We start from the raw sequence: 124,846 nt of genomic DNA, 5'->3' as shown, positions 1-124,846 counted from the left end.
AACCCTAACCTAAACCCTAAACCCTAAACCCTAAACCCTAAACCCTAAACCCTGAACCCTAAACCCTGAACCCTAAACCCTGAACCCAACCCTAAACCCTGAACCCTAAACCCTGAACCCTAAACCCTAAACCCTGAACCCTGAACCCTAACCCTAAACCCTAAACCCTAAACCCTAAACCCTAAACCCTGAACCCTGAACCCTAAACCCTAAACCCTGAACCCTAAACCCTAAACCCTGAACCCTGAACCCTGAACCCTAAACCCTAAACCCTGAACCCTAAACCCTAAACCCTGAACCCTAAACCCTAAACCCTGAACCCTAACCCTAAACCCTAACCCTGAACCCTAAACCCTAAACCCTGAACCCTAAACCCTAAACCCTGAACCCTAAACCCTAACCCTGAACCCTAAACCCTAAACCCTGAACCCTAAACCCTAAACCCTGAACCCTAAACCCTAAACCCTGAACCCTAAACCCTAAACCCTGAACCCTAAACCCTGAACCCTAAACCCTAAACCCTGAACCCTAAACCCTAAACCCTGAACCCTAAACCCTGAACCCTAAACCCTAAACCCTGAACCCTGAACCCTAAACCCTGAACCCTAAACCCTGAACCCTGAACCCTAAACCCTGAACCCTAAACCCTGAACCCTAAACCCTGAACCCTAAACCCTGAACCCTAAACCCTGAACCCTAAACCCTAAACCCTAAACCCAACCCTAAACCCTGAACCCTAAACCCTGAACCCTAAACCCTGAACCCTGAAACCCTGAACCCTAAACCCTGAACCCTAAACCTACACCCTAAACCCTGAACCCTAAACCCTAAACCCTGAACCCTAAACCCTAAACCCTAAACCCTGAACCCTAAACCCTGAACCCTGAACCCTAAACCCTGAACCCTAAACCCTGAACCCTAAACCCTAAACCCTAAACCCTAAACCCTGAACCCTAAACCCTGAACCCTGAACCCTAAACCCTAAACCCTGAACCCTAAACCCTAAACCCTGAACCCTAAACCCTAAACCCTGAACCCTGAACCCTAAACCCTAAACCCTGAACCCTAAACCCTGAACCCTGAACCCTAAACCCTAAACCTGAACCCTAAACCCTAAACCCTAAACCCTGAACCCTAAACCCTAAACCCTGAACCCTAAACCCTGAACCCTAAACCCTGAACCCTAAACCCTAAACCCTAAACCCTGAACCCCTAAACCCTGAACCCTAAACCCTAAACCCTGAACCCTAATCCAATATATTGTTATTTCTTTTGTATACTATTTTATTATCATTTTTTTATTTTACAATATATTATTTTTAAAAACCTATATAAATCGTGGATACATTCATTGTTTCATCCACACTTAAAGTTACAAAAGCAATTCAGCGACCCAAGCACATTATTGTATCAAAATAATGTCATATTGAAAGAGCAATAATAGCAAAATACAAGGCACAATTTCAACCCTCTAATAAAACCTCAATTTTATACTAAAAAATTCCAAAATTAACCTTTAAATCGCCACATAGCAGTGAAAACAATCTTATATATAAGCAAAAATAAATGTAATCCAATTTGATATTAATCTCATAAGCCTAATTATAAAATTGCAAGGATTTGATAATTTTAGTTATGCTGCATAGTTAGCCAATTATAAAAAAATAAAAATAATAAAAAAATAATTGACGAATTACAGAGTTTTAGTTGATATATTAAAATATTCAGAAAATCCAGAGTTAATTAAATAATTATATACTCCTAATAATTTAGAGCCAATTCTGCATGTAATACACAGTATTCAGCAATTTCTATAATAATTAAATACCAAAGCATTTCCAGCCACAAGTAAAATAAAACAAATTTCACGCCAAAAATTTTGTTTTTTCAATATTATCCTTATTTAAAATAATAAATAATTTTTACGATAAAATTATAGTAAAAAGTTCTCGAATTTTATATAAACCATATAAGTATAAATTTTCTTTAACAAATCGATTTCAACTATTATTTTTTCGCTAAAATGTTATTTTCAATATTAACAGGGATTGTATTAGTAACATTTATGCCTTTTATAAATAGTATCGCCTATTATGTAGCGTCGCTCGCTATTATGGGATTATGTATGATGTAATTGCATCATTTTATTCATTTATCCGCGCTATATATAGCAAACGATAGCAACCATGATATCCCTTGGAACTCATGCCCGAATAAACATGACCCATCCGATTAAGCAAGAAAAACAAAATATATAACAAAATATGCTTTGGGATCAGAAATAACAATTTTTTATGCTTTTAATCGAATATATAGTCATGGTTATTGCATCGTGTCATTACTTGTGTACTAGTAAAAAGGGAACAAAATGAAATGACCGAAAACATTTAAGTGCACCATACCACATTATACCTGGTTACAGAGTTTAAAATATAAGGAATATTTTGCAATATATATTCTGTATAATGGAAGATGTAAATTTTTTAAGACACCTGTAATTTATTTACTCATAAAATATATAAATTTGTTTATGCATCAATAATGTTAGCATATAACAAGTTTAAAAATGTACCTCTTTATATATTATATGTAATATTTTTATTATTTTGAATTTATAATATTGTCTGTACGTATTTTTCTTTTACATTTAAATCGTAAACAGTATGATGTGTTCATATAATAACTTTTAAATTGGTTTCAAAATGAAAAAACTCAATAAATAATTAAATTCTTGTTCATTAAAATTATTTTAAAATTTACGGCAACTTAAAAATGTGTTTACAACTTAAAATTACTTCAAGTTGTTTTCAAAAAAATGAAAAAGAGGAATCCCAAACAATCACCAAACACGAAATAAATGCAAGTAATAATAATGTAATATATGTGTAAATGCAAAAAATGTGTTTCTACGATATGTCCATATAATATAATGGAAAATATATTTTCAATTTATAACCTAGTTTATACAATAATCGGAATTAAACATTGCGTAATTATACCGGCGCCGCAATAATTTTAATCTTATTATTTCCCAATCAAAAGGGCTTCTTATCTTTATATAAGAGAAATAATCATATTTGTAAATATTTCACCAAGTTAAAGTAAAAAAATGGCAAATCATATTATTTCCTCTTATTTTTAAATCTCAAATATATATGTAAAATTTAATTTTCTCTTTTATAATTTTGAACAATTTCTGACAATATTCATACAAAATTATTTTTATTACTCATTTGCTTAAAAAGAAAGTAAGGGCTTATAATTACATAAAAAAATTATAATAATAACCCCTCTCTTGCCTATAAAATACATTATGATATATTTTATAGTGCAAACATTTCATTCATATTGAAGTAATGTGATGAACATACCCAATTCAACAAAAACATAACATAAACTTCCTCCCTCCTCTCTCTCTATAGCAACCTATAAAAACCATATAAAAAAAGCAAGTCAAACGTCACGCCCCCGGGTAAATAAATGTTTTATTTATTAATTTGTTATCTTTTATTATATTCGTAATATTTATATAACAACATTTTGAATTAACAGTAATAAAAAAAATATTAAAATAATATATATGGAAAAATTTCCCCCCTATAAAAGTTTTTACATAATTACAATAAGAAGAATATCAATAACCTATAATATATTATATTAGTCATATATTAAAATGTAAAGAGTTTATTTGCTTATTTTCTCTTTTTCTTACAAGAAATTTTTGTCACTATTAAAAATTTTATAAAATATATATGTAAATGCTTTTACTATAAAATATATCATTACATATAATATATATATAAAAGAACATAATTTTATATATTAAACCTATAAAACCTTATTATTCATTAGTAATATATATATAATATTTAAGAGAAGAAATTTAAAGTATTTAAATAATTAGTTAAAATTTTTTCCTAGCCAATAATTATGGCGATAATATGATAAACAAACATATATATTATGAAAAAGCATGTCACAAAAAAATAAACACAATAATTGTCATAAAGTAAAAATTTGATATTTTAAAATTGTTAAGGTTATATAAAAAATGTTAATTTTAAAAGGTACAAATTTATATACCAATTAAAACTACATTTTTTATATAGTAATATTTTAGATAATTTATATATAATTATAAATAGTTTTTATTTATAATTAAATATAAAAAGAACACTTTACCACAGAGGATAAGCCTCAACAGATCGTAAAACAAAGTTTACTTTCATGTTTACAGCACCCCGAGGCCAAAAAGTCGTCTACAGTTTGTGTAATTCATCTTTGTTGTTAATTACAGTAACCAAAAGGAGGCAAGCCTCCAAATGGCAATGGGATTAATTGTATAACAGAAGTTATACATATAGCTTCGCTTTTACATCAGCAGTAAAAGTTGAAACAAAGAAGAACGAAATAGTATTGTTTAATCAGCATGGGTTCTGGCTTAAGAGGCGTTCAGCCATTATCCAACAGACTTAGCTTCGCAACACTGGTTTGTCAACCAATTGCTGTACCAATTGTCTGAACCAACTAATCCTCTCGTACCAAGTTGGATTACTGTCACAATACATTATATATAATAATAAATTCATCAGTAGGGTAAAACTAACCTGTCTCACGACGGTCTAAACCCAGCTCACGTTCCCTATTAGCGGGTGAACAATCCGACACTTTGAGACTTCTGCGTCCCAATGATAGGAAGAGCCGACATCGAAGGATCAAAAAGCTACGTCGCTAGGAGCGCTTGGCAGCCACAAGCCAGTTATCCCTGTGGTAACTTTTCAGACACCTCTATATGCACAGTAGGGAGCAAGTCCCGTCATTTTGCAAATATAAAGGATCGATAGGCCACGCTTTCACGTTTTCTACTTTTTCTGAAAATAGAAATCAAACAAGCTTTTCCCCTTTTAGTCTACAAGAGATTTCTGTTCTCTTTGAGCTTGTCTTTGGACATCTGCGTTATTGTTTAACAGATGTACCGCCCCAGTCAAACTCCCCACCTGGCTATGTCTCCATAGAAGCGGGAGAGAAATGAGGCCCGGGGGGCCTCATCAAACTCAAATAATATCAGATACGCGCGACCAGCAAACTGGCAAACGTAAATATATTTCCCTATAAATAGATAAGTAAAACAACTTTAAAAGTAGTGGTATTTCACTGTCGCAAAAATATATTTCAATCTCTGCTCCCACTTATGCTACACCTCTTAAGTCGTTTCACAAAGCCAGACTAGAGTAAAGCTCAACAGGGTCTTCTTTCCCCGCTGATTTGGCCAAGCCCGTTCCCTTGGCTGTGGTTTCGCTAGATAGCAAGTAGGGACAGTGGGAATCTCGTTAATCCATTCATGCGCGTCACTAATTAGATGACGAGGCATTTGGCTACCTTAAGAGAGTCATAGTTACTCCCGCCGTTTACCTGCGCTTGATTGAATTTCATCAAGTTGACATTCAAAGCACTGGGCAGAAATCACATTGTGTTAATACCATTTGTGGCTTTCACAATGCTATGTTTTAATTAAACAGTCGGATTCCCCTTGTCCGTTTCAGTTCTGAGTTAACATGTTAGAGCCATTTGGAAATCACCGAAGTAATAACCAAACAGCGGCGAGTAGAGGGATAGAATAAAAAAAACATGAGGATAACGAAATAAGATAAAAACACCTTGGCGAACCAAGGTGCTTTCCTTATAACATTTTCCAAACGTTAATTTAAACTTCTCTACTCAAATGTCCTCAGAGCCAATCCTTTTCCCGAAGTTACGGATCTATTTTGCCGACTTCCCTTACTTACTTTTTTCTATTTAACCAGAGGCTGTTAACCTAGGAGACCTGATGCGGTTGTTGGTACGCTCATACAAGTAAATCAGGGCGGCAAGAAGCAAGTAAACTCACCTCTTGCTGTTCCCTCCTTTTTTCAAGGGTAGTCCTTACGGCTTCGGATAATCCATAAAAATGAATTACTATTACTCAAAACGGGGAATCATGAAAAAGGCGGATTGCTCCGCCCATAACAGATTACCCCGAATTGGATTCATCAAACCTCTTCTCCAACTAAATTGATTCCGAGGTCGGATATAAAGTTAAAGTGCAAAGAAAACGCACCCCGAGTGTAAGACCTACGTAAAGGAGTTCATTTATATATATGTTACCATCTCCAATACCCAAATTACTATCGGCACAGGAATATCAACCTGTTTCCCTTTCGGGACGGGGAGAGTGGCCGCGGTTGCCCGCGGCATCAAAACCCCATTTAACGCATTTCAGCTTTCCCTTAGGAGCGGCTAACTCTTGTACAATCACAGTTGACAAGAAACCCTTCTCCACTTCAGTCTTCAAAGTTCTCATTTGAATAATTGCTACTTCCACCAAGATCTGCACTAGGGATATGTTCCACAATAGCTCACGCATATTGCTTCTACACAAACCCCACGATTTTCTACTCATAGAAAGGTTTAAAAAAAGATTAATTGGGGCGAACCACAATTAAACTTTAAATCTCTTTCTATGGCTTGGTATCGGTAATCCGCTTTAGCGCCATCCATTTTCAGGGCTAGTTCATTCGGTAGGTGAGTTGTTACACACTCCTTAGCGGATTTCGACTTCCATGACCACCGTCCTACTGTCATTATGAACCAACACCTTTTATGGGATCTCATGAGCGAATATTTAGGCACCTTATCCAAGCGTTAGGAGCATCCCTCATCGCCAGTTCTGCTTACCAAAAATGGCCCACTTGGAGTTATTTTATTTATAGGTGGGAAAAATACAGTTAAGATATTAATCCCTTATTACGTATTGGGAGTTTGAGAATAGGTCAAGGAAAACGATTTCCCTGATTCCTCTAATCATTATCTCTACCTCGTAAAACTATATTAATCAACTCCAGCGATCCTGAGAGATCTTTCGAAAATAACCAGCTAATAGGCCTTTCGATTAGTCTTTCGCCCCTAAACGTGATTGAAATGAACGATTTGCACGTCAGTATCAATTCGATCTTCCATCAGACTTTCGTCTGACTTCAATCTCATCACGCTTAGTTCAAAGCCTCTCGGGTCCTAACAAATATACTCATACTCAATTAAGCATAATCGCCAACCGGCATGGTATGCATAATAGGGAAGCACCCTAAAATTCTACCAATTAATTACATTAATTACGCGTACATTAAGAATTTTCATTCTTTGTTATAGTTAAACATATATACGCTCGCACATTTGTTAGACTCCTTGGTCCGTGTTTCAAGACGAGTGGGTTAAGAAAGTACTTTTTAGAAGCAACGTAAATGAGCGGGGCATTGCCCCGCCATTGGGTTCCTCAGTAAATGTAACAAGCAAGAATAGTTAGTTCTACAACCATATTAGCGGAAGCAGATAGGAAATCTTTGCATGAGCAAAAATAACTGTTTAACTATAATGCAAATGTTAAATTTCACTGATGCTCCTTTTAATAAGATAGGAATTAAAACGTGCTCGAAGAGCAGAGAAATTAAATCCCATCTTACGTTATTTCTCTCTCAATCCGTTCCATCTTAACGATTTCAGGTACTATTTAAGCCTCATTCCTGAGTACTATTTCATCTTTCCCTCACGGTACTTGTTTGCTATCGGTCTCCTACAAATATTTAGCTTTATGTGAAATGTATCACACGCATTTGTGCTCCAATCTCAAAGAACACGACTCTACAGGGAAAATTCCACCTATAATTGTAGGGAACTACGGGCCTTTCACCCTCTAAGGAATAGTATTCCTACTCATTTCGTACCCAACAAAAGCATAGGGAGGAATAATCCCCAACCAGACAATTCCACACCATAGTTTTCACCATGAAGCGGATTTTCCTTTTGAGCTTTTCCTTGTTCACTCGCCGTTACTAAAGGAATCATTGTTATTTTCTTTTCTTCCGCTTAATTATATGCTTAAATTCGGCGGATATGCCCTCCCAGCATAATACAATATTATTATATATATACGAATATAAATACCTTTTTTCATCAAATCCATATTTCAAGCATAAATAAAACCAAATAATAATATAAATTATAATTTAGGTTTTGAAAATATTAATTTTCGGCGAAATAATCTATTACAATTATTTCTCTTTTTCTATTGTTAAACAATTGAAAAAGTTATGCTGAGAAATACTTCCTCTTTTCAGAAAAAATTAGAAAAAACATAATTCTTTCTAAATAATATTTATATACAAATATAAATATAATAAAATATACTTATGAGGGAGTGCCACTATTCCTCGAAAGAGGAATTGGCGTAGTTTACATTCAGCGGTCCGATGATTCACAGTCATTGCAATTTTCATTGCTTATCGCACTTTGCTGCGGCCTTCATCGCTGTAGGAACCAAGACATCCATCGTTAAGATTGTGCTAAATAATATTTTTTTATATAATACAATTATATATATTAAATACAGATAATATATATTAAATTGTTTTATATTAAAAAAATAAACACAAAATTTAAATAAAAAAAAAAAACATGCAAAAAATTGATTGTTAAGACTTGTTAGTATGTAATTTTTATTATAAATACTAAATACATATAAATTAACTCACTATATATACAAAAGTACATATAATAAATTAATTATACATATTTAATATTTATAACAAAAATACATACAAGATTCATATATTGTTAAAATTACTAATTTAATAATAATAGTATAAATACAATTATTATTAATTTAATAACTAACAATACATAAATCTTTTTTTGGTGTAATAATAATGATCCTTCCGCAGGTTCACCTACGGAAACCTTGTTACGACTTCTCCTTCCTTTAAAAGATAGGATTTACGGTCCTTCCAAAAAAATAAAAATAAAATTCCTATTTTCTTGTCCAAACAATTCATCATATCTTTCAATCGGTAGGAGCGACGGGCGGTGTGTACAAAGGGCAGGGACGTAGTCAGCACAATCTGATGAATCATGCTTACTAGGCATTCCTCGTTCAAGATTAATAATTGCAATAATCTATCCCCATCACGATATGTATTGATAAAGATTACCTACACTTTTCAGTGGAGGAAAAATATATCGCGCCCAGGCATGACCCAGGCGCAAATATAAATTTAAGCACTCGTTTTACATATCAGTGTAGCACGCGTGCAGCCTAGTATATCTAAGGACATCACAGACCTGTTGTTGCCTTAAACTTCCTTGTGTTAGACACACATCGTTCCTCTAAGAAGCATTAAATAAAGCGAATACATCCTTACCAGAAGAGAGGCATGTCGTAAATGCGAGAAGCATAGCAAAAGAGCAAAAGGTAAACCAATTGATTAAGCTATGTTCGCATAAACGTCAAAACCAATCCCCCGATAGAGGATATAGCGTACTCGCCGCTAATTAGCAGGTTAAGATCTCGTTCGTTATCGGAATTAACCAGACAAATCATATTCACGAACTAAAAACGGCCATGCATCACCATCCAAGAAATCAAGAAAGAGCTATTAATCTGTCAATCCTACTCTTGTCTTAAACTAGTGAGTTTCCCCGTGTTGAGTCAAATTAAGCCGCAAGCTCCACGCCTGGTGGTGCCCTTCCGTCAATTCTTTTAACTTTCTCGCTTGCGCGAATACTCGCCCCAGAACCCAAAGACTTTGATTTCTCATAAGGTACTGAAGGAAGCAATCTAAGGAATCCCCGGAGGGAAACCTTATTTAAAAATTTTCATCCAAAACCTAGTCGGCATAGTTTATGGTTAAGATTACGACGGTATCTGATCGTCTTCACTCCCTTAACTTTCGTTCTTGATTAATGGAAGTATTTTAGGCAAATGCTTTCGCAGTTGTTTGTCTCCAGAAAATCTAAGAATTTCACCTCTGACATCTGAATACAAATGCCCCCAAGCTACTCCTATTAATCGTAACTAAGCCAAAATAAGAAAAAAGAACAAATTTGACTTGTTCAATTTTGTTATTCCATGCTATAGTATTCAAACGCGAAAACGCTTTAAATGTTTGCTTTGAACACTCTAATTTACTCAAAGTAACGAGAAACCCAGTGATTGCTCAAAGGGTTCTCAAAGGGCCGGTAATTAAAAGAACTGCAACGAGGCATAGAGATATCGAGGCAGAGCCAAGTTCTCGCCAAGTGAGTTGCTTAAAATAATGATACCCTTGAAGTTCAACTACGAGCGTTTTAACTGCAACAATTTTAATATACGCTATTGGAGCTGGAATTACCGCGGCTGCTGGCACCAGACTTGCCCTCCAATTGATTTTTGGGAAGGTTTTAAATTCCCATCATTCCAATTATAAAACCAAAATTTGGCCTTATATTGTTATTTCTTGTCACTACCTCTCTTATTTAGAATTGGGTAATTTACGCGCCTGCTGCCTTCCTTAGATGTGGTAGCTATTTCTCAGGCTCCCTCTCCGGAATCGAACTCTAATTCCCCGTTACCCGTCATAGCCATGTTAGGCCAATACCCTAACATCAAAAGCTGATAGGTCAGAAACTCGATTGATACACACTAAATATAGTAAATATATTATGTGTTACTTCTTTGTTATAATTCCTTTAATTAAAAAATTTTCTTATAAGGCTTAACAAATACATGCAGATACTCCGGGGAGTAAAAGCACTTAAAGCAAGTATTAGCTACAGCTTTTCCGTAGTTATCCTTATAATAAAATGTCAAGTAGATTATAACTGTTTTAATGAGCCGTTCGCAGTTTCTACATATAAAATATGCATATACTTTCACTTGCATGGCTTAATCTTTGAGACAAGCATATGACTACTGGCAAGATCAACCAGGTTACTATATATATCAAAATATATATTAAAATACTATATTATTATTTATTATTCTCTACTATACCTTTATATAATATAAAATTACACAAAAATATAATATAAAATAACATTAGCAATAATAAATAATATTTTATCTATATTTTATATATAGGCTTTGAATATCTTTTATAAAATTAATTATAACAAAATTTCAATTTGATGTTTTATATGTAAATTATCTTAAATTATTTCTTTATGTTCAAATATAAAGATATAATAAGATTAGTTGCACCTAATAAAACGAAGCACAAAAATATAAATAGCAAAAAATACATTAAATATTTTGTTGCCTTATTATTTTGTATTTCTTTATTATGATGCCCTTTTTTAATAACAATTTTATTATATATAAATATAATAAAAGTATTACTAATAGTATTTAACTGAACGGATATTAAAATCAATACAATAAAAAACTTTATATAATAAAAGTTATTATTGTGATTTTTTTTATTTAGAAATTTTTCAAGTTCGATTTTAAACATAAAAAATTTCATAAATTGGTCCAATAAAAAAAATATTATAAGTTGTTAATAAAACTTATTAATATTAAAAAAACTTTATTAATAATTAATATCATAAGCATATTATTAATACTTATACAATATATTAAATATATTGCATAAATATAATAAAAAATACTTAATTAATATTAATTATCCTTTCTTAAACTAAAATCAATTTACAAATAAATTGTTAATTGTTTTTAGTTACTAATAATAATTACTATTACTACTACGAGAAGAGGATAACTCATAATTATTATTCAATTATTTTATTTAATAATTTTTTTAAAAAACAATTTTTTAAAAAATTTGAATTTTGAATTAAATGATATGATCAATTTTAATGTTTTAAGGTACCAGGGTATGCCCCCCCCAAACATATATTTTTTATTTAAATAACACATATTAAGCACTTCAATTTATGGTCCGTGCACCGAATATTATTAGCCCACATAATATATAATAAATATTATATACTATATTTTTTATGTGGCTTTTCATAATTTACATAAAAAAAAACCCACTAATAATTATATACTATATATGTTTTAATATTTATGCGTTATTCCCTTAAATTATTTTTTCCGTTAGCTTTCCATGGATATGTACCTATTCCTTTAATTATAATTCAACTGATGTATTAAGAAAAAATAATTTTTTTATGAATTAAATTTATTTAAAACGGAAATTTAATATCTATAATAAACATATATCTCTAATCAAATTTTATTATTACTAATCATTATTTATTCAAATTTCTTATTGCTTTTTGTACATAAGAAAGAAATATATTATGTAAATGCTATAATAAGCATTTTTACAACATTTTTCATTATATTTCTAGAATAAAAACTAATTATATACACTTTAATATCAATCTCATTATTGTGTTAAAAAAAAATAAATTTATATATAATATATGTTATTTGTATATTCTTATGATTATTAACAATTATAGTAAATACTCCCTTAACATATTAATTATTTTTTGCAAAGGCTACACTAATAAATTATCCACGGTGTAAACAAAACTTACACCTAAAAATATACAAGTTCAATTTAATATCTTTTTGTTAAATCCATATACAATCTATCCATAATTATTACTATATATACCAATCTTATTTTGTAATATAAAAAATCCTTTTTTCCTTTTAATATCCTTTTATCTATTTATTTATAGACAATTATTAATTATCGAATATAACTTAATATTTATGAAACATGTTAACTTTAACATTATATATATTATTTAAAATATTTTAATATATAATACTACAATTAATGAATATATTTTTAAGTATGTATATACCTAAATCATATCATAATAATACATATTAAAAGATCCTTTATATTTTTTAAGTTCATTTTGTTTTCGACATAAAATAAGACCCACATTATATTCCATTCGAGTTACCCATGTTAATTATTATATATTTGTATATATCATTTAAATATAGCATTATATAATCAAAATATTCGTCATATTACAATGTTCCATTATATTTTTTTCCATCATGTCTATGCGTATAAACATACGTCTTATTAATATAATAAATAATAATGATAATATATGACAATATAACAATCGAATTTATTATTACATTTTATTAAACAAAATTAATGCATAAACAATTTCCTCTATTCCGCTAACAATTAACTAAAATATTAATAATTACAACCTGCTAATATTTGTACTACAAAGTTGCATAATTATAATTTCTTTTTCTACTTCGTAATACATTAATAATTTTCCACACCATCAAATGGAAACATATATCAAACATCGTCTTTTCCTAAAATGTATAAAGTTATGTTAATAAATTTCACTATATTTTTTTTTATAAAAATATAATGCTACAAAAACAACATGTACAAATTATAATGGAATTATAATATGATATGTTTTTTTTTTATTTTTATATTATATATAACCAATATATTTCTGTTACACCTGCTAAAAATAAACATAAAATTCGGACATTTATATATAGTATAAATATAATTATAAAAGATATAGATAAAAAAATATTGTTTCATTTTATATTAAAGAAAAATTACATATTGTTTTTTCTCCAACGTGTTTATATGAAACTATATTACTGCATAAATTTTTTATAAACTTTCATTATGCAGTTATAAAAAAATTAATTATATATATATATAGTTAAACTGGAAAAAAATTATTGAAATGTTTTTTTTATTATCTTGAGTATTAATAAAAAAAATTAATGAATGGTGTTCATGCACATATATATGTAAATTAAAAAATTCCTTTACATCACGACATTATAAGCTTGACATTTATTTCAAATTAAGATATTCGAAACTGAATGCCATCGAATTAATTTTAATAATTTTCCTGGAAATTTGTACATTTTCTCCTATCTTGTAGGATTAATAATTCACCAAGAAAATGTAATAAATCATGCACATTCACGAAATATTATATATATGCATAGCATTAATGACCAACCACAATTAACCCTATAAAATGAAAATAAAAATATGAATTATATTTATACAGCATAAAATAAAACAATATATATAATAAAAAAAATAGCATGGATTATTCCAGCGATGACATATCATTCACAGACTTCGATTTTGAACCACAAAAAAAAAAAAAAAAAAAATCACATACTCAATCAAATGATAAATACAATAGATTCAAAAATACCGATGAAGAAGAATACTTAAAACCAGTGGTTTTTGTTAGTGGTGGTTTTTTAAATAGTACAAACAAAAAAAAAAATGAAGAAGATAACAATTTGAATTTTTCTTCCACTGATAATGATTCAAGTGATTATGAAGAATATGATGTGTTTAAACACTTCACCTTTGATTTTAATATAAACTCGAAAAATGAAGCGGATTTTATAAAAAATAACTTAAAGAAATACCATTTAACTGAACTGAAAGAACAGGATAAAAACTTCGAACAATATGGGTTAGGATTTAAAATATTAAGAAAAATGGGGTATGAAGATGGAATTGGAAATAAAATAAAAACAAACATCGCCCCTATCGAACTTAAAAAAAAACATACATCGATCTTGGAAGAACAAAAAAAAAATAAATATTTTGATGATAATGATTCAGACTTGGATAATTATTCAAATGAAAGCTATGATATGATATTTAACCCAAATATAAATATCACCACATTTTGGAAAAAAACCTTTAATTACAAGAAACATTGCAATTTTAATAAAATAAAAAATGAAATTAATGCTCGTCTGAAATATACAGATACATATACATCTTCCTACATATTTAATGATAACATTGATGATGATACTGAAAATAACGGTAATACTACTATGACAACCTCCCTTGATAATGATACTACGTGTGTTCAGAATATCCAGCAAACTAGTACAAAACTCAATGACCATATTAAAGATATGTCCTTTAATTATTTCACTATTATAAAGAAAAAAAAAGAGGCAGAAATAAAATTTAAAAATTATAAAAATTCATTTAACGTAAATGACATTTATAAAATTCATGAATTACTATTAAAAAACATATTGACTTATAAATACCTCTTAAATATACATACTATCCTTTCATATCCTCATCTTTTTAACAACCACACATTTAATGAATATATTTTTCAAAATATGAATCATAACATACATCAACAAAGTTACAATGAGTCCAGTTTATCTAATGACCAAAATGATGCTCAGCCGGACCCATTAAATGTAGATCATTGTGAAAAACTAATAAATACGTATTCCAATTTTCAATCTGATAAAATTAACGAAGAATATGATGGTCATTCACAATATTTTACACAACATGAAAACGAATTACATTATACTGACACTAAAAACTATGAAACCAATTTAAATGAACTTCTCATAAGTAACTATAAATTATTATGTGATAAAACATATTTTAATCAAAAGCAAAAAGAATTAACAAAACATATAAACATTAACACCAACTATCAAAACATCGAAGATTTACAATATATATATAATTTATTAAATGTAAAAAATATTCAAATTAAAAAAACAAATGACCCAATATTATTATGTGATATATACACTTTACTGTTTTTTATATATGAAAACTCTAAATTTTTATATTTAAGTACCCATGTGTCAAAATTTTTTCTTGAGTTTTTAAGAATATATTTTTATAATATACACCAAAAATATATAGAACCTTACGAACAAAAAAATGATGAAGATGGTGAAAATACAAAAAATGACACCATAGAATATAACACACATAATACTGGCTTAACAAACAATAACATATTCCATGAACAAAATGAGCATAATAAAATATCTTTGAATTATTCCAACGATTTTCCAAAATATAGTCAAAATGATATATCATATGTAATATACATTAAAAAAATTATATTAATGGGAATAAACGAAATTAATAAAACAGAATATCATGAAATTGAGAATGAATTTAACAATATAATTTACTATAATTTAATTTATCCCCATATATATAAACAAAATTATTACGATGTTTTTGATTATATAAATTTATTTAAAGATGCTTTTAGTAATAGTTATTATAAAAAAATATTAATATTTTTTATTAATAAAAATATACTATTAAATATCGTTGAAACTGAACATTTTGATTTAGATCAAAATGCGCTAAAAGACATAGAAGTTAAGTTATCTATATTATTTGAGATTAACAAACAATTTGATATTAATACACATATTAATAATTATTATATGAATATATTAGCTAAATATTTCAAAAATTCAAACATTTGTGAAAATTATATTATATTAATTAAAACTGTGCTTAAAAATAATTTATATAAAAAGGAAATATTTGAACTTGTCGTAAATAAAATAATTTTCGAACTCAACAAAATAAATTTTACAGATATGGAATTTACACAACACCTTAACCAAATTATGGTGTTACATAATTGTATAGATGATAATATATTTTTCTTTATTCTCAAAGTATATTTTTTTTATAACTATGCAAAATATGTGTGTAATGAAATACGAAACATTAATCATATGTTTAATGATCAAATACAAAATACACAAAATAATGAAAATCAAACTGAGAATCCAGAAAACCAAAATTGTACTAATCAACAACAAAACATCGAACTATTAACAGCTAAAAAAAAAGAACTATATGAAAAATTTAAAAAAGTCAAAGATGTTTTCCAAAACAACATAATGAAAGACGAGTCAATAAAAGATATTATGTTTAGTATATTAAATGTAATAAAAACCTACGTTGTACAAGATAAAATAATAACATTTTCAGTTGAAAAAGTTTTAAACTATGATACAATGAATATATATTCGGATAATAATATTAATTATTATTTTTTATATAAAGATATAAAAATACCGATACCAATTTATGCGGTTCCACAAAAAAATAATACTTTATATGAAATAAACAATAATAAAAATAGTATACAAAAACAAAATTCAAAAGATATATCCTATCAAAATTATCAATTCTCTAAAAAAAAATATGTTAATATAATCAAGAAATTAGAAGATGATGCAAATCATTATAAAAATGATCAACAATATGAAAACATTAATGTAAAAGATTATTTACAAAGGTATTGTTTAGAAAATGATATTTTATTTATACAAAAAAACAACCGAAAAATTAATGGAAATACTGTTTTTTCGATTAATAATTTTTCTATATATATAAATAATAATATTATTTATATCTATAAGGATCAACAATGGAAACCAACTTTGTTAAGTGATTTACTAAGCACAGTTTCAAATTCAACTATGCATAAGTAGGGCCTCCTGTTAAGGCATATACACTATAACACAGTTTTTTGTTTTGTCATCTATTATATACATATGTATATATTTTTTCCGTATATATATTTTTTATAGTTTTTGTCCTTATCCAATTATGTATCTTGATTTTAAAATACTTTTTTTATTTTATAATTATTGTTTTTCACGAGAATACCCTTACACATTTAATATATTTTACGTTATTTTCAATATTTTATCTTTTGCCTTTTCATTTTGTTTATTTTAACACTTATTAACTTTCTTTAAATTATACAATATAAAATTAAATTATATTTTGATTACATAAAGCTGCTAAAATTATAATTTTTTGTTTCTTCATCCAAATTCATTATAGTGTCATTTATTCCTTCCCTTGAGCTAGATGGTGCCGACTCATTACTACTTATGTATGCATAATTATATGCATAAGATCCATCAATTTCCATTTTATCTTTCGATTTGGGCTTTTTCTTTTTTCCTTTTTTACTTTTATCATTGTTTTTATTTCTTATATTTTTATTATGCCCATTATTAACCATGGCTGAATAAACACGATAATTATTGTTATTATTATTATTTAATGTCCTATTATACGTCCCCATTTTATTGTTATGGCTTATATCACTGTCGACACTGCTATCAGAATCTTTATCAGTTTCCTCATTATAATATGTCAATGTATTCTTAGATTTCTGCTTTAATGAAGATTTATCGTTATTTAAAATTTTATGTTTTGCTATATACCCTTTTTTATTATATTTCCAATTTTTTTTATCATAATGTGAAACATTTTCCATTGCATTTTCATTTCCATTGTAAGATAAATTATCATTACTCCCACTATCATCTGTATTGTTGTTTATACTTTGATCATTTAAACATGATTTAGATATATCCTTTTTCTTTTCTACAAAATTTTCACGTAACTTCATTAAAGATTTGCGTATAGCCTTTTTATTATCACCTAAATAATTGCCATCATTACTTATTATATTATTCATACCTTTTTTCATATTTAAATAATGTTTGTGCATATTAGCATACATTTTTTTATTCCCCCTCTTATTAAATCCCTCGATATTTATTTTATTTTTTTTCATTAATTCCTTAATATCCACATTTTCATTATCTATATAATTATTGTCTTTATCTCTAATTTTTTTCCTCTTGGTATTTGCATTATTGGAGTATATATTATTTTCAATTACCCTATATTTATCAAAATTAAATACGCTATCTGATTCTATAGAACAATTATCAATATCGGAAGACGACTCTTTACAAATAGGATGCATACAAAATTCCATATTATCATTCCATTCTCTCATTTTTATAACGTCATCAATATTTTCTTCCAATGAATTTTTATAACCTGTATAATTTTCGATACATATATCAGAGCTATATCCATAGTTCTCAAACGAAGGAGTAGTAGATTTTTTTAAGCTTTCCATATATTTAATAAACTCATCCCATCCCGCTTCATTTCCCCTAAGAAATAAATCAATAAATAAGAACTCTTTATATAATGAAAATTACTATTATAAAAATTATAACATATTACACACACTAGTATTTTTATACACAAAAATTCTCTTACTCTAAATCATGCTTCAAATTAGGTGGTTTTTTCTTAAATTTATAAGATATTACATTAATCATATTTCTTCAGTTTTTTCAAACAATTCTCAAAGAGAAATAAAAATATGTAAAAAATGTACTTTGTAATATATAAAAAAATAAATAAAAATGTATATTACCCAATAACAAATAAAATTTAAAAAAAAAAATAAAGCCCGTTTTAAATCAAATTATTTCCATAATATATTACATACAATATATATGTTCATGACTGTATTGCCACAAATTTTTCGTCGTCAAAATATTGGATTTGTTTTTTTAATTAAAATGTTTTTTTTCTTTTCTTCTGAAAGTATTTATTTTTTAACAATTATATGTTTGTGTATTTTCACATAATTTCACATTAAAAATGCATAAAATTTTAGCTATATTTTTATAAACACTCTACATAATATATTTTTGTACTGTACATATTTTTTTAACAATATATTTTAAGTGAAAAAATAATTATAATGATAATCCAATATTACTCTACAACATATTGGTATGATAATTTCCCCTACCTTTTAAAATGATAAGAAGATTGTTTTTACCATATTTCTCCAAAGATAAGGGCCCACCAAGAATAAGGTGTCAAATAAACGGTGTTAAAAGAAAACGATTTTTCAAAATCGTGGTAGCAAACCAAAAAGATAAAAAAAATGGGAAACATATAGAAGTCTTAGGAACATATGTTAATAAAAATAATATAAAAGAAAAATTGAATACATATAATATTACTAACCCTAATAATGATTATTATTATAATAATGTGGAAAATATTAAAGAGATTAGACTGAGATTTAATAGAGTCAAATTTTGGCTCGCTGCAAATTGCAACTTTAGTGATCATATGAAATATGTTTTAAGCTTATGTAAATTAATACCACAATACCCTGTAAAGTATAGCCGACGATGTTCTGATAAATATTATTATAAATATAATGAAATTATAAATAAACATAAACTAATACAAGCACAAAAAATCAATAACTTTTTAAAAACAGATTTAAATATTCAATATTCAAATAATTTTGATGATTCATCAACACAACCCAAAGAAAAAGATGATTATATATATACACCTGAAGAACTTATATATCTTAAAAAATTAGCAAAAAATAGAAATTTAGATTTTGAGCATACAGATAAAATTAGAAAAATTATTAGGTAAAATACACCATGTATACAAATAATTATTATTGTACAATCATTTTCATAAACAAATATTAAAAATGGTAAAATGTGTATAGAAACAAAATTGTTCTATATTATTATTCTATTTAACAGTTTACCCTCTCATTTTGTAATAAATTGTTTTCAACCTTTTTCCCATTATTTATATATAATTTTTTTTTGTCTTATTTTCACTTTTTGCCATATAACAATGTTTATAAATATTCCTAATTTAAAATGGTAACAATACATTTCAAAAAATATATGAAATAAATAAAAAATTGTATCATTTATATACATACTTTTTTACAGTGTAAAAATATATACAAACATGCGTATATTTATTTATATAATATTTTTGTGTATATACACAATGTACATACTCATTTGTACGTCTCTTAATATTAAACTTAATAAACAAAAAAATAATATGACATACATAATATTTTATTAGCAATTAATTTATATATATAAGGATTATTTCGCTACTTATATATTGTCTTAAATTCACACATGATATGTCTATAGTACACAACAATATAACTTAAAAATAGTTAATAACATATTATTATATTTAGGTAATTTTTTCTTGTTTTTTTAAATGTGCATTTTGGTGTATTAAAAATTTGAACAATTCTTTCTGAAAATATACAACATTTTTTTTTCTTAGAAAATTATAAAATAAATGCTTAATGATAAAATACCTTTTTAAAATATTAATACATTAGACCAAATAATAATATATGTTTTAATATATCTAGTATTTCTTAATTTTATTTATTTATTTATTATTATTTTTTTATTGATAAATTTGATAGTGTTTTTTTTTCCATATTTTTATTTTTGTGATGATATACTAAAGAAATAAAATGTTGTATGTTTCATAAATTAAAAATAGTGAAACATTAGAATATATATATTTGTTGTGTTACTAATACACAATGTAAATGTGTGTATGCAACCAAAAAATATAATCAATTCTTAAATTATGTATAGGGATTAAATAATACAATAATTCATACACATGTGAATATATTATGTATATAGTAGAAACTATAAAATTAATCAGTTTCTCCTCCATAATACTTAATCCATCTTTACCTATACTCTTTACTTTTTATAATATTGCCTAATGAAGTATATATCCCTTTTAAGAGATATATTTATTATTTTAATTATAAAAAATTCATGGGTGGCTTAGAAAGAACTGAAGACATAATTTTTAATTTAAATAAACAAACGAAAAATGGATACCCATAGAAAAATAAGTAATACTAATAAAAATACCGAAACCAAATACCCTTATTTTTATCAAAATTATGAATATAATTTTTTTACCGACAAATATGACTTTGATGGAGATTTGTTTTCACCAAATCCATCTTTCTTATGTGATCCAATGGATTATCACAACAATAAAAGTAATCATATCGAAAAAAAGACAGAAGAAACATTAAACAATGAAAACACATACAATAATACCATTTTAAATATAAATAAAAAAAATTTTAAGGAAAATAGTAGCTTTACAATAAATAATAAAACAGAAAAAAATATTGTAAATATAAATAATTATAATGGTCAATTCTCTAAAGTAAATTTCATGCATAAATTAAAAAGAAATGTTCATAATCCTAAAAACCGTGAACGTAATGTTAATGTTTTGAAACAAAATATGAATGCAGATTATTACGGTGCAACAAATGCCCCTCAAAATGAAAATGATACCTCTAATGATAGGAATAACATTCCTATAAATTATAAAATCTCTAGTAAACTCCTTAACACAACTGATGATACAATATATAGTGATAATAATAATAACCTAGGTATGTCACGAAATTTTCAAATAGACAACAAATATATTCATACAATTAGAATGAATAAAAATGACAAAAATACTCTACTAAAAAATCGAATACTATTTTATGATAATTCTAAGTTTTACTATAAAAGTTATGTTAATAAAATGTCAAAAATAAAAGAAAAATTTAACTCCAATCTTCCGGAAAACATACAAATGCAATTAAAAAGAAATGATACAAATAAAGGGATAAATAATTTAAATAACAAATTCGAATATACTTTAGATCCTAAAAATAAATTTCCATCATCTTTTATCTATTCAAATAGATCAGATAATTTTAAAAATTTTGTTTACAATCTCAATAGTAGTAATGAATGTTTAAGAAATAAATATAGTCAGAATGAAAAAGCAAAATATACAGATCAGTTATTATCCGAAAAAAATAAAAAACCAAAGTATAAAAATGAGTTACCTTGTAAAAAAAATAAACAAACCAATCATTTTAATATTTCAAGCTATATAAACAAATATTTATACCCAAAACAAGATTGTAAAGAAAAACAACCAAATATCGTACTAGATCAAAAAAAAAACTTAAATGACAATTTAATTTATTTATCAGCCAATTCAAAAGAAGAAAACAATATATATAATATTCACGATTTAAAAGGAGTTAATGATAATATAAAGAATAGTTCTATGAAAAATAATAATTTAGGATATAAATATCACAAATTAAGAAATTCATATGATATTAATCAAACTAGGAATACTGTTATAAAAAAAGAACATTCTAATGATAATACAGATCAAAAAAACACAAAATTAAAAATATATGAAAATTTAGAAATATTTGAAAATGAATTTTTAAATGAAAATTGTCCAAAAAATTATACACATGCAAGCTCAATAGACAAACCAACTTTATTTATTGAAAATAATAAAAAGACAAAATTTAACGAATCTAACTTTCAAACTGAAAAAAATACAAATCATCAAAAACGAACACAAAATATAAATCAGGAAAATGATAAAATTCAAATTATGCATTTAGGATCCTTTAATGAGGCTAATAAAATCAAAGAAAATAATGAAATTAAATTAGATAATCGAAAACATGTCATAAATATACCTATAAATTTTAATTTAAAAAGAAATTTTAAGGGATACAAAAATTATGTTGAAACCAAACAAAAAAAAAATAAAAAAAATAATAATCCTAATGCATTATTAAATGGAAATCATAGAAAAGGTCTACATATAGATAATTTGAAAAAAAATACGCTTGTAAATTTTAATAAATCTGAAATAAATGATAAAAAGGAATTTAAAAATCCCCCTTTAATAAACAAAATATCTAATGAACAAAATGTACATATTGAAAACGTCTTTAATTCCAATCATTCTTTTAAATCGAATGATATCAAAGAAATACATGATTCCTATAATATTAATGAAAACAATAAAGAAAACAATTCAAACGAACAAATTAATACTATTCACGAAAAATTAATGAACCAAGACCAAGTCTTACATAGAAATGACCTAAATGATGTAAGCCATAATAGTAATGATGATAATATTAATACTAATTTTGAAGATAATACAAATTTATATAGTAATGCTTCAAATTTCTCCTTACATGACAAAATAATTTTCAAGAATTATTACAACATTTCGGAGGATCACCAACAATTGGACGAATTAAAACCAAAAGATTCAAATAATAAAATCGAATCAAAGATCGAACAAATATTATATAAAGAGATTAATGATATTTTTGATAAAACAAACTATTATATCAAAAATGAAAACAATGACAATAGTAACAATTATGAAATTCTTAATATAACACCAGAGTCCAATTATAAATTTAAAGAAAACCCAATATCAAATATAATTAAAACTGACTTCCAAGATATGAATGAGAAAAATGATATAATTCACTCACATGATAATTCTTCTAATAAAATTAATGATGAGATGATAAAGGGAGAAAAATGTAATCGCGAACATAAAACAGACCCATATTATTTATCAGATAGCTGGGAATGTTTTAAAAACGTATTTTCAAGTAATTCACATAATAAAAATTATTATGATTTATCATTAAATGAAATTGCACCAAATGAAAAAGACAATGTGATCGAAAATTCGCTAACAAATGTTTTTTTTTTAGATGATGATACAACTAGTAAAAAAAAAAGTAACATAGAATATAATGGAAATAATTCAAATGACATAGTAGTACTTATTAATAAACTTGAGAATGAAATAAATCCTGAAACCTCAGATAATGATGAACAAAATGAATATATCAGAAATATATTCAATATATTCGACAATATTAAATCAGATTATGAAATGGAAGAAATGAATAACACCAAACATGACATAATAATCAACGAAGTTAATAACAATTATTCTGAAGGTATATATTTGAATAATATTTCTACACAAACAAATGAAAATGGAGTTTTTAATGAAATACCAAATCAAAATGCTACCAACAATTTGTTACATACTGATCATAGTGTGTTAATCACAAAAAAAAATAATAAAGAACAAGATGAGATAAAAAGTAGTAACTGTTCTAGTGAAGATTCTAACTCAAATATTGAAGAAAACGAATTAACCATTTTTCAAGAATGTTACGAGAATCAATATAAGTATCATAAAGACTCGGAAACACATATAAACATTCAAATACAAACGAATAAAAATACAAATGATAATATAGAAGATAACACAAAAATAAATTTGACCAAAGAAATTGAAATAAAACCTCAAACAAATATTAATCATGCAAAAAACAATAACAATACTTTAGAGATTCAATATAATACAGAAGAACAAAAGGATATAACTCCAAAAGATATAAAAGATACTGATAATGAAGAAAACGGAACTAAAGATACAGATAAAGAATATTTTTCCTATTATACAGAAAGCCAAAATGAAAATACTAAAAGAGAAACAATCGAAAATATTATTCAAACCAAAAGTGAAGATTTCATAAGTATAGATTACGATAAAAATGATGAAATTCAGAGTAAAGATAATAAAAATATAAGAATTTATAGCTATACTAGTAATGAAAATAAAATATCTGATGATGAAACCTTTTTTACTAGGGAAACTATATCCAATGATATAGACATAATAGAAAATCCAATTGAAGAAAATAATTTTACTAAATCTATTGACAATATAATGAACTTTTCAAATTCTAACAACTTAAAATATAATGAACAAATTTTATTAACCAATAAAAATTTTAAACCAATCGAAGAAGAAGATATAGCAAAAAGAGAATCCAACAACTTGGTAGAAAATGTCTACTTAGAGGAAAACCACGAATATGATAATAAATCAAATTATTTGATTACAGAAAATATTCAAATTATAAAAACATCTAATGATGATATTGAAAAAGAAATGACACATAAAATTTATGAAATCAAAGAGAATAATAAAAACAGTTTTCATAAAAAGGTAGATAAACACAATGCATATACAAATAATGAAATAATAAATGAATTTAGTTATTTATATATAAAAATAAACAAGTATAATTTATTTAATAGTTTAAATATAAATGCTGATAGATTGAATTATATTAACTCTTTATATAATTCATTTGATTATTTTAACAAAACAATGAAAACGGAAAATATAAAAACAAATGATAATACTATTTACAACAATAAAAATGATACAAACGAAAATGAAAATTTTAAATTATATCAAAAATTATTTGAAAATAAATTAATTAAAATATTTGATTTCTCATTACAAGAAAACTGTCTTATTAACAATAAACATTTTGATATTGTAGACATACAATATGAAAATGATTATATTAATGAACATTATAATAAGGATATCGGTAATATGCATAATTTTTTTGATAACGCACCAAATAATACTAAAAACACAAGCTTGATAAAATCTAACACTTTAAATGATAAACAAATAAATCATATATCGGATAAACCTGATTCAGATATATTTAATACAGAACAATCAAACATAAAGGAATATCAAAATACAGTATTAACAGATTCTAGTCAAAAATGTAATAATATGAAAAATGAAGATAACAATAATAAACAAGATGAAGGGAGTGATGATGACAATGAAGATATACTATACGAAGACATTAAAAGGAATATATGGATAAAAAATGACGATTTTAATAAAAATGTAGAAAAAGAAAATGCTATGAAATATATACAGATAGAATCAGCAAAATGTATCATACTATTTTGTAATTTATACAAAATAAAATATTTTCAAGGAATGCATGATATGATTATAAGCTTATTTTATTTAAATTTACACCCCCATGAGATCTTCTGTGTTTTTGAAAAAATATTACATTATTATGCTCCATATTTATATTTACAAAATCAGGATTATTATATTCATACAATTAAAAACGAATATCAAGAAATTAATCATAATGAATTAGATTTAAGCATACAAATATCTAATTACAATGGAAAGTTGTTTAGATTATTATGCCAATTTTTCTTTCCATATGTTAGTTTTTTCTTTGATACATCAATTAGTGATAATTGGTCAAATTTTTTTTTTGTTAATCTGAATTTTAGTAAATTCAATAATGTATATTTCTTGCTATTTAAATGGATGAAATTGATAGAAATAAAAGATGGACAAAATGGGGTGAATTGTGATTTTATCCTTTATTTATTATCCTTCTTTAAATATAAGTTGAAATTAATAAAAAGTAAAATACATGAAAAAGAAATTGAGAAAAATACTTTTAATAATTTAAAAAAACATGACCAAACTAATGATAAAATCGAAACCTCAAATAAAAATATCAAACAAAAGGGGGAAAACCAATATCATAAATCCATTGAAGAACCAACAAAATATGATGAGATAGGACAAAAATTATCTGATATAAAAAATGAAATTTCAAATCAAGAAAAGTCTGAACACATCGAAAATAAAAAAATTGAATATAAAGACATAATCAATTATGAAAAAGAAAGAAATACGAATATAGGTGATTCCAATTATGAAAACATTCGAAAAAATAAATTATCTACATATTGTACAAATATGTTTTCTTCATTTTTTGGATTTAACTCATCATTTGATGATCATTTTAAAGATAACTATAATACTCATATAGAAGAAATAATAAAGGATATTAAAAATATTAAAAAATGTATCCCTATAAGTATCATAAATTTTATACAAAATTATAATTCCATGTATCAAAAAAAAGAATTGTTATTAAAACCTGAAGAAAATTATTATGAAAAATGGAAATTACCAAATGATATTTCAAAATCTATAGATGAAAATATATGCTTGAATATAAAAATATCCGATTTATTTCACTTCCATAATAATTCAAAATATTATGAGTTTATTTTTATTAAATTAATAGGGGACAGAATTATTCTAAGTAATCTTAACTCAATTACACCAAATAATTTAGTTATTAACAATTTTATTGAGTTTAAAGGAGTTTATGAATTTTTAAATTACAAACAAAAACTAAAACACACATTCAAAAATAAAAATAAATTATTATATATAATTATACAAAATAACAAAGAAAATGATGCTAATTTTATTAATTATAATTTCAATGACCTAACTAAAAAACCTAACATAAATAAGGAAAAAAATTATAGTAATGATAAAAATATGAATAAAAGACATTACTTGAATAAAGTTTTTTTAAAACGAAATAATAAAGACAATCCAAATATTAATGAAAATATAAATAACAATACAACGGATAAAATTACTTTTCGTAATTTTTTTACAATTTTGAAAAAAAATAATTTCAAATATGTAACTATACTTCAAGAAAACCCCGATTTAATCACAATAAATATTGACAAAAAACATAAAAATACACAAAAACAAATAGACAAGCAAGAAAATACTAATAAAGATACATTATTAAAAGAAAACGGTTTCATATTTCAAATGCTTAAAAAAGTAAAAAATAAAATATATAAAAATGTTACAATAAATGATGACCTAAATAAATACACACACTCTAAAATCGATAATACTCAAGACAATAACTTAAATTATGTATTAAAAGATTATAATTTTAAAATATTTAATGAAAGGCGAATAAGAAAAATAACGAATTACAAAGACAAAAAAATTATTCGATATCCAAAAAATGACATCAGAAAAAAAAAAAGTGATAAAATCAAAAAAAGTAAAACACAAGATGAAGGGAATAATGAGCATCATCCTATAAATCAAAATGAAGAAAAAGATTTACCCAAAAATAAATTACCTAAAAATGTTTCTCATTCCTTTAAGAAATATAATGAAGGGAATTATGCTAAACTAGGTAATGATTTAAAAGAAATTAATAACTTGAAAAATCATAAGTTCGATTTAAATGTTAAAAAAAGAAATATGGAACCCATCAATATTAGCCCAAATATAAAAAATAGTATTATGCTTAAAAAAGCTAATAAACCAAAGCTATTTGCCGATGATAGTGAACTTAATAATATAATGTATTATAATTTAAAAAAAGAAAAAACAGAAAATATACAGAAAAAATATATATTACCAACATCGAAAAAAAACGAACCTGGAAACACTATAACACATCCAAACTCTAAAACAAATAACATAACAAAAGAAAAAAATAATTACAACATTGGTAAAAATGAAAAGGAAAATTTAAACACCGAAAAAGAAAAAATATTTTTCGAAACACAAGAAAGTTTTTTTTAATCATTTACTATTAGACAAAGTAACACATAACAAGGAACATTATTGAAAAATTGCAAATATAATATATTATACTAATATCTATGCATTCTACATTTTAAGAAGAAACTATACACACATTAATAAAATTATATAACATAATGAAAACATATCATAAAAATGATAAATATAAAGATATTTATTTTCTTAAATAGGAAAATCATGAAATAAGTATTTCATTTCATTGTTATTTGTGTTTGTTTCGTATATATATTTCTTAAATTTTTTTTTACAACATTTGCCTACACAAGTGTTCTTATTACATTTTTTATTTCCTTTGTATATTATATATATACTTCAAATAATAAAAATTTAATTAACTCATTTCCCATAAATTAATATATTTTATGTTTCGTAAAATTATTCATAGCACACATTATACTTAAAGGCGTGTACTAAATATGTATTTACTTCATAACATTTCTGTGGTTTACCTCATTTGCACCTTTTCATATTAACTGTTCATAATATTTCACAACCCTTTTATAGTTTCTATTTTTTTACACATTTTAACATACTTATAAATTCCATACCATTACAATGGATATAGACCAGACATAATAAAACTAATTTATATGTTATAATTTTAATATTTTCATTATTAAAACATAATTAATACTATAAAAAGTTTATTTTTTTTAATTCAAAAAAAAAAAATGGAGATTATAATTAAATACATAATGATTTCTTTATGGAAACGTGCTCGTTTAAATCATAAAGAATAAACAAAAAAAATATGAAAACTAAGAAATAAAAAAATTAATTAATAAAATTTCAATGATACTTGAATTACATTAGTGTATAATCCTATTAAGTATTATAGACTCGGTAAAAACGAAATAATAATATATATATTGTAATTATTATAAATATATTATCACTTTATTTTGTATTTTTCTATGTTTAAGCAATAATAATATTGCAATCTTATGTAAGCTCGTATTAATAACAAAATAATCCATATTTGACTCTCATTATCTCATATTTATAAAATATAGTATTCTATTCTTAAAAGGTTAAAATACCCACCTTTTAAATTGAATAAATTTAAATATGGATATCGTTGAAAAAACAATTGAAAACATAAACCATTGGCATGCATAATTAAAATGAGTTCTTTCATCAGCATAAAAATTGAAGTATTCTTTTTTTTTCTTATGTATAAAATGATCATCATATCTAAAAGGTTTGGCCTTTTTTATAGCAGATTTATTTTCAGTTTTAATGTTATCCTTTTTCAAAAGGCGCTTTATCCTTTCTTGTGTTTCTCTATCCATATCATCAATACTAATATTGTTCAACTCTTTTAAACTATCCTTATCTTTAATATTATCATTGTTGACTTTATTTGAATAACGACTCTTTATTATATCATTATGATAATCTTCATGGACTAATATATCATATATGTTTGCAATGAAATAATTAGATCCTTCAAAATTTAAGATATTAGCATTTTTACAAATATTTTCAATATCATAATAATAAAAATAATTCCCATATCCATTTTTGTTTGAAATTTTTTTAAAATTTTTAAAAGAACATTCATATAATTCACCTGGATCTAATATTCCTCTAATTGTAACTATTTTGGGGCGTTCACTTATATTTTCCTTTAGTATTTCTTGTGCTATTAATCCTCGATTTACTAATATGCATTTTCCATCTTTTAAAAATAATGGGCAAATAACATAATAATATTTTTTTTTTTTGTTATGCTCATGAAATTTAGGGCCTATATAAAAATTGTTACTTGTATCCAATACTCCTGTTAATTGCACCTTTCTATATTTATACTTTTCTATAGCAAGTTTTTTCAACTCTTCTTCAGTTATACTATTTTTCATTATTTTTCTTTTAATAAATCTGGAAAAAAAATTTTCATTTCTTATTCGAATAATCCAATCATGAATATTTTTTATATTTTCAAAATTAATAGTCAATAGGTCTGTGTCATTTATACTATTATATACATTTTTAGAATCATGAATAGAGTCAGTATTATTGTTACGATTGTTGTTTTGGGTTTTTGTTGCATTAAATTCTTGCTCCCAATATATTTTCACTTTTTCCCAAAATTCAAAAACATTCACAATTGCTTGGGTTATATCATTACTTATTTTTGATTCATTTTCTTTTTCATATAATGCCAAATCGTCATTTAATTTTTCAATTTTTTCTTTTAACATCATATAATCATGAAACCATGGAAAATCAGAGTCATTAATATCTATGATTGGCTTATTTATGTTTCCTAATATATAATTAATTAAAAATTTCTTTTTATTAACCTTTTTATATTGCCACACACCCATTAGAAAAAAAAAAGTGCAAATAAAGGATGAATAAAAGAAAAAAAATGTTCTTTCCTTTTCTCTCAACCCAAATTTACTATTACGCACACAACGTAATATGGGTGACGATATTTTATTCTTTATATTAATAATTCTTACGATAGTACTATTTTCACACTCTAATGGTAAATAATATTGCCCTTCACTTTTTCTTATTAAATTTATTTCTTCTTCTTTTGCTTTATAAAGTTTTTGACTTGGATATTTAAATTGTGTTAGAGATATATCACCAGTGTCATTTTTAATTAAGTTTCTCTCATTAATTTTTTTTTCTATACATTTTATTTCTTCATTTAATAAATCTATATGAACTTTATAAGGACGTCCCCATTTTCTCTTTCTCAAATGTATTATATTTCTTACTTTTGTATCATGTCCACGTTTTATATATTTTGAAAATAATGATAGCTTTTTTTTATTTCTTTTATTTTTTAATATACTAAAATACCTTTTTTTTAAGTTATATGTATTAAAAAAGATTGAAGACGTATTATAAAATACGCCAATGGAATAGCCCCTTAGGTTGCACAAAAAAATGTTGTTATTTAGCTGAAAACCGAATTTCCTTACATTTTGGATATTATTTAAAAATGGCATTATATATAAAGACACTTTCAAATATACAATTAATATTCAACTTTATAATAAATTTCATAAACTATATAATTTCAATATTAATTCACACGCACACATATAAACTTGTATATCATCTATATATAATATATACACACTTGTACAATATTTATACCATTTTTTTTGCTTTAATAAAAACTCATGTTATTTTTTTGTAATGCAGTTCAATTTATTCTTCAACTCATTATACATCTCGTACGTTTTTAGTGAAAATCTATGAAATGTTTCACTTCGTAACAAGATTGTTTTTATTTTCTCTTCAATTATTTTACCTCCTATATCATTAAAGAAAAATGGGAACCTTTTCATCATGAAAAGTTGGTATAATACATAAAAATTGTAATAAAAAAAATTAATTTTAAAAATACTTATATATTTGATTTAAACAAAAGTATAGTATATACAGCTGCAGCGAATGTCGAAATTCATCAGAATATATAAGGTATATCGTATTGTAAAGGGAAAAAAATAATAATATTTACATTATATTTTATTTGAAAATATTTCAAAAGTATATCCCACAAAAAAGTAAAAATATACTTATTGTTTCGCAAAGAATTTATATATTTAATTCATAATATGAATGCTATAAATGTGCTATTTATTTATTTGTTAATTTTTATTTTTACATATAATTCCCTTATTAAGAAAAATAAAATAATAACAAAATTAACATCAAGCATATTTAATATGCTGCATTTTTTTATATTAGCACTCTTAATTTTTTATATAATATTTATGGAAGGATGTTAAAAAATTTTCAGTACAAAACATATAGTATTAACTATTATTCAATAAAGGAAATAAATATTAGCTTTTTATAAAATAAATATATAATGGTTGCATATTTATAGGAAAAAAACACATTTTTAACTATATTTTTCTTTATTTTATTATATATATTTTTTTTGTAAAAAATTAGTTTAAAATACCTTCTAATATAAAATAAATGTGACATGCATAATGCAATAATTTTTAGACAATATGAATATTTTCATTCTGTATCATTTTGAAAAATTCAGTTATATTTTTGTAAGTATAAATATATAATTTTGTTAATTTTTTTTTTAAAAGATATCAATTTGTATTTATGATATTTACACCTTCATATTTAAAAAAATTATGCAGTTTCGTTTTTTATGGTATTTTCCAATTTTTTTTAATATTTTCTATTTTTTTTAGTATTTTCTATTTATTTGATATTTTCTATTTTTTTAGTATTTCCTATTTGTTTGGTATTTTCTATTTTTTAATATTATCTATTTGTTTGGTATTTTTATTTTCTGTATTTCCTTTTTTTCATATACCATTTTTTTTATAATTTTCCTCTTAGACAATTAACAATTTTTAATATTGTTGCATATTTTGCAATTACGTATTTTACATATGTATGTATTTTTTGGGGGAATGTGCATTTCCGTATCATTCCATATGAATATATATTAACTCATTTATTTGACACATTTTTGTAAATAAGGATATATATAATTTTTTCCTACATGAAAATTTATGCACAAGTTTTGCAAATTATTTGTTTCCGCATTTGCAACACTTGAAAAGAATGAAAGCACATCGTCATTCATAATGCAAACTTTTTATTGATAAAAAGTTCTTTAAGTTTTATATTAAAGTTGCATAGTCTGCACCTTTGTTACACGATACACAATATAATCATATTATTACTTAATATTTCATTTTTTCACTTTGTTTCGGGATATTACAATATATATCCCCTAAATACTTTATAATCTAATTTTCTTGTAAAGTATCATAAAATGGAAATAAAAAAAATAACTTTAGCAAACATCAACGACATTGAAAATGAAAAAAATGTAGATACGTTAAGCATGATTACAAAAAATGAATTGAGATTAACAAGTAGTAGAAATGAAAAGGATACTAAGATAAAAAACGTAAGATTTGAGGATTCTTTAACAATGAACGATGAGCAAATAAAAGTAAAAGAAGCTGTTTTTATACTACAAAATATGGAAACTTTTAACTATTCTATTACTTATACCGAAATACAAAATATACGAAACGATTTAAGATTACTAGCTATTAACAATTACAATGATAAAAAATATTCAGATTGTTTAATTCAAGCTATTCATTCCTATATGGTAGCTAAAAAATATTATTCAAAATATTTTGGTTTTTATATAACTGGTGATATGAGTACAGAATTAATTTTAATATGTAAATGTTATGTATTAATAGAAAAATATGAAGAAGGCAAAAAATATTTAAATGAATTAAAATTTTTAATTGACAATACATTATTATATACACACAAAAAAGAATTGTTAAATGGGCAACCTACCGACACTAATAAAGCTAAAAATTTAGATTCACATTTTGATGAACCATATATAGTATGTGAAGTACAAGTTTTAGCAAATCTACTTTATATTTTTTCTGATTTATTAGGCCAATATAAACAAAATGAAGAAGCAGAAAAATATTTTTTAAAATATTTATATGTTGTAGAAAATATTTTTAATTCTGATAGTTTAAATTATAGTGATGCATTAAATGATGTGTGCTCTTATTATATTAAAGTAAGACAATATGAAAAAGCTATACCTTTATGTGAACAAATTTTAAATATAAGAAAAAAGTTTTTTGGAGATTATAACTCTGAAACACCAAATGAAATCATTGCAGATTGTTATTGTAATTTGGGATTATTATTAAGACTTTCTGGGAGTCCTTTAAATGCTTTACACAAATATTTAATAGCCGTCGATATGAGAATGCGAATACATAAAACACGACAAACTATTCAAGTTCAAAATATTTTATTTTCTTTTGCTATTATTATGCATCAACTTAATAACTTTAAAATATCATTGCAATTATATAAAGAAGTTTATAATTTTTACAAAACATATTATGGTCCTCAAGATATAAACACAACAATTGTTTTAAAACTAATTGAAGAATTAGAAGCTGATGTTAAAAAAGAAGCTAATAAAAATCACGATCAAATAGTAAACAACCAAAATGTTGGCAATAACATAATAAATACTAATAACAATATAACAAATAAAAAAGATGCCAAGCATACATATTGGAATAAATTTAATGAACAAGTGCAAAATAATAATATTTTAAATAAATCTGATTTAGATCCTAATTTAATTGAAAATCTTATGAATGAAAAGGTTCTAATTAAACCAACTAATATATCTCATAACAATTTGATTGATAAAAGAAAAATTATATCTAGAGATGGAAAATTTAAATATAATGATTTAAGCTACTCAAGCATTGATGCATATAAACATATGAAATCTAATAAAGAATTTGAAATATTAAAAAGTTCTTATTTTCCAATTTCATCTATTAATAGAATTAAATCATTATATGGCGACTCTTGGAGGAATACATTAATTCCTTCTACTTATATTTTACCATTTGTTGAAACAAATTTAGTAGATAAAAAATTAATTAAATTTTCTGAATGTAAAGATTTTCAAAAAGCTATTATTTATAAAAGAAAAGTTTTACCAGTTGTTAATGTGCCATTAATAGAAAAAGGTTACGTTAAATTAAATAAGGACCAACCTATTATGATATGTAATGAAGATGCAAAAACTTTATTAAATGAATGGAACGTTAAAGAACCTTTTATAGATTCAAAAGGAATGGTATTTAGTAAATATGAAAATATAAGTCAAGAGTTTGATATGTTTATACCTATTTTAGATGAAAATAATGAGGTTATGCTCGGATTTTATGATACACCATTATATGTACCAAATCCTGCTATTTATCATTGTATTATTTTAGATGATCCATATTATTTTCATAGATATAATCGTGATAATGATTTATATTTAATCGATAAATTAAATTTAAATCAAAAAAATAAATATTCGAGGGTTAAAAATACTCGTAATATGGGTTCAAGTGAAAATAAGTCTAATTCTACTAACAAAAATGAATTGCTTGATAATAAAAATAAAAGCCAAAGTTCATCGTCTCATTTAAAAAATACAAAATTAAATGTATCTATTGTAAGCAATTCATCTAATAATATTTTAAAAAAAAGTACATCGAATGCAAAACCAGTAATAGAAACGAAAAAAACAGAATCACAAAAGGTAGATCAATCACCATCACCTAAGCAAATCCCAAAAGAAAAAAAAAGTATACTACTTAAAACAAATAGGCTACCCACAGATAAAAATAGTCAACAAAAAATGAAACAATTTAATAAAACCCACATATTAAAAACCAATCTTGATAATAAAGTATCAAACTTTTCAAAAGATAGATATATGCCTAAAAAGAATAGTAAATTTAATGCCTTATTTTTTAGAAAAAACGAACAATTAAAATTAATCGATCATAATAATTTAGATGGTGATAATGATAAATTAGAGATATCTACCAAAAATATTAAATTAAATAAAGAGCCCGTTTTAAAAGCATCAATAGATTATAATATTAAAATGAATATCGAAAATAATATTAACAAATTAGAACAATATGATATTGATAATTTGAAGAGAGAAATATATTATGAAAATGATTCAAAAAAAAAGAAAAATACTCATTCAAATAGATTATCATTTATGGAGGATGAAAGTGAAACAGTTGCTAGTTATGAGGAATATAAAAAAGATAAATTTACGAAAACGAGACGAAAAAATATGAACCATAATCATAAAAATCCAAATATTAATGAACAATATTCTGAAAGCTTTACCAATAATAGTAGTAGCGATAGCAACGATTATGTTGCAGAATCTGAAATCAGTGATGATAGTTCTTTATCTAATGGTGAAAAAGATTATGACATTGATCTGCATAAAATTTTCAACAATAACTTATCATCTAATGCCTATTCGAGCAATGGCCTTAGTTTGATTTCAGATAATCATAGTAAATATAATAATGAAAAAAATAATTATAATACAAAAATGATTAATAATCATCATGAGTCGACACCAAATCAAAATAATATTGAGCATAATAAAACTCATATAAAAGAAACATTAAAAAATATTAAAAATGTAAACATCAATGATATTTTATTTAAATTTGACTTAAATAAAAATGATAGTTCACTAAAAAATGAAAATATTTTATCTGATAGTGATATAACTGATGGTGAAGTATATGCAGAATCTTTCGAAAACAATACCTACTCAACTAGCGAACAATATTTGGATAATTCAAACAATACTGATGAACAAATAGAAAATGATCAATCTTCATTCATATCTCATCAACCTTTCTTACCATCTATGCATTCAAATAGCACAAATTTATTTAATAATAAAAGTAAAGATACTAAATCAAGTTCTCAATCGTCTCAAAATATATCATTTTATTATGAAACTAATAATAAACTAAATAAAAATTATGATGAATTTATACTAAGTGAAAATGAAGAATTTTATAATAATATAATTATGGAAGATTCAAAAAGTGATGATCAAACTATAGAAATAACAAATACCCAGGAAAATAATAAGCATTTGTATAGTTATAAACATAAAAAAGTTACTAACGATTTAAATATTGACTCAAATATGTATGATGAAAATTATGATAAATATAATATGATTAATAAATTACATAAAGAATATATTTACGAACAAAATAACCAAACACATTTTGATGACCCACTTATAAATAGTAATACCCAAAGCGACACCCAAAAAACAGAAAATACTGATAATAAAAAAAGTAGCGATTCTGCTTGTGATACTGGTAATACTATTGATACACACACAGACATTTTATTTTTAAGAAATAATTCAATAGAAGAGTTGGATTCAAATTTAATAACTAATAAATATGAATCTATTTCAATAATTGATGAAACTAAAAGTGATTATACCGAAAATAAAAATATTAACACATCGATAGATGATATAAATATTAAAAGTACACATAAAAATAAAGATAATAATATATCATCAAATCATTTCATTCATTCAGATAAAGAATGTGATACAATATTTTCTAGTAATGATATCTCATACCATGATAATAAAACAAATATAAACAGTGTGCATAAGAATAATAATCAAAATAATTTAATAAATGAAAAAAAGAAAAAAGAATCAGAATCTTATAAGAATATAGTCCACAATGTTATCCCCAATAATATAAAAAATAGTCATACCATAAATACCAATTTAATGGAATGTGATATATCTTATTTTTCAAATTCGAATGATACTAATAAAATTATAAAAGAAGAAAAATCTAAAAATAAAAACAACCATATTGATAGTAACAATTTTAATAGTGATAATTATTATGATTATAAAAATGAGGAAAGGGGTGGAAGAAAAAAAACAAATGTACCCAAAAGTAAAAGAAACAAAATTTTAAATATGTTCTCATTTTTTTTAAAAAATAAAAAAGAACGATATAATAAAAGAAAAAAAAACAAAATAACGAATAATTCTGAATGTGTTATAGATACCCCTCATAACCAAATTAATAGACATAACAAAGATTTCTCCCTATCAAATAGTTTTTCTAATCATGTTTTAGTAACAAATATAAATGACTATAAATTAAATGGATCCTATAATGCTGCTTTAAAAGATCAATATATACTCTCAAAAAAGAAAAAAAATAAATTAGTATCTGAATCAATTCATGGTATGATCAAACCAAGATTAAATATAAAATCTAAATTTTTAGCTTTGAAAAAATTCAATGCCGCCAAAAAAGGGCCAATTAATAAAAATATTTCTATTGAAAAGGATAATATGGAAGTAAAAAATAATGATGAAAAATATGAAAAAAAAAATAGTCTCGTTATGAAGAATCCACCACAGAATGATGCAAAGGAAGTTAGTGGGGATTCAAGTGTAGAAACAAAAACTGATAAAGAAGAAGTTGAAAAACCGGAAAATACAGATTCAAAAAGTGATGAATCAAAAACCGACGAATCAAAAGGCGATGAATCAAAAGACTCGGATACAAAAAAAGATGACACATCGCAATCTGAAGAAAGTGACATTAAAAAAATTGAAAAAAAAAATACCCAAAATGAAGAGAAAATGCCAATACCCCAAAATAATACACCTGCTTCGGTAAAAAATAATAATAAAATACTTACTCTGAAAAAAATAATGTCAAAAAAAATAGTTCCAAAAATTGTATTAAACAAAGCTGGTAAGGCAAATGAGAATACTTCTTCAACTGTATCAAAAAGTACCCAAAATGGTACCACACCTACTACTAATACTAGTAATAAAAATCAAGAAACAAAAATAATAAAAAATATAAATGATGTATTACCATTTGATATATTACGAAAAGTGAAATATTGTAAAATTGGATCTGAACCAGATGATGTTTTTGGTACATTACCAACTGTTCATTTATTAAATGCTGAAAAAAATCTTTTAGCAATTGTACCATGGCAATTAGATATAACTTCCTTCTCTTTAGCTAAATCGTCTATCGAAGAAGAAACCATTAAGAAAATTGGTTTACTTCATAAAGAATTGGAAGTTTCTATTGATGACAGGAAAAAATTAATAGAAAAAGAAATAAAACTTTTAACAGGAGAAGGATTAAAAGAATTAGGATTCACAACAAATCCAACAGATACAATAAATCCTGTACCCAGTTTAAATCTTTTATCTGGCATAGATTTAGAAATGCTCAAAAAATCATATAAAATTGAAAAAAGTGATGTTATAGTAAATACCAAATCAGCAGGAAATGGAAAAGAGGGTTCCATAAAAAAAGAAGCCCCCAAAACGGCACCAAAAGTGACACCAAAAGGCAAAGGAGGAAAAAAAGGAGCTCCAAAATTTATGAAAGGGCCTCCAAAAGGAGTACAAGGTGGAGCCGTTACTGGAAAAAGTAAATTTAGTATTAAAAAAAATCAAGCAAAAGATGATGGAAAAACAAAAAGATTTTTCTGGGAAGCTTTATTTGAAAATGATATACCAGGAACACTATTCGATGATAAAAAAGATTTAATATCAAAAATTGAAATACAAAAAGAAAGTGTTGAAAAATGTTTCACAAAAATTGTTACTAAAAAAGAAGGTGGAACTGAATTAAAAATTAAAAAACCAAAAGTTATACAATTATTACCCGATTCAAAAAGAGAATATAATATGTCCATTGCTTTATCTAAATTTAATAATTTCACATTTAAAGAAATAAGAGATGCAATTATGGATTTAAACCCAAGTATACTTAATATAGATAATACAGAAGTATTAATGCAATATGTACCAACACCAGAAGAATTTGAAATTGTTAAAGAATACATTTGCTCTAATGGTGATTTAAATTTAGTTGATAAACCCGAACAATATATAGCAGCATTAACTGGTGTGCCTTTATTAAAACAAAGATTGGAATCTCATTATTTTGCTTTAGCATTTAAAGAAAATTATGAAAATACATTAAATCCATTGGAAAATATCTTAGAATCATGTGAAGCAATAAAAGGTTCAACAAAACTTTTTACTATTCTATTTACTATCTTAAATGTAGGTAATACATTAAATTATGGTGACCCACAAAGAGGTAATGCTTTTGGATTTAAATTAACAACACTAGCTAAATTAAATGATATAAGATCAAGTACTAAACCTGTTAAAACACTTATGCAATATATATGTGAAGTTATTTATGAAAAAAGCCCAGAAACTTTGGAAATTATCGATGAATTAAGATGTATTGAAAAAGTAGTCAGAACAGATAAACAAATAATTGATTCTCTTTTACAAAAATTAAAAGTCGGTTCTACAAAAATTAAAAATGTTATAGAACTAGCTAAAAAAAATCCAGAAGATCCATTATATGATGCACTTAATGAATTCCATTATAGTGTAGAACCAAAAATTGAAGAGCTCGAACAATTTTATAATCAAACACTTTCAGTATTCAAAGATATTGCATTATATTTAGGTTATAAAGAAAAAGAAGTAGCTAATGTACAAATACAAGATCTGTTTAAAGAACTTTGGAAATTTATTCAATCTGTTGAATTTAATAGAAAAACAATTAATGAAAATGCTATAAAGGAACTCAAGAAAAGAGAAAAGCAATTGGAAAATGAAAAAAAAGGAACAGTTCTCAGCAAAAAGCAAAACTTTACTATAGTTAAAAAAACTCAAAAGGAAACAGTTGAAAATACTGAAAAAAAATCCTTCAAAATATTTTAATTATTCATTTTTCATGATCATACATATGTATATTTTTCTCATCATTTGTTCTTAGTAATATATTTGTATTTATACTAAGTTTGACGATTACATATTAATATTTTTATAATATAAAACAAATGTATAATATTTATAATTTTTGACTATTTTCCGTTTTTTTTTTTGTTTAATTATGCCTAATTATAATTTTATGACACTATTTACCCTTTTTGGATTTCTATAAATTACATATATTATTCGATTTTGGAAAGTTGCTTATCAAATAATAGCAAAACAATATATTAAGAACTATTTGAAGTTCTACATTATTATTTTTTATCTAGCTTATGTGTATATTTTGTTTTCGTTATCCATATTTCACATCAAAAATATTAACTTAAATAATTACCAAACATATTAGACAATAATGTGTTAACAATAAGTAAATATGCAACTATATGTATATATAATTTAAAAAATTAACAAAACAAACAAACAAATTATACAAATTTGTAATAATGACAGGTTATATATCTTATAATTTAAAAAGAAGATAATAAAACTCACTGATAATTCTTCATCAATCTCCATCTACATAATAATTTTTAAATATGTTTATATAATAAATATTTAATATTATTTATGTAATCTTTGTTTCTTTTAAGTATACCTAGTAGCAGCTGCAGTAATAGGTACATCACTATCTGGGCAATCAGGGAATAAATCTATATGATCACATACCCTGTTTAAGTCATAAATTATAAACAAAATTTAATGAATATATAATCACATATGAATTGTAATGTTATTTAAAGAAACAATTTAACAACCAATATGCAACACTCTTATTTTGTATAGCATAAAACATTCTTATCAAATAATGCTTTTTATCCCTTCTCCTTTATTATTATCATTAATATTATACATATTTCCTTTTTTAAATTACCACCAAGCTTCACATTTTAAGCTCCAGTCACTTAACATTTCTATATTGTACCCAGAAAAATTTATCTGATATTTACAGGGACCCATATAATCCCTAGATGGTTTACAAGATCTTATAGTTCCTTCCACTTTATTCCATTTTTCTTCAAAAAAATAAAAGAAAAATACATTTTATTTATGCTTTTACATTAGCCGTAGTATATATATGTGTGTGAACAATAAATTTTAACAAATATAAGTCAATTTATTTCCATTTCCATATGTTATTTTTTTTTTTTTTTTTTGAACCTGGACAAAATGAAGTGTAATCCCTTACACATTTTCTACAAGGCCATGATGTTTTACATTTCATTGACCAATTTTCCTTTCTGGCATCAGACATATTCTTTATGTTCAATTCTTCACCTATGCAAGGGCCTGCCACAAAAATAAAAATTAAAAAAAAAACAACACATTTAAAAGTGGTTAATTCAAAAATATTTATACCAAAATAATATTTAATTTGTTTTTTTTTTTTTAAACCATCATAAGTTGGTGATGGTGCACATATCTCATCGTCGTTTTTATGAACAGATCCAATATAAGTATAATCCTAAAAATATTATACACACAATTAAACAATTTTAGAATATAATAAAAACAAACAATATTAGAAAAGAAAAAAAAAGCATTGCTAACTTCGGGGCATGGTATATTATAATCCCTTTCACAAACAATATCAGGATCAATTAAAGCTTCTTCATTTACTAGTAAAACAAATTAGCAATTAATCAGTTGTATTAATAAAGAATTCTTAAAAAACTAATTTCCTTATATAATTATAGGAACAAAATAATAATAAAATAATATTACATTCAACAATTGGGGGTGAAGCACTCTTTAGACCATGAATTATCTGCAATGTGAAAAATAATCACCAAAATAAATATTTTGATCAAACCAATTCTCGAATAATTTATATACACATTATTTATTACATTCATTTTTACAAATACATTAATATGTATTATAATAAAATCCATTTCACATGTATAAATACACACATATATTTATCTATGCTCATTTTTTATTCGAATTTTTATATTTATCAGTTTACATCTCCAGCAACATTAGTAGTGGAAGGGTGAGGATTTGTGTGTGCGGATAAATTTGAGGATCCCGTAATAATGCCACCTATAAATTTTTGTGTACATAATTTTTTTTCATATTTCCATGATTTTGTTATTTTGCTTAGCACACATAATAGTTATATTTTATGGTCTATAAAATATATTAAATACTTTAATTAAAAGTATCTTTCATAGCGATTTCTATATATGCACGTGAAATATGTATATTATTATATTTTTTTTAACCTGCACTCCCCCCTATATTTTCTAATTCACTGTTAGAAAATAATTCATCTTTCTTCAAATATTTTTATAAAATTTATAAGTGAAGGGAAGAAAAAGATAAAAAAAAGAATCAAAAATTAAATTTAAGTTATTTTACAACCTTTTATTTTAAATACAAATTTATTTATATTGCGCAGTTAAGCGAGTATCTTGTTGCTACTAGCTTGCAACATTATTACTTATATATTCATTATTTTTTTATTTATATACTTATTTTAACTTACTTTTTCATTTTCACACAAATTTAATTCCGTATATAAAAAAAGAAGTAGTATAAATAAATAAAAATAATTCATCTTTTCCTAATATACAATTTTGTATTGTTTTATGTTTAAGAATGTGATACTTTTTTTTTACTATTATTTTCCCTCCATCCCTATTTGCATATACACAACAGATATACTATTTAATGAATTGAAACGACCATACATAAAAATATATGCATGTTTATGCTAAACCTTTTAGTAAACTATTTTATTACTTACATAAAATAAAAAAGTTTTAATGCACAGTTTCATGTTTAATAATGTTATGGTGTATTTACATAAGGTTTATACACATTTTTCAAAGTCTTTTTTTTGGTAACTTAGTTAATATTAATAAATAAGAAAAATATACAAACACAATTCATATAATAAAACAAAAAGAAAAAAACATAAATAATAAAATTGTTAAAATAACAGAATATCATTATGCAGCTTACAAAGGGAAAAATTGTTGTCATAATTTTACTTTTTTCTACAATTTTATGGATATACAAATTTGACAAATATAAAAAATCGGATTCCTTACATAAATGGATACTAGTATAAAATTGAAAATATATATGTGTACATATTATAGGATATAATATGACCAAATGAACAAGTTTTACAACTCTTATTCCATAAGCAATGTTTGGAAATGCATATAGAAAAAGTGTATAGACTATATATACACACCTTTTTCCTTTTTTTTTTCAATTTGCAGATCCCTTTATATATTATATTCACTTTAGGTATTTACGCATTAGCTTCTATATCTATAAGTATATATAATGTTAATATTATACCTAATGATCAGAATACGTTATTAGAAGTAAATAAAAAATAAAACATAAACTTTTCACTTCTTAAAACTACATTGGTATATCCATATTTGATAGTCTATTCATCTTGTTTACATTGTTCACTATTTTTTTTTTGAAGGAGCTGGATAACATAAAAAGGAAATTACAAATGAAAAATTTTACCTTTACCTAAAGATAAAAACGGCTATCAAAATTGTTGGCAACATTATAAAAATTTCACTTTAATTTTTTTTGTATCTATTTCGATTATATTTTATATGTCTACATATTATGTTAATAACTTATTTAAAATAACCCTTTAAAACTATATTTTTTGGTGAAAAGGCTACTGGGAATGAATGCAAAGATAAAGTCAACTTTTCTTTGTTTCCTTCCTTATTGTTGTCATTAAATATTTTTTGCAAAATACAAAATCTTATATTATTATATAAATGCATACATTTATGTGATATATGTATATTTTCACTTTCACATAATTTTGATAATAAATTGACAAATGAATATACAGTTGGTATACTTCTTCGAATTTTTTTTTTACCATATTTATCATATTTACTTTTTTTTTCACTACAATCACTATTATTTTCACTATCTATATGGTTTTCAATCTTATAGGATTCATCTTTATTGTTTATATCGAGATTGGTTATATTTGTGTAATTAATCAAATCATTATTACTTTGGCATTTTATTTCATTCGATTCTTCATAATTTATTTGACCATTTTCATATCCTTTATTGTAAATGTAATTATTAATTTCATTCATTATACCATAATTTTTAAAGTCAAATATGTATTTTCTTAAATCTCTAAATTTTGTATAACAACATGAACAAATAAGAAATGGTATTTTTTCATTAATGCATTTATTTAATGTGTAATCAGTTAAACCTCCACAACAATGTAAACCAACTATTAAATCGATTTTATACTTTTTGAAATCAAAATTTAATATAGATTCATGAACTATTAAAACATTCTTTATCTTATTCACATATATTTTAATAAAACAATTAATAAGAGAACTCACGTTTATATCTAATATTATTACTAATACATTTTTAAAGGCTAATGAAATATGAATACCCAAATCTCCTTTACCTCCTCCTACATCCAATATACAATAATCATACGATAAATTATTACTATCCACATTTGTAACAATGCCATTATTTATTTCATTCATATTATAAACATTATTGTTAATATCTACATTTTCATTATATGATTTATTATTTTGTTCGCAATTTTTATAACTAGTATTTTCTCCTTCATTCTTTATTTTATTATTATTTCCATCGTCACAAACAGTTTCCCATTTTTCATCCTTTAGCTTAAAATCACCATTTTCAACATTATCCTCTTTTTTAATATTTTCATTATCCATATAAAAATCCTTAATATTGTAAAAGTCTATATTTTTCCAATTTAATTTTTCGAAAATATTTGCATTTTTTTTCAAACACATTTCATAGTTGTCATTTATTTTTTTAACATTTTCTTCATTAACTAAATTATTATTTTTTTCAATAAGCATCTTTAGAAATTCCAAATAATTTTCAAAAAGTGTACTATCACTTTCTATATATTTATTAACTAAATCGCCAATTCTTAAAATTATATCTTCATAATAATAATTACAATTTATTTTGGAATTTTTTTTTTTTATTTCTTTAAGCATTTCTTTTATATGATTAATCATCCAATGTATTTGTGGAATTTTTTTATTGCTCATATAGGATGCTATGTCTTTTTTTTTCTTTTTCTTTTTCCTATCTTCATTCATATTATCACTAGTTTTATTTTGGATTGTTCCATCTTCAGTTAGTGTAATTCCATTAATTGTGTTCAGATTGAAGTCGTTACATAATATATTTTTTTGTTCTGGATCCTGAATATTATTTATTTTATATTTAAAGTCACTATACTCTATTTCAAATAATTTGGGTATAACATCAATCATTTTAATTATAAAAATTTCAAAATTATTCATTTTTTGGTTAGATATACTTTCGTAATTTTTATTTTTATATACAATATTCAATATATATTGTTTTTTTTTCATACAATCATTTTTGTACATGTTACAAATGTAATCATCCTTTACAATTAAAGATCTGCATACTGTTAAAACGGAAAATTTGTTTTTTTCAAACAACGCCAGTAGTTCTCTAATATTAAAGTATTCATAATTCACCTATAAACAAAAATTCAAAACATGTGTTAAATTATTACCATAAATAGGCTTATCTATATAAGCATATGTTAGTGTATTCCGTTTCAGTTACACACAATTTAATGGGCTATATTATTTTTACCTTTAGCAAATAGGAAGAAAATACTATTATTGATTTTTCATTCGTATTTGTCAAAGCAGGAAGTCCAATAATGTATAATAAAGAATCTGTTTTTATTAATTTTTTAGCTGTATCATGTTTTATATACTCATTCAATAATATTAATGGAATTTTATATTCACTATCATCATTTTCTTCTATTTTATTCCCATCATTTCCAAAATCTGAAAAATACTGCTTAGATAAATTTAATGAATAATACAGAGATAAGTTTATCAATTTTGTCTCATTATTTTCATATAAATATTTTTTTTTATATTTATTTAATAAATGGTTTTCATATAATATAAACTTTTCTTCATTTATATAAAAGTCTTTGTTTATCACTAGTTGTATATGACCCTTTTTTGTTATTACATTTTCATTGAATATATTTTTTACTAAATAGTATTTATCAATATTTGACATGTTATTTGTGTCCTGTATATTTGATTCATTATCTTTACTCCCACTACACAAACATTGATATTTGTAAAAAGCTAAATTGGTGTTATCATTATTATTGTCCCAATTATCATTTAAAATTGCATCACAAAAAAACAAAGATTTTCCATGTTTCCTCACATTTTTTACTTTACATATTAAATGAACAAAACTGGTAAAATTATTACAACTAACATTTTCTTTATTACTAAACTTTTCAGGGTCTTCAAATTTTATTTCTTTTTGGTTATATATATTTATTTCATTTTCTATAACATTTATGACACACTTATTTTCAAACATTTTTCATTCGTCTCTATATCCACACATATGTTTTTTTATACAGCATCAACGAAATTCTGTTTAAACTCTTCATAAACTAATGCCTTTTATACTTTATATTATACAGGCTTCTACATATACAAAAAAGGAGGATATCATTCGTTGTCCCCAAGTTCGAAAAGTTTTCTTTGCATAATTTTCGTAACTATACATACATCATTTCCAATTATGTATACATATAATAATTACATAATCACAAACAGTAAAAATGAAGCTATATATATTTTGTTATATATGTACGTCTTCCATATCTTAAAAACAAACAAAAGGCATATCTCTCTTTTTTCTTCACCCTCTATATTTCAAAAAATATTTTAATTAAACAAAAACATTAAAAATTAAATAATAAAAATATATATTTTAAATAAAAAACATACTTTTTCTCAAATCAAAACAATGCATCAAAATTATATATACATCAATTGTATATGGGTATAATTAATTTCTATAAAGCAACTTGAAAAAAAAAAAAAAAAATAATTCCCGCTTATTCAAGATAAACACTAACTTAGTATAAAAATAAAATAGGTACACAAAAAGCATAATTTTTTAAATAAATTATATTAAATACTAATAGAGAAAAAGATTAACATTAGAAAAAACTGATCCATGTAAATATATAAAAATTTATCACATAGCTGTCAAAAATGTTATAACATTTTTTTTGTTGTCACATAGTGAACCTCTCGAAACACGAGAATAATTTTATAAAATTCTGGAATACAAAAAGGGAATAAATAATCACACAAATATAAAGAATAAATATAAAATTTATTATTTATAATATATACTAAAATATTATTCTTTGCAAAGAAAACAAATCAAGATGAATTTTAGAAAACCAGATAATACCGCCGATTTAATTGACAGTATAATTAATAGCGAAAATGGAAAAGTTCAAAAATATATCTTAGAAAGAAAACGAAAGGAAAAAGAATTTTTGGAGAAAAAGGAAAATATCAAAAAACAAACATTAAAGGCTCCAAAATTAAATCAAATGTTTGTTAAAAATAAAAGTAATGATGATAAATTAATTAGTGAAACTGTTGGTCTGAGAACAGTTCATGAATATAAAAAAATAAAGGATAAAATTTTTAGTAAGGAAAAGGATATAACATATAATGAAAGTTCTAAAGATACTAAAAATAAAAAACATACCAATTTTAAATTGTCTTTTTGCTCCGATGATGATGAAGAAGACGAGGATGAGGAAGATGAAGGTGAAAAAAAAACAAAAGACTCAAAAAATAAATCAGATGAAAGTTCATCAGAAAAAGAACAAAACGAACAAGAGAAAATGGAAAACTCTTCTGACGAAAGCAATTTAAGCGAAACTGAACAAATTGAAAAAATTTTACAAAAAGAAAAAAGTGATAATACAGAAAATAAAAGCAAAACAAAAAATGATGAAGGAAATGAATTCAAAAAAATTATGAAAGACCCTACTGTAAATACATCCTTTTTAAAGGATAAAGATAGAGATAGAAAAATAGAATTAAAAAAAAAAGAGTTGAGAGAATTATATTTCAAATTAGAAAACGAACAAAAGGAAAAAGACATCGAAATTACATATTCATATTATGATGGTTCTGGTCATAGAAGAAAAATATCAGTTAAACAAAAAAATACTATAGGACAATTTATAAATAAATGTGTAGATAATTTAAAACACGAGTTTACAAATTTAAGATCCGCATCATGTGAAACTTTAATGTTTGTAAAAGAAGATCTTATTCTTCCAAATTATTTAACCTTTTATGAATTAATTAAAAATAAAGCTCAAGGAAAAACTGGCCCATTGTTTTCCTTTGATGCTGTAGAAGATTTGTCTGGAATTACGGACATAAGAAAAAACAAAACTGATGTAAGTCAAAAAATTTCCCTATATATCTTTGAGGATATGATTTTATAATTACATGGTGTATACATAAATACTTGAATTAATATATTAAATGCAACTTCTATACAAATTTTATATGTACATTCTCATTTATATAATATATTGTTATGTTTATTTACTTACTATTTTTAGACTCATGCCGGGAAACTAGTAGAACGAAAATGGTATGAAAGAAATAAACATATATTTCCTGCTTCAAAATGGGAAATATATAACCCCTCAACAAATTATGGAACTAACTATAAAGATTTATTTAACAATTTTTCGTAATTACATTATTTCACTATTTTTCTTTAATTGTTTTATTATATACCTTTTTAATTGATGATTCACTATTTACTTATTCTTTTATAATTCCATATTTTTTTCTGTAATTTTTTTTTTTGTTTTTAATACAACATTGTCTATACCTGTATATAAATTAAAACCATATTAATAAAATATGAAGCTTATATATTTATCTTTCACCAATATATATGACCAGTTATATATATATTATTGCTACCATATACAAAAATGCTTACTCGGAAATAGGAGGGAAAAATGTTTATTTTTTGTACACACATTTTCGTTTAATCCTCTTAACATGTACAAAAATGTATTAATATGGGCTTGCTCATAATTTTCATCATATACTACTACATTTTTATCAATTTCTCTTATTTTATACTTTTTTTTGATTTGTTCAGCAACACATTCCCTTATATATAGCTAAAAAAATGTAAAAATTATAAAATTAATTTTATAATATGTTATAAATATTATTTACAATAAGACATAATAACACAGCATTTTATTAAAAATTCTTATGATTATTTCTAATTATTATTTTTTTTAAAATTCATAATTTAAACACAATTCTATATTATATCCAAAGTATGCATAAGGGAAAATACCCCTTTGATATAATTGAATATTAATAAGAAATATGTGAGAGATTATTGAAATATTTTGAAAAATAGTAAGCAATAAAATTATCAGTTTTATTTTCATTTATTCGTAATTTACGTCTTTGTAGCATTTTATACTCCTAACTAGTTTTGAGAACATTCTTATCATTGCTTCTTTAAATAATTTATAATTCCCTTGGAACTTGTTAATAAAAATATATTTTGCCTTTGATAAAAATCTATCAATAGATGTTTTTTGAATTTCTATGTAGCCTAAAAAGTTATGTAAACCGAATGATATGGATTTCATATATATGACTTATATAGACACACTAATAAATATGAAAATATATATATACACCTGTTTGGTGTTAAAAAATAATTTCATATTTATTACACAATATATATTTATTTTTTTTAATTTTAAATAATATTACCATTTTCGAATATGAAGTTATATATTTCATCATTTGATTTGTTTTTTCTTAAATGAATAATATGGTTTATGTTTTTCACTATGAACAGCAACTGAATAATTGTTTCTGGAATGAAGGGAGATATAAACACACACTTATAGTAAATATATTTTATGTCCTTTTTTGATAAAAAATTCTTTGATTTATTCGAAATGCGTAAAAAAAAAGTAATATATATATTGTTAGAATACTTTAACATGATCTTTCAATAATAATTTTATATTTTTGTTTTTATTTTTTTTTGCAAACCGTTTGAGGGTCATCACAATTTTCTAATAATGAATCTTCATCAGCATTGTCTCTACATAAATCATCTGCATCCTCTTTTCCATCTTTATCAATGTTCGACATGTTTATATTCACCCTTTTCTTTAAATAGTAATAAATATAATACTCCAAATATTTACAACCTTTCTCATTTTTTTCAATGATACTACTTTTATTTTTTATATAATATTTATATAAGCTAAAATATATATAAACATCCCTTAACATATAAAATAAATAATAAAGCAATATAAAAGAATATATCATCAATGTTAATATAGACAATGAAATTCGTAACACTATATTATATGTTACTATTCTTATTTGTTCTAATTGAATATTAAAAAAAAATAAAAACATAAAAAAAAAACTCTCTAATTTTATGTTATATTCTTTTATCTTAATATGAGGATCTAAAAACATGGTTATACAAATGAGCAAAATAAAAACAAAAGACATATAAATAAGACAGTTTAAATTATTAGGCAATTGCATATTCATTAAAAATAATAAATTTATGAATATAGTTCTAAAAATGTAATAATAATATTTATTTTGTTTACATAAAAACGTATAAAATCCATACATATATTTATATTTATATTTTTCTCTTAAAATATAGGAAGTTCTAAGAATTGAAATAAAGACTATTATATAATAAATAAAGCAAAAAATCGAAATTATTAATATACCCATATATTTAGTAACTTTCAAATGAATATTATCATAGCACAATGTTTCTGTATCATAATATGATATATTATAATTAAATATACCAATACATATATAACCCGACAAAAATATAAACATAATAAAACAACTACTCATATACATAATTATATGAACATATTGATAATAATATATTTGAACACAATTTTTGAAAAACTCTACAACATCATTATCATAAAAAAAAGTTACATTTACAAAAGTATAATGACAAAAATTAGGAAATAAAAATGGATATAACAATATTTTCTTGAATTTATTTACATCACTTTTTTTATCATTCTTATTTATATTTTCATTACTACTTTGAACCCTATCGATATCTTCCCTTTCCGAACAGTCCTCCAAGCTACTAAGCAAATTAATTACATTAATTCCTACATCTCTATCATACTTGTTTACACTTCTTCTTAAGTATAAAAATATAAAATTACATACTAATGTTAAGCAAACAAATAGAACCACAAAAAATATAAAAACAAATATTTCTATTGTGTGTAACTTCGAACTTGTCTTAAGGAAATATAAACAGTCTATATTAACATAATCTAAAAAATTTAAATGAATTACTTTAATAATATCAAAAAATAAATTATGCAAATAAATGTTCAAAACATAATGAACACTCTCTAAATCGTCATATTGTGGATATCCCTTTTGTTTTTTATTTGGGTGCTCATAAGAAATAGAATTTTCTTGTTCATTTTCAGTTAGATCATTTGAAAAACTTATCAAAAAAATAAGAGATAAATAAAACATAAATTCACGAAAATAATGTAAAAAATATATTGTTTCTTTCTTATAAATATTTAAATGATAAAAATATAGACTAATGTTTACATACTTAAATAGTATCATTAGAAAGATAAGAAATACAAAGCAATAAAATATTATAATAATTATAGAAGTTATAATATGATAGCATTTTTTACATGTAGAATATTTTAAATATATATTTTTATAATAATTTTCTTTGCAATTATTACATATAAATCCTTCATTATTTTCTGAACATTTCCCACAAGTATCTAAACAAACACCTGGGGTTTTACAATAAATAAAAATATTATTCATAAATGGATATATATTTTTTCTGTCTTTTTTTGTAGAGCACCTATCATAATTTTTAAAACTTATTTCATTCGTAAGCTTTAAAAAATATTCTACATTATCTACATATAATTCATTAAGATTATTTTCACAGAAAAAATTACTAGCTATATCAGAGCACTTATCACACCTATTCCCTATATAATTCAAATAATAATTTGAATCACATGAGCAACTATGTATAAATTTCGAAGATCTTTTATTGTTGTAACTAGACGGAGGACAACTAAAGCAACTTTCAGCATTTTTAAAATTTGAATATTTGTTTTCTTCACACTCATAACATTTATTATTTTTAATATATTCACCATAGTTACATAAATTTAACCCAGTTGATACAAATGTAAATCCCCATCCAACCATATACACCAAAAAAACATACACAATACAAGCCATTATACCAATGTTTTATAATTATATAGTTCTGAAAGTGTGAAAATATATTTATAAACTTGTATTTTCACAATTGAAATAAAAAAGAGAAATGAACAAAAAAAAAATAAAAATATACCCATTCACATGTGGTATTTTTTACCAATTTTCATTATATATATTTTTTTTTTATTTTCCTGCATTTTCCTTCACAAATCAAAAAAATAACAAAAATTTTTTACAAACTTAAACACAAATTTTATTGCACTAAAATCATACTATTAATATAGTGTGAAAAAAAATACACTTAATCATTATTAAATTCATATAAATATATATATATAAAAATAACATTATATTCTATAAAAATATTTATACGTTTATGTTCCCTTTTCCTCATATCAATTTCTATAAAAATACATAAGATATTGCTATGATAAAAGGAAAATATTTTCAATTTTTGTTATTATTAATATTTTATTTTTTTTCTTATATTGTAGAAGAAACAACTATAATTTTTTGAGAACAATATTTGTATTTTTTTGTTGTTTTATTTCCCTATATACATGCTTGCTTTTTTCACTATATGAAACAATTTTGTATGTATTATTTTTAATTAGTTTTTTTTCCTGTTGATTTTAATTTTTGTTAATTCTTACGTATAATAATACCATTAAAATAATATCCCATTTTTAAAAAATGTGAAATCCTAGGGTATTTTTTTTATTTCTTATCAATTTGCACACATTTGCCAACCTTCTATATGCATTAAAATGGAAAGCTTGGAAGTGATGAATAAGTTTTAGATCGACATTACACCGAAGTTTCTCTATCTTATAAATATCACACATACAGTTTCTCATTTTTTTTTGCAATGATAAGGAAAATTCCCCAAAACTTACATATATCTCCCACAATTAATGATATATGTAAGGGTCTATGGATTGAGCATATGATTAAAAAAACACACATTCACAGTCTAAGTAAGATAAACTATTCCTTTGTTCAAAAAAAAAAAAATATTATTAACAAGAACATATATAATATGACATGTGCAGAATTATACAGATATAGCTGCTTATTAAAAAATGAGAATATTAACAACATAACTATTTATAAACAAATTAACAAAAGAGTTGAAATGATATATAAATTCCTTACACCATCAAAAATAGTATTATTAATTAAATTATATTTAGAAAATATAAATCTTAATGCATATAAAAATACATTTAATTGTCTTATAGAAACAGCTATACAAAAATTAACTCAATTTAATTTAGAGGAAATAGTCAAATTATATAGTATTATTGGAAATGTCGAAAATAATGAAATGATTGTTTATTTATTAAAATACTTTAATAATCATTTAATTAAGCATTACACATTTGTAGATATTAAATCTTTTTCAATTATATTGAATGCACATGCAAAATTAAAAGTCAAAGATATGAAATTAATAAACAAATTTCTACAAATTATTATACAAAATAATTTATCTTTTGACATTATTAATTATTCTATTTTTTTTAATGCCTTTTATAAACTAAAAATAACAGATAATGAATATGTTACACAAATTGTTAATATGCTTTTAAAAGAAATCGACAATTCTAAGCAACATCAACATAATACTTCCCTACAAAATGATCAAAAAAGTAATAACATAAAAGATATATTTGTTAATTATTACCCACACCATATTTGTAATATTCTACTTTATTTTAATATTTATGATATAAACAAAATTGATAATAGTACTAATAATCTTAGCTTAGAAAATGAAGGAAATAAAAATGGGGAAATTGAAACTGAAGATCCTAATATCCATTGCAAAAATAATGGATATATTTCATTTTTACTTGATTTATTAATTAAAAAAAAAAATTTAATTAAATGTGAAGAAATTTTAATGATATGCCAAATTTTCAAGTCACTAAAAATAAAAAACGACATATTAATAAACCATATAGAAAATGAATTATTGAAATATTTTAATCAGTATGCAAAAGAAAAAAAGCATAATCATAATAAAGATAATAATACAAAGGAATATAATTTTGGCCTATTCCCCAAGGATAATAATAATGCCCTTGTAAAAATATTATTTGATATGTGTACTTTTTATAATGATATAAATATTTATACACATAGTATACAATATTTTCGCTATAAACAAAAATTAGACTATTATTCTTCTCTTTTATTGCTATATGTATATTCAGAAATCAATTTATTAAATCATGATGTTACTACATTTTTAATTAATATTATAAAAAAAAATTATTTTTACAATTTTAGTTTGGAAAATAGCTTTCTTTTAATTAGATCATTTTACAAAATTTTATTAAACAATCAAAATTATTATCCCTATTTAAACCAGCAAAAAGAGGAGATAACAAAAAATGCACAATTACCCGAGGAAAATACACAAAAAAATGATCAACCAACTATTTTTAAAACATCAAAACAAACAGAAGAAATAGCCATTCCCCAAAACAACGGTTATAATAATTCGATAAACATTTCATTATATTTAAAAAACATTTTCTATAAAATAGATAACTTATCTGATAAAGTATTCATATATTTAGAAAATGAATTGTTTGACAAAAAAGATAAAAATAAAATAATACACATAAACGAATATAACATAATATTTATGTGTAAGATATTGTATTATTGTGCATTCCTTAGAAGATATTCGTTTCTCAACAAAATTATCCCTTTTTTTATTAACAAGGAAAATGAAATTACCGATTTTAAAAATATATTAAACATTTTATATGCTTATTCTTATATCAAAAAAAATATATATCATATTAATATTAACAACTTAAATCTTATACAAGCCAATAGTGAATATATAAAAAATACATATATATGTTATACAAATGATATAGGAAAAATTGTAGATAACTATAATTTTATTATAAATAAACGAAATTACAATAAACAAATCAAAAATATGATTTATTTTTATTTTATTCAATCCAAATTTAATGATTATCGTTATGTAAATATAGATAATGTATATCAGTGGCTTGAATCATCTTTTTTAAATATACATTTGTTGTCGATATTGCTTAATATATCTCTTGCCAAAGAATTAAACTTGATAACACGATTCCACAAAAGGATAGAAGAAAATGGCATTGAAAATAAATCTATTGAAGAAATCGATGAAAACATAAAAAATGATAACAGCATTGATATAGCCAAACACACACACATGAACGAGGAACAAACAAATAGCGATGACATTATAGTAATGAAAATAGATAGATTGAATTTTATAAAAATGTATCATAAAATTTTCACCGAAATTAATAAACTTATTTTAAATTGTAAAAATATATATGATATAACAAGAATTTTTAATTCTTCATTTATTATACTAAACTATCTTGAAAAACTAAAATCAGAACAAAAGTTAAATGACGATGACATAAAAATAGAAAGAAACATACACACAGTATTGAAAAAAATTGAAAAAAATATTATACAAAATTATAATTTATATGAGAAAGAATTTATAATATTATTAACAGCTATCTGTATATATAACAACAATTATTCATACATTCCATTCGCTTTATTTTATACATATTTCAACAAATTTGTTTTTAAAAATAATATTTCTTACTTAATTTTATTAAGTAATGACGAAGAAATTAAATATTTATCAAATGAATGTTTATTTATAAGTGGTTATAAGGATAACTATTCCGATTCCAATCAATCTACACACCTAAATAATATATCTCATTCCTTTAAAAATAAGGAAAATATAGAAAATTTTTATAATTTTCATTTGTCAAACATTATAAGCAACATCAACATTGCTTGTAATAATAGTCAAATATATCAAAATATCAAAGTTAATAATACAGTAAATCAATTTGATACATATAATATAAGTCAAATTATTAGCATATACAAACTAATGGTAAGCAATAATGAATTGCTAACATGTAACGACTTTTTTAAAAAAATTAAAGATAATTATTTCGAGTCTATAGAAAATAATTTCAAGATATTGGAAAGTTTATCTTTATACGATTTAAATCAATTATGTTTATACGTTTTAAAAAAAAATGCCTCAAATTTATCCCTTTTTAAATATACTATTAAAAAAAATTATGAACATATTCAGTCAAAAAAAAATAATTTATTAAAATATGATTATATTATTTCTATATTAAACATCTCTATTAAATTAAAGAAGTATAACTTGTTTATTAACAATTCTATTATAATTGATATGATTTTAAAAAACTCCAAAGAATTTGATACATTACAAAAAATTAATTCTCTTTTGGAATATTTGGTACAAATACAAGAAAAAAATATTTATGACAATGTAATAGCAAATGATCAATTATTTCAATATTTTACTAATGTCTATTTTAATTACTTTTTGAACAATCGAATTATTGATTTAAATAATGTAGTTTATTTTTTATATCTATTAACAACTTTTAATAAACCAGAAATATTTTATTATATGTTCCAAGTTTTTTATTATAAATTTTTTAAATTAAACAAAATATTAATTTCACAAAAAAAAAAATATCAATTTCCAACAAGCTTAAATAATCCATTCTATATTATTAAAAATATATATTCTCTCAATCATCAGGATAATACACATGATCCTACTATCTATTTAAGTAGCAACCAAAATGATGAATATGTCATAGATTTAAGTAACAATACTATAAATACAGATATTAATAATATAGAAAATGTAGTAAACCCATCCAAGAATAAACTAACACACACTGATGAAAGAGATAGCTTTACTGAAAAATACACACAGCTAAAGGGGACAAAAAATGATGGGAATTATACTCAAAATAAGCAAAACGAAGATAGTTTGAACCTAAAGTTTGTAGTACAAAAAATAATTGAAAATGATGAACATGATGTAATATATATAAATGATCATTCTTTTGTAACATTATACTTTTTGTTAAACTTAAATAAAAATGAAAAATATATAAATAATATAGAATTATATTCTTTCTTATTTTCAATTTTTAAAAACAATATATATATGATAAATAAAGAAGTTGCAATCCAATGCTTATATATCTATTTATATTCACAAATCAATGAACAGCTAACTGACCAATTAACAGAACAATATATCTATTTTGAAAATATCAATAATCCATTTAATGATCAAATAAAATATATATTAAATATTTTGATAACATTTATTCATAATTTAGATATTGGCTCAATTTTAAAGTTGGCATTTTTTTATATCAATGTATTTTTTAATGAAGACAAACACAAAAGAACAAACTATCGAATCAATGAAAATATTAAAATTATTTTTGATCATATTAACAAAAAAAAAAACATAATAGAAAAAAATAATATTCTTTATGAACAGGTAAAGAAGGCCGAAGCCATTCTCCATTCCTAAAACAAAGGCATATTCAAACAGGTTACATGTACCTAAAATGAATAACCAAATAAGTAATAAATAAGCACATATAAATTTTGCAATCTCAAATATTTTATTAATTGCCTATATAGGAAAAATATAAAAATTTCAGATCTATTTCATAACTCTTTTTCTTTATAATATAAACATATTACACTCTTTAGACGACACATTTACATATATCTGTGAATACATTCCCTCATGATTTTTATTTAATGATCAGATATAACTATGCCATTATGAGCTATATAATAATAGTAAGATGGATGAGATTTATGTTTTTTTGAGTTTTGAAATAATCACCATTGATAGCAAATGTAATACCAAAAAAATTATATATACTAATGTAAATACATCCTTCGATTCTTCTATGTTATAGTAACTTAGTATCACTACGAAAGGAGAAAACATAATAAAAATATGAAATATTGTAAACATGGGAATAAATTTACGAGCAATGCTTAGCCAAATCCGTATAAAGTTATGAGCCACACACGTATTTATATATGTATATATATATGCAAACATTTTTAACATACGGTATTCAAAATAGTAGGATACGAAGGAACTAGCGTCCAACATACTCGAATAAAAGGAGCACATTAAATTATATATGCTCTTTATGTAGGCCTAAAAAAAAACATAATTTTTAAAAAGGTTATAAATAAATACAAAATTGTCAAACTCATTAAGCTATATAAATACAAGAAGGATCAAATATATTACCTTAGTGACCAGTATATAAATCGGAATATAAAAAAATGTTTTATGAAGTGATTTCAATATTATTTCCAAAAACTGAAAAAAAAAAATATAAAAAAATTAAAATGCCAGTATACTTAATAAAATGAAAACACAGTTGAGGAATCCTTACCAATAGCCAGAGCTGATTAAATTTATTTTGAAATAAAATAAAACGCAAGGACAATAGCAATATATTAATGATGGAACTAATAAAAATGGATGAGGTATAAGAATCTTCATTAAAATAACTAATATAAATATATAAGCCAACTAAATCTGTTACATAACCCGCAAAATTTAAATAACAGTATGAATGCATATCCAAATGAATATTTTTAATTTTATAATTTAAAAATATTCTTTCAAAAGTAGGAATTATTAATAATAGACAAATGTAAAATATATTGGAAAAATTTAAATTGTTTAGTAATAATTTAATAGGATAAGTAAAAATTCTTTTTTTTTTTTTATGTTGTTTAATTTGAATTTTATCTTGTTTGGTATATAAATAATTATTATCATTTTCTGATACTACAGTATCATCACTATATAGTTTGTTTAACATATTATCACCATTTCTATTTTTAATATTTTTTTTTTCTTGTTCAATAATTTTCATATCCTTTTCAATTAAAGAATTATATTTCTCAATAAATGAATTTTTAAAACTTGGATAACATTTAAAAGCATTATTTTTAAATGCATTCTTTATATTTTCAACAATTGATGTTCTTTTATTATTATTTTTTTTATAATCCATATTATATTTTTTATGATATATTTCTTCTTCATATTTCGAAGGCATTATTGTAAGTAGTGTATAATCATCTTTTGAATTTAAATCATATGCATTTTCTCCTCCTGTAACAATATCTTTTAATCTACAGCATTCGCATTTGAAATAATTAACATTATTTACTACCCATTTTTTTAATTTATAAAAAGTTGGAAATATATACACATACTCTTCATCATTTTCATTATATGTTGTGTGTGTTAATAAATCATCTATATTTAATTCACCATCTTCGAAAGTATTGTTTCTAAAATTTGGAGCAGTATAATTTTGAGTTCCATTATTGTAATAACTTTCCCAGTTATTTTTATATGCTTGATCAAAAATGTACACATTTTTTTTTGTTGTTTCGGTTTCCTTTGTCAATAAATTTTCTTCACTATTTTTGCGCACTATTGTATAGTTGTTTTGTTTTTCCTCTTTTAATATACCATTTTCAAAAGTATTATTATTAGACACATTTGATTTATTACTGAATGAATTCACTGATTTTACTTTATTATTATTTAGATCATTTTTTTTTTCATCAAATCTCGCATTTAGTATATATTCATTCTGACTGTGCTTTAATATTTTGTCCTTATTTTTAAGAAATATAAAAGATAAAATAAAAATGGATAATGCTTTAATAAATGTATTTATAATCATAATATTTACATGCTCATATAAAATAAAAAATATATGATAAACAAAATAAATAAATATAGTAGATATACTTAATATCATTTTACTTATAACTTGTATAACATATATAGTATTTAAACTAAACTCGGTTCTATATATATTTGTAAATTTACCACATAAAAAAAATATATTATCAGATATAACATCTGTTACACTTTCTAATAGTGAATATAAAAAACATAAAAAATATATATATTCCTTTTTTCTAATAAAATTACTTGAAATTAATATTAAAATAAATGAATTAAAAATTTGGATTATTATACATGATAATATTAATATATTCAATTTTAAATGATAATAATCTTCATTTATTTTATTATTTATTATTTCTCTTATACTTGGATTATTGTCTTCTGCCCCATAACGAAAACTTTTAAATTTATTATAATAATAGTAATATTCATAATCATTATTAAGTTCAATAGCCTTTATATCATTTTCTGTTAATTCATTACTATCTTTAAATAGATAATCAACTTTTAAACTTCCTTTTAATGATTTATTCGATTTCCTTCTTTTCTCATTTATTTTTTCATCATTTTCATCTTCATCAAAATTTAATTTTACATTATTATTTACTTTATTCATAAAATTGTCATTATAATACTTGTCTTTCTTGTAGTTATTTCCATTTGTAATATCTTCATTTTGTACAGGATCTATCACTATGTTATTATTATTTTCAAACCTATATGCCTCAAAATTATTTTTACTTTTATTACTACATTGTGAATTTAAAGTCAAATAATACGGGCTTGACACATTTAAGTCTCCATTCATATTATATTTAATATCACAGTCTTTTTTTACATCCTCTAATTTTGTATCCTCTAATTTTATATAATAATCATTATTCTTTGACGTTTCTTTTTTTTTGTCTAATCGAAAATTTAACAAGTTATTTTTCCCCCTATTATTATGTATATTTTCTTTATATATATAATTTTTATACTTCACTGCAAAAGTATTATCATTATATTCAGTTTTATTATTTGAATGGTTTTTATGTATATTTATATAATCTTTATCGTCCTCATTCGTTAAACTAACATATTCCCCTCCATTCTGTTCATGGCTATAATAATTTTTCATTTTCATATATATCTTTTCAAGGATAGATATTTTATGCTTTTTATTAAATCGAGAATTTTGCAAAGGGTTGCTATTATTATATATTTTTTGATTTTTTTTTTTTTTTAAATTGTAAAAGACATTTTTTTTAGCAACACCCAAGGTATTACTACTATCACCTAACATATTACTCATATGATTATCATCACATTTTTCTATTTTTATTTCCATAAACTTTTTTTGTTCTCTTTCATATTCACTTCCATTTAATGGTTTCATTATTTCATTTGTATTATGTCTTCCAATTGTTAATACACTTTTTCTTTTTTCACTCAAAATATAATTCATTTTTTTTTTTAATAAATATATTTTATATCTTTCAAATGGTTTATCATTTAGCTTATTGAGAAAATCATTTTGTGATATCTTTTTTCTTTTACTAATTATGTATGCTCTCATTTTTTTTTTGGGACCAATTGAATTTTTCTTTAGTTTATTATTTTCTCTTATATTTCCTTTTCCATTTTTATCATCATCTCTATACATACATTCATTCTGATTAGCTTTACTATGCTCATATGATAATGAAGAATAATATACTTTTTTAAAATCATTATTTATTTTATCAAAATAATAATACATATATATATAATATGATATATAATCAAAAAAAAGTGTATAAAAACATTTCAAACATATTGGTAAATATACTACTACAAATAATTTTGTGTTTAAAAACTTATCATCACTTTTACTATTAAAATTAAAAAAGTGTGTAAAATAATAAAAAAAATTTCCATCATTTTCACTTGTGTCTATATTTTCATATTTGCTTAGTAAAAATGTAAAAAAATGCGATATCGTTATTTCTGCATATGTGTATGTTATTCTTAGAAAAAATGTATACACAAAAAGGATATGATAAATATAATAATTTTTAAGGAAGTAGTAGTAATTCAATAATTTTAACAACTTTTCTCTTAACATTTTCGCTCACCTATTTTGTTACACTATATTTTTCTCTATTTGGTTTTTATTTCATTAAAATTCTTCTACAATATATCCTATATACAAACCTGTGTGTTGTTATACATATATGTTGTCTTCTTATATAAATAAAATCAACCATACAAATCTGTTCTTTTTACATTATAAATAATATTTGATAATCTATAATTAGTTGATAAAAAACAGCATATAAGCATGGTTAAAGAGCCAATTACCAAAAAAAACATTCCTCATATTTTAGTAGCACACTAAAATATGTGCATACATATGTAAGGAGTAGCAATATAAAATAAATTTCAATAAAATATCACTAAGAAATAATAATAGCTTAATATATATCAAAAGCTTATGCAATAGTAATAGCATAAGGGGTACCAAACAAAAAGTTTATATACATATAATACATAGTAATTCGAAAAATATATAGCATATAAAAATTATATTCTACATTAAAAAAAAACGGATAGACGCAAACAAAAAATGGATTAATACACCAACGAATTTTGTACAAACGATTGAATAAACACAAATGATAAACTAAGAAAGGGAAAAGAGCAAAAAATTGTGTGTGTACGTTGAAAGTGAAAAATGAAAAAAAATATATATATAAACTTATTTTATTATTATCTCTCTATATATATTTAAATAGTATGAACAAACAAATCACATTAATTATTATCAAATTCAAACATAAGCCACTAAAACACCATGTATTTTATATCTATTGTTAGCAAAGAAATAAAAAATCGGCGTTAGTAGTGTAGTTAATATTTTAGCAATCAAATAATTAAGTAAATCAAATCATAAAAAAATGTGTAATTAGTAAATAAAAATAACGAATTTATACATATTCCATTTTAGACAATAATAATGTTTCCTTACTTTCATTTATTTCATATCACCATTGATATATATACATGCACATATGTGTATATTTTATCAAAACGTTATATTTTACATTTTTCTCAATATATATATTTTGTTCTTTTATATATTTTTTAAATAAATACTATAAAAATATTATATTCAAATAAAAGGAAAACTGTTATTGTACCTATTTTGTATATATTATTTACACACTTTTCATTTTTTTTAACAAAAATTATTTATTTTTATGATATGTATTTTCATTTTAATTTCCATTGAAGCATATATTTATATTTCTAATTTTCTTTTTTTAAATTCATATGATGTGTATAATTTCCCATATGGAAATTATTTATGATTGAAATATTCCATTCCTTTTACCTGACATGCACATATAAAATACATTAGTGTGAAAATTGTAAGTTAAAAATATTTTTTTTTACTTTTTTCAAACAAATTAGCATTTTAATACCTTTCAAATTAGTATATATAATATACAAAAAATATTATTTTTTAGTTAATTAAAAAATTATGGTATATAATTAAAGAAAAACAAATAGATGGCAAAATATATTGTGGTAACAGTATTAGAAGACCATAGAATATAAAAATAATTGTTCATGTAATTTCAAGTTACATATTTTGTTTTAAAAAACTTTGGAATTTTATCATTTTAACCCATTTAAACACTTTAAAATTATCGCTTAATTTTATATACCCTTTTTAATGAATGCTAAATGTATATAATATCATAACTTATTCCTATCTTTCTCCAAAAAAAATGAAAAAAGAGAAGGAAATAAAAGAATAAATGGTAAAAGCAATTTTACTGTTACATAATTTTATTTTTATTAATTTTAAAATATGCATATTTTTTTGTATTTTATAATATTGCCTTCTACTTTTTATTTACAGTATTTTTTTCGCACTTCGAAAAATTAATACGTGGCTTTAAGCCTATTAAATTATTTTGAAAATATAGAGAGGCGATGAATATAGTATACCCCACAAACAATCCTTTCGAGTTACCATCCCGATATATAAAATATATTTTCTTTATAAAAAAAAATACATATATATACACATTATTAGCATTATAATTGGTAGAATAAAGAATATAAAATATAGTAACGATTTTATATTTAACTTAATGAGGATTTATTTTTTTAATTTGTTTATTTTATATTATTTTATTTTACTTTTTGTTATTTTATTCTAGTTTTCTTTTTCATTATTTTATTTTTTTTATTTCTCGTTGTACCATCAAATTAACAAAAATATCCATGCATATAATATTTATGCATTCTACATTTTGTAATTAAAGAACATGATAGCTTAAATGTGTTATGCATTATTTTTAAATAATTTATATTATTTTTTTTTGTAACCCCTTCCCTTACGCTAATTAATTTTTCAAATTTTATAAAAATATAAGCTAGGTATGCTATCAATAGTTCAATTGCTATTGTAAAAGAACAAAATAAGTTATACCTATTCCAGCAAAAAAAAAAAAAAAATAACAGTAATAAGAACAATAAAGATACACATGGTTGTAATTATATTTGCACGAAAATATTAAGGAAAAAAAATAATTAGAAACATACTTTTAAATATTTTCCATTAATCATATGGTATATACGTGTATGTATATATATATATATATATATGAGTAACCCCCCCTGTTGATGTAAATTTTACAAATACAAAATGAACATGCTTATAAAAAGCGTAATAATTGCGTTTGTTATCAATATACAAATACACATTGCAAAATGTTTGAAGCACGAGAAAAATACCTATTTCTCAAATTCGCCTATAAATTTACACTATAATAATATAAATGAATATAGTAAAAATAAAAATTATATTAATGCAAATACTCAAAAAAAAAAGAATTTTAATAAAATACCACTTTTTATAAACAATTATAAAACCACCTATGAAAAAATTAACAGACCAAATGAAAACAGTTCAAATATAAGGGACGTCCATAAATATAGTGTGGAAAAAAGAAAAATTGTATTAAATGCTAAGAATAATGACAAGAATGAAGGAAAATTCGTTTTGTTTAATAATTCAGGCAAAAATAGTACAGGGAATTATGGAAATAGAAATCCTAACGATGCATCAAATAATGGAGTAAGAAATGCAATGACAAATAATACAAATACTAATAAAGAAGCTAATGGCGTAACAAAATCAAGTATTTTAAATAATATTGTAGAAGGTGGTAAAACTATATCTTTGTTAAGTTTATGGTATGTATGCAATATCTTATATAATATAGAAAATAAAAAGGCTTTAAATCTAGTAAACTTGCCAATTACATTATCTGTATTGCAAATATACATAGGTTTGCCACTATTTTTAATTCCATGGTTTTTAAAATTAAAAAATAAGCCAGAATTATATTATGATGAAAATGCAATGAAAAGAATAGCTCAAAGTGATCGAAATTTTATAATAAAAGGATTTCAAAGATATATGCAATTTTTAAAAAAATATAGCAGCATTATGAAACAAAGTATATATCATGGATATACCCATTTATTATCAGTTATTGCTATGGGTGCTGGTGCTATTAGTTTTGTTCATATTGTTAAAGCTTTAGGACCCTTATTTGCTGCGTTTTTCTCATTTGCTTTAACAAACACTAGAATGTCTATCTATACTTATTCATCTTTGGTACCAATAGTAGTAGGTGTATCATTAGCTTCAATAAAAGAATTATCATTTACTTATAAAGCATTATACTCAACATTAACAGCAAATGTACTTACAACACTTCGAACAATAGAAGCCAAAGATTTAATGAGTCAAAATCTTGAAAAACTAGGAAAAAATCTCACACCAGAAAATATATTTTCACTTCTAACTATTTTCTCAGCAATATTTTTAACTCCAGCATTATATATGGATGCACATAGATGGAAAGATACCTATTATTATTTAATGAATAATAAAAACGTTTTGAAAGTCTTTGGAAAACATGTTTTAATGTCAGGTTTATGGTTCTATTTATATAACCAATTATCATTTATTTCATTAAACAGATTAAACCATATTACTCATGCAGTTGCAAGTACAGTTAAAAGAGTATTTTTAATATTAACTAGCTATTTTATTTTCGGAACGAAATTTTCTTTTCTTGGAGGAGTTGGTTCAGCCATGGCTGTAAGTGGTACATTCCTTTATTCAATTGCGAAGAAAAAATTTGGCTAATCTCACAATATTTATAAATTATTGTCAAACTATTTTTCGATATTAAAAAAATTAACACACATTTTTTAACCCAAAGTAATATAAATATATTACTTAACAAAAAAAAAACAGGCATCTATATGTTATCATTTTCACCTTTATTTATTGCTATTGTTTTAACGCTATTATTATTTTTTTTGTTGTTTTTCCAAAATAATACATATAAACTGTCCCTTTCGTTATTTCAAGACACATTCAGGTGAATGCTCTATATCCATGTATGTGTGTTTTAATTGATTTATTGCATAATGACATTTTTTATAACATTATTATGCTTAATTTTTGTTATTGTGTTTTTTTCTTTATTATTCTGTTTATATATCCATTTACTATTTTTTTCTTCAGTATATGCTTACACATATTATTCGAATTAATCATTTATCAACTGCTTATTTATATTTACGCCTTTTAACTTATTTTATTTATTTCATTTTATCAACCATTAACTTATTAATTTTTTAAATAACAATTACAAAATGCTTATAATATCATATCAATTTCGACTAGCTACCTTCCAGCCAAAATAACTAAAAGAAAATGCGCAAAAAAAAACACATGGAACCACAGTTAAATTTATACTTAAAAACTTAATGACAATAAGCCAATTATTATATAATACAAATTATATATATATTTGGTTAACATGATTTAACGTAAGTAGAGCTGATAATAATACCATTTAGGAAAATATATACTTTATAATTTTATTAAAAACATGCTAAAAAATAAGCATATTATATACCTCCCATCCTACAATATATAAATTTACAATTTTTACTATAGCATATATCGTATTTAATTTAAAAGATTAAAATAGAGTTCGAAATATGCATTCGAATAAAACATATCAACAAAATATAATATTAAATAAATAAAAGCGAAAAGAAAAAAAAAATTACAAAATATATCATCTTTAAATCATTTTAAGCAAGCTATGTTCACATACATGTCTAATTGCAATAATAGTGATATAACCCACTATTTTTAACATGGTTACATTAATTTAATAAAAACTAATACAAAAAATTATATTTAAAAAAATATATATTCATATTTATTATTAAATTTTAATATATATATATATATATATATACATTCACCTATACATACACACATACCCAAAATTGGTTAAAATTATTTGTACGTTTCCTTTCTCGATGTTATTAATATTGAAATTTGTAGCTTTCTCTTTAAATAATATAACCAACAAAACAATATGTCAATATAATTAACATAGTTGAATAAAACAACTAAAGTATTATGATCAAAAAGAAAAGTGTAACTGTTAATAAAAAAATTATCATGTACAAATAAGAATTACTAGTGCTGTTAATAATTCTAGTAAACATATTTCTATTTCTATCCAATAAATCCCTTGTTTCATCCACATCTCTATCTATATCATCTAATATTTCATTATGTACTTGTATTTCACTATTTATATTATAGCTAATACTTTTTAAATTTTGTGTTGTTCCTTCAAGAAATTCGAGCTGTTCATCTTGCAATCTCATCATATTATGTTGTTTTAACATTAACTCTTCTCTGCTTATGTCATTTATATATGATCCATCTCTGCTATCAAAATTGTTTACAAAATCCATCGTTATATTATACGAAGTGCTCTAAAAAAATTGAAAAATAATAATAAAATGAAAAAAACTATGGCAAATACTTGTATGGGCATAATACCTTTAATTAAGTATACACATATATATATGCATATTAAAATGCTACTAGTTCAATTATATCTTACCGATTCATTATTCGTTCCATACTCTTCATACAGTTCTGATATATCATTTTTCATTGTTTCTAGGAGTTCTACTTTACTCCTATATTCCCTTTCATTTGATTTATATCTTATATCATTTTTTATATAATCATTATTTAATTGATGTATTAAAAATTTCATATTTTGATTAAATTCTGTTATTTTTCCCCTCAATATTGCTCTGTTTTTAGCCTTTTTTCGTTCATTTTCATTTTTCCTCAATAATTTTTTAATTTCTTTTCCCGTTTCAATGGCTTTTTCATAATCGGTATCCCATATATCCATTGCTGCTTATTTATTCAAAAAAATACAATACACAAACAGACAGATATACGATGCATAAATAATTATTATACATATAATCACACTAATGTATAATTTTTTTTTAACTATCAAAAATATTAATAAAACATATAATCATTCTAGTATTTTATATATGAATTTATACATATATAATATCAAATTTTTATTCGGACAATTTTTATTAATAAAAAATAATTTTAAGCATATTTATATGGATATTAATTTATTAATGCTAATAAATAATATCATCAGAAATATGTGCATATTAAAAGAAATATAAGGATTTGTGTGTGACAATAATATAGCAAATTTGTATTCATATATAAAATTGCATTTAAAAATACAATATTTTCTTATTTTTTGAATTTTATTCTGAAATTATATATACATATATAAGATATTCTTCGGAATGCAAGTAACTATATCTATATGGCATAATTCGTTCTGATCTGACAATAATGTTGTGGTACTAATTATTTCTCTATAAAATATAATCTTATATATATTCTTGATAATATTTTTTTGTATTAATATAAGAAAAAAACAATTTGTACATCAATTTTTTATAATTATATAGATATTATTTTATCTGTACAGCTATTGGCACAACGAATGTTTCCACTATTTGAAATCAAAAGCTTCGTTTAATAATGTGATTTTAAAACAACTAAGCTTTAAAAGCAAGGATTAAAATAATATAATTTTCGAACAAACTTAAAAAAGAATATATATATATATATATAACAATTGTATAAGCATCCAATATATAATAAAACAAAATAAAACCAATAATTCATATAATGTTTTTCTGACGGAAAAGCTAATTTAATCGCGTTTTTATATATGACTAGGAATTGTATTTACTATATATATACAGTTTTGAAAATATAATATGGTACACTATAGGAGAAATAAATTATACTATTGTGTCATCACTATTATATTATTTAATAATAAATACTATGCTGTGTTTGATTTGTTGAGGTTTTTCATTTTTTTGTTAATTTTCTTCTATCTTCATTTTTATAATTATTACTTTCTGTTTCCCATCTATATAAAATAGCATTTTAACATAATTTTAATCAACTATAAGATAAATTAGGATGAACATCCAAATATATATATATAAAAAGATACATAAAATATATATAATAATAAATATACAAATACATATATAACTATAACAGAAAATGTAGAAATAAAAAGTAAAACAATGCAAAATAAAATGAAAATATATATTATTAGGTGTAAATAACTTCCATATTTTTGAAAATAATATATTTTACAAAATAAAAATAATTATACTGTATTATATATTTCCCATGTAAAGTAATTTCCTATATTTAATTTGTTCGGTTTTTATATATATAAATATAAATATATTAAAAATCATTTTATAAAATTTTCCTATTTCTTTTAATAGTAATATTATGCGTAACATAAAATAATATATGGATTAAAATTAATATTCATTTACTCATAGTAATAAATGCGCGCCGTTGTAAATTGCCGGGAAATATGCAGTAATAAAATGGCCTACTATTTGTTTGGATTTTATGCCCCACAATTTTTATGTATATATATGTAAAGGCAGTATTTATTTTATTTCCTTATTTCTCAATTAAAAATGAATTTAATTTTATTATTTTCCACCCTTTACAAATTATATCACGATATTTTATTTAGTATTAAAATTGCTTAGTTAATAATTCATAACAAATTTTAACTTTTGTAAAGAAATAAATATTTCTCTTTTATATAATATTCCACAAAAATAAACAACGTAAGCATAAATGAAAATACGAAAAAAAATATATGTACACAAATGTATTTATAGTACACTATATATTTAACATATTTACCCTTTCTACCTTTAAAATAAAAAAAAAAATTATTATTAAGCTATAAAAATACTATTAAATTTTTATATGCTATCAATTTAGTGAAGGCATATACATTATAAGTGTGTATATTTCATTTCATTGTGGACAAAATATTATCATAAACTTATATAGATATTTGAAAAAAATACATTATTTATTACACATTTATATTTATTTTAATAGGTTACATACAATATTATTATCATTAAAAAAATAAAATGAACAAAAATAAACAAAGGAGTAAAAAGAGATTGCCCAAAGGGCGATCACGATATATACCAACACAAGAAGAAGTTGAACGACGAAATGCAGAAATCACAAGAAGCCCAAAAGATGACAGCTCGGAAGAAGTTGAGTCTGGATCTGATGTTGAAGCATCAGAAGAATCTGCATCCGCAGAAAATTCAAAATCAGAAAACGTAAACGAAAAAGATGAACAAAAGAAAAACAAACAAGACGAAGAAAAAAATAATGATTGAAAACAAAAATACTTGAATATCAATCCAATTATAAATATTATATTAACAAAAATTTAATTAACTTTTTAAATACACACACACATATGCATATATATAATTGCTCATGTATTTTATTATTTTTTTTATGTATAAGTAATTTTTTTCTTATGGAATAAAAAAATATGCATAAGAAAAAGATCCTCCTTCAGATTTGTATTATGCTTGCATAGCATGGCTTGCAATATAAAAATACAACAATGTAGTATATATTTACACATATATAAAACAAAATTTTATGTCCTATTCTATAAATAGGTTACTGAATATATACACATAAATCACGTGATTAAATTGCCAATAAGACCATTTTAAGCTGCTATAAAATTTGTTTTGGCATTACAATATTTTTATAGTCTACTAATTTATATCATATTTATTGTAAATGCTCTTAACATCATGCATAGTAATATATCACTCACACATACACTATAAACAATACCATTAATTTTTTTAATGAAACACATTTAAATACCATTTTTTTTTATTATATTTATTGTTCCATATTCAAATATTTGAAATAAAACAATATTATGATCACTATTTTGTAATAAAAAAAAAATTATAAGATTTTTATAGCACATATAATAATTTTTAATAATTATATATGCACAAAATTATTTACCCAAATAATGTTAAAATAAGGTATATATGTCTGCAATTAAATTGTAAATTTATATATTTTTTCGAAGCCTTTAATTTTATTTATTATATATGGATTATATTATTATTTTTTATTTCTTTCTTTTCATTTATTTCTTTTCATTTTTTCCCTGATTTTCCTTTCAATTTTATCAAATATATTGTCTTTTTGTGCCACCTATATTTTATGATAAGGTACCAACCTTTGAAAAGTTATTATATATACTATAAAATATAGCATATTTTATGTTCTCTGTTTTCCTTTTAAAATTAGCCGAGTATATATACATAAACACATTTGCATTCATACTATAGCTATAATTATTAAATATAAATAGCAAGCCCCTTAAAATGAGCAATGACCATGGTTTATTCCTGTTATTTATAGAATATCCAAACAAAATAATGACAATGCATTAAAACATGAAAAAACATAAAAGTATTCTTTTATTTACTATATTATATGTCACACTTTTATACACACATATGGAGTATATTTGCTATATGCTTATAATTTTCAATGCTCTCATTTAAATATGTAGCATATACTTGCATTTATTTTAACCTTTTATCCATAGCTCCATATATATTTTAAAATCGATATTTAGTTTAATTAAATAAATAAACATATATAATACATTTTTTTTAAGATTTAATTGTTTGAGAAAGAATTATTCACTTGTGGGGTGGGGTAAAAAAGGAGAGAAAACAAAATTTATTTATTTCCCCCTAGATCTTTTATTTTCAAAGTTTTTTAATTTTCATCTTTTTCAATTTCTTATAATTTGCGATTTTTACATTTTTATTATATTCCATCCCTTTAAATATACCTTATTAATAATTTATAAGAAAGAAAAAAATATATATAATTAAATCATAATTACCTGATTTGCATATCGTACATTATTATTTCAACTAATACCATTAATGACACCTTATAAAATAACTATATAAAAACATTGTCCTATATTTTTATGATGGGGAAATGTTTTAAATTAATTTCAAACTTCAAAATTGTGAATTTTTATTTTGCTATACTATTTTAATTTAATTTTCATCTTTTGTATGATTTATACAATTGACGTTGAAATATATTTTTGTTATATTTTTATATAACTTATATTACGTGTGCAAATATGCTAGTATTTTATTATATAATTATTATATATAAAATATAATATGATATAATATTATTATATATATAAAATAATATACATTATATAATACGCATTAATAATAAATCACATATTATATATTTTTAAAATTTTATACGAAGCATTTACCCATACATTTTATAATATTATGAATAGCATATATTTTTCATTTTTTTAAAGAATTAATTTTTTTTATTTATTTCATCGTTTAATTTTTTGAGGCAATTGAAAATTCATTTTTTCATATAAATATTTTTTTGGTGTTATTTTAATATTATTACTATTATATATATAGTAGTAATAATATTTGTTTCGTGCCTTAAAAACACTTGTTTAAGAATGGATTTTCTATTCATATATATATAACATAATTAAAATTTTTAATTTGCTTCATTTTTATATCTTATTAATATCCTTCCCTTTTTATAATTGATTTTTTTATTTTTCTTATAAATCAAAAAAATTGTAGTACCTGAAATAAATACTTTTACTTCCTTTTAAATTAAAGCATATCGTACAAAATGGTAGAAGAAGGAAATACCATTCATGCATATTTCGGAGGAATATATAAAAATGTGTCTAATGTAAGCAATTATCAAAAACCAAGCAAACTTAAAAACAATTATATTTTTCATATAAATAAGACAAAAAAAAACATTTCCTACATTTTTTTTGCCATATTTTTATATTATTTGCATAAAGAAATAAAGTGTTTATAACAAAATATAATCATATATGACATATAAACATATTTATATGCATTGTAGAAATGTAGATATTCACCACATTATGTTTATATATATTTTTTTTTAGTATGTTAACAATTATATGACTGCATCTGATCAAGAGATGCAAAACAATACCGATCCAATAATGGACATAATTACTACGGCACCCAGTGACTCTTTGTATTTTATTGAAAGAATAAACCTCATATCAGCTATTATAAGCATAAGTACATCATTTCCATACTTAACATATTTATTTATTTATTGGGATGATTGCTCATGTAACGATATATTAAGATGGTGGATTGTTATTAATAGTATATTACAACTATTACAAGCCCCAATCCGATTTTTCTTATATTTATTACTAAGAAAATATAAACTTGAAAACGAAAGGATGCACATCGAAGCGTAAGAAACTAATATTACTATAATGAAACATAACATAAAAATTATATATTCATTTTGACAAAGTGATTTGCCAATTTGTATATCTACAATAATATAATTGATTCAATAGGAGTCAATTATTTTGCTATACCAATTCATTCAATCATTATACATGTATATATACATATATATAATTTTTTTCTCAAACAGATTACGAAGACTTACTAGCTCAAAGGGATGGAAACTCAGCAAAAGATTTAGCTTATTAAATTATTTATGGTTTATAACAGGAACTGTTGTGATGGTTGTCACAAGAAAACATACAAAGAATTATTATTTATGGTTTATTTCATGGACTATTATATTATCATGCATATTTAGAGTATTCTTTACTATAATATGGTTTTGCTTTTTCTTCCCATATCATCAAAATATACCTAAAAAGAAAAAAGGAGTTCCTAAAGCATTTTTAGCTGAAATTACAACATTTAAATATTCACCAGATAGAAAATTAAAAAATGAATCATGTTCTATTTGTTTATCTGATTTTGTTGAAAAAGATGAAATTTTTGAATTTAGATGTACGCACAATTTCCATACTAAATGTGCTAAAAAGTGGCTATCACAAAGAAGACAATGCCCTCTTTGCCAAAGGGATGTTATGAAATCAGATTAACTTATTAATTAAATTTTTTTTTTCCTGTTTTTCTCATTTATTTATTATTATATTTTTGGACTATTGCCCTTTTTTTATCATATATTTTTGTATATATCACAAATGTATGTGCATAAATACTAAATAAAATCATATGCTAAATTTTTCATTTCTTCTCATTTATGTACACTATGCATATGTATATACTTTCTTTTTATTTCTTTAGTCTTATATCATAATATTCTTTATTTCGTGTTTTTATTTATTTTTTTAAATTTCATAAATATTATATATACAATTATTGTTTGAATACAACCATTATTTATTTTTAATGTGTATTTATATTATCTTTAGCATTTTATTATAATCGCATGATAACGTGGATATATATACATACAAAAATACCATCAATAAATATACATATATACACACATCCTAATAAACGTATGTTATCTTTAATAAATGTGTTCTTATATTTTATTATGCTTATGCCCATGGCTATTCATTGTATTATGTAAAAACATATATTTTTATCCTTTAACATGTGTGTATATATGTATCAACTTTATAAAACTCCGCATATTGTAAATATAAGTTTTTTTGTATAATTATTTACTTTATTATATTTTTCAACTAATTAGTTGTATCCTTCATTCAATGTACTTATATATACATTTAAATATATATCTGATTTATACTGATAAGATATTATATATAGTTTACTGATCTACATATTTGTGCTTACATTTTCCTTTTTTTCTCTATAACATTGTAAATAACGATATAAAATAACCTTAATTTTTATTTTAAAAAATATTCAAAATGAAAAATCATAAAATATATTTCCTTAACCTTTTAATATAAACCATTATTGACAATACAATTTGTTATACTACCTTATGGATATCTACAAAAATGAACTTACAAAGAAACCAAAATTTTATCATGTCTATATATGGAGAGAAACTAATAAATCGGTGTGTGTGCTTATAAATTTGGGTTTACTATCAAATTTTAATTTATAAAGCAAATTGACAGAATATATATTTGTTACATTTAAAAAGTTTGTTTTTCAAAAAAAATATACATACGTGCATATATATATCATTAATATTATAAATACATATGCATGTTCAAACGCAAAATATTATTTTGATATGGCAACATACTATTGCACAGGAAGATAAAAGTAATGCAATAAAAAAATATAAAATAATATAATAAAAAATATATAGCTTAAGTCTACTTAAACATTTATCAACACACTTTTGTATATATCAAATTCATTATATAAAAAAATAACAAAAAAAACTTTTAAAAAAATTAAAAGTAGATAAATACCAACGCTATATGTATAAATCGATCCAAATTAATTATTCTAATTTTGTAAATATATAGGTGTCTTCATAATTTCGCACACAATAAAACCCTTCAACTAATTTAATTTTCATCTGTGCAAACAATTATTTATACACAAAAAATATATTCACAAACTATGGGTACAATAAATACCATAATAATGTTAATATTAATATAGGTTATTCATTTTTTAATATGATACCATCCTAAAAGAAAAGGAAAAGTATTTGCATTTTTCACTTTTTTTCACTTTCAATAATTATCCTCCATATTTGACTCTTCAAGCGGTTTGATAACTACCAAGGGGTCACAATTATAATCGAGCATTTCTTCGTTAAATCGAAATTTCGACAAGTTACTAAATATGCTATCTTTTTGTAAAGTTTTCATTGATGATAAAATAGATGTCGAATTTTCATGTGTTTTAGTAAAATCGTTTGTTAAATCGATTGTTCGATTATTATTTGTATCTACAGATGCATCAATTTCTTCACTTTTTAAATTTTTCAATACATCCATATATTTATTATATAGTTCTTGTTTTGTTTTAGCTCGACTTTGACCTGAATTTTTTGTATAACTATTTACACTAACATCGTCTCTATTATAATTTTTTGCATTTTCTTTATATCGGTAAGGATAGTCATTTATACTATTGTAAGATATATCTTTTTCTTTTCTATCCCCATTATCATTTTTATATTCTTCACCACTTATTTTATCATAATTTTCATATATATTTTTGCTCCTATTTATTTCATTCGCATTCCTTTCTTCCCTCTTCAAATTATTAACACTGCGTTTATGTTTAGAATAATTCATTTCATTTTTCCTATCTGATCTTCTTTTACTATTAGAATCATTATATTGGTCAATACTTATATTATTAGAAAAATCGGAACTTACCGAATCGAGCAATACACTACTCGAATTACTATTTGCTTCATAGCTAGTTTGTGAAATAAAATTACACTCCTTGTTTTTTACACTATTACTCTTTTTCTTATATTTATTACTTTTTTCCATTTTCTTTTTTCGTTCAATCAAATGGTTTATTTTTTTGTCATCACTCATATCTCTCATACCACTAAATCGAAGTGACCCACTATGATCTCTTCTCTTTATATCACTATTTTTCAAACCATTTTTTAAACTATCTACATCATATTGAGATGGTTGCCCTGGAGAAATATCTCTATTATTATTGTTGTCCATATCTTCTCCTATTTCAATTTGTTCATAATACATTCTTTGGTCAGATAGTTTCCCTTCCTTTGGATTTCCTATTATATTTTTTTTATTATCATAATCTTCATCAAAATGTGTATTATCATTTATATCAAATACCATATTTCCATAAGAATCTTTTATTTCCGGATCATATTTTTTATTTTCCCTTCCACTACTTTTATATATATTTTTTATATTTGAAATGTTTAAATTATTACTTTTTTTCAATGTATTTGTATTTCTTTCTCTAGGATATGTCTTATCAATTACATTTTTCTCTTCATGATTTTTCATATTATTTGTAGAACGAAGATTAAACATTTTCTTTATTTTTGAACTACTAAATAAAGAAACATCATTATTCTCCAAATAGGAAAATGAGTATTCACTGGCAACGAACTCTTGTTCGTGTTCCTTCTCTTCGTTTTCTTCACTAGCAATTTTATTATTGACATTATTTATAGACGATACTGTCATATCTTTTAATAGTGATACAGATTGTGCATTGACATTTTCTGTAGTTATACTATCAATGTTATTATTGGATTTATCCTTTATATCATTTTTTTTTGTTATCATTTTCTTATTATCTCTTTTCATATATGATAATGTATCAGAATTTAAAATTTCACAATTTGAAAAATTTGTAAAATCTTTTGAATATTCATTTTTCATTAAAAATTCATTTCCTTCAAACTCATTATATATAAAATCTTCATCATCTGTGTATAATATTTTGTTTTCCTGTGATTTTGTGGTATCATCAAGATTGGTTCTTTTATTTTCAGTTTGATTTCTATCATTTTCTTCTATTCCTATTTGGTTATTTGTTAAATTCATAAAATTATCTTCTGTGTATCCACTAACATGTATATTTCTTTCAATAGCCTCATCATTTTTTACATTTTCTTCTTTTTTTTTATGTGAATTTAAAAAAATTGTAAATCCATCATTGTAGTCATATATATCTTCTTCTTCATCCCCTTTAGGATATGGATTCGGAGAATTTAATTCAACAAATTGTGCATCACCAAATGGAATTTCACCAAATGATGTAACTTCTATTCCCAAATTATTACTAACATTTATTATTTCCTTATTTTTTATTTCTCTATTTTCTTCAAATGGTAAATTACCTTGTTTAGACACATTACTTTGATTATCATATTCGCCTTTCGTATTACTAATAATATTTTTGTAATTTTCAATAGCCATAATTTTATCATCTCTATCAATATTAATACTATTACCAGAAATAGATTTTATATTTTTTTTTTGATTTTTAATAAGATCATTACTATAATTATAACGACGCTGTGAGCTAGCCATTTTTTCATGGTTATTTAACTCCGATTTTAATCTCTCTATTATAACTATATTATCATTATTATTAATCGTTAGTTCATCTATTTCTTTTTTTAAATTATGTATAATCTGCTCATAATAATTATATTTTGTATGTGCTTCTAAATGAAATTTATTGTAGCTAATATTATTTTGTTCAATTGTATTTTCTTTTTCTTGTAAAAGTTCTAACTTTATAGTTTTTTCATTTAAATTTTCTCTTAATGATTTTATTTCATTTTTTAAAATAATTTCTTCTTGTTCTTTTTTAATATTCATCTTACTTATTTCACTAATATTATTTTGTGCAAATAAAACATTTTTTTCATATTCATTTAATTTTCTTTTTAAATCATCAATAATACTTTTACATTGTATTAACTCATTTTCATATTGTGTTTTGTCTATAGCTACTTTTGTTAATGCATCTAATGAATCATCTCGTTGTGTTTTTAAATTTGCTATTTCAATAGACAATGTTTGTATATATGTTTCTAAATTTTTTATTTTATCTACTGATTTTTTTAATTCAGTTTGAATTTTTATTGCTGCATCTTCAACAATTGTTTTTTCTTGTAAAACTATTTTATAATCTTCTTCAACTTTTAGTAAATGATTATTTGTAACATTTAAAATTTGAATCTCTTGTTGTAATTGCTGAATAACTAAACTACTATTAGCATTATGTGATGTATTCATAAGTTGTAAATTTTTATTCTCTTTTAATATTTCATTAAATTTTATAGTTGATTCTGCATATTCTTTATTTAATATCTCTAATTTATTTTTAAAGCTTTCTATAACCTCGTCTTTTTTATCTAAAAGAGATGCAAATTCATCCATTTGATTACTAGAATCTATTAAATCCTCTTTTAATTTTTTTATTTCTTTCTTATATACTTGAATTTTTTCATCCTGCAATATATTACTGTTTTTTAATTCATCTATCTTATCATTATATTCACTTAATGTATTTAATATATTATGAATATAATCAGTTAATTGTTTTTTTGTTTCATTAGAACATGAAATTATATTATTAAATTCATCTGATTCTAATTTTAAATTCTTTATTATATTTTTGTCTATATTAAATTCAGTTCGCTTTTTTTCAATTTCTTTTTCTAAAATTTTTAACTCCTCTTTTAATATACTAACTTCCCCTTTTTCTTTATTATATTCTCTTTCATATTTATTACTTTTTTTCTTCTCTTCATTTAATTCTTTTTTCATCTTTTCTATTAATTTTTTCATTTCCTCCATTTTGGGATCTTTCGATTTTATTTCCCCCATCAAATCATCTACATTAGTTGAATTCGTTATCTCATTACAACTATATGATGAAAATTCACCTGACTTGCTCATAAATTTATTTTCAGATGTTTCATTCTCATTCCTATCAGCAGTACTAACACTACTATTAAGTTCATTATTTAGTCTATTATATTCTGTTTCACTCATATTTTTAAGTTTTTCTTTATATTTATTGCTCTGTTCATTTTTTACCTGTAATTCGGTTTCCAGTAAAACAACTCGATTTTGTAAATGAAATATTTCATTGTCCCGCTGTTTTATAACTTTTTCTAAATCTTTAACTTCCCCATCATTCTCAATTTTCCATTCATTATTTTCACGACCCTCATTTGAACCTTTGGAATTTTCACCCTTACTATCATTACTTATATTTGTCGTAAATTCACTTCTCGTGTTTTGTTCTTTTTTGTTTTCATCATGTACCATCCTCAATTCATTCATTTTCTTTATTTCAATCTCATATTCGTTTAATTTTTTTTTTAAATTTTTTATTTCGATATCTTGATTTTTAGTATTATCACTACAAAATGTGTCTGGGTCTGTTTTAGCTTTTTCTAATTCCATTTTTAATTCTTTACATAATTTTTTATAATAAGACAATTCTTTTCCCCATGATAAGACATGGTTATTTATTATATTATTATTACTTTCGTTCATGTAATTATTCATATGTTTTTTTTTCTTTTTTTCCTTTTCTAATTCAAAATCGTCAAACGATTTTGTTTTATTATTAAATGAAGAGAAATTATTGTCAGATCCACAATCAGATGAATTATCTAAATATTCCTTTGTATTTTTTTCTAATATTTCTAAAGAAAGTTTTAATTTTTTATTTTCTGCTATATATGATTCTTTCATTTTTAATTCTTCTTCTAATTGTTTCTTAAGTTTATCTACTTTTTTTTCGTATCCCTTTATCACTAATTCAGTATTTGATTTATCTGCTTGACTTTTATTCCCGCCCATATCCTCTGAAAAAAAAAAAAATAAATACATCACAATTTAATTATAATTACAAATATTTCTATAAAACCACTAGTATTGCTACACATGTTAATCATTATTTTACCTTTTTCCATTTTTAGATCTTTTGAAGGGAAACCATTTTTTTTATTCTCAGATAAAAGGTCTTTATATTTCTTTCTAGTATCTTCATATTTATCAGAAATTTTTTGAAAATTTTGTATTGCTTGTATCAAGTCATCAAAAACGGCTTGAACTAAAGGTGTGCATCCTACACATAATGGTTTATTATAGTTTAAATTATCTAACTTTTTTCGTAATTTTTTATATATTAAATTATTATTTACATCATTTGGTATTTTATCTTTTGACTCAATCTTACAATCTTTTTTAATAACATTTTCACCCTTATTTTTCTTATTTGCAGTTTTCACTTCAAGATTAGTTTGATTACCATCTTTTTTTATGTCTCTTTTATTTTTATTAGTAATTATTTCTTTCATTGATTTAGTTACATATTTTTTAATTAGTCCACTCATTTTTTTTGTTTTTCATATTTTATTTATATATCATATTGTAAAGACAAAACATTGTGTGAAGGTATTTCACCTTTTGCAATTTTAAAACTTTTCAACTTCGCCTACTTTAAATTTATAATTACATCCATTTTTATGTACGTATGTATGCCTTTCCAATAGAATGACAATTTTTATTATCAAAAGAACTAATTAAAGTGTTACAAAAAAAAAAAAGGAAATATCAAATTTATAAAATACATCTCCAATAATATATTCGCCTTTTAAATTTTATCCTCCATATAATCAAACTGACAAATAATTAAGATAAAAAATAAAATAATAAAAATAATATTTTAAATAAAAGAATTATATATTATTCAATTATTTATTTTATTTCTTTCAAATATATCATAAACTGAATTAAAACTTTACACATACTATGCGTGCCAAAAAAATTGGAAAAAAAAATTATTTATTAAATTCACACATTAGTATATGCACATTTTTTACTTTATTCCATATATATATATATATCATATCTTATTATATAACATATACTTCAATCCTTATTCTTGTATTTTCAAGAAAAAAAACATAGAAAAAGTATAAATTAATGAATTAATATTTAACTCTTCTCAATTTTCCAGGAGAAGAAAAATCCGCATATAGGAAAAGATAAGCGTAAACATAATAATAATAAAACATCCAAATTAGTATATATACATACATGCATATATATACATATATATTTCAGATTTATCACTATTGTTATATGTGAAACAAAATTGAAAGACATTCAATATTATACCTCAATTATGTAAAAACATATACCTTCTCTTATATATATTAAAAATATCTTTTCAAAATATTAAAGAATATTCTTTTTTATTAAACTATGGATAACTAACAAATATATACTTTGACATTTTGTAAAACTCCCTCTATATTTCATATCCTTATATAAAAGGAGCTATATAAAATTGTATATACTCCCCCCCAAAAAATAGTCACTTTATACATGTTAATTGCTCATATATTTTGATATACAACAATATGACGTAGATATATCAAACATTTATTTGTACTAACATATTTTTATTAAAAAAAATCTTAGACATACGTTATTCAAATAAATTATTTTAAATATACTTTCTGTAATAATAAATTTCGAGACTTAAGAAATACTATGGTTATTCCCATTTACCCTTAAAAATAAATAACATAAAAAATTTATACATTATAATATTTACAAAACTGTGTATTCATATGCTAAAAAAAATATATTTTTTTTTTTTTCTACATTTTCAACCCAATATATACACCCAATAAAATTTATGTATAGGAAGTTTCATACTATTTGAAAATATTTTTTTTTTGTTGTTTTCCCTTTATTATAAATACGAATAAAAACTTCAGTTAAATATTTTTTCATTTTCGTTTTAATGAGTAAAATTGTTGAAAAATAAAGGAAACTCCACAAAATATATTTATTAAAAAAAAAAAAAAAGTATGATACTTTAGCTATCTTGCAATATATATAATGACTGAATAAATTATACTTTGACATTTTTATGGATATAAAATAATTGTTTATACATTCATTTCTTATGTTTGTATAAAAAAATAATAAATACCACTATCTTATCTATATCTTTATGTATAAATAGATATAGATAGAGAGAGTGTGAATGGCAGAACATGAATACTCTCTCTATTGGTATACAACATACATATATTAATACGATATAAAGAAAAATTGTATATATATATGCATAAATAGGGGAACTTGATACACATAAAATGGTAACTGACACAATGTTGTAAGGGAAAAAATACATGTATATATATACATACATTACCAAATAGCCACTTCACTTAACAATCACAATGAGACAAAAATCTTCGAAAAAAAAAGAATCCAATAGTGTAGAAATAAAAAAAAATCGTTAGACATACACAATGCCAAATATGATATAACATCTTTTACATTTTCACACATACTCATCGTCTGAATTGCTTTAAAAAAAATGAAAAGAGCATTTTTAAAAGTAATAAAATATGAGATAATCCCGAATATACAAAATAACAACAAAAGCTACTACTTTTATAGTACTGTAAAAAGACGGTTTGGAGAATTATATCAACCAAAAACCCGATATGAAAAAAAAAAACATTTAGAAATTATTAATGAAGTTTATTTTGATATGACTGATGCTATGAATGAAAAAAATAAATTAGAAATAGAAGAATATAAAAATATTGATAAAAATATTTCTGAAATTATATTAAATCATACTATTTCAAAAAAAAATGAAGTCATTCGAAATATTATGAAATATTGTATAGAAATTAGTTGTAAGGAGAAAAAAGGAAAATCGGACAAATCTGAAAAATCTGAAAAAACTACACACCTCAACCATAACAATAACAATAACAATGAACTAACTGATACAACAAAATATTATGGAGGTATAAATAAAAAACATGAATTCGAAGAAGACATTTTAAATGTTATAAAAACTAGTGTAATGGAATATAGCAACCAATTTAATTCATGTGATATAGGAATTTTACTAAAATGTTTTATTAAAATTAAAGTTGATGATATAAATCTTATTAATACTTTATTTCATTATTTTTTTAAAAGAAATATGAAATTCTCACAATATGGTTCTTTGTATGTATTAAATGCTTTTGCTAAATTTAATCTATTACCAAAGCATGAAAATTATTTTAAATTATTATCTTCCCATATATTACAAAAATTAGACAAATTTGACTTTAAAAATATTCCTTTAATATGTAATTATTCTTCTTCTTTATATTTATATGACAAAGAATACATAACTAACTTTATTGAGCAAATTTGCAATTTTTTAATATCAAATAATTATATTATTATATGTCCTGAAGATAATAAAATATCTTATTCTCCAAATACAACTGAATCAAATAATATAATTCCCAACCTTAACAATTCTACTTACAACATAAATCAAGTTGAACAACTTTGGTCTGCCGATTCAATACATTACGTTACGAATGCATTAGCTAGAGTTAATTATTTAAAAAAAAATTTATTTGTTTTTTTCAAAACTTTAATAGAAAAAAAAGTACCATTTTTTTCAATAGATCAATTAGTATCTCTAACCAATGCATTTAGTAAATTTAAAAATGCAGAAGAATCTAATTTTTTGTCTTTATATTTATTAATAGCTGAACAAATTATAAATAAATCATATTTACTTAAACCTAGACACTTAAGTGTTTTAGCTAATTCATTCAATAATGCATGTATACTACACCAAAAACTTTTTCAAGTTATATCAGAAAATAGTTTAGCGCAAATAAACTTATTTGAGCCCAAACAAATAATTATGATTATACATTCCTATGTAAATATAGGACTAGGAAATAATATATTACTTAAATCTATTTGGAATTATGCAATTCTATTTATAAATGAATATACAATACAAGAACTATCTATGCTATTACAAGCATATACTAAAAGCTCACAATATATTGAACATTTTATAAATCAATTAAGTCAAAAAATTTTGCAGTTCTTTAAAAAAACATACCCATTTTTATTTGAAAGCTACAATAATATACTATATGATCACCAAAAATATATTAATCTATCTATAGAATTTAAAAATAATCAAAAAAGTATTTCCACAAACATAACAGATAAATATATTTCTTTATCTTTTTATCTAATATATAATTATCCCAATTATATTAATTTTATAGACACACTAAAAAATAATAAAACAAAAAAAAATAACCTTAACAGTGTTAGCACATTGCTAGATGAATATAAAACTGATAATTCTGTTAAACCCAATAATTTAGTAACAGATCACGAAAAAAATGATGAGATAGAAAATACTAATACCTTCCAAATTGATAACACTTATACAAAAGATACATATATAAATAAAAACCATGACAACAATACTTATCCAAATGAAATAAATACAATTCAATATTTTTTAGACATTGAAAAAGCTGAAAAATATTTAATTAAGCATATGAATAAATATACTAATTCAACTTTAGTTTGCTCAATAATATATTCATTAATTAAAGGAAATTGCTTATTAGAATATGAACTACTAATTTCTTTATCTAAATTAGCAATTATTTATTTGAAAAATTTTAAATATTCGGAACTTGCCAATGTATGCTCTGCATTATCACTTGCTTATGTTCGTTCATCAGAAGAAAATAATAAACAAGTTGAATTAATATCACAATTTACAAAAAATAATAATAATGCTACCATTTTAGAGGATTCACACATTGACACCACACAAACATATAATGATCAAATTTATAATTCATCTAAAGATTTTTTAAATATTTCAAAAATATTTTTTGATCACGTTGAAACTTATTTATTAAAAAAAACAAATACATTCACAGATGTTTATAGTATATATAAATTTATAACATCATTCGGAGAATTAAGGATGAATAAATATTCTAATGTATCACTACATTTGTTTAAGTTATATATAATGGATATTAAAAATTTATCATATTTGCCTCTTCAAAAAATCGTAATAATAAATATTTAAAAAGTTTATTCATTTTGTTTAATTTGCTTATGCATATCTCTTTTAAATTATTTCTCTTACATAAATAAAGGGGATACACACACATACCAATATATTAAAATACAATTGTTATGCCCATTTAAATATATTACAATTTTTTTTTGTTCTAAATTATCTTTACAGACGGACTCATTTATGCAAATGAATGTCTACAACGAAGATATTTATGCATTCATAAAAAAAATACAAAAAATGAAGAAAAAAAAATGAGAGGAAAAATACACCCTTTAAACATATAATAAAGAAATTGGGATTTGCCCATTAAATTTAATAAAGCCATAAATAGAGGTTTAATATTTTTAAAATATTTATACATAAATAAATGTATATAATTCATATGATTATCATACACATTTATTCATAAATATATTGTTTTAGCTTTTTTATTTATTATTATTTTATTTAAAATTTTTTATTTATAATTATTTATTTTAGCTTTTTTTTTTCATAGACATTTTATTTTAGCTGTTTTTTCATAGACATTTTATTTTAGCTTTTTTTTTTTATAAAAATTTTATTTTAGCTTTTTTTTTTTATAAAAATTTTATTTTAGCTTTTTTTTTTTCATAAAAATTTTATTTTAGTTGTTTTTTTCATAAGTGTTTCACTTTAGCTACTTCGTTCATAAGCTTTTTTATTTTACCTGTATTGTCCATAAGTTCTTTTAATTTACCTGCTTTGTTCATATGCTTTTTTACTTTACCTGTATTGTCCATAAGTTCTTTTAATTTACCTGCTTTGTTCATATGCTTTTTTACTTTACCTGCTTTGTTCATAAGTTTTTTCACTTTAGCTAGTTTGTTCATATGCTTTTTTATTTTACCTGTCTTGTTCATAAGCTTTTTTACTTTACCTGTTTTGTTCATAAGTTTTTTATTTTACCTGTCTTGTTCATAAGTTTTTTACTTTACCTGTTTTGTTCATAAGTTTTTTATTTTACCTGTTTTGTTCATAAATTTTTTTAATTAAAATTTTTTTGGTCATAAATATTTCACTTAGCTGATTTGTTCATACGTATTCCGTTTTAGCTAGTTTGGTCATACGTATTTCTTTTTTCATAAGTATTTCGTTTTAGCTAGTTTTGTTCATAAATATTTTACTTTAACTTTTTTGAATATACTTTTAAGGTTTGGCACTTTATATGTCTACAAGCTGTATATACAATGGCAAGCTATTTTTTATGTAATAATTAAATTTTTGCATAAATTTTATTTTCTACACATTTTTTCACCCATTTTATATTTCCTATTATATTATAATCATATAAAACCGCGGTTATTTTACATTATATATAAAAATATATAAATAATAAAATTTTTATTCAAATAAGTAAATTTTAAAGTACATACAGAAAATTAAATTATTAAATTATTTCGAGTTTTTTTATAATATCATTAATTTATTTATGCTATATTTTCAATAAAATTTTTAAACGACGACGGGACTCGAACCCGCAATCTTCGGTTCCGAAGACCGACGCCTTATCCATTAGGCTACGTCGTCATAATTTTATTTTTTAATACAATTAGCTATTTTTTTATTAATTATCCTATTTTTTTACTTAAATATTTAAAAAAATATTCAAAAAAAAACCCTTATTTAATAAATAAAAATAATAAAATTTGTTTTTATGTTTTCAAAATAATTTATCAATAATCTATGTTCATATCAAAATTTATGAAATTGGGATTTTCGAAATAACAAAGAAATAAAATGCAGATTTTTTTATATGCATTAAAGAAAGTAAATTAAAAAATATTTAAAAAATTACATAATTATAATAAAGATAAAATGAAACATGATATATACGTATATACAAATTAAATATATAACAAAAAAAATAGCAAGTATATGACGTTATAAAGCTTTATAGCCTTATACATATATATATATATAAATCTATATAACGTAAAATGCCCATATTAATTAGAAAATATTCTGCATAAATATGTGCATTGTTTTATAAGCAGTTTTTTTTTTGCCTTCTCATATACTTTATTCACATATCAATCCTTTAATTATATAAATACAGAAAGTCTTGCTTATAATATTGACATATTTTATCTACTTATAACATAAAACAGTAGTCAATCATTTGTCGTTCAATTTGCAGTTCCACAATCCATCATTTAGGTAGTGAATATTTTCAATGCAAATATTTTTATTTACTTCAATTCTAAAGAAACAAAAAGTAAAAAGGGAATGTAACAATATAAGTATCCATATATCTATATTCATTGTTTCTAATATAATTTTTAAGTTTTACAAAATTCTTACATTTCTTTTGTTGACATGGTTGTTATTCCTACTGCACAAGCATGTTCTTTATCTTCAGCTCTAATTTGCTAAAATAGTTAAGAAATAAAAAAATTATATTTATATCTTATTAAAATGTGTATATTCTTCTTTAAAAATAGTTTATTTTTATTACCACAACTGTGTTTGCTTCAACATCGTCTAACTTCCCACCAGGTGATGTTACTCCAGGGCACATTACATTCGACCCCCTTAATACATGCTTTATTGCACCTTTATCGACCTGGATTTGTGGCATTAAAAATGGGTCTACAAACAATTTTATTTAAATATATATAATTTCCTACACTAATAATGCTTATAAAAATTAAAAATATTTTTACATATCTTACATGTGTGAATTAGTCTCAAGTTTGGTATCCATGGCCCATTTCGTATTTGAAAAAAAAGTATTTCATTGTTTGCAATTATTATAGTTACATGGTTTGTACTAATGAAAGATAATGAAATTGAAAATAAATTATCATATTCATGCATCGTCATATTTTATACCTCATAACACATTCATATGTACTCCTTAATATCATCTCATCATGCTTTACCATTTTCCTAAAAATAGTGGTTCCTTTTTAGGGAATATATCATCAATAAAGTTTTCCAAATTAGGGTATTGCTTCAATATCTAAAAAAGAACAAAGTAACAAAAATTCATAAACCATAGAATAAAATTATCAACACTAATTAATACTAAAAGTTGTTACCTTGAAAAAACAAACCAATGAAACTAATTTTAAAAATATAAAATACACACTAAGTTATATATCTACATATATCATACCGTTGCTTTGATACTCCTTTGTACAGAGGATTTCATCAAATTTTGCGACGAAATATTATCTACACAAAATCCTTTCATCGTTCAAAATTTTGGCTTTTTCTAAAATGCTAATAATTATCTTTTCCTCAATATTATATCTATCTATATATTTGTATATTTATACAAATCCAGTTATATCAAAAACATGTCACAAATTTTGAATATCGCAAAACTTTGACACCCCCAAAAAATATTCACATTTAATTTTTAAAAATTTTTAATTTATCCTTTATATAAATTAAATAACTTATTGCATATACTTATTAAAGAATTCCCTTTAATTTTTCTAAGGTTATAATTATCCAATTTTTTTTTATATTTAAAAAAATATATATTGTTATATTTGGGAAAAAAACTGTTTTATTTTTTCTAATAAATCAGGAAAATGCAATAAAAAAATATATTCATATAAAGTGCACATACTAATAAATTGCTATACAAATTACGTGTAAATAGTTATGGATAAATTGGCTGTTATACCTATGCCTTAGACTTACAATCTTTCTTATATACAAACATACATTTTATTATTTTTTTTTGCTAAACATAATTATACAATTTTAAAAGGTTTATTTGAAATTATAAAACTTATTTTGTAATGAGTAGAAAATATTGGGTTTTAATGAATTATCTTATGTATTACCAAAAAAATCCAAAAACTCATAACACAGAAATATAAATATATATGTATGTTACTTATTGAAGAAGAATAAAATAATACTAAAAACGATAAATTAATAAAAATAAATGAGAAAAAAATATAAAATATAAATGTAAAGAAATATGTGAAACGCTAAAATGCATGTTAAATGGGAAGGCACAAAAAATACAACCAAACAATAAAATGGGACATGTACTAACACAAAATAATATATACTAAAAAATATTAAAATGAAGAAGAAAAAAAAAAATAGTTTGTATACTAACTCTATATTTATTCATTAATACTTTCATTATCTAGAGAGTCATAATTTCCTGAATTTTTGTCATCTTCATTATTACTATTATAATTATCAATACTGTTGTTACTACTTAGATTACTGTTTGTATTATTTTGTTGATTATCTTGAGTTTCATCTGTATTTGATTTATTATTATTTTGCATAATTGTCATAGGTAAATGATGAGAGACAAAAAATGATGTTGGGGTTTTAAAAGCATCTGGATTTATATCCATAGTATTACATTCTAAATTTTCTAATAATTTTGTGAGTACCATATTCTCACTTACATTTTGCATAGATCTTAATTGGCTTTTTACATCATCATTTGATATTAATCTTTCTTCAATTATTTTAGAGAATGCATTTAAATTCATTTCTGCCTTATTTAAATAATCTAATAAACCAATTCGATGTTTTATACCTTCAATAACCTGTTAAATAAAACAAGAACAAATATGTTTATAACTTTTGTACAAAAAAGTGTATATAGTGCTAAAATTTTATGTACATTTATTGTTTACCTTCTTTTGAACAAGCCTTTTGGTTTGCAGATTTTCAGTTTTCCAATCTTCTCTTATTTGATTCAAAGAATATTCAATATCCATATCCCATTTTATATCCTTTTATAATAGACAAAAATGTTTAATAAAATGAAGTATCACTAAAAAATTAAACTATTTTTATGCATATAATTTATATTTTTTATTATTACCTGAATTAAATTCAGTATAGTCATATTAGATGAATCAAATTTATTTTCATTATTATCTCCAATATCTGGTATTGGAATATCATCAATATTTACATCTAATTCAATATTTGAATTTTTTAATTCTTCAACACTTAAATTAAAATTACTAACTGTTTGTTCTCCATATATGGATATAAGTGAATTTATCATATTATTAGGATCAACATTTATGGATTCTAAAATTTCAGATATTTTATTCCATTCATTTATTAGCAAACTCATACATTCACTTTGCTTTGTCCAATATTTGCACATAAGATTGTGCTCCTCAATTTTTATTTCTTTTTCTTTGGCGTTGATTTTAGGTTTTTCCTTTTCTTCTTTTTTCTATAAAATTTAACAGACAAAAAAGTCAAAAATGTATTATAAATTCACAAGCAGAAACAGTATAACTATATCTTAACATTTACAACATTTTAATGGGATATTACCAATTTTTCTTCCTTCAATGGAAACGGGACATTTTCTTGAGAAAACCCTTTTTTTATCTCGGAGTGTATTTGCCCTCCTAATAAAGCGATCAATTTTAAAAGCATTTTTTTTCGCTTCTCATTAAAAACTTCCTTAACTTCTGCTTCCTCCATGCTTCTCATAATATATTTGAAGTAATTATCTGATACCTAAAAAGGGAATACATGTTAAGGTGAATATATAGACAATTACAAAATAGTAAAGAAACTGAAAATAAATCACAATATTACAACAAAATATGTTACATTTTTTTTTTACGTACCTTCAAAGCTAGATTGAATAACTTAGCGTTGCTTGTTTGACCCTCTAATTGAGAATAGTCAATGGGATCCTTAACATACTTATCAAATGGATTAGGAATATTATATTTTTCTAATAATCCTGTTACATATTGAATTTTTTTTAATTTTATTTCAGTTGCATTTTTAACTTTACTTGAATCTAAAACCATTTTATTATTTATGTCATTCTTTTTTTCTGGTTTTGTTTTTATTTTTGTTTCATCAAATATAGATGCTCTTTTTCGTTCTGTTATTTTTTTATCAATTTTTAAATTTTTCAATTCCTCTGATAATATATGATCCTCTATCTTTTTATTTAATTCGGTATAACCATCTTCATTATTATATTTATGTTCATCCGAACTATTTTCATTTTTATTTCCAGATTTATTATTATAATCATTTTGAGACAACTTAAATTTTACATTCAAGGATGATCCAGTTTTGTTTCTCATAGAAATTCCTCTTATTATCGACTTTAGCTGTAATAAAAAAAATGATTCATATGAAAAAGGGAAAACAATTGTATATACAGACATAATTATAAATTATTTTAAGTAAAAAATATTCTTTATCTTAAAATTACATTTTTATCATTTTCTTCGCTACTCAATGAATCTTTTGATTTTTCCAATGATTCTAAAAAAAAAACAAAAACCAAAATATATATGCCATAGTTGAAATGGATTTGTTTACACACAAATTATATTTTTATTACACAATAATGATCGCTGAACCTACCTTTAATTGAATCGGCTGATCCTCCAACGGCACAAGTGGCAATACTTGGGACATCAGCAGTGTTCTGATTAAAATTTGTAGTTATAATATGATGTTTTACATTTTTATTAACAAAAAGAGAAGATGGTGATTGTAAAGTCACATGAGTAATATCATCATGCTCAGCTATTTCAACTACTGATTTAGGTATTAATGCATAAACTTTTTCCCTTAAATTTTCATTTTTTGATAATGCTTTTAATGCATAAGGGTCTAATTTTTCATTTATAGGAATTGCTGTACTATACATTTCAACTAATGATGCCTCATTTCTTATGATACTTTTTTTTTTTTTTACTTGTTTTTTTTTCTCTGCTGGTAGTCTTATAATTGTAAGTGCATCTTTGTTTGCTAAAAAAGTAGAGAAATATAAAACAAATGAGCAAAACAAACAAAAATAAAACAATTTTTCTTAGTCGCAAACTTATCATAGTTTCCATATTAAAATGAAATTATAAATCCAACAATTCAAACTTACCGTTCAGTGAATCATATGAATGGCTTCTCCTGTATTTCCGCATTTCATCTTGTTTTCCTGCATTAAAAAGGAACAAAATTTATGTGTAAAAACAATTTGTCTAATTTTTGATACATATAATAAAACTTTTTTTAAAACATACCTCCATTATATCGTATGTATTCATCATTTCTATAGTCATCATAAAGAGGTCTTTCAGGTGTATTGTCCATATTATCATAAAGCTCAGGAAGATATTTCTTATGGTTGTTTGGTAAGTAACTATTTTTATAATTATCAATAGGCTCATAACAATTTCTTTTAATATTTCGTTCTTGATTATATTTATAATTCATATTATTGTAATAACTTTTTTCACCTCTTATATTATATTCATTTGGATCCATATTTATATCATCAATTACATTTTCATATGAATCTGATAAGTGATATCCACGATATTCATCATCACTCATAACATTATTATAATTCATTCCATTTTTATTTATATGTTTCATGTCTACATTTTTTGAAAATTTTCGAAGTTCTTTTCTATCATCATATTTTACTGCATTATATTGATTAATATTTTTTATATTGGGTCGTTTCATATTTCGGTTATTATTGTGCATTAAATTAGGATTACCTTTTTGCATTTTATTTTCATATCCCATATTTTGTTGATGTTTATCAAAATCAGGTGTAATATTATCATTTACATTATAATCATAATTTTTAAAATTACTAGTATTCTTATGCTCTATATCCACATAATTACCAGTTTTATTTATTCTGTTATTATTTACATTTTCTTTAAACATATATCCATTTCTATTCATACTGCTATTTTTTGTATTGCCCATATTATCCTCATTACCGCTAATATTATTACCTCCATTTTCATTATTATGATTATACTCACTAAAATGTTTATTATATTCTCCTAATCCATTACCATCATTATCATTCACACAATTAACAGTATTATTATGTTGTCCTATGTACATATCTCCATCATGCTTATTTTCATTTGTTCCTATATTCTTTTTTTTTTCGTCATTCATATTTTCTTTACTATTTTCTGGTCCACCAATTAAATGCTCACCTAAAAATCTTTTTGCCATTTTTTTTTCTAATATATTTTTATTAGAACAATTTGAATCAATAGTACTGAATGAAAATGTGTGATATTCTTTTTTTCTATTTCCATCTTTATCGACACCATTTTTATTAGGTGCATTATTTACGTCGTTTTTAGGCCCATTATAATTTGGGTATATCCCTCGTTTAATATTTCCAATATTATTTGGATGCATTTCATCCTCTAACGTCTCTCCACTATACTTCCCAATGCCATTCATATTATTATTTGGATCATTCATTTTATTTTTATTTTCTAAAAATATTTCTTCGTTTATTAAACCATCATTTGGTTCTGTGTCATCACTAGTGAAATTATCTTTATTGTTTACATTATTTTTACTTTTTAATTCACATGCGTTTCTATGATACATTTTATCTCTTTGTAAATACAACATTGCTCCTCCTCTGCTTTCAGAAGGTTCACCTCCTTCAATTGGTCCCATTTTATTGGAACTATGATCCCGCATCTCAGCATGATATTGTTCATACTTGCTTTTATAATTTCTATTTAATTTTGAATAACTAAAAGTGTTGTTACTACCATTTGGATTATTGCCAGTACCATTCCCGGGATTATTGTTGTCAGCCCCCGGTCCATATATTCCACTTCTTTGCTTCATGCTTTCATATGTTTCATTGTTATTTCTTTTGTTGTATTCGTAATTTTGTGGATTCATTGTTGATTCACAATTAATGTTACTATTTCCTTTTTTATTTTTCCCTATATTGCTAATATTATTATTGCTCACCGATTTAGGATCATTAAAATATCTGTGAGGTCTCCTAATCTTGTCTCTATTATTCCCAATTTCATTGGTGTTGTCCATATCATTATAAACATAATTATTATTTGAAACACCACTATTCACATTGTCAGCATTCTTATTATCTTCGTTGTATTGATATATTTTTCGAAAATTGGGCTTATCTTTTCCTATATTAATATTATCAAATTTTTTTTTATCAGAATAATTTTTGTTAGTATTATCACTTAAGGTTGTATTCTTTTGGGATATCGCATATTCATTTCCAGTCCCTGTTTTGTTATTGCTAGTGCTACCACTATTATTGGCACTTGGCTTGTCATAATGGATTTTCTTTTTTAAATTACTAATATTATTATAAACTTTTCGATTTATCATATTCGTTCGTTCTATTTCTCTACCTCGACTTATATCTCTGTTTTCTTTGCTTTTGTTATTAATATATTTTTTGTTATAATCATATATTGTTTCATTATTCATTTCCTTGCTTCGTTTATTTCCATCACTTTGGAAATTATTGATAACCATAGATTTATGATTATCGTTAGTGTAATATATTTTATCTTTACCTTTTTCTTTTATTTCCAAAATATTTTCTTCCTTTTTTTTATTCTCAACACGTGATTTATTATTTTGGGAATAATTATACATAATACGACGTTTTTCTCTCTAAGGTCTTCTCCAGTTATCTGTGCAAATAATTATGTATATACACAAATAATCACAAAAATGTATATATCTTCTATATATATACTGTATCTGTATTGCATGTATTGATGGACCAAAAAATTATTGAAACAGTCTATTATTCAATATGAATTTACAAAAAAAAAGATTTTTGCTATATGCATTCACTAAAAATCTCCATGAAATATATGAGATTTCGAGAATTGCGAACAGATAACAAAATTTATTAAACAAAATAATGATAAAAATCAAAGAAAATGCTTACATATATTCATATAACTATATTTGCATATAAATGCAATACATATGCTTATATGCCATACATGCATTAATAAGATTTATGGAATTAACACGTTTCAAATTCGTAAAACAATTCACATTTTAGAAATAAGAAAAAATTACAAGAGTGTAACACGTTTATGCACACGGTTTTTATCCTGCATACCTACACACAATATGTATCTTTGTGTGTACGTATTAACTCTTAAGTGGTTATAAAAATTTATCATCTTTTATTCAATGGATGTATTGTTAATCTCATCAAAAATCTCCAGGGGGGTATTTTGATATAATAAGACATAACAGTATCATTTAAAATCGTAATATAAACATATATATATGTCAAAAAATAAAGAAGAAAAAAAAATTAACTTTTATAATAATTTTTTTCTCTTTTTTTTCTCCGTTTTTTTTATTTTTTTAAATTACGTATGTAATAAATACACTGTGCGAAAATCCTCTCTCATACTTTTTGAAATTGTTATATGTTTATTAAAAATGTATGCATATTAAACATTAATTCAATAAAAAAAATAGTTAAAAAGAATGCAAATATTTTTTGTATTCCAAAAAATATAATAATGAAATAAATAAATGATTAAATGCAAATATAATAAAGTAAAAAAAAAAATAAAAGAGATAAGCATAAAATATGCATACTGTTAATTATTTATATATACATTATGCATATATAAAAAAAATACGTAGTCTGTTTAATAAGAAATTACAATATGCGAAGAAAAAGAATGTAAATTAAATATATTCGTCTATCCTTCTTTTATATTATTTTTTTTATCATATATTTATTATTCGTAATTTTTCATACTTAATAATATATATATTTCGTGAAAACAAATTTATATTTTTTTTTTCTGTTTGTGTGTGCAATGGCTTTTATAGGCATATATTTTTTTTTAAATAAATATTATGCCTAAAAATATGTATCGCGTAAAAATAAGCATAAAATTTTATGACATGTACATGTATTATTTATAAATTAATAGTGATATATTTTTTATAATCAATTATTATTTAAAAAAATATATATATTGTGTAATTCTCCCAATAAAATACCCCTTCCATTTTATGAACTGTTAATGTAAAAAGAAAGATATTCATAAGATTACCAAGTTTTTACCTGCACGCAAATTTTCTTTTTCTTTTTTTTGAGCAAAAACAACATTACGATTTTGTAATATAATTAAAAATCATATCTTAAACCTGTTTGTTGCTATATTGTGATAGTAAAAATTTAAAATATTTATAAAGGCATACCCAATAAATATATATGATGTGTGTAGGGGGGAGAGGACATATTAACACATAGAATATAAAAAAAATAAACTTCACTGATTTTGTATATTAACCCATTTATGTATGCTATTATTTCTCATCATGTTGTACCCATGACAACTATGTATTTTTAAACTTTAATTAAAAATACCATTTAAACGATAAATTTTTAAATGCATATTATCATGTTAATGCCAATTGTTGTGATACTGCCAAATAATTAAATAAAAATACACAACATGGAGTATTAAAACTGATTTTTTAAATTGTCCAAAATATATATATATATATATATATGTGTATGTACTAAAAATAATAGGTGGCCAACATAAAATACAAAGTGATAAAAAAATAATATAATTTTTATAAACTGAAAAAATAAAATGGAATAAAATATAATTCCTAAAAGTATGACCTTCTTGTACCCAATTTGTTCAACTTATCCAAATACTCTAAACTTTTGGAACTGGGCACAAACCCAAACGATTTATGATTTTCCTGAAAAAAAAAAATATATATATGATTGTGGACATATGTGTATCATTTCTTTTAAACTTTTTCGAAGGCATACTATTTATATGCCCCCACTTAATAATTTAAGGCAATGATAAAAAAACATATGCATAGCTAGCTATTTTAGAATTTATAATTTTTATTAGCATACCGAGAATATCAAGTCAACGAAATTGAGTACTTTAATTTTATAATTTTTCACTCCTTTTTTGTTTAACGTATCTCTTAAATCTTCTATATCAAAAAACAAAGGAACAATATTTGCTCGATCTTTATTTACATAAAATCCATCTACATAAAAAACAGGAAATACTAATTCGCTTTTTTTTCTATATGATAAAAAAACACTAGCATTCTGTGTTTGTCTTTTTGATGGTATCAATTTCCAGTAAACAATATTATTTTTTACATCACTATTTTGGTTTTCTAATTTTTTTAAATGCATAAATTCTTTTATTAATTCATATGCTTTTTGCATATTTATATTATATAGCTTTATATTATTTCGATTTTGCATTCCATTACTTTTTATAATTTCGTTTAACATATTTTCGGCATCATCTGGACACAAAAACATATAACATATTTGCCTGTCTTGTTCATTAAATATATATGGCGAATTATTATTATTAGTTATTATATATACAGGAATCACACTTAATTTTTCATCTATAGGTCTCTCATGATATTTCTTTTTCCAAAAAAATATACTAAATCGACTTGGGAACATACACAATCTATTTCCTACTAAATTCCTTTTTAATATCAAATTATTCCCTCTCAATGTATTTCCCTTAAAACCATTGCTAATCTTTATCCCTTCTACTAATACATTAAACAGGAACACCAAAAAAAGGAAATGCATTTTTACATCCCCGTTCTATCTTTATTTTCTTTGCCTTTTTTTAACTTCCTATAAATATCGTGTGTGCATTATATTCAATTAATAAGATTGGGTCATTTTTCTTATACTCATATTTGCATCGCGCTTAATTTTTAACTGATATTATAATATATATACATATGCTGCTACGTATTTATCTCTAACTTTGTAATATATGTACACGTATTTTCCTACATGCAACACTTATCACTATCCCATACTCAGGAATATTCAAAAATGAGATTCCAAAGATGCCACCTTTTTTTTGGACTCTTGTTTTAGTTAATTTATTTTTTCTTTTTCCATAATTTTATACTATTTTATTCCCATTTTATTATGAACATTATAATTTTTATTTTTTTTCTAATCTTTTTTTATATATCTATTTTTGCCATTATCAAATAAGTAAATATCTTCATAAAAAAAAAGATATTAATTTTCTTTTTATTTTTTTTTTGCTTCAAAGAAATACAAAATTACAAAAACTCAGGACATTTTAAAAGTTCTTTTTTATTATATATCTTCGTAACCATTCCATTGACATATAATTCATATTTTTTTCCACCACTTACATATGTATGCATAAAAGAAAAGAGAGTAAACAAATTTGTATTCATTTATAATCTTTTTTTTTCTATATTATGATCACTACAAAAAAGCTATTTATTTTTTTTTTAAAATTATTAAATTGTTGTTAATTTGTATCCCCTTATCTCTATCACCATTTAATAAATCTTCTAAATATTTTTCATTTTTAAGTAGCTAAATTGGAGTAAATAAAAGTGTATGAACAAGTTGCATTTTCATATATATCCACAATTACAATTGATAAATTAAAATACTACTATCCCAATAAAAGCTAAAAAGAAAATATATTACCACTTAAATTTGATAATTGGAAAATAATTGAATATGCATACTGCTCGAAAATCCTTAAGCTTATTTTTTTTTTAATTTTTGTTTTAACCTTTGTATAACTAGAAATAAACAACTTTCCAATATATATGCATACACACGGATACATATAAGAATGTAGATATAGAATATTCGATTTATGCAACTAGATTTTTAAAAGAGACAAAAATAGAGGTTCCATTAGCCACATTTATTAATTAAACCTTATAGAAATGTAAGAATAATATACAAAATTGGAATATATATGTTATACCGTTTTTAATATAATAAATTAAAGCAAAAGCAAATTGAAGGATGTGAAAACGGATAAAAATATGTAAAAATACATGCATATATTTATATATGTCTCGAATAAAAGTTTTAAGACGGATGTTTTTTCTACCCCTTTTTACGGCTGCAATCATCTCTCTTTTTATTCAAAACACTTTACTAAATTATATATTTATAAAAAATAACAATGTAGTAAATTGTTTAAGTAGAAGAAATCCATCAATTTGGAGCACCATATTATCAGAAAAAACCCTATCCACAAATAACAAGAATGTGATGAGGGAAAAAAATGGAACTGTTCGAAAAAGAAATAAAATAAATTCACTATTTTTTCTTAATTTTAAAAAAAAAAAAATACCTCATCTTTTAGCTTTCCATAGTGAAGATTGTGAATATTGTAATAGCATGGAACCATTATTAAAAAAATTGAAGGACGAAGAAGGGATTGAATTTTTAAAATTAGAAATGTATGAAAATTCATATAATTTTGAATTATTACAACAATTAGATTATAATAATTTATGTGGTGGATTACCATATTATTATAATTTAAAAACCCATTATAATATTTGTGGAGCAACTACTTATCATAACCTTAGGAAATGGGCTTTCGATAAAAAGTGCAAGTAAGTCTAACATAGTCAAATATATATATAAACCGATCAATCACATTTTTTCATTTTACCACTATACCTTGTGTACTACATTTTATACAACATCGTGTTATATTTTATTTGTATTAATATGTATCGTTTTATATATACCTTTTTATTTAGTCCTAACGAGCCACCCAATGATGAAATTTAATTTAAAGAGAGAAAAATGACATTTTTATTTCAAAAATGTTTGAACTATATGCATATGAAGATATAATTACCCATTTTGCTTCTCTTTACCTTTAATAATCTTATTTTTTATTATATTTTTTTCTTATTTTTTTGAATATATAAGGTAAAGGAAAATTCAAATAATATGCTACTTATATGTTATTAAAAATGGCGCTATCTACAAAGTGTAGCTTTTCAAGGGTACCAGAGAAAAAAAAACGTGTGAGAAAAAAATATTAGTAATAAACCAAAAATACACAAAAATCAAAATAAAATAAATAAATTAATCAAATATTATTTATAAAATTTAATCCATATAAATTTCTTAAAAAAAAAATAATAATATATAATAAAATTAATTTATTTATTTACCTATTAAACACAGTAAAAAAATATTACCCATAATATGAAACCAATTTACATATGCATTATTAAAAATAAATTTACAAAATATAAAAATAATTCCCACTTTTTTTTTTAAAAATATTTAAACTTTTTTGTTATATTTATAATTTTATTATTGCAAGAAATATCTTGTATGTTTCGAAATTATATATTAATTTTTTTTTTAAAAAATGATTTATTTTAGCTTTTATATATTTTTTTCAAGCCTTAGCTTATTGTTATGCCATATATAATATATATATTTTACTCATTCTACATAAAATATATATTATATATATGTAACTATTTTTTATTATAACTTATATAAAATAATATATCATTATTATTGTTGTTTTATATTAAATTGTGAATTTTTTTTCCCAATACTCTTTTTCAATTTCCTCTTTGGTTGGAAGTAATTTTATTTATATCTTCATAAAGTAACATGCTTTTCAAATATAAGGATATACCCTAATGTTGTATAGACAATATATATAAATACATTAACTATACATATATATATGTATATATGTATGTATTTGTATGGAGAGGCATTCTCTTCCCCTTAAAATGTACACATGCATGCTCGTGTATGATATAAATAACGCTTTAGTATATATACATATGTATATTATTATTTTACTCGTTATTGGTAATTATTATTTTTTTTATTAGAAATTTATTTTGCAATTTTAAAATATTATGATTATACTAATATGAATTTTATATGCAATTCTAATGTATTAATTCATTTTGGCTACATTTTTTTTTGCATATTGTAAAATGAATTAATTTCCGCTTATATTTTTATTCCCATTGTTATATTTTCTCGTTTTTTCTCACTTATTTTTGAATTCAAATTTTCATTTTCTTAGCAATTTTTATGAATACCCCCATTTTATATATTACATTGCCTCGTTTCACATAGAGTACTAAATTTTTTAAACCATTTTATATACTTAGCAAGAAGAAATTAAATTGTAAAACAAAAATTTAGATAAGGGTGGAAATATTCAAAGTTTATTTTCAGGGTTATGCTAAAATAAAACTTTTGAATGTACAGCGAGTGCTATTTTTCAACTCATACATATATAATTTTATCTGATATACAGAATATATTATAAATTGTTGAAAAAGTACAGCCATTTCAAAACACAAAAGATCAAGAACTTGTATGCTTATATCACCTATGTGCTTGTATAAACTTTTTTCGTTTAAAAAAAATATATATAATAAAATAAATCATAATACAGAATTAGCAAAATGATAAAGTGCGGAAAATATGTTGTAATACTGGAGCTTCTATTATTATCGCTCCTATATACTTTAATTAAAAATATAGCAATATCTAATCATGGTGAAACAATACCATCGGTTGTCGATGCATATAATTGGAATATTATGGAAAGATGGAAAGCAATAACACCAAAAGAAAAATTAGAATATAAACTAAACTATGATTTAGGATTAGATATTGATGCCGAAATTGGAGATTTTGGAGATTATAATTCAGATGTAAAAACAGATCTAGTTTTATTTAAATATGATAAAGCAAATGTGGTTAGTACTATATATGTATATATATTTAACCCAGCTGAAAATAAATTTGTATATCATACAGAAGCAACACTAGAAGGAAAAATAGTAAATTTAATGGTTGTCGATCTAAATTTTGATGGATCCTTAGATGTATTAGTCTTATTTAAAGATGATAGTTCAAAAGATAAATTATATATAGCTACATTTATTCAAAATGAAAATAATCAATTAGAAGAAAAATTTAATTCGAAAGTAAAAGAAACAGACGATGAAAGCATATCAGATTTAGAAGATCAAAGTTTTTATTTTACAAACATACATCCATTACTTTGTGATATAAATAATGATGGTCTACCAGATTTAATAGCTCAACAACCAAATAAATCAAAATCATTTTCCAGATTTATATGGTTAAATGATGGTAAAGATGGATTTAAAAGTATTTTATGGGAAAGTCTTGAATTATTTCAATATAATGAATTAAGTGAAATCAGTAATCCAAATTCAAGTGCTATTGTAGATTTAAATGGTGATTGTAAAGCTGATTTAGTTTTTACTGTTATAAATAAAAAAAATACTAAAAGAGTATTTTTAGAAATATGGATCAACAAAATTGTTGATGGTAAAAGTCTTTATGTAAAAGCTGAAGAAGATTATATGTTACCAGCTAATTCTAATCAAATTCTTTTTGGTGATTTTAATGCAGATGGATCAATAGATATGGTTGTACCAACTTGTGTTAAAAGTTCTTCATGTAATTATTGTTGTACTAGTGACGATAAAATTTATTTTATTCCAAATATACAAATGAAAATATGTGAAAATTCATGGACGAAAAACGAAGAAAATAAATGTAGATTAGCTTCTAATTTATGTTCAGAAAGTGATTTTGAATTTGTACAAAAATTATCACCTGATTATATTTCACTATTAGATGATAAAGGTTTACATTTTTCAGGTGATGCAAATTATCCAAGCTACTTAAGTGTTGGAGATGTTGATGATGATGGCTATTTAGATCTACTTGTTACACTAAGAAATGATAAAGGACAAAAATTTGTTAGAATTTATAAAAACGAGCAAAATCCAAATAATGAACTTACTCATACAGATATTAGACGCTTTTATAATTACTATCAATTTGTTAACTCAACAGAAGATTCAGCACCTGATGTATATAATGCTGCATTTTTTGATATATTCGAAGATGGTATATTAGATGTAATCATATTTGGAACATATCAAACAAGTAGCAAAGTAAAAAAATATTCATCTATTGGTTTTGTACGTACTAATGAAACAGATTCATTATTCTTAAAATCAACAGCATTAAATGGTATATGTGTTAATGATTGTTATAAAGATAAAGATAAAATGTCAACCAAAACTTTAGGAGGTAATGCTCATGGTCCTACATTTAAAATTACAGTCATAGATGCTAATGGCACAAAATCAAGTAAAATAGGAATGCAAAAAAGCCAATCAGGACATTCACCACTTCAATTACCTTATGTATTATTTGGTCTAGGTAGAACAAGTAATTATGTTGAAGAATTTTATGTTGGTATGCCAACACATGAACATTCCTACTATAATATGTGGGTTTCTATTATCCCTAATTCACATATTATTGTTATTCCATATCCATTAGAGGATGCAAATAAATGGCAAATACAACTTTCAGTTAACCCATCAAAAAAATTCTATTCTATTATTTATATAACCCTCATATGTTTGTCCGTAATAGGTATTCTTATATTTATTCTCGATCGTAAAGAAAAAGTTGAGGACTCAAAAGAAGAAATGGGTTTCAAAAGTCACTTTGTCATTGGTTAATATTTTTATTAGAGAGTTATGATACAGATATGTATGACAATTTGTTAGTGAATCCAAACTATACATTGTCAATTTGGATCAACTCCATAAAGACTGTAACTAGTTTCATAATGTAACATCCATTAATAAATTACTTATATTTTTGCAATCACATAAACAAATATGTACTTATGTACATTCAACATTACTATTGTTAATTTGAATATTTTTTTTTTGACATCCATATTTGTTTTTTTTACTATCGTGTACCCCTTTATGTAAACTTATACATTTATATCACTTTTCTTCCTATATATCTGTACTTATATTTCATCAATTTTAATTTATTTGCATGTTTTTTTTCACACACATTTTTCATTTTTTGTTTTCGTTTAATCATGTCATGCATGCTGTAGTATGCATATGCACATATATACATGCAATGCCTATAATTTATTTTTATTTATTAATCCTATTTTTAATCATTTAAAACTTAAGAAATTTCATAAAGTATGAACAAATGGACTTTACAAAATATACATGAAATATTCAATTATTCTCATTTTAAATATAACATTTAATCTTATGGAAAATTAAGGAATATTTATAATTTTCTCATATATATAAAACATTTCAATGTTCTACATTTATTTCCATTTTAAAATATTTTAGCTAGCTAGCTAGCTTTTTTTTTGTACATACATTTAAATTGGCTAGATAGCCACCAAAAAACTTATAAAAAAAAATATATTATTAATTGTTCTAATTTCTTTTAACAGTTGTATTATAAGATAAAGTATAAAATTATTTTCTATGCTATTGTAAAATATGGTTTATATCTTTCCTTTTTTGTTATTCTCATAATATTTTCATAATATTGTCATATTCTTAATTTTCTTACTTTTTTAATTAATTTGTATTGTATTTTTTGTATGTGTGTGTTATTAAATTTACCGCTAAAAATACAAAATGGCATATACTATGAAAGGAATATTTTTTTACATTTGTCTATTATGCATAATAACTAGAAATACGGTAGATTAAAATGTCCAAAAACCAATGTATTCTTTTAATTTTTTAGATGATTTTAATATATATACTATTATACAAATAGCATATAATCAGCTTACTATGTTTCCATATGTTTAAATTATTTTATTCGATATATTTTTTAATTTAATAGGTCTTAAATTTCAATTTTAACACCGAATTGTCTAAAAAAAATTATTTGATCTTGAAAAGTATTTCCATTTCTCCTTATTAATATTATTATTTGTGCAATGCTACTAAACAATTTCTTCTTATTAATATTTCTTTCTTCTTCTATTTATAGAGTCGTATTTTGATTGTCGAAATTATAATGGTAGATCTAATGAACACTTTCGTATTAAAGTTAGCATATTGATTGTGTAAGGTTAAAATGAAGTTTCAAATATATTTTCTTCTTTTCCAAAATAGTTATAAATAAAGACAAGATACCAATTGATGTAAACCATGGTGAAAAGGTCTTGAAACAAATGAAAAAATTTTCACTTTTATGTATATATCAACTATATCTATGCATAAGTTTTTAATCCTGCCATGTTGCAGCTATGTGATGAAGACCAGTTCTGCAATTACTTTTTAATTAATGCGTTGAAAAAAGAACTCCGATTATGTTATGATAAGAAGTTTATTATAAAACGCCCAATTATCAATGAATCGTAAATAATAAATAATTATATAATCTAAATATGCAAGCGTCATATTAACTTATACAATATAAATAATGAATTGTTTACAGATGGGTAACAGCCATAAAAGAAAAGCTTCTTAATAAATATGCCCCTTCCATCGTTAATACACAAGGAATATGCAATCACAGTGTTGAAAAATATTTTTTTGATACATTAAATGAGGCTATAAAAAAAGGGAAGGTATCTCAAGAAAATTATAAAAAATATTATTACCATATATAAGTACTGTGAATTACATAATTTTATAATCTTTTCTTTTTAGGAACAAATGCATAATTATATGATATTAAATTTTCAAGCAATTGAAAAAGAAGGTTATTATATTTTATAAAATAAATTCGCAGAAAAACACTGCACATATATACATCTTTGAATTCCGTCTAAGAGGTGAATAACATATTTAATAATATCCTGTATTTTTTAGGACCAAAGCTTGAAGCATACTTTTGTGAAACCATAGATTATTTTGTAGACAGAGAAGGTTACTCGGTTTTTGATTTTAAAAAAATAGATAACCCACATCAGTCATGTTTAAGAACAAAAAAATGTGGGATGAGAGGATCGGTAATATAAAAGATACATATAATATCAATACATATTATTAACAATATTCTTTAAATCATTTATTATTTTAATTAAAAAAACATAAAATAAAAATAAACAAAATAAAACACTTCATTGTTGTTTATCCTGCTTTAAGGGCATGGGAATAAACATTATACCTTTGTATATGACATATACTTGTTTATTATTATTTTATATGCAATATTTCTCCGTAATTTTTCCTTTTGTTTTATAGATACAACCAGATGACAGCAAATATGAGGAAAATATAAACCCAGGCGATGTTATCGAAGCTACGAAATTTTAATTTTTTTTTTTGAATTATTTTTATTATATTACTCATTAAGTTTGAGAAGTATACCCTAAATGGTTTATTCAAATCAAGAAAAGTACATATATATAATATTTACACCTTTTTTTTATTGTTTATAAACATATTTAAAAAATAAAACTATAGCCCTTTTATTTGCAATACATTGTTTGATATAAAAACACTAAGTAGTAGTTTCATTGATTATATGCTATTTCATTTTTACTAACTAACGAGAATAATTGTTATAAATCTACTTTTTTAAAAAGTATTTATATATTTACATTATTATGCATACATATGAATATAATTTTTTTGACCTATTCTGTTTAATCTGAATACGATCACAAAATGAAATATTTTATATGGAATTATTAATAAAAATTTTTTTAAATTGTATTATATTTAAAAAAGTAATAAAATAAACCATACAAATAATATCAGCAGTTTTGCATACTTTTTATTTATTTATAGGATGTGGAAAAATTGTAGAATAATATTTTTATCTATATTTTATGAAGGATTTACTACATTTTTTCCCCCATATATAACATCAATATTTTTTATGCCAGTATATAGAAATACATACCGATATATGGGCTATATTAAAGCCACGTAATTTGGAAAAAAAATATAAAATGAATTTTTAATTTCATTGCAATTGCCCCATTATTAAAAGCGTAGCGAAACAGTAAAATAGTAAGAAAAAAATAAGAAAAAAAAAAAGAAAATAATGTACATATTTAATTTTTACAATTTTATGAATTTTTTTGAATAATAGTGTTTATGTTTATATAAAACCCTCGAAGCAGCTGTTTTATTTTGTTGTTTCTTATTTATAGCGCCATATCAATGTTTTGTTGAAATAAATTTATAACAATATTTAACTTTTTATTTATTTGGTATGCAAACAGAAAAAAATATCTTTTTGTATGCATAGATATATAATTAGCCAGTAGAAATATTTAATTATATAAAAAAATAATATATAAACGAGTAAAAATCGGCCAAAGGTCTATAACAAAATAAAAAAAAAAACGGAGTTATGAAAAACTAAATAAATCTTTTGAATATTTCAAAATCTAACACAAGTAGGCCAAAACAGAATAAACGTATTTACCTAACTAGTCAATAAAAACAGCCAAAATGGTTAAGCTGAAAAAAATAAGCAAAAGAAGAACGCTCAAGCAAAAATATTCGATTGAAAAAAAGGTTGCTGCACATAAAAAGAAATTAAAAAAAATCGTAAAAAAAACAAATATCCATAATCGTAGAAATAAAAAAAAAGCTTTAAAAATATCAGATTGTATATTTAAAGAAAGCATATTAAATAATATAAAAAATGCAGCATTAAGTAAAAAAAAAAAAAACAGACATGAGGATGATCTATGTAAAGAAATTAATATTGAAACTCTCGACGATTCAACAATAAATAATATCAAATATGAACTTAATATTTCACAAAATCAAAATGATGATACTAATTCAATCGATATACAAAATTGTAATTATACTTTCCAGGAATATATAAATTTAAGTTATGGAATAAAAGTCAAGTTGTTTGAAAATGCAAAAAAAGAAAATTATTCTAAACTTAATGAAAAATATTTATATATTGATAATTTATTAGAAGTAATAAAAAATAGTGACATTGTTTTTTATATAGTTGATATAAGAAATCCATTGATATATTTAGATAAAGATATAATTGATTTTATTAAAATGTGTAAAAAGGAAATTATTATTATTTTAAATAAATGCGATTTAGTAGATAAAGAAATAATAAAACAGTGGCTATTATATTTTAGGAACTATTATATAACTATTCCATTTATTTGTAATATCAAAAATAATGCCCAGTATTTACAAAAACAAAATAATCAATCCAAGAACACAAACCATAATCAACAATATAATAATCATATTGGCACATATGCAGATAATTTTCATCAAAATAATATCAATTATAATATAAAACAAGTTTTGAAAAATTTAGTAAATTCAGATATAAAAATTACATATGGTGTTGTTGGATATATATACACAGGCAGACGAAGTTTTATGAAAACGATGCTAAATGAATTTAACGTTGTAGATTCTAATAATAAACAAATTGATGTTAATGTTTGTAATAATATTAATATATATACTAAATGTGGGTTAATATTAAAAAATAATTTAGAAGGTATTGAATTAATTAAAAAATTACATTCCCTTAATAATAAAGAAAAATTATTTTTTTTAAGTGAATTCTTATTAAATTTAAGTGGAAAAAATTTTATCAATTTTTTTATTTTATTAAATGAAAATCAAATTGGTCAAGACTATAAAAATATTTTTGCAAATGCTATAGATAAAGCACAAAAAAAAGAAATCAAAAAAGATATCATATCTCAACTTCTTTTAATAGATATAGACAAATCATTAGTAAATAATAATATTAATTTTAAAAATGTTACAAGTATTTTTAGTAAAATATTCTTAAATAAAATACCATATTATGTAATACCAAAATCACAAATAATGACACCATCTAATGATCAAAATAATTCTGCAAATTTAATACTCGAACAATTTCCCAACATCATACAACAACAGATATATCAAAAAGTCGATGATTATATTCTTTCAAAACAAAATAAATTCACTAACTTTATTATTATAAAAAGTGACAAGTTTAATTTCTATATATAAATATGATACTATTTCTAAATTATGTCATTCCATGCTTTATATTTTGAACATATTTGACCAATGTATAAAATATCGTGCCTATTCACAATATTGCTATTTTTTATAAAAGGAAAAAAAATGAAAAATACATAATTACCCTTTAAAAAAGACACCCTCCTATCAGATCTACATAAAATGTGCTAACGATGGTCTGATTATTTATTTGTATAATAATTATAATATCCTTTGATTTTTTAAAAAATGTGCATTTTTCATACTAATGTAACACATGTCAAAAGTTAACAAATAGCCTTCATTTGATAATATTTATTATTTTTATATTTTTTGTTAAAATTATCATAATTTTTTATCAACAATATTACATTGTTACATGTTTTAATAGTTCTCATGTATAAAACATTTTAAACATTCACTTTTTTAAACATACTTTTTTTATAATTAACTCCAAATTAATATATCCATAATTCATCCATCATTTTAAGCGAAATATTTTATAAACTTATTTATATTCTCCAAAAGTAATATATTTTTTAATGTGAAAATAAAGAACTATATTTTTTCCATTAATATATTACCTTATTTTATAGGGACCATACTGTTCTATTTTTTTAAACAAATTAATCAAGGGAAAATAACACTGTAACAAAAAAAAATTAATGTATAACCATAATAATGATGTAATAATTTATTAAAAAATGTCATTTTAAAAAACCTACATAATTCAATAAATTTATTAACAGGTCATAATTTTTTTAAATATTTCTTAACTTTATTAACAATTAATGTGAAAATACATTAATATGCATAAAATGACGTAATTATTTTAAAAAAACAAAACGAACACAAAAATATTGCAGATTTATAAACCAAACTTTTTAAGAATAATTAAAAAATATATATTTTATTATTTATGCCAAACTTGAAACATGTAAAATATACAATACATATATGTTTTGTACCTAAATCTTAACCATATAAAATGCATAACCCTATGAACACCATACTCTCTATCTCCAGAGTTACTACACAAATATGTATTTTATGAGTCCTATATAAAAACATATTCACAAAATTGTAAACAAAACAAATATTGTACGAATAGCACAATATTTTCTTAATATTAGGGAAATATATAAAACCAGTATATCATTAAATAAATTGATCAAAATGTTTACTCTGTGCAAAGGCTATAGTGATGATGAAGAGGAGGAAAGTAATACTGTTAATGTAGTTTCTGAAAAAACAAAATCATTGGAAGAAAAAATTGCTTATTATAAATTGAAAGGGCATACTGAAAGAGGTTACATAACTATATATACCAATCTAGGTGACTTTGAAGTAGAATTATATTGGTACCATAGCCCCAAAACATGTTTAAATTTTTATACATTATGTGAAATGGGTTTCTATGATAATACAATATTTCATAGAGTTATACCTAATTTTGTTATACAAGGTGGTGATCCAACAGGAACAGGAAAAGGTGGAAAAAGTATATATGGTGAATATTTTGAGGATGAAATAAATAAAGAATTAAAACATACAGGAGCTGGAATATTAAGTATGTCCAATAATGGACCCAATACAAATTCATCTCAATTTTTTATAACATTGGCACCTTTGCCTCATTTAGATGGTAAACACACAATATTTGCAAGAGTTAGTAAAAATATGGCTTGTATAGAAAATATTGCCTCAGTGCAAACAACTGCAACGAATAAACCAATTTTTGACTTGAAGATTTTACGAACATCAACTGCTGTAAATGTTGACTAATCTTTAAAAAATATATAGTTTAATATTCCGAACAAACTGAATGCATTTACATAAGCATACTACTTTTTTTTGTCTAAATAGTTGAAGAAAATATCCATTCCAATATTTATGCATATATACCCAATGGAAAATATTCAGAATTTTATACCCTTATTTAACAACAAAACATGTTTTTTACCTAATATCTTATTTTTAATATAGGATACATATTATACTATTTTTTTTGTAAAAATTTTTGCATATAACTTTTTATAAATTTTATCTTAAAAATTTTTTACCAGTCCAATTTAACATACTAAATATATAGAACGAATTTTTTTAATTTTACTTAACAAAATACATTTTTCATATCTTTTAAATATACATAATGTTAAGGCCCATTTATATATTCCTTTGGCCGGGATACTTTTTTTCAATATATATCATATATTACATAAAAACGATACTCGATCCATTTTTAAAAAATTAAATTACTATATAAAAAAAATTTATACTAACAACAATTTTTACCTATAAAACATTTGCATATATAAAATTATTTTATTTTTTTAAATATTATGTATGTTCAGAAAAAAAACATTATTAAATGATGTCATAGCAATAAAAATTGTTATTTAAGGGATAATATACCTGAACAGCAAGGTAAAATTATACTAATTAACATATAAAATTTTCAATTCATAGAAATATAAAAATTACTACTCAAAATATAGTTGTTTTTAAACAAATTGCTAATAAACAAATAATGAATAATTCTCTAAAATGATAAAAGATGAAGATTTAAGTTTGGAATCTTGCAAGAAATTAAAAGAGCTGGAAGAAAAAATAAATGAAAAAAAAACAAAAAATAATAAAGTAAAAGCAGAAGAAAATAATGTAAAGAATTTTATGAAACTAAAAGCGTTAGAGAATTCATTACCTCAGAAACTTAAGAAAAAAATGAAATCCATGAAAATTAACAATTTGAACGATCTGAAAAAATTAACTGTTACTAAAAAAAAGTTTTATGTAAAAATATTAGACCAAAAGGATTTAAAGAAAAAAAAGAAAAACAAAAAACAATCATAACCATGAATAATAGACTACAATGAAGACTTTTGATCAAAGCAAATTAAAAAAGGGAAACAATACATGTTGTTTTTTATTCACTCCAAAGTCTGACATATAACAATGTTTTTTTTGTGCAGCTATGTTTCCATAAATATATGTGCATTCTCAAAAAAATGTTTGCAAACATGTACACTGTATATGATTAATTTTTTTTATAAACATCCAAAAAGACAAAGCACGACTAAATGTGCTATTTTTTTAAGTTTCATATAAAATATTATCTTTTTCATAAATAAATTTATATTTTCATTATTTTATGTATCATATTAACTTAATTTGAGTGGGGATATCCTCATATGTCTCCATCCAATAAAACTTATCACCATTTAATGGTATTATTTTTCTTGTATTTTTAATTAAATCATTACCTGAATAAATTAAATAAACCACATCATGTCATAGAATAATGCTTTTTTTTAAACAATATTATAACAATACACAACTAAATTATTAACACCATTTTTTTTTATCTATATTTTTAATAAGCACTTGTATTGCCAATAAAATGGTTTAAATCATAAAGTACATCATTTTCACATTCCCGTATGACTGATAAAATGCTTGAAGCGAAACTATCAACATCCTGAGCAAAAAAAAAAATCACAATATAGGAAACCCGAAATTTCAAAAACATAGAAAATTATATAAATAAAAAATGATAATCCTTTCTTTGCCTTATAATTTTTTCTCTATACATTAGTAACGGAAACCCTTTTTTCAAACACTTTCCGTGTCTTAAAGTTTATGTTTGCATCTTCAAAATATGTCAAAACAACATCAATGGTACCCTTTAAGCGATAAATGAAAAAAAAATATATATATATATATATACATACATACGTGTTTATATGCATAGTAATGCTTACTATCAAAGCTATCTCTTGATCTGTTTCTAAAAAGTTAACATCCCATGAGCTTCTCCATGAACTTGCACTGAAATATTTCATAAAAAAAGTATTAATCATAATGCTCTTGAGAAATTATAACAAATTTTATTATATTATTGGATATAGTTAAGAGCATATATAACCCCATTGTATGTTCAAGCAATATACTTCAAATGTTTTTTTATTCTTACTGAAAATTTTTTAAATAATATCTATCACAACATATGATTAAAAAAAGATTATATTTATTCTCAGACTCAGAAGCATAAACCGATGAAGCGCATTTTACATTTAGTCCATGCTTAGACCCTATGTTAACTATTGGGTAATTTTCAATTTGATGTTCACTCCATTTTTTGTAATAAATATCAACATACTCTTTTAATTTGTTATTACATGCTTGTCTTTGTTTTTATTGAAATAATGAAAAATTATTTAAGTATAGAAACATAATGAAATTATGACACTAAAAAATAATATTATCAAAAATTTATTAGTATATACACACTTACCTATATTTTTCTAAAATATCGGAGTAATCAAATTTTGTCAATGGGGTTGTATCAATTACTTTCTGAAATGTGCATATATTATATGAACAAATACGTAATATTATCATAACCATTTAAATATTAAAAATAATAAAATACATGTATAAGTTTTTTTTATTTTTTTTCCATATTTTTATACCCTTTTCAAATGATTAACATTGGCTAGTATTTTTAAATTGGGGTGAAGATACAAATTTCCACTTTTAGATTGTTTACAAATTATAATCTGAAAATTAAAAACAATGAAACATTTTTTCATATATCTTATAGACTAATAATGATGTTATAGAGCATGTATTTATTTCTATATAGACTATCAAGTTTACATATTCATCATTTTCAAATGGAATTAAAATATGATTATCTTCATTATAATTTGATATAATATCTTCTATAAAATTTTGAATAATTGCATTTGATCCAAATATTATTTTTAAATCTAATAAAAATTAAAACATACTTATTTATATTCTTTCTATTCATTATAATGGTACTAGCAAAATATGTTTATACTATTAACAGGGATTCACTATATATTTACACACACACATAATCAAATAGCTAACTTGATATCAAATCAGATATTTTTCCTGGTGGGGCATTTGATAATACATGTCTAATAAATTTTTTCTTTTCATTTAATAAGCTATCCATTTTTATGAATTTTTTATTTTATGTATCCTCAAACTTTATTTTTAAAGATTATTAAGAAGGTTAAGTTGTAAAAATAAAATATTACACTCTTATCCTAAACATATAACATAAAATAATAGTAAGCATAACCTAATTATGTGAATGCTGAAAATGTAGATTGTCCTTAAATTTAAAATACATTTATATTTCAATATTAATGTGCATATATTGTTACACATTTTTGTATGTCCACAAACAAACGAAGTATGTAAAAAAAAAATAAATGCAAAGGATAGCAATATATTTTTGTTTTTTTGCCTTTTTTTCAAACTTCTATACATATATATGCATATTAAAATGTTTATTTTAAATAAATGCAAAATAAATTATTGTGAGATATATATTCATTTAATTTTTGTATTACTAAACGGAATACATATTAGTTGGATGGGTACAATGGAAAATAAAACACATAATATGTAAAAAAAAAAAAAAATAAATGAAAAAATTAATGTTAAAAAACAGTCTTAAACATAATAAAAAATATATAAGTCTTAACAAAAATATATAAAAAAAAATGCACACAGATTGCCATGATCTTATGCATATGTATATATAATTAAAATTCTTATATCCTCTTTATATAATACCATAAAAAAAAGAAAGTCTAACATTTCAATGAATTACAAAACAGAAATAATTCTTATGAAGAAATAAAATAATCTAAAAAAAATATAAAACACCCAAAATTCCAAGCATAATAAGGGAATGTGAAACTCAAACAAAAATTTATTCTTTTATCCTTTCCTATTACTATATACTAAAAAAATTATGAATTTCAAAAGCCTATTTAAAGCAATATAAAATTTAAATCTCTAAATATTTATATTTATTGGTATTGTCTCTTCTATATTATTAGCAGCATATTCTTTGCTATTCCCTTTACTGAAATATATTATATCATCTTTCTTATTGTCTAAAAATTAAAGATATACATATTTTTTATTTTTTTAAATGGAAAAATAAACACACACACATATATATATTAATGCTTTGTTTTGTGACAACTTAAAAATAATTAACTTACTTATTGGAAGAAGCCATAAAAAGGGCGATTCTCCAAAAACTTCCTTTAAATTTTTATATAACCCCTTGTTATAAAATTTCTGAAAAAAAAACCATAAAAAAAGACATAAAAAAAACCATAAAAAATATATGTTGTATATATGCCGTATATACGTTGCATGCATTACCGAGTAAGACTGGTTGTGGTAGTTTGTCCTCTTCTCGCAAAATTCAATTGTTGTCATATTCTTAAATGTGAGCCTAAAAAAGTTAGCACAAACATATATATATTACTACACTAGGATAAACACAAAACATTATGAGTAATTTCCACACACTTCCAATATAACAATATAAAAAAATAAATATTTCAATTACTTCTCCTTTATAACTTACCATAAGTGAAAAAGTAAGAAGCATGTAACAATCAAAGCAAGGAACGAGTTTAGGGTTTCTCCAAATAATAGCAAAAATAAATCATTGAAAGGAGTCTGAAAAAATTTGTAATAAAAATTAATTCATATATTTATACTACATCTGAGAAATACAAAAGATAGTTGCAATTTTTTAAAATAATTTCTCTTGGCTATTTACCTCATTATGATTTATAGCTTCAATAACACTATTAAGCATAGTTAGTGAAATAAAAATCGTAGTAATCGAGCAATATATTAAGGACAACATAAAATATTTATGATTATTATATCCAATACAATTATATATCCAAGGACAATGATGATCCATTTTTAAAATACATGTTTTGCATATACGACAGTGATGTGCTCTATCTGGTTTATATTTACAACACCATTTACAAAATCGTCTTTCACCTGTTTTCTTTTTTTCTATTAAATAATTATCTATATCATTTGAATTATTTTCCCCAAAATCTTTAAACACCCATTCTTCTGTATTTGGGATATAACCAGGGGGAGTCACTATTGATAATATATAATTTATTAAAAACATTAACAAAAAAAAGTGAAAAATAGACATCTTCACTATTCCCCTACAGCCAAAAAAAAAATCAAAAAAAAATCAAAAAAAATTAAAAATATATAAAATAATTGTCTACCCACACATATATACATAACATGCATTGACTATATATAACTCGAAAAACTTCAAACAACTTACCAGTTCATATCATAATTTATGTACACCTTTTTGTAACTTCTAACAACTAATGGTATACAATCATACTAAAAAAAATAAAAATAAATAATAAATATTTTCTATGCAATATTATAAAAGGAAAGAAATATGACCCTATACACTTGTTTACATATGTACATACAAAAATTAACAAAAATAATGAGACAAGTCTTACCATTATATATATAAAGTATATTCCGAACAATAAAATAAATATAAAAAATACTGGTAAAAGATGAACAAATTTATTTTTTCCATTTTGTTTTTTGCATGTTTTTCCATAATTCTCATTTGGATCATCACTAATTATATTTCCTGTATCATTTATTTCAACTGAATCTAATATATCTTTATCGTTTTTATTTTTTTCATTGTTTAAAACATTTTTATCTGTAGAATATTTTCTGTCCTCACCAGTTCGCTTATTCTTATTCTTATTTTTGTTTTTCTAAAGGTAAAAAAAAAATATATATATATTTATTTAATAGGTTTTATTATTACACAATTTCTACCAATTTGACAACATTAAGAACAATGTTTAAAAATAAGGAAACATAATAGTATGCAAAAAAGAAGAAACATATTATCCATTAGTTAATCATTTTAATAACCAACTAATTTGTAAGTCTTAAGTTTATGATTTTTCGTTACTAACCTTTTTCTTCCCACTAGAACTGGAATCCCCATTCTCAATAATTTCATTATCTAATGTATTATTTTTTTTCTTCCCTTTTAGCTTGAACATTTTATATAAATTTTTTTTTTAAAGTGAAATAAAAAAATATCATAAAAATGAAATTTTTGTTTTCATTTCACCTTATATATATTTTTAACTAACCCAGCATAGTTGCCATATGTTATGTATGTATTATGTATATGTTATGTGTATGTTATGTACTTGTCTTATATAAAATCTAAAAAATGTATATTATGTCTTGGTAGAAACACTACCCAGTTTTCTGCACTCCTTATAAGAGTAGTATTTTATTATTATACTTCTTTTATTTCCAGTTTTCAAAAACACTCACTTTTCTTATCATATATATGCATATACAATCTGTGGACTTATGGAATAAAAAATTATGCCACTTTTATGGAAACATTAAATGGGCTAATGCAAAAAAAAAATGAACTAAATATATTGCAAGTAAAAAATCGAAATATATAAACGTAATAAATATAATAGATCAACAAAATTATAGCGTCACGACCAAGCTATAAATATTAAAACACATATGTATGTATGAGGCTATCTTCTTTTTTATTTATTAAGCTAAACTTTCTTGGTATGCCAAAAAAATCACTATACGATATTATATAAAAAATGCATAATATATAACACTATGTAGATGAAACAACATTCATAAAAATATAAAAAAAAAAATTGTTAATATAAAAAAAATAATGATTTTTAAAAATCCTAAATTAAGACAACTACAAATTTATTTTTAAAGCTATAAATATTTTTAAAAATGACGTGAAAAAAAAAATATAGCATGAATAAATGAACATATGTAATACATCCTTTTCTTTGTGTAAATTTTTATTCTTCGAAACTTTCTATTTTTTATATATTTCAATATTTCGTTTTATTATATATATATATATATATACATATTTTTTTTTTGTCTAAATAATAATAACTATTTTATAAAGAATATCATGAAATATTTTACAAAAGAAAAATGCAAGAAAAAAAATATATATAATGTATTTGTGCTAACTAGTGATATAGTTTCTTCGTGCTAAAAATCGTATTATTTTTACTGTCTTTATAATTACATACACATTAATGCATTATTAATTTATATATTTTATGGACGTTATAAAAATTATATATCCTAAGCACATGCAATCAATATGTAAAAAAAAAATGCTGTAATAGTATTTAAAAATATTTTATTCCATTATTCCCTTTATTACATTAAATAAAATATAAACACATTTTAATTTTATGGAATCCAATGCAATTGTATATAGATAGTCTTATGCTTAAATCCATACACACAGTATATATTGCGTGTGTATAAATATTGTATGTAATATACGTAATATATATATGAAATAACTTAACAATAGAAACGAAATATTTCACTTTCAAACAAAAAAAAATATATTTTTTATTTTGTCATTTTATATTGTCATTTTTTATAGATTTTAACATATATGATAAAAATATATATACAATTTTAATACTAATATAATCAAATATTATCATGCAAATATTTATTGAATGTAAAAAAATTATGAAAAAAAATTTTTATATATTTTAGTTTCGCTAATATTCATTTTTTATGAGGAACAATTCATTCTTTATATAATCTTTAATTTTATTTTGTAACAAAAAGTTTATTAAAACATATTTGGGCATAGTAAAATTGCGACATGCATATATATAAAGACACAATATTTTTACTTGGTGAAAAACAAAAAAATTAACAGTTTACAATTTTACATTTTATATTTATAATAGAATTTTTTAAATTGTTTTATTATAGACAATAGAAACAATTTCTCCTCTTTTTGGTTTGTCTTATGCTGTTGTTGTAATTTATAGCAAAATATATTTAAAAAAATAAAAGAAATAACCAATTTTATATTTTACATTAATGCACGCATTAGCATTTAAATAAAACTCATATTAAAAAATAATTCAACCAATATTTCCTTTTTTTAAATGTCTTTTTTGGTAAATTATCAACAAAAATCCTCTCTTTCAACTTGATAAATTTTAGAAAATTGTTATTTTAAAAATGGAATAACCCACTTATGTTGTCTGAATTAATCATAGAACATAATTAATATCACTATTGGGTTGCAATTTCATATTTAAATAAGATATTATGTATATATATATATATTTTATTCATTTCAGAAAAAATATAATTTTCATAATTTTTTAAATTTATGACAAAATGAAGTTTCTTTCACTATATATATGATGCTTTAAAAATGTATATTTTAAAAAAACATATCCATATTCCTTATTTTTCTTTCAATAATTGAGTCTACATTTTTTTAATTTTACCATTTCCCTTAATTATTTAATATCAATGTTACATGCACAATTCATATGAATAATACTAGCTTAATATAGCTACCTGTTTTTCAATAAAAAAAATGAAGAATTTCGCTAGATTTTTTTTTTAATACATTATTGTATATATAAGAAAATGGAGTTATTATTCCTCAGAAACATACATTTATAAGTCAATACCCATAGATATATATCTATCTACATTCTTATCCAACTTCTTCCAGACAATTAAATGTAAATAAAAACAATTAATCATACATTAATTAATTTTTCAACTAGCCAACATTTTATTTTTATTGCTGTTCATAATATTATTGTATTTTTTATTGCTGTTCATAATAAATCAACCATTTTGTGTGTATTTCTCACATAGTATAATTAACTCACAATTTCAATGTTCAAAAATTGTCTAGCAAATATCACTATTTCCACTCTCTATATATGAAAAATTTATAATGAAATATTAATAATATTCAATTGTTTTCATTTTCAATTTATAATGCTCTATAAATATTTTTAAATGTTAAAATAGAAAAAAAACGAAAAAAAAATGAACGAAGAAAATGAGAGCTATGAAAATATTATTCCTTTTCCTTGTCAAAATGAAATATCCGCAATATATAAAAAGGACAGTTATATGAAACACTGTCTTGTGAAAAACCATATCGAACCCATAGTCTTAGATCAAGAAGTTCATTTTTTAAATCAAAAAGAAGAGGTAACATTTAAACTAACAGAAATATTAAAATCATTGGAAAAACCAAAACAAGAAAAAGAAATAGATGATGTTGTTTTACCAGAATATGTTGAACATAAACAAACTGAGCAGCCTGAAAATACCGAACGAAATTCATACAAAACAAATTGTGGTGTATATCTACATGAAGTAAATATAATCGATAAAACATCTTATAATTATAAAGATAATAAATATCCAAATATAAATTCAAATCAAATAAGTATAAAAGGTGATATGTATGTTAAAAATGTTATACATTTTCAAGACTCTTCTCAATACAATTTTTTATATAAAGTACATAAAATAGAATGGTTTATTGGCCTAGATATAAACGATAATAAAATACATGAAATTTTACCACAATCTCAAGGAATGTGTTTTCAAATACCATTTGAATCTTTAGGGAAATATATATTTTGTAAAGCATATAGAAAAGTATATAAAAATACAATATATCAAAAGGAAGATAAAAATACAATTTTTGACCCTCATACATATAGTAATAAACCAATCAAATTTAAAACACGCCCAGAATATGTTGAAATGTGCTCAATAACATCTAAAGGTCCTGTTTTACTATCTATAGATAGTTCATTTAAAATTTTAAAACACTTATGTAATAAATATTTTCAGATAAAAGTTATTATAGAAGATCCGTTAAATAATTTAGAGAATTTATCTTCTTACTCGTCCTCAGACGATGTAACAAGTACAACCAATTCAGAAACATCCGACACAAATCAAGTTCAATCTTTTGTAACTACTATGTATATCGATTTTGAGCAAATAAAGTTTTATAATCCTAATTTTTCTATTACACCCATAAAAAAGAATGAAATAAAATGTGATAAAAATATAGAAAATGAAAAAAGGAATCTACCCCAGTCAAAACATTTTAGTAATAGTAGTTCATCTATTACTACTAGCGAAGCAACAAATAAATCTTCAAAAAAAAACAGCCAAAAAATAAACAAAACCATACAATGTGATCATAAAGAGAATTCTAAAAGCGAAAAAAAATTATCCCAAGAAAAAATTAATAATAATGAAAATCGAATGGGAGCCCATACTGAATTGATCTTTAATTTGTATGAGGTCGAATTTAGACTATCTAATAAAGACAATTCTATAATTCTTATAATTGAAAATAATTTAAAAGCAGAATTAAATTCGATTAAATACAAAATGATGATTATCAAACCAGTAGATAAAACTATTTCAACTAATGATTTATGGACAATTTTATTATCTTTTAAATCTGCTTATCCATATAAATCAATATTTAAAAAATATTCAAAAACGATTTTTAAAAATACAAATATATCCTTTGTACAAAATATATTAAATAATTATTTAATAAAATCACAATTCCCAAATGTACATGAAACATTACCCATTCAAAAAATTGGTACAATTTTTAATCAATAGTCATAAATTATATAGGCTCATACGTATGCTTATGCTATATAAAAATTATAAAATTAAAAAATAATCAATGATATTTATATTATTAGCAAAATATTACCCTATAATTTTGTGATATATTTTTTGTACAATGATCTAGCATACTTCAATAAGTATATATATTTTTTTTGAAAAAGAATGTAAATTTTACCCTCATTCTTTTATATATATAATATCGCATGCATATACAAATTGCCCTGGCCCCCTAATACCATAGTCATTATTTGACGTTATTAATTATGTACATATATATATGCAATATTTTCACGCCTACAAATTTTTATAATTTTTTCACACTGCCCCCTTTGTTTTTTCGCCTTAATTTTTATTTAATATAAATTATAATAGTACATATATATTTTATATGGCAAAAATATAAAAATATCAAAAAATTCAATTTTTTTTTTTTCCACATTTTGTAAAACAAAATATTATATGGCAACGAATTTATGAAGAAAGAAAAATGTATATACACGATTTTCGTCCCTTTTACAAATAATATATTTAAAAAATATTTTAAAAAAATATAGTTACACTATATAAATTTCTAATTATTTTCCCTTATATACATATTTGAGGGACATTAAAAAATTCCTAAAAAAATTGCATACGCTCTACATATATAAAATTGAAAATAACCTTAAAACAAAATTATTCTGAATTGCAAGCTTTTATATATATAATTTTTTTTTCTTAAACTATACAACTTTGATGTTATTGAAGAAATATAAAATAAAGTTTTTTTTGTAAAAATTATTTTTTATTTTACAAATTTATAATAATAAAAAAATAAAAATAAAATATATCAAAATGGATGGAATGGAAAATTCTATACCTACTCAAAATGACCAAGCAAATTTTATTGGAAAAGTTTGTGCCTACTTGGATCCCCACATGACCCAAATCATTTTCGCTTGGCTCAGTGAAAACAAAGTAAGTAAAAAAAATTAAAAGTGTAATAATGGATCATATTACCTACTTATGCTACATGCATAAAACACATTTATGTTTTCCCTCCTATGCTAGTTTACTGAATTTACATATGATGAGTACACTAAATATAATTCTCCTCATTTTTTCGATACAGGTTTTAAAGCAAGATGAATTAGATAAACAATTAGCATTAATAAATGAAGGATGTGAAAAAGAAATTGTTAGTATTGAAAATGAATTTACAAATGGGAACAGGGGTGTTATATCAAATTGCTTAGATAGTTTAGAAATTGAAATCGAAGAATTTCAAGAAGCAATGAATGAATATAAAAATGATCAATTAAATAAAATTGGAGGTTCGGTTGAAAAAAAAAGTATAATGGGTTTAAGAGAATGGTGTAATACATATTTAATAGATAAAAATAAAACATATAAATTTTCAGACAATATTGATGATAAAATATTAAAATTAAGTAGATATTATTATCAAAAAAAAGATTATCAAAAAAGTAAACAACATTTATTATTATATATATTAAATATATCTGAAATAATTATTAATATATCTGAATCACCAAAAATGAGAATATGTTATTGGGGTATTATTAGTAATATTATAAATAGCTTTTTTCTAAATATAAATAATGATGAATATTTATTTACTGTTAATGATGATAATAAAACAATTATAAAAGAAGAAATCATAAATGAAATAAATGTATGTGTAGAAACTATTATAAAATTAAGTCAATTATTAAATAAAGAAAAAGTTACAAAACATGAAATTATTTTACAAAGAAGTTGGTTAATACATTGGGCACTTATTTTAATCTTTCATTTTTTTATGCATGTAATGTATGTAAAAAATATATATCCTAAAAATAATACATTTTCAGTTTTACAAGATTGGTTTATTGATGAAAAAAATCTATCAATACTTAATTTAATATGCCCACATATAATTAGATATTATTGTGTATATGCAATATTTTATCGTAATAGAAAAGATCATTTTGAGCTTATATTAAATACATTAAATTTATTAAAATCAAAATATACTGATTCATTTACTTCTTTACTAATCTCAATCTTTACCGATTATAATTTTAATTTGGCACAAAAATGTATATCAGAAATTGGAAATATATGTCAAAATGATGTTTTTTTATTTAAATTAAAACCATATATAGAAGAACAAAGCAGATTTATTATGTTTGAAACTTATTGTCGTATACATAAATCTATTAATATTGATATGCTAGCTAATCAAGTTAATTTACAAAGAGATGAAGCTGAAAAATGGATTGTTAATCTTATTAGAAATGCAAAATTAGATGCCAAAATTGATAGTGAAAAAAATTGTATAGAAATTTCTACTACCCCACCAAACCTATATCAACAAGTTATTGACAAAACACAAAATCTAACTATGAGATCAAATTTTTTAGTTCAAATGCTAAACAGATCATCATCCGATGAACATTTTCAAAAATATATTAAATTTAAAAATAAAAATGAAAAAAATAAAAATAAACGAAGCAAACAATATAACAATAATTCCATGTATGGTAACGCTGGAAAGGATAATCAAAAAATGGTTGCTGCAAATATTTAACTCCCCCCAATCGTAAATCAGTAACACCTTTATCCCTATTTTATATCCAAAGAATAAGAAAGATGACAAGATGAGAAGATGACAAGATACTAATGCAAGCACAAACCTATGGTCGCTCTCTCTCTCTATATATATACATACGATATAAACTTTTCAAAATTTTAGTTATGATTGGTGTGCTTTCCTTTGTTGCATATGTGCCTTTGTAAATAATTAATTTTTTCTTTTTATATATTTTTTCTTTTTTTT

At 23.0% G+C, this 124,846-nt stretch overlaps 31 protein-coding genes and 3 non-coding genes across 34 annotated transcripts; 18 read left to right on the top strand and 16 right to left on the bottom strand.

Moving 5' to 3' along the window:
- Positions 1-3,710: 3,710 nt before the first annotated feature.
- Positions 3,711-8,372, bottom strand: PVVCY_1204700. Its single transcript, XR_552299.2, has one exon. It is a non-coding gene; the product is annotated as a ribosomal RNA (ribosomal RNA).
- A 364-nt stretch (positions 8,373-8,736) lies between these two features.
- PVVCY_1204690 lies at positions 8,737-10,778 on the bottom strand. The gene has a single exon (XR_552291.2). It is a non-coding gene; the product is annotated as a ribosomal RNA (ribosomal RNA).
- A 3,107-nt stretch (positions 10,779-13,885) lies between these two features.
- PVVCY_1204680 (conserved Plasmodium protein, unknown function) lies at positions 13,886-17,104 on the top strand (the record flags this gene model as incomplete). The annotated part of the gene is made up of 1 exon (XM_008625476.1): positions 13,886-17,104. The coding sequence occupies one exon, from the start codon at positions 13,886-13,888 to the stop codon at positions 17,102-17,104; it is 3,219 nt and encodes a 1,072-aa protein (XP_008623698.1).
- A 302-nt stretch (positions 17,105-17,406) lies between these two features.
- On the bottom strand, positions 17,407-18,769 carry PVVCY_1204670 (conserved Plasmodium protein, unknown function; the record flags this gene model as incomplete). The annotated part of the gene is made up of 2 exons (XM_008625475.1): positions 17,407-18,598; positions 18,708-18,769. 2 exons carry the CDS (start codon positions 18,767-18,769, stop codon positions 17,407-17,409), a joined length of 1,254 nt encoding a protein of 417 aa, XP_008623697.1.
- A 490-nt stretch (positions 18,770-19,259) lies between these two features.
- PVVCY_1204660 (mitochondrial ribosomal protein S16 precursor, putative) lies at positions 19,260-19,901 on the top strand (the record flags this gene model as incomplete). Its single annotated transcript, XM_008625474.1, has 1 exon — positions 19,260-19,901. The coding sequence occupies one exon, from the start codon at positions 19,260-19,262 to the stop codon at positions 19,899-19,901; it is 642 nt and encodes a 213-aa protein (XP_008623696.1).
- A 1,248-nt stretch (positions 19,902-21,149) lies between these two features.
- On the top strand, positions 21,150-28,466 carry PVVCY_1204650 (conserved Plasmodium protein, unknown function; the record flags this gene model as incomplete). Its single annotated transcript, XM_008625473.1, has 1 exon — positions 21,150-28,466. The coding sequence occupies one exon, from the start codon at positions 21,150-21,152 to the stop codon at positions 28,464-28,466; it is 7,317 nt and encodes a 2,438-aa protein (XP_008623695.1).
- Positions 28,467-29,518: 1,052 nt separating this feature from the next.
- PVVCY_1204640 (conserved Plasmodium protein, unknown function) lies at positions 29,519-31,453 on the bottom strand (the record flags this gene model as incomplete). The annotated part of the gene is made up of 1 exon (XM_008625472.1): positions 29,519-31,453. One exon carries the CDS (start codon positions 31,451-31,453, stop codon positions 29,519-29,521), a length of 1,935 nt encoding a protein of 644 aa, XP_008623694.1.
- Positions 31,454-33,264: 1,811 nt separating this feature from the next.
- PVVCY_1204630 (formin 1, putative) lies at positions 33,265-40,659 on the top strand (the record flags this gene model as incomplete). Its single annotated transcript, XM_008625471.1, has 1 exon — positions 33,265-40,659. One exon carries the CDS (start codon positions 33,265-33,267, stop codon positions 40,657-40,659), a length of 7,395 nt encoding a protein of 2,464 aa, XP_008623693.1.
- Positions 40,660-41,201: 542 nt separating this feature from the next.
- PVVCY_1204620 (CPW-WPC family protein) lies at positions 41,202-43,273 on the bottom strand (the record flags this gene model as incomplete). Its single annotated transcript, XM_037634687.1, has 10 exons — positions 41,202-41,229; positions 41,309-41,380; positions 41,585-41,726; positions 41,872-42,000; positions 42,106-42,175; positions 42,262-42,329; positions 42,436-42,478; positions 42,680-42,756; positions 42,939-42,990; positions 43,202-43,273. 10 exons carry the CDS (start codon positions 43,271-43,273, stop codon positions 41,202-41,204), a joined length of 753 nt encoding a protein of 250 aa, XP_037490746.1.
- A 1,054-nt stretch (positions 43,274-44,327) lies between these two features.
- On the bottom strand, positions 44,328-47,130 carry PVVCY_1204610 (conserved Plasmodium protein, unknown function; the record flags this gene model as incomplete). Its single annotated transcript, XM_008625468.1, has 2 exons — positions 44,328-46,244; positions 46,366-47,130. 2 exons carry the CDS (start codon positions 47,128-47,130, stop codon positions 44,328-44,330), a joined length of 2,682 nt encoding a protein of 893 aa, XP_008623690.1.
- Positions 47,131-47,995: 865 nt separating this feature from the next.
- Positions 47,996-49,339, top strand: PVVCY_1204600 (XAP-5 DNA binding protein, putative; the record flags this gene model as incomplete). The annotated part of the gene is made up of 2 exons (XM_008625467.1): positions 47,996-49,033; positions 49,202-49,339. 2 exons carry the CDS (start codon positions 47,996-47,998, stop codon positions 49,337-49,339), a joined length of 1,176 nt encoding a protein of 391 aa, XP_008623689.1.
- Positions 49,340-50,062: 723 nt separating this feature from the next.
- PVVCY_1204590 (conserved Plasmodium protein, unknown function) lies at positions 50,063-52,934 on the bottom strand (the record flags this gene model as incomplete). The annotated part of the gene is made up of 3 exons (XM_037634686.1): positions 50,063-50,232; positions 50,397-50,571; positions 50,685-52,934. The coding sequence occupies 3 exons, from the start codon at positions 52,932-52,934 to the stop codon at positions 50,063-50,065; spliced, it is 2,595 nt and encodes an 864-aa protein (XP_037490745.1).
- An 850-nt stretch (positions 52,935-53,784) lies between these two features.
- PVVCY_1204580 (conserved Plasmodium protein, unknown function) lies at positions 53,785-58,347 on the top strand (the record flags this gene model as incomplete). Its single annotated transcript, XM_008625464.1, has 1 exon — positions 53,785-58,347. One exon carries the CDS (start codon positions 53,785-53,787, stop codon positions 58,345-58,347), a length of 4,563 nt encoding a protein of 1,520 aa, XP_008623686.1.
- A 294-nt stretch (positions 58,348-58,641) lies between these two features.
- On the bottom strand, positions 58,642-62,653 carry PVVCY_1204570 (conserved Plasmodium protein, unknown function; the record flags this gene model as incomplete). The annotated part of the gene is made up of 4 exons (XM_008625463.1): positions 58,642-58,760; positions 58,908-58,998; positions 59,095-59,166; positions 59,243-62,653. The coding sequence occupies 4 exons, from the start codon at positions 62,651-62,653 to the stop codon at positions 58,642-58,644; spliced, it is 3,693 nt and encodes a 1,230-aa protein (XP_008623685.1).
- Positions 62,654-65,248: 2,595 nt separating this feature from the next.
- PVVCY_1204560 (phosphoenolpyruvate/phosphate translocator, putative) lies at positions 65,249-66,763 on the top strand (the record flags this gene model as incomplete). The annotated part of the gene is made up of 1 exon (XM_008625462.1): positions 65,249-66,763. The coding sequence occupies one exon, from the start codon at positions 65,249-65,251 to the stop codon at positions 66,761-66,763; it is 1,515 nt and encodes a 504-aa protein (XP_008623684.1).
- A 1,289-nt stretch (positions 66,764-68,052) lies between these two features.
- Positions 68,053-68,861, bottom strand: PVVCY_1204550 (SNARE protein, putative; the record flags this gene model as incomplete). Its single annotated transcript, XM_008625461.1, has 2 exons — positions 68,053-68,427; positions 68,559-68,861. 2 exons carry the CDS (start codon positions 68,859-68,861, stop codon positions 68,053-68,055), a joined length of 678 nt encoding a protein of 225 aa, XP_008623683.1.
- A 2,119-nt stretch (positions 68,862-70,980) lies between these two features.
- On the top strand, positions 70,981-71,241 carry PVVCY_1204540 (conserved Plasmodium protein, unknown function; the record flags this gene model as incomplete). The annotated part of the gene is made up of 1 exon (XM_008625460.1): positions 70,981-71,241. The coding sequence occupies one exon, from the start codon at positions 70,981-70,983 to the stop codon at positions 71,239-71,241; it is 261 nt and encodes an 86-aa protein (XP_008623682.1).
- A 2,353-nt stretch (positions 71,242-73,594) lies between these two features.
- On the top strand, positions 73,595-74,867 carry PVVCY_1204530 (zinc finger protein, putative; the record flags this gene model as incomplete). Its single annotated transcript, XM_008625459.2, has 3 exons — positions 73,595-73,657; positions 73,887-74,212; positions 74,402-74,867. 3 exons carry the CDS (start codon positions 73,595-73,597, stop codon positions 74,865-74,867), a joined length of 855 nt encoding a protein of 284 aa, XP_008623681.2.
- Positions 74,868-76,457: 1,590 nt separating this feature from the next.
- Positions 76,458-81,595, bottom strand: PVVCY_1204520 (conserved Plasmodium protein, unknown function; the record flags this gene model as incomplete). Its single annotated transcript, XM_008625458.1, has 2 exons — positions 76,458-81,064; positions 81,163-81,595. The coding sequence occupies 2 exons, from the start codon at positions 81,593-81,595 to the stop codon at positions 76,458-76,460; spliced, it is 5,040 nt and encodes a 1,679-aa protein (XP_008623680.1).
- Positions 81,596-83,601: 2,006 nt separating this feature from the next.
- PVVCY_1204510 (conserved Plasmodium protein, unknown function) lies at positions 83,602-86,409 on the top strand (the record flags this gene model as incomplete). Its single annotated transcript, XM_008625457.2, has 2 exons — positions 83,602-86,142; positions 86,323-86,409. 2 exons carry the CDS (start codon positions 83,602-83,604, stop codon positions 86,407-86,409), a joined length of 2,628 nt encoding a protein of 875 aa, XP_008623679.2.
- Positions 86,410-87,629: 1,220 nt separating this feature from the next.
- On the bottom strand, positions 87,630-87,702 carry PVVCY_1204500. The gene has a single exon. It is a non-coding gene; the product is annotated as a tRNA-Arg (tRNA).
- A 588-nt stretch (positions 87,703-88,290) lies between these two features.
- PVVCY_1204490 (cell cycle regulator protein, putative) lies at positions 88,291-89,371 on the bottom strand (the record flags this gene model as incomplete). Its single annotated transcript, XM_008625456.1, has 6 exons — positions 88,291-88,375; positions 88,477-88,544; positions 88,631-88,764; positions 88,848-88,945; positions 89,058-89,137; positions 89,294-89,371. The coding sequence occupies 6 exons, from the start codon at positions 89,369-89,371 to the stop codon at positions 88,291-88,293; spliced, it is 543 nt and encodes a 180-aa protein (XP_008623678.1).
- An 895-nt stretch (positions 89,372-90,266) lies between these two features.
- PVVCY_1204480 (conserved Plasmodium protein, unknown function) lies at positions 90,267-95,574 on the bottom strand (the record flags this gene model as incomplete). The annotated part of the gene is made up of 9 exons (XM_008625455.1): positions 90,267-90,707; positions 90,798-90,896; positions 90,989-91,354; positions 91,459-91,647; positions 91,761-92,261; positions 92,366-92,418; positions 92,521-92,910; positions 93,038-93,094; positions 93,180-95,574. The coding sequence occupies 9 exons, from the start codon at positions 95,572-95,574 to the stop codon at positions 90,267-90,269; spliced, it is 4,491 nt and encodes a 1,496-aa protein (XP_008623677.1).
- Positions 95,575-97,584: 2,010 nt separating this feature from the next.
- On the bottom strand, positions 97,585-98,560 carry PVVCY_1204470 (apicoplast TIC22 protein, putative; the record flags this gene model as incomplete). The annotated part of the gene is made up of 2 exons (XM_008625454.1): positions 97,585-97,680; positions 97,847-98,560. 2 exons carry the CDS (start codon positions 98,558-98,560, stop codon positions 97,585-97,587), a joined length of 810 nt encoding a protein of 269 aa, XP_008623676.1.
- Positions 98,561-99,835: 1,275 nt separating this feature from the next.
- Positions 99,836-100,570, top strand: PVVCY_1204460 (thioredoxin-like protein, putative; the record flags this gene model as incomplete). Its single annotated transcript, XM_008625453.2, has 2 exons — positions 99,836-100,389; positions 100,540-100,570. 2 exons carry the CDS (start codon positions 99,836-99,838, stop codon positions 100,568-100,570), a joined length of 585 nt encoding a protein of 194 aa, XP_008623675.2.
- A 1,667-nt stretch (positions 100,571-102,237) lies between these two features.
- PVVCY_1204450 (conserved Plasmodium protein, unknown function) lies at positions 102,238-104,349 on the top strand (the record flags this gene model as incomplete). Its single annotated transcript, XM_008625452.1, has 1 exon — positions 102,238-104,349. One exon carries the CDS (start codon positions 102,238-102,240, stop codon positions 104,347-104,349), a length of 2,112 nt encoding a protein of 703 aa, XP_008623674.1.
- Positions 104,350-105,297: 948 nt separating this feature from the next.
- PVVCY_1204440 (conserved Plasmodium protein, unknown function) lies at positions 105,298-106,935 on the top strand (the record flags this gene model as incomplete). The annotated part of the gene is made up of 9 exons (XM_008625451.2): positions 105,298-105,363; positions 105,512-105,569; positions 105,662-105,691; positions 105,787-105,833; positions 105,919-106,031; positions 106,112-106,244; positions 106,327-106,378; positions 106,489-106,628; positions 106,864-106,935. 9 exons carry the CDS (start codon positions 105,298-105,300, stop codon positions 106,933-106,935), a joined length of 711 nt encoding a protein of 236 aa, XP_008623673.2.
- A 1,149-nt stretch (positions 106,936-108,084) lies between these two features.
- Positions 108,085-109,632, top strand: PVVCY_1204430 (nucleolar preribosomal GTPase, putative; the record flags this gene model as incomplete). Its single annotated transcript, XM_008625450.1, has 1 exon — positions 108,085-109,632. The coding sequence occupies one exon, from the start codon at positions 108,085-108,087 to the stop codon at positions 109,630-109,632; it is 1,548 nt and encodes a 515-aa protein (XP_008623672.1).
- A 1,167-nt stretch (positions 109,633-110,799) lies between these two features.
- Positions 110,800-111,408, top strand: PVVCY_1204420 (peptidyl-prolyl cis-trans isomerase, putative; the record flags this gene model as incomplete). Its single annotated transcript, XM_008625449.1, has 1 exon — positions 110,800-111,408. One exon carries the CDS (start codon positions 110,800-110,802, stop codon positions 111,406-111,408), a length of 609 nt encoding a protein of 202 aa, XP_008623671.1.
- A 762-nt stretch (positions 111,409-112,170) lies between these two features.
- Positions 112,171-112,476, top strand: PVVCY_1204410 (conserved Plasmodium protein, unknown function; the record flags this gene model as incomplete). The annotated part of the gene is made up of 1 exon (XM_008625448.1): positions 112,171-112,476. The coding sequence occupies one exon, from the start codon at positions 112,171-112,173 to the stop codon at positions 112,474-112,476; it is 306 nt and encodes a 101-aa protein (XP_008623670.1).
- A 303-nt stretch (positions 112,477-112,779) lies between these two features.
- On the bottom strand, positions 112,780-114,610 carry PVVCY_1204400 (F-actin-capping protein subunit alpha, putative; the record flags this gene model as incomplete). Its single annotated transcript, XM_008625447.1, has 9 exons — positions 112,780-112,886; positions 113,008-113,101; positions 113,214-113,306; positions 113,385-113,451; positions 113,597-113,809; positions 113,918-113,979; positions 114,096-114,182; positions 114,283-114,395; positions 114,523-114,610. The coding sequence occupies 9 exons, from the start codon at positions 114,608-114,610 to the stop codon at positions 112,780-112,782; spliced, it is 924 nt and encodes a 307-aa protein (XP_008623669.1).
- Positions 114,611-115,464: 854 nt separating this feature from the next.
- PVVCY_1204390 (palmitoyltransferase DHHC7, putative) lies at positions 115,465-117,554 on the bottom strand (the record flags this gene model as incomplete). The annotated part of the gene is made up of 8 exons (XM_037634684.1): positions 115,465-115,565; positions 115,677-115,755; positions 115,843-115,915; positions 116,051-116,145; positions 116,249-116,663; positions 116,792-116,856; positions 116,985-117,257; positions 117,465-117,554. 8 exons carry the CDS (start codon positions 117,552-117,554, stop codon positions 115,465-115,467), a joined length of 1,191 nt encoding a protein of 396 aa, XP_037490744.1.
- A 2,842-nt stretch (positions 117,555-120,396) lies between these two features.
- Positions 120,397-122,013, top strand: PVVCY_1204380 (conserved Plasmodium protein, unknown function; the record flags this gene model as incomplete). Its single annotated transcript, XM_008625445.1, has 1 exon — positions 120,397-122,013. The coding sequence occupies one exon, from the start codon at positions 120,397-120,399 to the stop codon at positions 122,011-122,013; it is 1,617 nt and encodes a 538-aa protein (XP_008623667.1).
- An 846-nt stretch (positions 122,014-122,859) lies between these two features.
- On the top strand, positions 122,860-124,597 carry PVVCY_1204370 (eukaryotic translation initiation factor 3 subunit E, putative; the record flags this gene model as incomplete). Its single annotated transcript, XM_008625444.1, has 2 exons — positions 122,860-122,982; positions 123,137-124,597. The coding sequence occupies 2 exons, from the start codon at positions 122,860-122,862 to the stop codon at positions 124,595-124,597; spliced, it is 1,584 nt and encodes a 527-aa protein (XP_008623666.1).
- Between the last annotated feature and the right edge of the window lie 249 nt (positions 124,598-124,846).

This window comes from Plasmodium vinckei (assembly GCF_900681995.1).
Source record: "Plasmodium vinckei vinckei genome assembly, chromosome: PVVCY_12".
NCBI classification, from domain to species: Eukaryota; Apicomplexa; class Aconoidasida; order Haemosporida; family Plasmodiidae; genus Plasmodium; species Plasmodium vinckei.
This window is presented reverse-complemented; position numbering and strand designations above follow the sequence as displayed.